Source organism: Hyperoodon ampullatus, assembly GCF_949752795.1.
Source record: "Hyperoodon ampullatus genome assembly, chromosome: 8".
Classification (NCBI taxonomy): Eukaryota; Metazoa; Chordata; class Mammalia; order Artiodactyla; family Ziphiidae; genus Hyperoodon; species Hyperoodon ampullatus.
In genome coordinates this window covers 28,743,809-28,887,987 of record NC_136921.1, presented here as the reverse complement: position 1 = coordinate 28,887,987, position 144,179 = coordinate 28,743,809, and the positions used below count along the sequence as shown (strand labels likewise).

General features: G+C 37.6%; 1 protein-coding gene across 2 annotated transcripts; it reads left to right on the top strand.

Annotated features, from left to right (window-relative positions):
- Positions 1–26,090: 26,090 nt before the first annotated feature.
- PTH2R (parathyroid hormone 2 receptor) lies at positions 26,091–142,800 on the top strand (the record flags this gene model as incomplete). 2 transcript variants are annotated; one of them, XM_079710633.1, is made up of 13 exons in its annotated part: positions 26,091–26,123; positions 61,178–61,286; positions 79,969–80,079; positions 80,189–80,310; positions 95,103–95,200; positions 98,458–98,647; positions 99,578–99,731; positions 106,349–106,409; positions 113,598–113,664; positions 135,678–135,772; positions 139,114–139,252; positions 141,300–141,341; positions 142,405–142,800. In XM_079710633.1, 11 exons carry the CDS (start codon positions 80,031–80,033, stop codon positions 142,798–142,800), a joined length of 1,413 nt encoding a protein of 470 aa, XP_079566759.1. The 2 variants fall into 2 exon arrangements, with proteins under 2 accessions (XP_079566759.1, XP_079566758.1); XM_079710632.1 differs by lacking the exons at positions 26,091–26,123; positions 61,178–61,286; positions 79,969–80,079; ... (1 more) ...; positions 139,114–139,252; positions 141,300–141,341 and having other exon boundaries at positions 80,233–80,310.
- Between the last annotated feature and the right edge of the window lie 1,379 nt (positions 142,801–144,179).

Below are 144,179 nucleotides of genomic sequence, written 5' to 3'. Positions count from 1 at the left end.
CACATTCAGTCTGGCTGCCACAGGAGTGGGATTTTTGTCTGCTACTTCTCAGCAACATGGCATGTGCTATTCTTCATACTATATCAGCAACACTTTACGCTCTATCCTGGTGGTAATAAGCCACTGAGTGAATAGAGGGTTTCCCTGGAATAAATCAACCCGTGGCTATTTTGCTTCATGTTATTTTGGTTCTCAATTCTTGTTTGATTTTGCAACATTTCCCCAAATTCCTGCGTGTATGTATACTCTAATTCACAGGGAAAATGATCAACATGAAATCCCACCCTAAAAACATATTAATAGTTTGAAACTGCTCTAGGAAGGCAGGGACCTCTCCTTACTCACTTTTGTGTCCTCGGTAACAGTTCTTTGCATAGTTGAACTAGAGACAAGGCCACGGCACTCTAGGGACAGAGTGCTACTATTTTTAGCTGTAATTTCTTCAGTTTTTTGTCATGTGACTTGGTTTTCATGACCCTTACTGATGGATCGAACCCTTCTTTACGCCCAAAGCAACTCGCCACATAGGTTAGAAGCATAGAGCCCACCAGCCAATGAGGTGATCTGATTTGAGGACTCAGTCCAATAGAGATGCTCCATGTTGGATAGTGCCTAATGCATCCAGCCAAATTCTCTCTCGGTCGTTTTGATGTCCCGGGGAAGGCAGTAGAACCTGGGAGTGTGTGTGTCAGCCGGGATGGGACGTCAGGGGGAGAAACTGAGAGGGAAGCTGAGTCGTGAGTGTTGTGGACTCCGTAGAAGGAGTTAGAGAGAGCTGGCTTCTGATGGGATGACTAGACGTTCATGTCTCCGGCACACCTTTGAGTTGTGAGAGTTGACACTTCCTCGTGAATAAGAATGACTTTTCTAGCTCTCCGTGAAGCCCAAATAGGTCCGAGGGTTTCCCACTTTTTTCCTGCGCATATGTAACAAATCCCAGTTGGGTGACTTGGGAGTTGCCGGCTCCTTACAGCTGTGAGAGTCTAACGCCTAATTATTAGGTGCTAATAATTCTAGAAGGAATTATTAATACCTCCATTACCATATCACACATTGTAGCAGCATGACAAATTCACCATGTTGTTTTATGTTTTTCTGTCAGTGATGCTTGCATTTTTGCCAAAATAATATAGTGTTAAATGGCATAACTTGAAATACTATGCTTTTTAATGTAAATGAGCACTCTAAAAAGAAAAAGAAATTTTCTAAAAAATTAGACATTTTCTAAAAAGAAACATTTTAGACATTTTCTAAAAAGAAAACCAACCAGGCAAGCTTGAGAAGAAATTTTATTATCCATATTATTTTAGACTAGTTCTTATTTAAATCCAAATATCTGCTGTTATATTTTAACATATTTTGTACATACAAATAAAATTAGGACTCCAAATATGTGATTTTCATCAGATAGGTTTTGTTTGATTGAAGATTAAATATGGTTATAAAACTTGTCCTTGTTTGAAGTCGAAATTTCATGTTACCACAAGAATTGATCAGCAGAAGCTCATTTACAATCTGTAAATTGATTCATAAGAGGACCCACAGGGTTTTGCTATTATTTTTGGACTTGCTCCCCAGCCCACACAGGCAATTAAGTAAGAATAAGAAAAAAGTAATCTGAATCAATTAAAATCTAGGTTCCACTCAATGACGTAGCATTTTATTTCTTCATTCATAATATTTAGCACATGCCTTGGTCATATTCACATATACGAGCTCTATTCTCTGCGGTACCCAGTCCCCCGTCCATCTTTCCTTATTATGTGCTCCCATTCTCACCCCTGTAGTGGAAAATGCCTCTTTCAAGTGTCTAAGGTACATTTGACAGATGATTGTCTTCAGCACCTAATGCCTCCCCTTTCCTTGGGGGCTTGAGAACATGTGCTTTTTCCCCCCCTTTTTTTAAAATGGGCTGTCTGTACACATAAAACCAGGAATTCAGATTCAAATGCAGGAAAAACTGTTATTCAGACAAGTTTGGTCTCATAGGCATAGCTGGTATCCTTCCTTAGTGCCTAAGACTGACTTGAGCTCTTAACAGAATTCAGATCTGTTTTGGTTTAATTTAATTAAGTTATCAAGCCCACTCAGTGGGCCATTCAGGAGTTTCCAGGTGGCACTGAATTTACAAGGCACCTGACAATATGGGTTTTCTCCCAGTTCCTACTGCTCTGTGTATTTAAAAGCATTTAGCAAATATTTTTAAATGATTAACCCAGAACTTTCATATGAATAAATGTTATAACTAGTAAAAAACTATAAGTATACATGTGGGAAATATAATGGCCTCTTCATGAAAGCTCAAGAATTTCATAAGGACATGGAAAAATACAGGAAGGTAAGAAAGTAGCCAAATTATTTAAGGATTGTTGCTGGATTTGTATTAGGCTCCTATGAATTTAATTTAAGCCTGAATTCACAGGCAAGCACTTATTGCTAAATTAAGATCATGGAAGTTCTAAACAGAGCCTGACCTATGATTCTATAAATTTTGGTAGTTTTTCTTTGTTTGTTTGTTTGTTAGTTTTCTTTTATGACTCATTTCACTAGCAGATCTTCACTTACTGAAAATAATAACTCACATATAAAGAATAACCTTTATTCCGGTGAAAAGTTATTTCTGTTTCAATTAAACTCAATAATAGCTACCTCCTCTCAAACAGGAGTATTGCCAGCAGTACCTTACAGCTCTCAGAGGTACCTTACAGTACCTCTCAGCTATGCTCTTTGGAGTCTAACTAGTTGTTACTACAAAGGATATAAAAAAGTTTCTTTGGTGCAGTCATGATTTTTATTCTGATACACTGCCAGCCCTCACAAGCCCTGTGTGGTTCCATCTTACATTAGAGGTAAAATTCTGGCCTATTAATATTAATCAAAGTGTATAATCGTTTTGTTTTTTCCCCCAGAAAAACAAATTTTATATTCGTTTCCATTTTGTTTGCTGCATAATATTATAGATCCATAGAACCTATCTTTAGTAATTTCTTTATTCTCTAATCAGGTTTATGTTTATATCCAGAGAATAGAGAAATTACTAAAGATAAGTTCTACAGACCTGTACTCTATGCTAGTAAACAAATTGGAAATGAATGTAAAATTGTTTTCCAGGAAAATAATAGTCTTGTTGAACTCATGACATTTAACCAAGTGGGCATGTTTCATTCTTTCCCAAACCAGCCTTGAAATGAGAAATTGATTTCCATAAAAACTCTAGCAAACTATTTTTAGTAATAATCATACAGGCCCCATTTTAATGAAGTCAGCACCATAAACAATTGATTGGACATATTAAATATTCATATATATATATATATATATATATTTTTTTTTGCGGTATGCGGGCCTCTCACTGTTGTGGCCTCTCCCATTGTGGGGCACAGGCTCCGGATGTGCAGGCTCAGCGGCCATGGCTCACGGGCCCAGCCGCTCCACGGCATGTGGAATCTTCCCGGACCGGGGCACGAACCCACGTCCCCTGCATCAGCAGGCAGACTCTCAACCACTGTGCCACCAGGGAAGCCCTAAATATTCATATATTTTAATAAAACAAGAAACGTGAATGGTATTATTAAAATCACTATGATGGAAATATTCAGAAAAATACAGTTTTCTTAATAATGAGTTATTTTTGAAAAAGTGTTTCATTTTTTGACTACTTTTTTCCTAAACCAAACTTGGAATAAAAATCTTTCTTTCTTGCTTGCTTTTTTTTTGAGGAGGTGCCATGTATAATGGAATGCCAGGTTTGGTAGAGGGGACATGCCCCTAAATATCAATTTCAGCTCCCATCACTCATTAACTCTGTGACTTTGGGCAAATCACTTACCTTTCATGGAGGCTTGTTTATAAAATGGGGGTGATAATAGCTACCTTATTAACTAAATACATAGTCGTAGAATTGCTAGGTCCTATGATAAGCATATGTTTAAGATGATAAGAAATTGTCCAACTGTTTTCCAAAATGGTTTTACCATACTTGATTTTTAAAAGAAGAAATAGGCTAGCTCTTTGGATGCTATATATCCACCAGCTTAGAGAATCAAAAAGCTTCCCCATCAATGTAGGAATTGTCCAGGTAATACACGGAGAGTGTGGATGGAGCAGGTACACGGGAAACTTGGCTTGGAAAACTGCCCACCCCATCTCACTGTTGAGTCTGATCTCCTGAACCCCTCACCTTTAGAGGCAGTCTTCAGGCTTTAGGCCCTTTTCTGCTCTAGTTACTGAACCATCAGACAGAAGCAGAAAGAACTTAAACTATTTCAAGGAAATTTTGATATTACTCTGTACTTACGGATCTCTGGTTGGCCATACAGGTCACCCCCAGCTGCCAACTCATCCTGGGGTTTATCAGCCCAGCATTGACCAGTATGCTCTGTTATTCTCTGAGGTTCATTCTGTGCTGTTAGTGTGCCCTGGGTCATAAAGCTGGGCCTTCAGCACTGATTCCACTCTAAGTTCCTTGCTCTGCCTTCCCATTACTGTCCCCTTGGGAGACCTGGGCTCTGACTTATCATTATGATTAGTCTAGTCTGCCTAAGAACTGCACCTGGCACTAACCAGTTTACTCTTTCTGTTTCACACTAATGGGTAGATCTAGGTCTGGCCCAAACCCTCAATTTCTGGGCCAAGACTGTTTTACAGTCACACTGCTATGTTCTCTAGAAATTCATCAGTGAGAAAACTACTCCAGGGGAAGTAGTTAGAGATTGTAAGGTGCTAAATATTTTTCTTTCTTTTTAAGTGTAATTTGGATATACAGCAAGGATGATTTTCCTTTTATTATTTGTACAATTGATTCTTAAACTTTGGGCAGAGATTTTTTTAAAGATCATGGATATGAAGTAAGGGTGTATCTGTGTTGCTTCAGAACCTTAGGTGCTCCCTGGATGAAATCTGAAACTGGCCCCTGGACATGGAGGGCAACGAGAGAACAAAGATTGGTAGGTGGCCGGTTTAATTAGCAAAGGAACTTACATATGAAGCTTGTCTTGGGCGGCCACAAGTAGATCTCTGCACCTGCCTGCCAGAATCTTAAAAGTTGATATAGAGGTTTTATCTGAGTTCAGTGTCCAGATGGTCTCAATAACACATTGCTCTCTCAAGGTTGCATCCTTGAAAATGGCTCCGGCTATGGGAATGGTGGGCAGAATGTACATTCCAAGGACAGGGGAGAGGGTGGGGAGCCTCCGATTGTCCAGGTGCAGATTATATGTCAGGTGTCGGTCATGTCCTCTTGATGACCTCCTCCAACAATCGGGCATCTCTGCTTAACTGCTCTCGTATAGCTACAAGGCAGAGGTTTACAAGGGGAGCGATATATACGGCCAAGGAGAAATAATAACATTGTCATGGACCCCAAGGCACTTTAGAAGATGTAAGGAAATCTTTAAACTTCCTGGTAGAATTGTTGCAAAAGGTAGAATTGCTTAAATGTTGAAATGTCCTTGTGAAACTCAGACAATATTCAGTGACAACACTAACGACTCTCTAAAATTTCATATATTCTGGCCATATTGTGCAGCATAGAAAAATGTGGTTATTTTTGGCTTCTTTATCTAAATTTCTTCTAGACTGTAAACGGTCCCAGGAAAACAATCTAGAAATACAACATTTGGTTGAAGTAATGAATGGGGAACATGTCGATTGCTAATAGCTGAACTTAAAGTCTGGGTGTGAGGGATGGTGGGAATGATCCACAGTGAAAACAGTTCACTATCAATTTTGTGCTCAGACTCAGGGAATCATCCCATCCTGCACTCCCTTCTTAGAAAAGAAATAAAAGCCTTTCCTTTAAAATATTGGATAGAGAAATTTTATGTGTACTTGTCATTCTCCAAGTTACAATTGTTAACCTGATAGTGATAATAATGCTTTCATTTAGTACCTTTCTTTAAAAAATACAGAGAAACAATCTGTTCCAAGAAACCATGTTCTTTATTTGGACATGTGCTATGATTATTTTCAGATGGCCTGTTAGGTAAAGGACACGAACAGGTCATTTAAAAAATAAGCAGTAAAAGTGGTTAATAAACACGTCAAAAATGTTCCCTCACTAATATTCAAAGAAATGCAAGCTAAAATGCGATTTTGCTTCTCAAATTAATACTTTTAAAATTGTTGTGTAAATTTTATGGATAGGGTTGCAAATCAACACATATTTTTGAGCACAAATTGATGCACATAATAGAAACTTTAAAAATATTTTTATGTTTTGACCCAGCATTTCCACTTCTAGGCTTTGCTACATAAAGCTCTGTGGTCACTGGAAGAAACCCTGGTGAGGTTGAGAGGTGTCAGAGTAATGTAAAGATCGGGAAACACTGCACTTCTCTCCTGGGCTGTAGTCTTTTTTGCAGTGGTTCATTCTCTAATTTTCAACCACATATTACCAATCAATCTCCAGGGTCAAATTTATTTGTAGGGCTCTGGATTTGAAATGGAATCAGGCTTTCAGCCTTGATGTGACTTCTCCCAACTTCATAGTAAAAGAGCTATGAAGACCTAGACCCGGAAGATAAAGAAACAAATTTGACAAATAACTTACCGCCAAAATTACCAACTACCAGGACAATAGAGTTAAACTGAGAAAGAAGTTCTTCTGTAAGAAAAAGAAGTTTTTTTCATATTAAACCAAGCAGCTCTTCCCTCCTGAAACACACATATGAAAAAACTCACCACGCCTACACTGACTCAGAGACCCAGATATCTGGGCATTCATTTCTACCATGTTCTGTTAGTAATCATTTTAAGTAGCTAGATTACTGTTCTCCACTCTTGATTTTACTATGTCTCTTCAAATACAGAATCCTTGAAAAGATCTGAATCATCAAATCTTTCATTTGTTTCATATATCTGGCAAAGATGGTGTCCCGGTTACCTTATTTAAGAGAAAGTGAGATTTAGACTTATATCCTTCATCATATTCATCTTCTGGACATCACAGGTTAATCCCTGATGAGTTGTGCTCATATAACTCACATGAATGTGTGTATACATTGTGTATGTGTAACACATTGTGTCTGTGTTGTGATCCATGGATTTAAATGTAGATACACCCAGATGCTACAGATGGCTGTAGATACAGTATTGACATAGATACAGGCAGCTGTATAATTACATCTATATTTCATATACATCTGGACTGTATCTACATCAATACAATAATGAGTTGTGAGGCTTAAATAAATTGATACTTGTGAAGCTCTGAGCATTTGGCAAACTGCCATCAATCAATAATTAGTGAGAGAGGTAGAGAGAGACAAGCAGAGAGAGTCACAGAAAAAGAGAACCTGCTAAGAAGCACAACAATTTATTTGTATAATGTTTTAGTTCAGGCTGCTGTAACAAAATACCATAGGCTGGGTTGCTTACATAACAGACGTTTATTTCTCACAGTTCTGGAGGCTGGGAAGTTCAAGGTTAGGGTTCCTGCAGTACCCTCACATGGCAGAAAGAGAGCTCCAAACTCCACCTCCAAATACCATCACATTGGGGGTTAGGACTTCAACATATGAATTTTGGGGGTACACAAACATTCAGCCCATAACAGGTAAGGTAAAAATTTCAAGAATTTATATTCTGTATTTAAAACCTAATTAATAATTGGTAGAATTTTAAGTTAAAACGTTAATCCAACAGGCAATTCCTGACTTACAACACTATGCACCTCCCTAAAAGTCTCCCTCCAGTACATTCTCTGTCCCTGCCTTCCCAATCGCTGGAGCTCCTGACTCCACTGCTTTGATTCCTATAGGACAAATGCCAGGGGCTTCAGAAATGAGAGCCACTTAACCATATTAGAATTTTATCCCCTTTTAAAAGTGTGGCTCTCTTCTTTGCAATTAGATCATTTTCCATAATGAAAATGACTGAGTCAAAATGACATTGGGAGATTTTGCTTTTTTATTCTACCATCATACTAGTATACTTCGAGGTATTGTAATCTTTTTACTTGACTGTTCTCTGAAGGGGAGTGACCACATCCGTCTCAGTCACGGATTCCATCATTGCCACAAATCTCTGATATAGGTATCGTTCTCCTCTGCTTTGCTTTACAAAAAGCAGGAAACTGGTGCTTAAGGGTTAAATAACTTATTCTAGGATCACAGATGATTCTGGCACTGACAGAACCTGGATTTGGGTGCAGGGCTCTCACACTCAAAGCCAGTTCGCAAACCCCTTGGGGAGATAGGCTATCTAGTAGTAGATGAGGTCAGGATGAACTTGCAACAGCTTAAGACCAATTGCATTGGACCTAACACCACTAAAGTTAGAATTTCACAGATACTTTCAGGAAGGTTTCATCTTGGGTAACATTTCATGCCACCCCTCAACACTGCCATGAGATCTCTTTCTTCTGTTGTGTCCACTCATGGGTCCCATTCCATCAAGACTTGGGGTAAACTGTTAGGTCATATTTATCTATCTACCTACTGTGTTAGTATCTAGCTATTGTAACTCCTGAAATCCTCTATCTTTGCATGAAATACATGTTTACGGATTGTGTGATTTGAAATATCAAGTAAGAGTAACTGCTCTGGAATAGACAAAGTAGAAGTGGTGAAATAAACATGACTTTAGAAAGAAAACTGTCAAAGATGATGGCCAAACTATTAGGATACGACACACACCAATTCACTGCCCAAATCCCTGAAACTCTGCTTCTTCTTGGTTATCATTCTACTCACCCAGGGTCTAATACCTGGTAAGAACTCATGGATGTAAGCAGTGAATAATATCCTGTAGCCCAGGTTCCTTGCAGCATAGCACACACATAATAAGAAAGCAATGAAAGAATATTTGAACATTTAATGAATATGTTGAATTGAATAAAGTAACCTTAGCATCAACATCTTTGCCCCCTTCATCTTAGAATCAAAAGATTATGATTATGGACTTCCCTGGTGGCGCAGTGGTTAAGAATCCACCTGCCAATGCAGGGGACATGGGTTCGAGCCCTGGTCCGGGAAGATCCCACATGCCGTGGAGCAACTAAGCCTGTGTGGCACAACTACTGAGCATGCGCTCTAGAGCCCTCGAGCCAAAACTACTGAGCCTGCGTGCCACAACTACTGAAGCTCACACACTTAGAGCCTGTGCTCCGCAACAAGAGAAGTCACCACAACGAGAAGCAGGTACACTGCAATGAAGAGTAGTCGCCCACTCGCCACAGCTAGAGAAAGCCTGCACATAGCAATGAAGACCCAATGCAGCCAAAAATAACTAACTAAATAAATAAATTTAAAAAGATTATGATTAATAATAAATGGGCATTCATCATGAGAAGATGCTTTCATTATATCAGAATTTAAACATCAGAAAGTATTATACAGTCAAACTATTGGAAAAGGCTGAATTTCTAAAAATTTATTTTCCATTACTCTGAATGTTAGGAATATGTTATACTTTACAGAATGATACATTAAAAACAAGCACACACACACACACACACGTGGTTTATTAGGGAAAATTTGCAAATAAACTGTCTATACTCTTTTGTGCAGCTCTATAGCATTATGCACCGTTTCATTAAAATTCTTCCTTCACATTATTTTTAGCTCTTGACAACTGTTCTGCTTAATTAACTCAATCAATTGTGGATTACTGCCAGTTGTATTTGCAGAAACCATGGCAGTTTATTAACACTTATAAATGTCAAAAGATAACAGAAGCACTGGAGAACTGATAATGAAAGGCACCTTTTAATTTCTAGCGTACAAGTAGGATTTAGCTCCTGTCAGTTTGCAGGTTGCTGTGGGTATGTAGACCTGGAATAGCACCTTCTTGCCAAGTCTAGGCTGTACATGACCCAGAAGGGGAAGTCATGAATCACGGTTAAACTGGCTCTGCTATTACCTCTAACATAGTGCGCCAAACACTGATGTTTTACTGCAGGCTATCAATGAACAAAATTTTAAGATCCTTGAAGAAAGATTTTTTTCCTGATTCTAAAAAACTGTGAGTGGCATGGACATATATACACTACCAAATGTAAAGTAGATAGATAGTGGGAAACAACCGCATAGCACAGGGAGACCTAGTAAAAATAGCATTACCCAGGTCACTAATGGATGGTTCAGAATAACTTATGTTAGTGGTTACTTTGGTATTAGGTTTATTACATTATCTATAACATTTTATACAGATCCCATTGATTTATTTTAATTTAGGGAAAATTATTAGATCTGAAAAAATTAGACAATAACTTAATTTTAAACATTTTTCAAATCAGGTCAGCTAGAGTTCAATATATAACGGCTCGATTAAGTTTCTTTAATTTCTAAAGCTTATTTATGTCTTATTGGAAATACAGTGTATGTGTGTTATAATTCAACTATCAAGATAGTCTTTTATCAAAAGATATTTGACGTCTACACAGGTATTTGTATCTCTTGAACTTTTCTGTACAAACAAAAAAGTTTTGTGGGGAGAATAAATGCACATTTCATAGTGCATCTTAATAAATGTTTGACAAGTGTTGACCTCATAGTTCCATATTAGAAACCAACTGGATATTGATACGTGAGAGTCAGTAGAGCTAGTTTACCAACATCCTGCTCATTTGTTAATTATACTCCAAAGGTCTGAAGGAGGCATACAACAGGATTATGCTACACTCTATATATTAGATGTGTGTGTACAAGTTCTATAAGAAAATAATTTATATTCTCATTACTTTGAGTTTCTTCAAGTAATTCCTGCACAGGTGGTCTCGGCTTCCACCTGTATCTGAACAATTCCTAAATGTGGCTCTAGCACTCATCTTAGCCCCACTCTCCAATTTCACATTCTCTTCAATCCCCAAATTCTTCCCCACCTGCCACCTCTATGTTCTAATATTACCTGAAATTTAATACGAGGAAAGTCAAGATTAGCTTCTCTTCCCTCTCAAAACAGTACCCTTCCTGCCTTTCCATTACAGCCAACGCTATTCCCATTCTTTACGTCTCCAAGACTTGCAAAACTTGGGACTTTTTAAAACCCCATCATCCCTTTTATCTTCCAGTGCCAGTCGGTGACCAAGTCCTGTTAATATTTTCTTTCAAGTTTTCTCTCAGCTCTGCCCTTTCTTCTGTATTTTCCTGCTTGTCATTTTCATCCTCAGGACTTGCAGCTGCACTTCCCCTTCCTTCTCACACAGATGTTCCATCACGCTCTCCCCGATTTCCTTCCCTTTGAGCAGACTTTGCTCCCTGCCTTGAATGTCCTCTTCAGCATCCCTCCCCTGTGTTGACTCACACGTAGCCGCTCTTCACACTCAGTTCCCATGTTTCCCCTAGAAATCTTCTCTTACCCACACAGGGTGCAGTGGGCTTCTACTGCGTCCGCTGCTCCCTCTTGGGACCACATCAGAGACAGGGCGAGATTGTTCTGTCTGAAGCTGTAGTACTTAACACAGTGCTTGTTGTGTTGTTATTATTGTACGTGGACCTCTTACACAATACCCTGGCTACTCCTCACTGCTCTACACAGAGCGAACAGAGTGCTTTTCTTATAAAGACATTTTCATGCCTCAACTTTCCAGTGGTGTATGACTGGCTGCCATGCCATTCCACATTCCATATCTTAGCCCAGAAGGAGGGACTCCCAGCCCCTACTGCTTCTCACCTTCCCATTCTTACCAACAGGGCAGTTTTCTTCATGGTTTCTTATACAGATTAGAAAATTATAATATATAATATGTAGTACATCCAGCTTCTTGGTAAGCTCATGCCACACAAAACACATAAAACACCTTCTTCATCCATCATATCACCTAAGGAGCTTTGCATATCTTCCCACCTCCTAGAACCTTTAAAGTAACCTCAGCCTTTTAAACCTCAGAGTGATAATTCCCTCACTCCGCAGCCTGTAGCTACTTTTATAATACCTTATTTTGTCTATGTTGATATTTTGCTTTGTCATATAAATTCTTTAGGACACAAACAATATGTTCTCCTTCTTTGTTTTTATCAACACTTACTTCTTACAGTGAGCTTCTGTGTCTAGAAAGTACTGAGTATAAACTGCTAACAAACTGTTATGCTCCCTAAGTCTTAAAATTCTTAGCCAAATTATCTTTTTCAAGGGTTCTTGCACCTTTTTTTTTTTAAGAAATAGAGGAATAACTAGTTTGAAATTTTCAATGTTCTTTCCTAATCCATCCCCAAGTTAAAGGATCATTCCTTTTCTTATCTAGGTAAAATTTCTCTTGTTAGTGTTATTTGGTACATTCTTGGGAGCATATGGCTCCCTGTGTTGAAAGACTCAAAATAAATCAGTCAGAAATATGTCATACTGTCTGAGATGTGACTAATCCTGCAGTTTAAGAAGAATATCTTTAAAAATGTGATTCTACTAGGAAATTATCTTTGTGGAAGAAATGAGAAAATGAAAGAGAAGGCACTTAGTAGATCTGTGAAGTTCTATATGAATGCAAATGGTGCATCATATAAAGGTAGGACAGGATAGTAGGAAAAGTGATAAATGTGAAAACAGAAGACCAAAGCTTAAGTTCTTACTTGCTGCTGTGTATTCTTCTGCAAGTCACTTAGCTTCTTTCGAGTTGCAGTTTCCTCATCTAAATGGGTACCATCATTAAAATGGGCCCCTTAGTTTACTTAACTATTTGCTTGTTTGAAGGACCAGGATATTTTGCTGACACAAATATTTTTGCAAGGTATGAATTTTTGAAGGGAATTTGTAAAGTTTGTAAAAATTTTATACAACACTATAAAATATGAGTTATTGTTATAGTCAGCCAGCTGTAGCCATTTAATCCATGGTATTGGCTAGTCCAATCAGTTGTTTTCTGTGTAAATCTCATTATCTACTGAATTAGTAAGATTTTCATCACTTGAATTAATCTTATTGAGGAAATATATCTTTATATTTGTAGGGGCAATTTAAGTATTGGGAAGAAGTTGAAACGTTTTTCAAGTTCCAATATTCTGTGTAATTTCTCAAGAAGAATCATAGTTCTTATAAATTCTGGACAGAAGAGTGAGTCAACCCTGAGAAAGCCAGTAGATTTTGGAAAGGCAAAAATAAAGTTAAAAGGACAGAGGAAGTCACCTGTCCAGTCAACACTTGGTCAGGATTGAATCCTGGTCACAACTGAACTAACAATGGAACCAAATTATTCTCATATCCTATGCCATCAGCTAGATAAGATTTTTTTCAAGATTTAATTTTTTAAAGAGTAGTTTTAGGTATACAACAAACTTGAGAAAAAGGTATGGAGATTTCTCTTACACCTCCTACCCCCACACATGCATGGCTTCAATTTTGTGTTCCAGATTTTGGCCATTCTAGAGGTATGTAGTGGCATCTCATTGTTCCTTTAATTTGCATTTCCTCAATGATGCTGTGGAGCATCTTCGCATATGCTTATTTGCCATTGTGAGGTAACTGTCAAGGTCCATTTTTAAATTGGGTTGTTTGTTCTTTATTGCTGACTTTTAAGACTTCTTTGTATATTTTAGATAACAGTCCTGCATCAAATGTGTCTTTTGAAATATTTTTTCCCTCTTCTAATTTTCTTGATATTGCCTTTTGCAGAGCAGAGTTTTTAAATTTTAATAAAGTCCAGCTTACCAATTATTTCTTTCATGGATGTTTGGTGTTGTATCTAAAAATATATCACCATACCCAAGGTCATCAGGTTTTCTCCTATGTTATCTTCTAGGAGTTCTATAGTTTTGCATTTTACATTTAGGCCTGTAATCCATTTTGGGTTAATTTTTGTAAAGGGTGTAAAGCCTGTGTCTAGATTCATTTTTTTCTGCGTGTGGATGTCTCGTTGTTTCAGCATCATTTGTTGAAGACACTGTCTCTGCTCTATTGTATTGCCTTTACTCCTTTGTCAAAGATCAGTTGACTGTATTTACGTGGGTCTGTTTCTTGGCTCTCTATTCTGTTCCGTTGATATATTTGTCTGTTCTTTCACCATTACCACACTGTCTTGATTACTATAGCTTTTTAGTAAGTTTTAGAGTCAGATAGCATCAGTCCTCCAGCTTTTTTCCTCCTTCAATATTGTGTAGGCTATTCTGGGTCTTTTGCCTTCCATATAAACTTTGGTAGGTGAGCTCTCAAGGCCACAGGAGTAGCAGTTAGGTGGCATGGTAGTGTTCGGTTATGACTACGGCATAACCTGCCAACCCAAAACGTAATGACTTAAAGTAACTATAACCATTCATTAGCTTAGAAATCTGTAACTTGGGCAGGGCTCATCTCTGCTCCCCACAGCATTAGCTGAGGAAGCTCAGCTTGGGCTAGAGGATCCATTTCTAACATGGCTCACTCATATGGCTGCCTTGGCATTGGTTGTTGCCTGGAATATCAGTTAGTGTTGAGAGCTAAGATCCTTAGTTGTCTCCATGTGAGTTTCTCTGTGGGCTTCTTGGACTTCCACAGAGCATGGAGGCTAAATTCCATGAGTGAATTGAGTCCTTAGAAGTGGAAGCTGCCAGTTTCTTAAAGCTAGGGTTTACTTCCACTGTATTTTATAGGTTGAGCAGTCACAGAATCAAGGGGAGGAGACAGAGACCATCCCCCACTCCCCCCAAGAAGCGAAGAGTTTCAAAGAATTTTGGAGACAAGTTTTAAAACCTCTATAGATAGAGAATACAAAAAGGGAACAGAGGGCAGAAGTCTTGGAGGGAAGGTTGAGTTGAGCCGTTAGTTAGCTATTGGGAAAGACATTCTCATCTAATTATTCAAGAAATGAAAGAAAAATATTGGGTATTTAACAAGCCAGGGCAAATGTAGATTTAACAGAGAGGAAGTGGTATTTGTCTGTCTCTTTCTGGCTTACTTTGCTTAGTATGATAATCTCTAGGTCCACGCATGTTGCTGCAAAGGGCATTATTTCATTCTTTTTGATGGCTGAGTAATATTCCATTATATATATGTACTACATCTTCTTTTTTTTTATGGTATGTGGGCCTCTCACTGCTGTGGCCTCTCCCCTTGCGGAGCACAGGCTCTGGATGTGCAGGCTCAGTGGCCATGGCTCATGGGCCCAGCCGCTCCACGGCATGTGGGATCTTCCTGGACTGGGGCACGAACCTGTGCCCCCTGCATCGGCAGGCGGACTCTCAACCACTGTGCCACCAGGGAAGCCCGTACCACATCTTCTTTATCCACTCCTCTGTCAATGAACATTTAGGTTGTTTCTATGTCTTGGCTATTGTAAATAGTGCTGCTATGAACATAGGGGTGCATATATCTTTTCAAATTAAGGTTTTGTCTGGATATATACGCAGCAGTAGGATTGCTGGATCATATAGCAACTCTATTCTTAGTTTTTTGAGAAAAATCCATACTGTTTTTCCATAGTGGCTGCACAAATTTACATTCCCACGAACAGTGTAAGAGGGTTCTCTTTTCTCCACACTCTCTCCAGCATTTGTTATTTGTAGACTTTAATGATGGCCATTCTGATATCTCTTATCTGTGGAATCGAAAATATGACATAAATCAACATATCTATGAAGCAAAAACAGACTCACAGGTATAGATGACAGACTTGTTGTTGCCAAGGGGGAAGGTGTTGGGGAGGGAAGGACTGGGAGTTTTGGATTAGCAGATGCAAACTATTATATATAGGACAGATAAACAACAAGGTCTTACTGTACAGCACAAGGAACTATATTCAATACCCTGTGATAAACCATAATGGAAAAGAATATGAAAAAGAATACCTATATATAACTAAGTCACTTTACTGTACAGCAGAAATTAACACAACACTGTAAATCAACTATACGTCAATAAAATTAAAAGAAATTAAAAGAAAACAGAGAGGAAGTGGAATGGTGCCAGGCACATGTGTTCAAATTCTTAATTTTCTTTGGCTTTATCTTGACTAAGGTAGGCTCTGAATTAATTAGTTGTTTTCTTTAATTCTCAGTAGGAAAATTTTAAGATTTGCTGTTGCTTCCTTTTCATTATTTTCTCTTAAGCTACCAATTAATTACTAAGTATTTTATAATAGGCTTTGCATATTAACAATTACAAGTTGAGTGTGACAGTGTACATGAAAGTATTCTGTAAATACCAAACTTACTATCATTTGTGTAATTCTGTGCAACTGGTAAAACTTTCTTTGACGTTGTCATTATCTTGTTTAATTCGCACACAAACATTGTAAGGTGCGTGGCTATTACTAATAACAACCTTCCCAGATGAAACACACAGGAAACCACTTGCATATGAACCACTGAACATCATTCTGGGGTCCAGACAGAAGCCCTTTCCTTGTGGAGCACATTTTCTCTTCTGGGGTAACTGACCAATAACTGTGTTTAAATGGCCGGGCTTTTTCCTGCTGCTATCTCCCTGCTTCCTGAGTTCCAGCCAGAAAGCCTTCAAGACTGGGCCTTCAGAGGGCTAATGTCTTACAGCTCTCCAAATCTAACAGTCAGATACTCAAAAGAAACATTGCCAACTGTTTGGTAGGGGCTTTTGACATCTGGATTTGATGAATGGGATTCCACCCTGGATAAAATGGACAGATGCTCTATCAAACCTTGCTATAATTTCTAAATGTCTTCTAGCATAGCGGCCTTATGTGGAGCCGAAGTTGTGATTTTAGAGCCATCAGCAAAGTTCATTCTCCACCTTTCTTCAAAATATCTTCCTCATTAAACGGATGGATTCTTTAATAAATGATGCTGTGTTAACTGGTTAGGTACTTGGGAAAATGGTTAAATCACCATTTTTAAAAAGTCAGTACTTTAAAATGTTAAATGTGAAATTGCAAAATAGTAAAAAAAACAGTTAGAAAAATATCCGATGAAAAGATGTTCTAATTTTTAGAATGCAATTTCTTTCTTGGCTTAAAAACTAAGAAAGAAACTATAAAAGATTGATAGATTTAGATCCATAAAAGTTAAAAAAAAAAACTTCTGCACTGATTAAGACGTTTTAAATTAAGCCAGAAACAAAATTGAAAAGATATTTTGGTATTTATAACAGAAAAAGACTTAATATTCTAAATAGAGATAATACTTTTCTACATAAATAAGAATCCCTCAAACTCACCACAGTCCTTTGCCCATTCACACACTATGGTCACAAGACTAAAATCATTAATAATAATAATAGTAAATAAAACAATACTAATTACAATAGCTAACATTTATTGAGCATTTCCACTGAACCAGATATGTTCTTAGTGCTTATGTTTGTTAACTCACTTAACTTTTCCAACAAACTTTTGAGGGAGGTACTCTTATTTTCTCCATTTTACGATTAAGGAGATTAAGAAAAAGGAAGGACATTATGTAATTTCCCCAGGGTTACGCAGCTAGGAAGTGGCAGAGATAGAATTCAAACCCAGGTTTTCTGCCTTCAAGCTGTGTGCCACTTCATTTCTTCCCTCAAGAGGCAAGAATAAGTTTTGAAAAGAAGTGACACAATTGGCCAATAAATGTATGCAATAGTCAACGTTATTAATAAACTAAAAAATGAAATTAAAACAATAAGGACACTTCGGGAATTCCCTGGTGGTGCAGTGGTTAAGAATCCACCTACCAATGCAGGGGACATGGGTTCGAGCCCTGGTCAGGGAGATCTCACATGCTGTGGTTCAACTAAGCCCATGTGCCACAACTACTGAGCCTGCACTCTAGAGCCCATGAACCACAACTACTGAGCCTGTGTGCCACAACTACTGAAGCCCTTGCACCTAGAGCCCATGCTCCACAACAAGAGAAGCCACAAAAATGAGAAGCCTGTGCACCGCAACAAACAGCAGCCCCCACTCACTGCAACTAGAGAAAGCCCGCATGCAGCAACAAAGACCCAACACAGACAAAAATAAATAAATAAATAAATTTATATAGAAAAAAATAAGGACGTGTCATCTTTGCAAAACAGACAAGATTCTAAAAAAATGATACAAGTGAAAGCAAGAGAGTAAGGAAATGCTTCACAATGATTATAAACAAGTTCAGTTTATAAATATCTACAATAAGTCTTAAATTTGAGCATATCTTTTTACAAAAGTTTTGATTTAAAAACTTAAGACAATATTCAATGATTTGCATAAAAATACATGTTCAAGGATAGTCATCCCAGTTGTTTTTTTGTTTCTAGAATATTTAATAACTTTTTGTTTCCAGAATGCTTTATCATATAATACACAGAAAGTATAGAAAATTAAATAACAAAAGCCACCCAACTGAACATTCTTATTGAGTCTGTTTTTCATCCTTTAAAAAATGTTATGTACAGGGAGTCAAGACAGCGGTGTGGAAAGATGCGGAGTTAGCGTCTCCCCACAACTAGGGCACCTGCTGGCTGCTGGTGGGGGACTCTGACGCCCAAGGAGCTGGGAGGAACCCCAAATTGAACAGGTAGGATGTGGGGCGACAGAGGGGGGAGGAGAAGTAGAGGTCAGACAGGATTGGCGCCACTGAGGCTGGGGATATCAGGAGAGGCAGGTGGGAGGGACTCTCTAGGAAAAGCTGGAGAGGAGCAGAGGGCGTTTGCCCTGCCCACTCCATCACGGGGAGCCTGCTGAGCTCCCAGGCCAGTCCCCTGCCCTCCAAGGCCACCCCTCCTCCCTGGCCGCATTGGTCCTGGGGGTATAGGAGGGAGGCCAGGGAGATCAGGAGAGGTAGGTGGGAGGCGCCCTCTGGGAGGAACAGGAGAGGAGAGGAGGGCATTTGCCCTGCCCACTTGAGCCCAGGAAGCCTGCTGGGCTCCCAGGTGAGGTCCCCTGCCCTTTGAGACCAGGGTTGGGGGGCATGCCTGGGCCCCTTCTGTTCCTTAAGCCTAAATACCCCTCCCCCCAGCCCCCAGGGCATTTTCCAGCTCTGTGGGTCCTAAGCATAGGCCCTGCCCACCACCCAAACCACGCCCTTACTTAAGCACCACCCTCCACAGCTGAGGCCTCCCCCCCTTTTTTTTCCTTTTCCCTCCTCCTTTTTTTACTATTGTGGTACTGATGTACCTTCCATTTGTTGATTCATCTATATTTTTATTTTTATATTCTTTCTAACACATGTTAGTTTCCTAGTCTAATTTTATATTTTACTTTGTTATTGTTCTCTCTCTCTCTCTTTTTTTTTTTTGCAGCCCCATGTAGCTGCAGGAACTTGGTTCATGGGCTGGGGGTTGGGCTGAAGCTCCTGTGGTGGGAGCTCTGAGTCTGAACTGCTGGAGCCTTAGACAGAGAACCTCAGACCCCAGGGAATATGCATTGGAGTGAGGTCTAATGGAGTTCCTCATCTCAGCACCAAGAGCCAACTTTACCCAACAGTCTACAAACTCCAGTGTTGGAAGCCTCAAGCCAAACAACCAGTAAGGCAGGAAGAAAATCCCACTCATAAAAAAAAAAAAAAAAAATGAGACGGGGGAAAAATATGTCACAGATGAAGGAGTAAGGTAACCTACAAGACCAAATAAATGAAGAGGAAATAGGCAATTTACCTGAAAAAAATACAGAGTAATGATAGTAAAGATGATCCAGAATCATGGAAATAGAATAGAGGCATAGATTGAGAAAATACAAGAAATGTTTAACAAAGATCTAGAAGAACTAAAGAACAAACAAACAGAGATGAACAACATAATAACAGAAATGAAAAATACACTAGAAGGAATCAATAACAGTATAACTGAGGCAGAAGAATGAATAAGTGAGGTGGAAGATAAAATGGTGGAAATAACTGCTGAGAAGCAGAATAAAGAATGAAACGAATTGAAGACAATCTCAGAGACCACTGGAACAACACTAAATGCACCAACATTCAAGTTATAGGGGTCCCACAGGAAGAAGAGAAAAAGAAAGGGTCTAAGAAAATATTTGAAGAGATTATAGTTGAAAATTCCCTAACATGGGAAAGGAAATAGTCACCCAAGTCCAGGAAGCACAGAGAGTCCAATACAGGATAAACCCTAGGAAAAACACACCAAGATACATATTAATCAAACTAACAAAAATTAAATTCAAAGAAAAAATATTAAAAGAAGCAAGGAAAAACTAAAAAATAACATACAAAGGAATCCCCATAAGGTTATCTGCTGATTTTTCAGCTGAAACTCTGCAGACTAGAAGGGAGTGGCAGGATATACTTAAAATGATGAGAGAGAAAAAACCTACAATCAAGATTACTGTACCTAGCAAGGATCTCATTCAGATTCGATGGGGAACTCAAAAGCTTTTCAGACTAGCAAAAGCTAAGAGAATTCAGCACCACCAAACCAGCTTTACAACAAATGCTAAAGAAACTTCTCTAGGCAGGAAACACAAGAGACGAAAAAGGCCCACAAAAACAAACCCAAAACAATTAAGAAAATGGTAATAGGAATATACATATCAATAATAACCTTAAATGTAAATGGATTAAATGACCCAACCAAAAGACACAGACTGGCTGAATGGATACAAAAACAAGACGCATATATATGCTGTCTACAAGAGACCCACTTCAGACTTAGGGACAGATACAGACTGAAAGTGAAGGGATGGAAAAAGGTATTCCATGAAAATGGAAATCAAAATAAAGCTGGAGTAGCAATACTCATATCAGATAAAATAGACTTTAACATAAAGACTGTTACAAGAGATAAGGAGGAACACTACATAATAATCAAAGGATCAATCCAAGAAGAAGATACAAAAATTATATATGTTTATTGCACCCAAAAGAGGAGCACCTCAATACGTAAGGCAAATGCTAACAACCATGAAATGAGAAATCGACAGTAACACAATAATAGTAGGGGACTTTAACACCCCACTTACATCAATGGACAGATCATCCAAACAGAAAATAAGTAAGGAAGCACAAGCTTTAAATGGCACAACAGACGAGATAGATTTAATTGATATTTATAGAACATTTCACCCAAAAGTGACAGAATACACTTTCTTCTCAAGTGCACCTGGAACATTATCCAGGATAGGTCACATCTTGGGTCACAAATCAAGACTCAGAAAATTTTAGCCAAGAGATAACTGAAGAAATCAAAGAAGAAATAAAAAAATATAGAAAAAAATGACAATGAAAACACAATGACCTAAAACCTATGGGATGCAGCAAAAGCTGTTCTAAGAGGGAAGTTTATAGCAATTCAATCTCACCTCAAGAAACAAGAAAAATCTCAAATAAGCAATCTAACCCTAACTTAACACAGCTAGAGAAAGAAGAACAAAGAAAACCCAAAGTCAGTAGAAGGAAAGAAATCATAAAGATCATAAAGATCAGAGCAGAAATCATAAAGATCAGAGCAGAAATAAATGAAATAGAAATGAAGAAAACAATAACAGAGATCAACAAAACTAAAAGTTGGTTCTTTCAGAAGGTAAACACAATTCATAAACCCTTAGCCAGACTCATCAAGAAAAAAAGGGAGAGGACTCAAATCAATAAAATTAGAAATGGAAAAGGAGAAATCACAACTGACACTGCAGAAATACAAAGGATTATAAGAGACTACTACAAACAACTATATACCAATAAAATAGACAACCACGAAGAAATGGAGAAATTCTTGGAAAGGTACAATTTTCTTGGAAAGGTACAATTCTTCCTGAACCAGGAAGAATTAGAAAATATAAACAGACCTAACACAAGTAATGAAATTGAAACCATAATTTAAAATCTTCCAACAAACAGAAGTCCAGGACCAGATGCTTCACAGGTGAATTCTATCAAACATTTAGAGAAGAGCTAACACCCATACTTCTCAAACTCTTCCAAAAAATTGCAGAGGGAGAAACACTCCCAAATTCATTCTATGAAGCCACCATCACCCTGATGCCAAAACCAGAAAAAGATATCACAGAAAAAGAAAATATAGACCAATATCATTGATGAACATAGATGCAAAAATCCTGAACAAAATACTAGCAGACAGAATCCAACAACACATTAAATGGATCATACACCATGTTCAAGCAGGATTTATCTCAGGGATGCAAAGATTCTTCAATATACACAAATCAATCAATGTGATACACCACATTAACAAATTAAGGAATAAAAACCATATGATCATCTCAATAGATGCAGAAAAGCTTTTGACAAAATTCAACACCCGTTCATGATAAAAACTCTCCAGAAAATGGGCAGAGAGGGAACTTACCTCAACATAATAAAGGTCATATATGACAAACCCACAGCAAGCATCATACTCAATGGTGAAAAACCTAAAGGATTTCCACTGAGATCAGGAACAAGACAAGGATGCCCACTCTATCCACTCTTATTCAACATAGTTTTGGAAGTCCTAGCCACAGCAATCAGAGAAGAAAAAGATTTAAAAGGAATACAAATTGGAAAATAAGAAGTAAAACTGTCACTGCCAATGACATGATACTATATAGAAAATCCTAAAGATGCCACCAGAAAACTACTAGAACTAATCAATGAATTTGGTAAGGTTGCAGGATACAAAATTAATGCACAGAAATCTCTGGCATTCCTATACATCTACAATGAAAAATCAGAAAGAGAAATTAAGAAAACACTCCCATTTACCACTGCAACAAAAAGAATACATTACCTAGGAATAAACTTGCTTAAGGAGGCGAAAGACTTGTACTCAGAAAACTACAAAACACTGATGAAAGAAATCAAAGATGACATAAACAGATGGATAAATATACCATGTTCCTGGATTGGAAGAATCGATACTTTGAAAATGACTATACTACACAAAGCCATCTACAGATTCAATGCAATCCCTATCAAGCTACCAATGGCATTCTTCATAGAATTAGAACAAAAAATTTTATAATTCTTATGGAAACACAAAAGACCTTAAATAGCCAAAGCAATCTTGAGAATGAAAAACAAAGTTGGAGGAATCAGGCTCCCTGACTTCAAACTATACCACAAAGGCACAGTAATCAAGACAGTATGGTACTTGCACAAGAACAGAAATATAGATCAATGGAACAGGATAGAAAGCCCAGAGATAAATGCACACACATATGGTCACCTTATATTTGATAAAGGAGGCAAGAATATACAATGGAGAAAAGACAGCCTCTTCAGTAAGTGCTGCTGGGAAAACTGGACAGCTACATGTAAAAGAATGAAATTAGAACACTCCCTAACACCATACACGAAAATAAACTCAAAATGGATTAAAAACCTAAATGTAAGGCCAGACACTATCAAACTCTTAGAGGAAAACATAGGCAGAACACTCTATGACATAAATCACAGCAAGATCCTTTTTGACCCACCTCCTAGAGAAATGGAAATAAAAACAGAGATAAACATATGGGACCTAATGAAACTTCAAAGCTTTTGCACAGCAAAGGAAACCATAAACAAGATGAAAAGACAACCCTCAGAATGGGAGAAAATATTTGCAAATGAAGCAACTGACAAGGGATTAGTCTCCAAAATATACAAGCAGCTCATGCAGCTCAATATCAGAAAAACAAACAACCCAATCCAAAAATGGGCAGAAGACCTAAATAGACATTTCTCCAGAGAAGATATACAGATTACCAAAAAACACATGAAAGGATGTTCAACATCACTAATCATTAGAGAAATGCAAATCAAATCTACAATGAGGTATCACCTCACACCAGTCAGAATGGCCATTATCAAAAAATCTACAAACAATAAATGCTGGAGAGGGTGTGGAGAAAAGGGAACCCTCTTGCACTGTTGGTGGGAATGTAAATTGACACAGCGACTATGGAGGACAGTATGGAGGTTCCTTAAAAAACTAAAAATAGCATTACCATATGACCCAGCAATCCCACTACTGGGCGTATACCCTGAGAAACCTGTAATTCAGAAAGAGTCATGTACCACAGTGTTCACTGAAGCACTGTTTACAATAGCCAGGACATGGGACCAACCTAAATGTCCATCGACAGATGAATGGATAAAGAAGATGTAGCACATATATACAATGGAATATTACTCAGCCATAAAAAGAAACGAAATTGAGTTATTTGTAGTGAGGTGGATGGACCTAGAGTCTGTCATAGAGAGTGAAGTAAGTCAGAAAGAGAAAAACAAATACCGTATGCTAACACATATATATGGAATCTAAAAAAAAAAAAAAGGTTCTGAAGAACCTAGAGGCAGGATAGGAATAAAGACGCAGACGTAGAGAATGGACTTGAGGACACGGGGAGGGGGAAGGGTAAACTGGGTAAAGTGAGAGAGTGGCATTGACACATATACACTACCAGAGGTAAAACAGATAGCTAGTGGGAAGCAGCCCCATAGCACGGGGAGATCAGCTCCATGCTTTGTGACCACCTAGAGGGGTGGGATAGGGCGGGTGGGAGGGAGACGCAAGAGGGAGGAGATATGGTGATGTGTATGCATATGGCTGATTCGTTTTGTTGTTCAACAGAAACTAACACAGTATTGTGAAACAATTATACTCCAGTAAAGATCTATTAAAAAATGGTATGTACAGTACAAGGCCAATCTTAATTCAAAATAATTATGAGTAGACAAAAGATTAGGTAAAGAAATTTGGTTGGATTTTATTTTCCTCCTTGTGACTTTATGCATTTGCAAAATTTTCTCTTCGAATATGTATTATAATAAAAAATGTGACTAAGAATTTTTAAATATATCTTTTCCGTTGAGTTTCCAAGAAAAGTGAACAGAGAAGATACATTTATTTGTACTTCCTGTTTAAAGCACTATTGAAATGAAAGGAAATGCATATAATGTGAGCAATGGGGAGCAGCAGATGAAGCTTCCATCACTCACCGGCTGCTCACCTCCTGCTGTGCCGCCAGGTTCCTAACAGGCCGCTGACCACTATCGGTCCGCAGCCCCGGGGTTGAGGACCCCTTATTTAGATCTTGCTACTTTCAAAAAGCACATGAAATTGTTTATAATAAATATCTGTACTATAAACAATAAAAATAGAAATAGGAGTGAACTTTTTCAGAGACACAGAATTAGAAATAAAAGTCATCTATTTCTAGTGTTTTAGACCTGGCCAGTCATTAGTTATCTGTTTTAAAAACAAACCCAGTTTTTACTTTGGCACTCAAATGAAAGCCAATGGTGACAAATGTCAAATCCTCACTGTGCAGAGGAGGTGAGGGAATTTTTGTGTTTCATCTATGGGACTCATTCCTTCCCAACTGTATCAGATCCTCGGAGACTGTATATTCTTCAACTCAATGTCTGTGAAGCAAAGTCTCTGGCACCTTGATGATTATGCCTGTAAGAAAAATAAAGAAAAAGACTTTGTGTCAAACGAAGGCGTTCACACACACAAAACTGGTAAAGAATATTAAATAGTTGTCTTTTTTTAATGCATGGATCCAAAATATAAAACGATCCCCAAATGTTTCCACCCAGAGATTTCTGCTGGAGCGAAATCTCTCTTTCTCTCTCTCTCTCTCTCTCTCTCTTTCACTCACACACAGACGCACGCACGCACGCACAGTATTATTACAGTGGTTAGGAGAAAGGCAATCAGAGAACTTTAGCGCTCTAGAGACTGCTGAGCCCAGAGCCCTGGATGGAGAATGCGCCTGGCCTCGGAAACCTTTAACCACACTGTCCAGGTCGCGGTGGCTAGTGGTCAGCGCGCGTCTGGACAGGAGGGAACTTTCGGACACTCCCCGACGACCCAGGGCGTCCCTAGAGACAGGGCGTTGGAACCTGGGACAGAGTGGAGGGAGGAAGAGACGGTGTGAGTCGGGGGTGGCGGCAGCAGCGCTCTGGATCTGTCGCCCTCGGGTCCCCCGGGCTGCGGGACAGAGAGACTCGGAAGAGGAGCGCGAGCGCCTCCCCACCGCCCTGCAGCCACTCGGGACGCGCACGGATCCACTGGGCGCTGGGGCCGCGAGTCAAGGCCGGGACTCGAGCAGCTCTCCCCGGAAGTAGCAACCAAGGCGCGAGCCTCCGTGCGGCAGGACGGAGACCGAAACGCACGGGGCTCGGACAGCCTGGCCCCGGGCATCCCCGACTAGTGGCCTCGAGACCGACACCCCAGCTGCGCCGCGCTCCCGGCCACAAGTTTGCCTCGCGCCGGCCAAGTTGCGAGTGTGAAGCTTTCCCCGGGCTTCGGGAAGAGTGTCCCTGTTCCTCGCTCGGGCTGGCTTGGGTATGGCCAGGCCCCACCTCTGGGGGTGGCTGCTGCTCGGCGGCTGCCTCCTCGCCAGAGCACAGGTAAGAGCGCCTGTCCCGCGGCACCTGCTTCCCGGAGCCTCCGGCCGGTGTTCAACGTTAGGGCGGCCGAGACCAAGGCGCGCGCGGGCGCTGACGCTTACACATTCACGCACTAACACACTCAGAGACAGACAGACAGACACACACAAGTGCACCCGGCAACGTTTGACAGGCATTTAGTGGAGCTGCAAAGATATGCTTTAGGTGAATGATGCCCTGGGGGTGAGCACTATTCCGACCAGCATCTCGGCACCTGCAAAGTAGGAGGTTATTTATGAACAACGGGGTTCTGGGTCAGGAGGGTAACGTTGAGAGGTGAAGAACTTTTCTTACTCTTAGACTCCTTGATCCCCGTTTAATTAATTCAAATTATTTTTTGTCTGCTGGCAATTTACCGTCACTATTTTTTTCTTTCTTTCTTTTTTTTTTTTTTGAGGTACGCGGGCCTCTCACTGTCGTGGCCTCTCCCTTTGCGGAGCACAGACTCCGGACGCGCAGGCTCAGCGGCCATGGCTCATGGGCCCAGCTGCTCCGTGGCATGTGGGATCTTCCCGGACCGGGGCACGAACCCGTGTGCCCTGCATCGGCAGGCGGACTTTCAACCACTGCGCCACCAGGGCGCAGCCCTACCGTCACTTTTGAGAACTTAAATTTCTAGGATTGTTTGTGACCACTGTCTGAAAGGATAATTGACTCTTCCTGTTAGAGAATCACGTATCATTAAAGTGAGGAGACTAGATAGAAAAATACATATAACTTGTTAAAGCTGAGTTATGTTTAGAATAAATAGTAGTTGTCATTTTCGTACTGCTAATACAGTTTAGAGATTTTCTGGGTGATATTTCACAATGGAGCCTTTCTAATGCGCAAGTCACAATTCATCCTCACATTTTTTTGAGTCAAATAAAATGTAGGGTTTACACTCAGCTTTTTAGATGAGCTAGAAAGAGATGCTTGTAGTGTAATGCAATTTAAGAGCCCTGTAACTTTAAATGGAAATCAACGTTATTTCTCCTTTCTGTTCGGGAGGGGGCGCACTTTGACCATCAAATAAAGCCCCAAATTAGTTTTTTGTTTTTTTTTTAAAATTCTTTCCCCATGAGAAAATTAAGGCATTAATTTATGTACTGGTACTGTCTAAACTTAATACTATGTTCTTGGCTTTCAAATGGCCAGTTTAAATTTGTTATTCTAAACGTGCAGGGTTTTTTTTGTTTGTTTTGTTTTTTTAACCACATAGCTACATACGTTAATAGAAATAGGTGTTCTCCTAAATACTGGGCTTTACCTAATACGACCAGGATATTTCAAGTGAACTTAATATGTTAAAAAAATCAAACGATGTGTGTTATACATTGACTAATAAGATGGTCAATGAATGCTCAAAAGTAGAGTATGCTCTAACCTGAAAAATTTCACCAATGTAACAGAAGGAATTATGAATGAATGGAAAAACTCTAAGAATTTGGTGACAGTTATAGAGCTCGGGTGATCTCTAATGTATTTCCTGCATGTCTCTCTCATAAGATATTTGGATAATATGCTTGAAAACACCACTTCCTTGTATAAGGGACAAGTGACCTCTAGCTATTTATTTTATTCAGTGTTCCAGATTACTTTTCCTAAGGAAATAGAGAGACATTGTTTAGTACAACGAAGAAGAAAATCACTGTGTGATTATGGGAAGAATATTTTGCTTTCAAAAAAACAATCAGGACATTGGACACTTTTTCTATAATTTTAAACCAGGTTTCTCAACATTTTGGGTCATATAATTCTTTGTTATGGGTGCTGACTTCTACATTGCAGGATATTTAGCAGCATTCCTGTCCTCTCCACTAGAAACCAGTAGTGGCTCCCAACCCCTGCCTGGTTGTGGTAACCAAAAACCTCTCCAGATATTGCCAGAAGTCCCTTGGGAGGCAAAATCGCCTCTGGTTAAGACCCATTGCTTAAAACCCATTTCCATTTATATTTATAGATTAAGAATTATGTGAAATGAGCTTGTGATAATACGTTACATTTCTGGCACTTTAAACAAAATCTGAAGGTTACATTAAAGTGATTTATGTTGACACACTGACACCTTCTTTGATCTTCAGTTTCTTCATTCCCAGCAAAGACATATATTAAAAAAATTAATATATTGATAGAACAACAAAGGAAACTCATCCAAGCAGAATGAGCTTGTGTAGAATAAATGTTTACTATCTGGCAAACATTGGATTACATTACACAATAGGGAACATAGGCTAGTACTTGCAATTGTTTTAAATATCCCTGTGGTTTTTGGTTGATGAAGATGCTGCCTTTGCCTCAGTGCACAGTTCAAAAGCCATGAATTCATGCATCAGGCATCATTGAAGAGCCCAGCAATGCAGTTCCTAGAGTCAGAGTTTCACACGGTAATGAGGACAACTGTGTGAATATGTGTAGTATTTTCTTTATTGGAGGGTAAAACCTGAGAAAGGTAACAGGGTGAGGAAGCAGGATTGGACAAGGAGAGCCTCAGACTGGGCTGCAAACCTGACAAAGTCTTGGCCAACCCCATGGAGAGCTCTGGGGCAAAGGTTGCCCATCATAGGCATCCCACATGGTGAAGAAATGGCCACGTCCTGGTTCTTCCACTGTGCTCAGTCATCAGTTAGGGTTTTTTGTATGATTGTTGACTGGGATCCAGAGCTGAGACAGATGCTTGAAAGCACTGCAGCTGGAGGCTGTCAGCCAACTGCACTCCTTCCAGACAGATAGCTGGTTCCTTCTAGAAGGACTGTCTCAGTGGTGTACCTCCATGGCTGTTCCCTCCCTTACAAAATTATCAAGGAACAACACTGGTTTTGCTGGGTTTGAGAATGGGCTGACACCACGTGATGCAGGCACCTCCTCCAGGCTCCAGGGCTGCAGATCAGTGTGGCTCTCAGACAGTGTGTGAGAGGAAGTGAGTACAAATCCACCACCACAACTGGAAAAAATTCCCAGGAGCTCATGACATACTGAGTGGAAGTACATCAGTTCCATAGGGTACCAGGTGTGAGCAGATGCCAACGCAGGGCAGGTTTCATTTTCTAGTTATTACTCATTTTTGCCTGAGGGGAATCCCAGCACCACCGTGGACATTCTGGTACAGGGGAAGGAGCACTGGCCTGGGGACCCGGAAAGCTGCATTCAGTTCCCTCCTCTGATAACATGCAACCTCCTCGGGCATGAAACTTGATATCTCCATTCTTCCTCTGTGCAGTTAGGAGGATGGGCTTTACTGACCTTCCAGTGTGACGATTCAGGGTCTCCTGGAAAGTCAGAAATCTCTTACTGGGTGGGAAGAAAATGATGACCACATACCACATACTGTGGTAAGCACTTTGTCATTACTTCCTTTAATTCTCACAGTAACTTTATGAGCTAGGCACTGTAAATTGTTCATGCTTTATAAATGAGAAAATGGGGCTAAGAGATGTTATGTAGCATTCTTGGGTCCCACAGCTAACAAGTAGAGAAGCCATGAGTCACACGGGGCCTTCTGCTCCTGAACCCACCCCTCAGACTGGTGCCCTCATTGTGGAGATCAGCTGGGCACTGATTAGCTGGATTATGTATACACACATGCTCTTTCTCAGCAATATCCACCCCTGGGTCTATTTCCCCAAGAATTTCTCACACAAGTCCATAATGGTTATTGCAGTAATTCTGTGGTGTTAGAGAGCTGGGAACAGTCTGGGTGTTCAGTGGGGTATCAGGCAGCAACAAAAAGCAATGGATTCAATGTACACATGAATGAGATCCTTAAAATAGGATGAGATACAGCACAGAAACAATGAGATGTATATTACCATTTACGTACATTCAAATACATGCACATAAAACAGCAATACATATTGTATCAACATATTTAGTTAATATTTTGTATATACATTTCACGTAAATGGTTGTGTATGGGAAGGTAGAGAAGGAGGGGTGGGGTATAGAGATACAAGGGGATAGATAATCAATCAATCAAATAAACCCACATGCTGTATTGGAGATTGTGGTGATAATAAATGGAATTACCAACAAGCCATTATTGGTAGACTTAAGAATGAAGACATAGGGCTTCCCTGGTGGCGCAGTGGTTAAGAATCTTCCTGGCAATGCAGGGGACACAGGTTCGAGCCCTGGTCCGGGAAGATCCCACAAGCTGCGGAGCAGCTAAGCCCGTGTGCCACAACTACTGAGCCTGTGCTCTAGAGCCCACGAGCCACAACTACTGAGCCCACATGCCACAACTACTGAAGCCTGTACACTTACAGCCGGTGCTCCGCAACAAGGGAAGCCACTGCAACGAGAAGCCCGCGCACCACAACAAAGAGTAGCCCCTGCTGGCCACAACTACAGAAAGCCCACGTGCAGCAACAAAGACCCAACTCAGCCAAAAATAAATAAATAAATAAATAAATAAATAAAATGGGGGCAATAATGACATTTATCTCATACAATGTGAGAGTATTAAAATTAAAAACATATAAACAAAAGCCTTAAGGTGTCTGATAATGAAAATGTCAGCTCTTTCCTTCTATCAGCCAATTAGTAAAGAGCTTCTTAATGGAATGATTATTAGATCGAGATAATTTCTAAACAAGATTGAGGGTAAGTGAAAGCTTTTAAAAGGGGTGTGTGTGTGTGTGTGTGTGTGTATGTGAACTTTGCAAGGCTATTCCCTCTGCCTGCAACACTCTTCCGTCTATTCCTTATGCTTTCTTTTTCAGAACCCAACTCCTTCAGATAGCAATAGGACATTTTATTCATAATGCTGATAGATGTTATAGTTTGCCATTTATTAATATGAGTCCTTGATTAACACCTATCGCCTCCTTTGAAGAAGTCGTTCTGAAGACAGTACAGCTAATCATAAGGCAGTTGCAGCAGTCTTATAATCACCGGTGTGTCCTTGTAGAAGTGGAGATGCAGGGAGGCAGATGGATTCGAGAGGTAGAAGGTACATTCAACTGAAGGAAGAGTGGGTTGGGGCAGGTATCATCGATGAGTTAGATTTTTAGATAAGCTGAGTTGGTGGAGCCTGTGAGATATTTAGGAGATGGCTGGATATTGGATTATGGAGTTAAAGAGAAGCTCTGGATTTAGCATCATCCCTTTTTAAATAGGGAGTAGTTGAAACCACATGAAAGAATAATATTCTCAGTGAGAGTATAGTGGAATTAAAAGGGTTGGCTAACTAGTTTGAAAAAAGACATGCAGATTGGTTTTCTATAAGATTATCCCTGAATTGAAAATTCACAGGGGAAAAGGGGCTAATAAGCAATTTGGAACCCTCTGTGACAATTAGCATGGTGCCTTTGGGTGGTAGGTTCTCCATAAATGTTTGATTAAGGTAATTTGTATTTCTTTTATTCATCTTCTTTGATCCCACTTGGAACTCAAGTCTCTGATCATTTACTCCAGTTTTTTTTTTTTTTTGCGGTACGCGGGCCTCTCACTGTTGTGGCCTCTCCCGTTGCGGAGCACAGGCTCCGGACACGCAGGCTCAGCAGCCGTGGCTCTCACGGGCCTAGCCGCTCCGTGGCATGTTGGATCTTCCCGGACAGGGGCACGAACCCGTGTCCCCTGCATCGGCAGGCGGACTCTCAACCACTGCGCCACCAGGGAAACCCTACTCCAGTTTTAATTGAAAAAAATGTCATTCTATTCTAAGGATCAGAGATGACTGCCCTGGGTACAAATGATGCAGTGGAACCTATATCTGGTCACAAAGATGGAGAAAAGAGAGCTGCTGGTAAAGCAACACTGAGGGAGTTGGGTGTTTCCAGAGATCTCTTGTCTTAATAACTGACAAACTAGCAGGCTAAATGTTGAGCTTGCCAATTAGTCCACTGGATGATAGAATTTTATAGACTCTCAAAGAAAATAAATCATAGCTTTCTGGAGGAAGAAGGAACTACACAAAATGGTCAAGATTATGGACCTTCTGATTGGAACTGATTTGGAATCTGTGTTTCCTATTCTCATGCTATTACTTATCTCAAAAACTCAGTTTCTTCATCCCAAAAAATGGGATGAAAAAAAGGAAAAAATGGGATGACCTAATGCCAGTTATTTTTTTTTGACATGTGTATTACATGAAAACCTCAGGAGAAGCATTTAATGTAGTGCCTGTCACAGAGTTTGCTCACTGTATGTGTCAGCCATCAGTGTTGTCATCATCATCATCATTACCATAATTTCTATCACATTTTAAATTAGTTATTGTTGGTATAGAGAATCTCTATTATTTTTATTTATTGATTCATACCTATGAAGTTTATTCCTGAACAGTAACAATTTTCTCCAATATCTGTATCTGTTCTTTCTTTCTTTTTTTTAGAGAAAACTTTTATTTACAATAATAACATTAATAACAAACAGTTACTGAGCACTTCATCTGTGACTGTGTTTTACCATCATATTATTTATCTCAGATTATAGCCCAATAGTGTAGATTTTGTTTTGTTCACTTTGTATAGATCAGGAAAAGAACTGAAGGACAGAACCTGTCTACTACATTGTTCAAGGTCATACAGCCAGTAGATGGTAAAATGGAACTCAAATTCTGGCTGCTTTAGTTAACTTGGTTTATTCCTTGCAGGGAGGATTTATAAAATTGTTTTTGAGAACTAGTATTTCATGAATTTCTAGAAGGTACATCTTTTTGTTTTGAATACTTTATTTTATTTTTTTGTAATTTTTATTGGGGTATAGTTGATTTACAATGTTGTCTTAGTTTCAGGTGTACAGAAAAATGAGTCTGTTATACATATACATATATCCACTCTTTTTTAGATTCTTTTCCCATATAGGCCATTACAGAGTATTGAGTAGAGTTCCCTGTGCTATACAGTAGGTCCTTATTAGTTATCTATTTAATATATAATAGTGTGTATGTGTCAATCCCAATCTTCCAATTTATCCCTCCTCCCTTTACCCCTTGGTAACCATAAGTTTATTTTCTACATCTGTAACTCTGTTTCTATTTTGTAGATAAGTTTACTTGTAGCCTTTATCTGTTATTTCTTTTTATCTTTTTTCTTACATTACATTAGCTAGAAATTCCATATAAAGTTGAATTATAACAGTAATTATTGTGGGCATCGTATCCTATTACTTCAGTGGGATGCTTCTAAAGATTTATCATTAAGTATGATAGTTGCTCTAGGTTTTTAATAGAAGTAACATCATTGCTAATTTTGTTAAGTTGTTAAATGTAAGGCTAGTATAGAACTTTTGAATGACAACATGTATAGTTTTTAAGTCACAAATGATACGTTATTTCTTTAAAAAGTGTCATAATGTATTGAGCTCCTGTCACAGGTATTGGACTACTTGAGGGCAGGAACTGATTCTTAATCATTTTTCTAGAGTGAATGGTACCAGTAGATGCTCATTAAATATTGGCGTTTTCATAATCATAGGTAGAAGAGCTATTATATATTGCTTCTTGAATTAGCAACTAAGTCAAATACTTTTGTTATTATGAGATATAGGATAACAAATTCAAATGTCTAGCAAACAAACAAAAATGTTGTTATTTGGCCAACTTTTCAGTCCCTTGTCTGCCCTCTCTCAAGAATTTGCCTGGATTCTTTCCCCTGTATGCATCACCAAGTTAATTTCCAGTTTGTCCTCTAGATATCAGCTCATGTGTACCTTATTCAGGAAAGCCTGGCTTACCCAGTAAGGCAAAATATCCTTAAAATAAGCTCTCAGAACACTGTATATCTTACTTTCTCTTGTAGCATTTTTCAGAGTTGTAACAACATTTTCTGTGATCATGGTGTAATTACTCTTTCTCCTTTTCTAGACTGCAATTTTCATGAAGGCAAAGGCTGTACTTGTTTTTGCTCCTTTTTGTATACCAAATGGCCAGCACAGAGCAAGAAATCATAAACACCACTTGAATAAATGAACATTTAGTCAAGTAAAATAAACATTTCTCTGTAATAAAATGTAGTTCCCAAGTTTTCTTGGTCCTGCAGGGATTATGAATATTTTGGTTGATTGAAATGGCATTAATTACACATTAATAAATTGTGTTCTGATTTTAAATAAAAAAATACTATTTGGCCAAATATTTATATGAGAAGATTGGAAGAAACTTATATGTATAATTAAGGTAACTAAGGTAAAACTGCCTCTCTTTTATGAAACCATTTATATCAAATTGCAAACTGGCTGAAATTTCCTAGATGAGAATAGTTTATACTGCTTGTCATTTCCTTTACTTTTATAATCAGGTTAGTTCTGTTTTCCATGATAAAAAGTTTCTCAGTTATTTTTTAAAATACATTTTTTTTGACAGCAGAGATTGTATTTAACAATGCAATTTTGTGACCATGAGATATGCCTAAGCTTGAATATTCTTCTGCTTACACTGTAACAGAATCTGCCTTTAGCAAGCCACTCATGCATGTAATGAGTACCAAGGCGGGACTTCTCCTCTCGACATATATTCTGGCATCTCATTTGTTAGATGAATAAAGTCTGTAAGACACAATATTCAGAAGATTTTGGTAGTTATCTAAACAAAACGAGCACAATTTCATGTTGATTAATTGAGCTTAGAGATATCTAAAAACTGGAAGAAATCATGAGTAGATACGTGGGGCTTTCCTACATCCTCAAGAATGCCTTTTAAAATCATTCCAAAGACACAGCATACTTCTATTTCCCATCAGATTGGTAATATTTAGTTATAACATTTTGTTTGTGAGTCTATTGCATTTCTTACCACTCATGGTTATAGTGTAGTCTGAGAGACGTATTGTACCTCTTGACCTACCCCCCGGCAAGATCCATGGCTTGAATTTCTTTTATGTCTACCTTTTGCCACAGTATCTTGCCCTTTGGAAGATTCAACGAATACTGTTGAAATAAATACTCTCAACACTCCTCAATGCTAAACCAGCACAATCAGTGTAGAATGAGTAGATGACTGGCTGAAGGCTTTTCTGTGAATTTGAGGAGTTGCCCCCAATGAAAATTCTTTTTCCCTAGGGCTTTTTTTTTTTTTTTTTTTTTTTTTGGTACGCGGGCCTCTCACTCTTGTGGCTTCTCCCGTTGTGGAGCACAGGCTCCGGACGCACAGGCTCAGTGGCCCTGGCTCACGGGCCCAGCCGCTCTGCGGCATGTGGGATCTTCCCGGACCGGGGCACGAACCCGTGTGCCCTGCATCAGCAGGCGGACTTTCAACCACTGCGCCACCAGGGAAGCCCCGGACTTCTCATTTTTAATTCAATAAAATTGCACTGCATTACTAAGTATTATGTTCATTGTGCAGGTTCCAAAAGTGGTTAAGAGATGGCTCTGTTCTCCAAGGAGCTTTCACTCTACAGGAGGAGACAAGATTGCCACTACTGCAAAAAGGAGCTCTTGGCCTCTGCTCTTGACTTCTCTCTCCCCTCCCTGCAGGATCTGTTCCTTTTCCTTGTTTCTAATATATCTTGTCTGTCTTTGACTTCCACATTTTTGCAGTGTGAATGGTAGATACTCAACTAGAGCTGGGAAAACCTCTGCCAAAGGTTTCTCATGTTCAGCCTTTTTTTTTTTTTCCTTTTTCTTTTTACTTCACTAACTTTATTTTGGTCGAATATATTTAGAATGTAATAAAAGTATAGGCTTGGTGATAATAGCAGTAGTAATAGTTAACATTTATACAGTGTTCACTATATAAAGGCACTTAATTAGGCATCTCTATGCATTATTTTCTTTAATCCTCACAACAATCTTATGAGGAAGGTAATGAGCATTTTTATTGCCTCTCCAAAATCCACTCCATTTCTTACCAATTTTGTGGCAAACAAGGACGAGTGGTAGAGTAAGTGAAAAAAAAAATACAAAACTGAAAATCCCTGCCCTTATGAATTTTACATTCTCCCATTCTCCTGAAGCCTGCTCTACCTATGGAGTCAGATATGTGCACCAAGAAATTTCCTTATGTTATCTAGTTAAGCATATTGTTGGCACAGTCTTACGCTGAAATTACATAAGGTCTGTGCTTTAATTCTGTAGATATGGGAAAACAAAGAATAACTTACCTCTTAACGTCTTCTTATTAAAATTTCAGCCATGCTAGATGACTGAGTTCTAGAGATTGGCTATTCAACACAAGGCCCATGGTTAGCAATATGGTGTACCTTTTTCCCCCCTTAGTTTTCTTATATAGTTTTTTTTTTTCTTGGCACTTAGTGCACTTAAAATTTGTTTAGAGGGTAGATCTCATGTTAACTGTTCTTACTACAAAAAACCGAAAACTAACAAAAGGGTCAGAAGATGGGAGATGTTGGCTACATCTTTTATTTTGATCATGGTGATGGTACTATGAGTGTTTGCACATGTCCAGACTCATCAAATTGCCACACATTAAATATGTGCAGCTCTTTGTATATTAATTATACCTCAAAAAAGCTGTCTAAAAAAAGGTATCCTGGGCTTCCGTGGTGGCGCAGTGGTTGGGAGTCCGCCTGCCAATGCAGGGGACGCGGGTTCGTGCCCCGGTCCGGGAAGATCCCGCATGCCGCGGAGCAGCTGGGCCCGTGAGCCATGGCCGCTGAGCCTGCGCGTCTGGAGCCTGTGCTCCACAGCGGGAGAGGCCACAACAGTGAGAGGCCCGAGTACCGCCAAAAAAAAAAAAAAAAAAAAAAAAAAAAAGGGTATCCTATCTAATTAAAAAAAAAAACCGAAACAAAGAAAACCATATCTTTTTATTCATGACAGTTCCAATCGGCAAGTATTGATACTTTGATGGTCTCTTATGCGCCAGACAATGTGATAGTCACTGGAAGTATAAATATAGTGAAATACATGCTCATGTTTTTTTTTTTTTAAAATTTATTTATTTATGTTTGGCTGTGTTGGGTCTTAATTTCTGCGCGAAGGCTTTCTCTAGTGGCGGCGAGCGGGGTCCACTCTTCATCGCGGTGCACGGGTCTCTCACTATTGTGGCCTCTCCCGTTGCGGAGCACAGGCTCCGGACGCGCAGGCTCAGTAGTTGCGGCTCACGGGCCCAGTTGCTCCGCGGCATGTGGGATCTTCCCAGACCAGAGCTCGAACCCGTGTCCCCTGCACTGGCAGGCGGATTCTCAACCACTGCGCCACCAGGGAAGCCCCATGCTAATGTTTTCAAGCCGAGCATGTTCAGCATTTTTGTAAATGTTTCTAAATTTGAGTTAATGTTTAAACCAGCCTTTGAGTGATGATGGCTCCTTTGGGAGAGGAAATCAACTTGACAAAACACCTTATTGTTGAATTGTAGCCTCTTGTGTCTCTCCCCCTAGTCTCTCCAAGGTTTGTGTCCCAAGTTACCCATATCTCTCACAATCTTATCAAATAGGGCACCCCCCTTTTTGCCCTTAGTGGGTTAAGTTTTGTTGGTTCAAAACCTCAGGAGCTCCCCAGGTAAAATGTGAAACTGGCTCCTGTACACAGAGGGCAAGGAGAGATGGAAGAAAGAGGCAGATCACTCCACATTGGTAGGTGGCAGGTTTAATAAGCAAGGGAACTTAATATGGAGCTTGTCTTGGGCAGCAGCAAGATGAGTAGATCTCCACACTCACCTGCCACCATCTTATAAGTTGATATAGAGGCCTTACCTAGGTTCAGTCACGTGTACCATCCAGATGGTCTCAACAACATGTTCTCTCAAGGCTTTGTCCTTGAAAACAGCTCTCACTGTGGGAACAATGGACAGAGTGTGCATTCCAAGGGCAGGGGAGGGGGTGAGGAGCCTCTGATTGCCTGGGTCCAGCCCTCGGCTCTACCTGTGGTCATGTCCTCTCTATGACCTCCCCCAGCAGTTTTACTCTACCTATAGTAAGACCATAGACTTTCACTTCTTACTCGTTCAGAACCCCTTTATCATTCCCAATCTGTTAACTAAACTGCTCAATACAGCCTACCTTTTCCTTCTTTTTTCTCCTATTTTTCACTCAGCTATCTAAGCACTGTTACATCCTCTTTTTCATTCATAAAACTAGCTGTTGTCTGATGGAAAACTAGCTGTTTCTGATATCATTATATCAGAAATTAGGGAAACCAAAGTTTTATTCACGCCTTTTTTGAGAGGCCTTAGAACATTGTTAATTTACAAGTTCTCACTGTAATTTTTCTTTATTCGCCTAATAAACATGCACAATTTTTATAGCTAATGAGTGCACAGTGTTTCTACTATGTGAAACTTTACCTTATAGTTTGTTGACCTATTAATGGTGATTTTACTTCATTGCTTTTGCTCAAAATTATTCTCTTCACTGCTGATGATATAATACCAGCCATGTTAAATTTCCAAGCCACTACTCTTTCCCAGGATCCTACAACTATGCCACATGACAGATGTGTTGCCTGGGGTGGTAATATTAGTTATAAATGGAATATTGGACACTGCAGTTTGGCCTGTAGCCTGATTTTTCTGTAACTCAAATTCTGGTTGCCTACTGCCTGAAGGAAATGATCTTTTTGATGATTTGTTATGTCCCCACAAAGGTCAACACTGTGTGTGTGTGAGGAGTGGCTTATTTATTTATTATTTCATTTTATTCTTTTTTATATTATAAAATGTGACTTACAAAAAGGTGTGCAACTTGATGATTTAATATCTCTATATATCGTGAAATGATGACCACTGTCAAGTAACCCATTCATCACCTCACATAGTTATGTTTTGTGTGTGTGTGTGTGTGTGTGTGTGTGTGTGTGTGGTGAGACCACTTAAGATCTACTCTTAGTGGGAGTTCCCTGGCGGTCAGTGGTTAGGACTTCTGGGTTCAATCCCTGGTCAGGGAACTAAGATCCACAAGCTGTGTAGTGTGGCAAAAACAAACAAACAAACTAAAACTACTCTTTTAGCAAAATTCAGGTATACATACAGTATTGTTAACTCTAGTCACCATGCTCTAGGTTAGCTCCCCACAGCTTATTCATCCTATAACTGGAAATTTGTACCCTTTGACCGGCAGCTCCCCATTTCCCCCACCCCACAGCCCCTGGTAACCACCATTCTAGTCTCTGGTTCCATGAGTTTGACTTTTTAGGTTCCACATATAAGTGAGATCATATACTATTTGTCTTTCTGTCAACACAGTTTTGATAGTGCTAATTATTGTCTGCTTTCCTTTCCACATGAGATGGACTCTGTCATAGTGAAGCACATTATCAAACAGGCTTGAATGACAGAATCAGTCCTGTGTGAGAACATTTCCTTGGGAGACAGGAAACTTGGCTTTTAGTGCACATTTTAATATAACTGAGCTGGGTGACCATAGATAAGTGGCTAAACTCTGGGTTTCATTTTTTATTTGTAAAGAGCAGAAGGTTTTGATCTTTAATATATTAGGGATTCAGACTTCAAATTATCAATATAGTTTTAGCTTTTAGAAAGAACTTTATTGAAATTTGTATGTAAACATAATAGGAATCCAAGACAAAAACTGCCTACATTCTCATTTAGTCTTTGTCTATGCACATATTCAATGAATACATACTTTCAGTTATGTTATAAATGAAACTTTATATGTTAACTTTTTCACTTGACATACAGTACATATTTTTCCAAAAAATGACTTTTTTTTTCTGTTTGACACACACTTTTCCTCCTTCTTTCCTCTCACCACCATTCCACCGTCCCCATCCCACTCAGGTAATATGTGTCCTTCCACCTTTTTCTCCATAACTCATTTGATTGTATAAATTATAAAAATACATGTAGGGGTGAAATAGCATTTTGTTGATGGTTTCCTTTGCTGTACAGAAGATTTTTAGTTTCATGTAGTCCTACTTGTTTATTTTTGCTTTTGTTGCCTTTGTTTTTGGTGTCAGATTCAAAAAAAAAAAAAAAACACCTGCCAAGACTGATGTAAAGGAGCTGACTTTGTATGTTTTCTTCTAGGAATTTTATGGTTTCAGGTCTTTCCTTCAAGACCTTAATCCATTTTGAGTTTATTTTTGTATATGGTGTAAGATAGTGGTACATTTTCATTCTTTTGCATGTCCAGTTTTCCCAACACCATTTATCGAGGACACTGTCCTTGAAAATTAGTTGACCATATATGTGTGGGTTTATTTCTGGGCTCTCTGTTCTGTTCCATTGATCTTGTGTCTGTTTTTCTGCTAGTACCATACTTTTTTGATTACTATAACTTTGTAATATAGTTTTAGATCAGGAAGTGTGATGCCTCCAACTTTCTACTTCTTTCTTGAGACTGGTTTGGCTATTTAGGGTCTTTTGTGATTCCATACAAATTTTAGAAAAATTTTTTCTATTTCTGTGAAAAATGCCATTGAAATTTTGATAGGGATTGCACTGAATCTGTAGATTATTTGGGTAGTATGGACATTTTAACAATATTAATTCTTCTAATCCATCAGCATGAAATATCTTTCCATTTATATGTGTTTGCTTCGATGTCTTTCATTAATGTCTTATAGTTTTCAGTGTAGAGGTTTTTCACATCCTTTGTTAAATTTATTCCTAAGTATTTTATTATTTTTGATGCAATTGTAAATGAGATTAAATTTTTTTTCTTTCTGATAATCCATTATTAGTGTATAGAAATGCAACAGATTTTTGTATATTAATTTTGTATCCTACAACTTTACTGAATTTGTTTATTAATTCTAACAGTTTTTTTGGTGGAGTCATTAGGGTTTGCTATATATAATATGTCCTTTGAAAATAGAGACAGTTTTACTTCTTCCTTTCTGATTTGTATGCCTTTTGTTTCTTTTTCTTTCCTAATTGCTGTGGCTAGGAATTCCAGTAGTATGTTGAATAAAAGTGGCAAGAGTGGCCATTCTTTACCTTAGAGGAAGAGCTTTCAGCTTTTCACCTTTGTTTTGTTTTTAGCAAGTAATTAGGTTTATTTTTTTCAGGTTTCTATTGACTTTATTTTTTAAATTTTAATTTTATATTGGAGCATAGTTGATTAAAAATGTGTTAGTTTCAGGTGTACAGCAAAGTGATTCAGTTATACATAAACATGTATCTGTTCTTTTTCAAATTCTTTTCCCATTTAGGTTATCACAGCATATTGATCAGCATTCCCTGTCTTATACAGTAGGTTCTTATTGGTTATCTATTTTAAATATACCAGTTTTTCACCTTTGGGTATAATGTTAGCTGTGGTCTTGTCATATTTGGTCTTTATTATGTTGAGGTACATTGCCTCTGAGGTACATTGTACCCATTTTGTTTAGAGTTTTTATCATAAATGGATGTTGAATTTTGTCAAATGCTTTTTCTGAATCTATTGAGATGATCACATATGACTTTTGTCCTTCATTTTGTTAGTGTAGTGCATCTCATTGATTGATTTGCAGATACTGAACCATCCTTGCATCCTTGGAATAAATCCTTTGATCATGATGTATGATCCTTTTAATATATTGTTTAATTCAGTTTGCTAATATTTTGTTGAGGATATTTACATATATGCTCATCAAGTATATTGGCCTGTAATTTTCTTTTCTTGTAGTGTTCTTATCTAGTTTTGATATAAGGGTAATGCTGGTCTTGTAAAATGAGTTTGGAAGTATTTCTTCATCTTCTATTTTTTGGAAAAGTTTGAGAAGGATTGCTATTAATTTTTCTTTAATGCTTGGTAGAAGCCACCTAGTCCTGGACTATTGTTTGTTGGGAGGTTTTTAATTACTGATTCAATCTCCTTGCTAAAATTGGTCATTTCAGATTTTCTATTTCTTCCTAATCCAGTATTGGTCAGTATGTTTCTAGGAACTTATCCATTTCTTCTAGGCTGTTTAATTTGTTGGCATATAACTGTTCATCATTTAAGTGTAGTTTCAATCAAAGCCAACAGATTTTTTTTCCTAATTGGACTAAAATTTAATCTTTAGTAATCAATATGGAAAAATTGCATGAATAAGGGACTTTTGCTCAACTAACTGTTAAAGCTTATGTATAGCAGAAATAAATACTTGGGTGTAGATAAAACTTGAGAGAGGGTAAAAGTGTACTAATTTCCTCATTTTCCAGAAAGGTTAAGGTCAAAGGGCTAACTAAACATTTACGCTGGAAACTTAATCAGGAAGAAAGTTAAATGTTAGAATTGTATAGTAGTAAATCCAAGATTAAAAAAATACCAAAGAGAAAGGTATAATTTACAATAAATACATAACTGATATACAATTGTATATGACTAATAACATAGTACTAATAGTTAAAGACAAGTAAAGGACAAATCCAATTAAAATACTGGCAAAAATTTGATCACTTTATAACAGATCATAGTAAGAATGGCCATTAAACACACAAATTTTAAATTAAAATCACAACAAGATACCATTCATACCCTCTAGAATGGCTATAATCAAAAAGTCTAACAACATCAAATACTGGAGAGGATGTATACTACATGAAGTCTCATACATTTCTAGTGGCAGTGTAAAATGGTATAATCACTTTTGAAATATTTTGGCAGATTCTAACAAAGTTAAACATATACATTCACTATTCCCTAGCAATTCCACTCATACATTTTCCAAAGAGAAATGAAAACTCTGTCCAACAAAATGTACAAGAAAGTTTAGAACAGCCTTATTTATAGTAGCCAACAAGTGTAGTTGTAGTATATTTATAGAATATGACTCAGAAATAAAAACCAACAATCCATGCAACAACATGGTTGAATCTCAAAAACAGTTGTTATGCAAAAGAAGACAGATGTTAAAAAATACATACTATAAGATTATATTTATATAAAATCCAAGAATAGATAAAAAAGATCTGTAGTGAAAGTAGTTGCCTGGGGCTGGGGATGGGAGTGGGAATGTGTAAGAGAGGAACTGAATTGAAAGGAGCAAAGAGAACTTTCTGGAGTGTTGGAAATTGTATAAAATTGTGAATGCTTAAACTGAAGACCTAAGGATTTTACTGTTAATTAATTAATTATTTGACATGTTATTCATATCTCTATAAAAAATTCAAAAGGCAACTACAAATTAACTGAGAATTTTCCACATATTTCACATACATTATCTGATTCATTTAATTCATAGAACAAGATTTGGAACAACTATTTTTCCAGTTTTACAAATGAGATAACTCAAGTTCAGAAAAGTGAACAAATACTCCTAAAGTTTATACCTAATAAGAATTCACATCCAGATCTGCTTGATATTAAAGCACCTGTTCTTAGTTATGATGTCATTCTGTTTTCCAATATCTGGAAGAGGAAGTCTGCCAGTCTTTTTCACAGAACCTAGGCACTGCTCTGAATAATGATTGTTATAGTCATTAAACTAAACAATTCACTAAAAACTATTATATGAATTTAAAAACTCTTTATTTTGAGAAAATTATAGATTCACATGCCATGTAAGAAATAGTATAGAGAGATTGGTTCAAGATGGCAGAGTAGAAAGATGTGCTTTCACTCCCTCTTGGGAGAGCACCAGGGTCATAGCTAACTGCTGAACAGTCATCGACAGGAGGACACTGGAACTCACCAAAAAGGATACCCCACATCCAAAGACAAAGGAGAAGCTGCAGTGAGACAGTAGGAGGGGTGCAATCACAATAAAATCAAATCCCATAACTGCTGGGTGAGTGACTCACAAACTGGAGAACACTTATACCACAGAAGTCCACCCACTGGAGTGAAGGTTCTGAGCCCCACATCAGGTTTCCCAACCTGGGGGTCCAGCAACGGGAGGAGGAATTCCCAGAGAATCAGACTTCAAAGGCTAGCGGGATTTGATTGCAGGATTTTGACAGAACTGGGGGAAACAGAGACTCCACTCTTGGAGGGCACACACAAAGTACTGTGTGCATCTGGACCCAGGGGAGGAGCAGTGACCCCATAGGAGACTGAACCAGACCTACCTGCTAGTGTTGGAGGGTCTCCTGCAGAGGCAGGAGTTGGCTGTGTCTCACCGTGAGGACGAGGACACTGGCAGAAGAAGTTCCTGGAAGTACTGCTTGGCATGAGCCCTCCAAGAGTCCACCATTAGCCCCACCAAAGAGCCCAGGTAGGCTCCAGTGTGGGGTCGCCTCAGGCCAAACAACCAAGAGGGAGGGAACCCAGCCCTACCCATCAGCAGACAAGGGAATTCAAGTTTTATTGAGCTCTGCCCACCAGAGCAACAGCCAGCTCTACGCACCACCAGTCCCTCCCATCAGGAAACTTGCTCAAGCCTCTTAGATAGCCTCATCCACCAGAGGGCAGACTGCAGAAGCAAGAAGAACTACAATCCTGCAGCCTGTGAAACAAAAACCACAGAAAGATAGACAAGATGAAAAGGCAGAGGGCTATGTACCAGATGAAGGAACAAGATAAAACCCCAGAAAAACAACCAAATGAAGTAGAGAAAGGCAACCTTCCAGAAAAAGAATTCAGAAGGATGATAGTGCAGATGATCCAGGACCTCGGAAAACAATGGAGGCAAAGATAGAGAAGATGCAAGAAATGTTTTAAAAAGATCTAGAAGAATTAAAGAACAAACAAACAGAGATGAACAATACAATAACTGAAATGAAAACTACACTAGAAGGAATCAATAGCAGAATAACTGAGGCAGAAGAACGGATAAGTGACCTGGTAGACAGAATGGTGGAATTCACTGCTGCAGAACAGAATAAAGAAAAAAGAATGAAAAGAAATGAAGACAGCCTAAGAGACCTCTGGGACAACATTAAACACAACAACATTTGCATTATAGGGGTCCCAGAAGGAGAAGAAAGAGAGAAAGGACCCGAGAAAATGTTGGAAGAGATTATAGTGGAAAACTTCCCTAACATGGGAAAGCAAATAGCCACCCAAGTCCAGGAAGCACAGAGAGTCCCATACAGGATAAACCCAAGGAGAAACACTCCAAGACACTTAGTAATCAAACTGGCAAAAATTAAAGACAAAGAAAAATAATTGAAAGCAGCAAGGGAAAAATGACAAATAATATAAAAGGGAACTCCCATAAGGTTAACAGCTGATTTCTCAGCAGAAACTCTACAACCCAGAAGGGAGTGGCATGATATCATTAAAGTGATGAAAAGGAAGAACCTACAACCAAGATTACTCTACCTGTCAAGGATCTCATTCAGATTTGATGGAGAAATTAAAAGCTTTACAGACAAGCAAAAGCTGAGATAATTGAGCACCACCAAACCAGCTCTACAACAAATGCTAAAGGAACTTCTCTAAGTGGGAAACACAAGAGAAGAAAAGGACCTACAAAAACAAACCCAAAATAATTAAGAAAATGGTAATAGGAACATACATATTGATAATTACCTTAAACGTGAATGGATTAAATGCTCCAACCAAAAGACACAGGCTTGCTGAATGGATACAAAAACAAGACCCATATATATGCTGTCTACAGGAGACCCACTTCAGACCTAGGGACACATACAGGCTGAAAGTGAGGGGATGGAAAAAGATATTCCATGAAAATGGAAATCAAAAGAAAGCTTGAATAGCGATACTTATAACAGATAAATAGACTTTAAAATAAAGAATGTTAAAGGAGGCAAAGAAGGACACTACATAATGATCAAGGGATCAATCCAAGAAGAAGATGAACAATTATAAATATATATGCACCCAACATAGGAGCACCTCAATATATAAGGCAACTGCTAACAGCTATAAAAGAGGAAATCGACAGTAACACAATAATAGTAGGGGACTTTAACACCTCACTTACATCAGTGGACAGATCATCCAAACAGAAAATTAATAAGGAGACTCAAGCTTTAAATGACACAATAGACCAAATAGATTTAATTGATATTTATAGGACATTCCATCCAAAAACAACAGATTACACTTTCTTCTCAAGTGTGCATGGAACATTCTCCAGGATAGATCACACCTTGTGTCACAAATCAAGCCTCAGTGAATTAAAACAAATTGAAATCATATCAAGCATCTTTTCTGATCACAGCGTATGAGATTAGAAATCAATTACAGGGAAAAAATAGTAAAAAACACAAACACACGGAGGCTAAACAATATGATACTAAATAACTGAGAGATCAATGAAGAAATCATAGAGGAAATAAAAAAATACCTAGAGACAAATGACAATGAAAACACGATGATCCAAAACCTAGGGGATGCAGCAAAAGCAGTTCTAAGAGGGAAGTTTACAGCAATACAAGCCTACCTCAAGAAAAAAGAAAAGTCTCAAATAAACAATCTAACCTTACACCTAAAGGATATAGAGAAAGAAGAACAAACAAAACACAAAGTTAGCAGAAGGAAAGAAATCCTAAAGATCAGAGCAGAAATAAATGTAATAGAAACAAAGAAAACAATAGCAAAGATCAATAAAACTAAAAGCTGGTTCTTTGAGGAGATAAACAAAATTGATAAACCATTAACCAGACTCATCAAGAAAAAGAGGAGAGGACTGAAATCAATCAAATTAGAAATGAAAAAGGAGAAGTTACATCAGACACTGCAGAAATACAAAGCATCCTAAGAGACTACTACAAGCAACTCTATGCCAATAAAATGGACAACCTGTAAGAAATGGACAAATTCTTAGAGAGGTATAACCTTCCAAGACTGAACCAGGAAGAAATAGAAAATATGGACAGACCAATCACAAGTAATGAAATTGAAACTGTATTTAAAATCTTCCAACAAACAAAAGTCCAGGGACAGATTGCTTCACAGGCGATTTCTATCAAACATTTAGAGAAGAGCTAATACCCATCCTTCTCAAACTCTTCCAAAAAATTGCAGAGGAAGGAACACTCCCAAGCTCATTCTATGAGGCCACCATCACCCTGATACCAAAACCAGACAAAGATACTACAAAAAAAGAAAATTACAGACCAATATCTCTGATGAATATAGATGCAAAATTCCTCAAAAAAATACTAGCAAACAGAATCCAACAACACATTAAAAGTATCATACACCATGATCAAGTGGGATTTATCCCAGGGATGCAAGGATTTTACAATATATGCAAATCAATCAATGTGGTATACCATACTAACAAACTGAAGAATAAGAACCATATGATCATCTCAATAGATGCAGAAAAAGCTTTTGACAAAATTCAACACCCATTTATGATAAAAACTCTCCAGAAAGTGGGCATAGAGGGAACCTACCTCAACATAATAAAGGCCACATATGACAAGCCCACAGCAAACATCATTCTCAGTGGTGAAAAACTGAAAACATTTCCTCTAACATCAGGAACAAGACAAGGATGTCCACTCTATCCACTCTTATTCAACATAGTTTTGGAAGTCCTAGCCCCAGCAATCAGAGAAGAAAAAGAAATTGTATTTCTAATACAAACTGGAAAAGAAGAAGTAAAACTGCCACTGTTTGCAGATGATATGACACTATACATAGAGAGTCCTAAAGATGCCACCAGAAAACTATTAGAGCTAACCCATGAATCTGGTAAAGTTGTAGGATACAAAATTAATGCACAGAAATCTCTTGCATTCCTACACACTAATGATGAAAAATCTGAAAGAGAAATTAAGAAAACACTCCCATTTACCATTGCAACAAAAAGAATAAAATACCTAGGAACAAACCTACCTAGGGAGACAAAAGACCTGTATGCAGAAAACTATGACACTGATGAAAGAAATTAAAGATGATACAAACAGATGGAGAGATATACCATGTTCTTGGATTGGAAGAATCAATATTGTGAAAATGACTGTACTACCCAAAGCAATCTACAGATTCAATGCAATCCCTATCAAATCACCAATGGCATTTTTTACAAAACTGGAACAAAAACTCTTAAAATTTGTATGGAGACACAAAAGACCCCGAATAGCCAAAGCAGTGTTGAGGGAAAAAAAACGGAGCTGGAGGAATCAGACTCCCTGATTTCAGACTATACTACAAAGCTACAGTAATCAAGACAATACAGTACTGGCACAGAAACAGAAATATAGATCAATGGAACAGGACAGATAGCCCAGAGATAAACCCATGCACCTCTGGTCAACTAATCTATGACAAAGGAGGCAAGGATATACAATGGAGAAAAGACAGTCTGTTCAATAAGTGGTGCTGGGAAAAATGGACAGCTACATGTAAATGAATGAAATTAGAACACTCCCTAACACCATACACAAAAATAAACTCAAAATGAATTAGAGACCTAAATGTAAGACCGGACACTATAAAACTCTTAGAGGCAAACATAGGAAGCACACTCTTTGACATAAATCACAGCAAGATCTTTTTTGATCCATCTCCTAGAGTAATGGAAATAAAAACAAAAATAAACAAATGGGACCTAATGAAACTTAAAAGCTTTTGCAAAGCAAAGGAAACTACAAACAAGACGAAAAGACCACTCTCAGAATGGGAGAAAATATTTGCAAACGAATCAATGGACAAAGGATTAGTCTCCAAAATATATAAACAGCTAATGCAGCTCAATATTAAAAAAAAACAAACAACCCAATCCAAAAATGGGCAGATCTAAATAGACATTTCTCCAAAGAAGACATACAGATGGCCAAGAAGCACATGAAAAGCTGCTCAACATATCACTAATTATTAGAGAAATGCAAATCAAAACTACAGTGAGGTATCACCTCACACTGGTTAGAATGGGCATCATCAGAAAATCTACAAACAACAAATTCTGGAGAGGGTGTGGAGAAAAGGGAACCCTCTTGCACTGTTGGTGGGAATGTAAATTGATACAGCCACTATGGAGAACAGTATGGAGGTTCCTTAAAAACTAAAAATAGAACTACCATATGACCCAGCAATCCCACTACTGGGCATATACCCTGAGAAAACCATGATTCAAAAAGACACAAGCACCCCAATGTTCATTGCAGCACTGTTTACAATAACCAGCTCATGGAGGCAACCTAAATGCCCATTGACAGATGAAGATGAATGGATAAAGAAGATGTGGTACATATATACAATGGAATATTACTCAGTCATAAAAAGGAAAAAATTGGGTCATTTGTAGAGACATGGATCGATCTAGAGACTGTCATACAGAGTGAAGTATGTCAGAAAGAGAAAAAGAAATATTGTATATTAATGCATATATGTGGAACCTAGAAAAATGGTGCAGATGAACCAGTTTGCAGGGCAGAAACTGAGACACAGATGTAGAGAACAAACCTGTGGACATCAAGGGGGGAAAGTGGCAGGGGCTGGGGTGGTGGTGTGATGAAATCGGTGATTGATTGGGATTGACATATATACACTAATATGTATAAAATAGATAACTAATAAGAACCTGCTGTATAAAAACGTAAAGAAAATAAAATTCAAAAATTAAAAAAAAAAAAGAGGGCTTCCCTGGTGGCGCAGTGTTTGGGAGTCCGCCTGCCAATGCAGGGGACACGGGTTCGTGCCCCGGTCTGGGAGGATCCCACGTGCCGTGGAGCGGCTGGATCCCGTGAGCCATGGCTGCTGGGCTTGCGCGTCCGGACCCTGTGCTCCATGGCGGGAGAGGCCAAAGCGGTGGGAGGCCCGCGTACCGCAAAAAAAAAAAAAAAAAAAAAAGAAAGAAAAGAAGTAATACAGAGATATTTTATACCTTTCACACATTTTCTCCCAGTGGTAACGTCTGTCATAACTTCAGTGCAATATCCCAAGCAGGAAATTGACATTGATATAATCCACCTACTTTATGCAGATCTCACTGGGTTTACGTATGTATACTCATTTGTTTGTGTATCTTGTTTTATGCAGTTTTATCACGTGTTGATGCACGTGACCACCACCATAGCTAAGATATAGAACCGTTTCAGTACAGGAATCCCTCCTGCTACCCTTTCATGGCCACAACTACTCCCTCTCCTCTCTTGCCTCCCCTGCTCCCCCAATAACTGGCAACCACTAATCTGTTCTCCATCTCTATAATCATTATATGACTCTTAAAAGAATTAACTGTGCTTTGTTCTTAATTATTAATTGGAGCTCTATAAATACCTACAATAAATTCATGTGTTTGAAATGAAAGAGAAAGAATGAATAATAGGTGTGAAGGATGACAGCTCTATGTGATCACGTTCCTAATGCTGTCATCTTAACTGTTAATGAGCCATGGTGTAGATAGACACATTTTATTCTTTAAAGAAATTTTTTTTAATTAAAAATTAAAAAAAATTTTTTGTATTGTAGTTGATTTACAATGTTGTGTTAGTTTCAGGTGTACAGCAGATTGTTTTCCCATATAGGTTTATACTGAGTATTGAGTAGAGTTCCCTGTTCTATACAGTAGGTCCTTGTTGATTATTTTATATATAATAGTGTATATATGTTAATCCCAACCTCCTAATTTATCCCTCCCTACCACTTTCCCCTTTGGTAACGATAAGTTTGTTTTCTATGTCTGTGAGACTGTTTCTGTTTTATAAATAAATTCATTTAGATACATTTTATTCTTAAACTGCTTTTGATTTGCTTCTCATATGAACAGGGTCGTGGGGAATTTTATACAGCCAAATGTGCAAAATGGCCTGGTCTTCAGATTTAGTTCTGGGTTAGAGGTCAGTTTGTGAAAGGATTATAAAACTTGAGAAGTATGGACACTTTTGTGGTTTTTATGGTATTTATGCTTGTATTTTATACATATTGCTTGTTTTTCTTTGAATTAGAAAAAGGACAAATTGGGGGAACACTTCCATAGCTGGTGATTTAATTAAAGGCGGGTGGTTCAATAATATTTTCCCCAAAACTATCAGTTTATTATGGCAGATTCCTGTCTCTATTCTAACTGAATATTACAGACAATACATTCTAAATAATTAAAAACCTGTTTCATTTTCAAACTCCCTTTACAATATAAAACCTTTGGCCACTCTCAAGGGAATCATACTCTTGAGAGTGACAGCAGCATTTAAGAATGTAAAATAAAACATTAATAGGTATATATGAACTCTTTTGAGGCCTGTGTGAAAACATGGATTAGAGAGTTAATAAAATGGATTTATTATTTGGCAATCAATTCTAGAGTATACGAGAAACCCTAAATTCCAAGCAAAATACTTTATATTAGGTCAGCTCATCCTTCTCATGGACTATGGAAAATAGAATGTCGCCTCCAAGGGAATTCATTCTCTTTAAACATATTCTTTTTTAAAATTTATGTCCTGTGAGCTGATTATCAGCCTTGCTCTGAGGGTCAGCAGCTGTCCAGATCCCATTCCTCAGCAGAATTCAATAAACATATTCTTTTAATCCTTTCAAAATTAGAGTCTAATTTGATATATGAATGTTATAGTAACTTTCTAAGAGGACTTTTAAACATTAAAGAAACTTCACTTTATGAGAAATGTTTTTGCAAAATTATAAAATAATCATATTTGAACAATTCTCACTTACCTTTGTTTTTTACAACCACCTTGTGGCAAATCTTCATTTACTAGAATGAGGTAATGTTTTTACATATTGTGTTTTTTAAAATTGGGACCACATTATTCTTTTTTGAAAAATTAACTTTTGAGATAATTGTAGATTCACATGCAGTTGTAAAAAGAAATGCAAAGAGAACTGTGTATCCTTTACCCAGGTTCCCCCAGGGTAACATCTTATAAAGCTATAACACAATACACAGCCAGCACATTAACATTGATACAGTCAAGATACAGAACATTTCCATCCCTACAAGGATCCTTCCTGTTGCCCTTTTATAGCCACACCCACTTCCTTTCCACTCCTCACTCCTCCTCAACCCCTGGCAACCGCTAATCTGTTCTCCATTTCTATAATTTAATATGTCTGCTCTTTTTTTTCTTTGTCTGCTTGCTAGAAGTTTATCAACTTTATTGCCTTCTCAAAGAACCAGCTCTTTGTTTCATTGATAATCTATATTGTTTTGCTGTTTCAATTTCACTGATTTCTGTTTTTATCTTTATTGTGTCCTTCCTTTTATTTTCTTTGGTTTTATTTTATTATATTCTTGAGGTGGGAGATTATGTTGTTGATATATGACTTTTCTTCTTATGTAATATAGGTATTTAGTGCTATAAATTTCTCTCAGCATTGCTTTATCTGTGTCCTATACATTTTGATATGTTGTATTTTCATTTCCATTCAGTTCAATGCATTAAAAAAAAGTTTCCCTTAAGCCTTTCTTTTTGACCCAAGGATTATTTAAAAGTGTGTTTAGTTTCCAATGTTTGGAGATTTTCCTGGTATTTTTCTCTTATTGATTTCTAGTTTGATTCCACTGTGGGCTGAGATCATATTCTGTATGATTTCAGTTCTAAACTTGTTGAGATCTGTTTTATGGCCCAGGATATGGTCTACTTTGGTATCTATTCTGTGAGCACTTGGAAAGAATGTGTATTCTGCATTGTTGAGTAAAGTGTTCTATAAACGTTTATTAGATCCTCTTGGTTGAGTTCTTCTCTATCTTTGTTGATCTTCTGTCTAGTTCTGTCAATTGAGAGAGGAGTATTGAAGTTTCCAACTATAATAGTGGAATTGTCTGTTACTTCTGTCACTTCTATCAGTTTTTGCTTCACATGTTTTTCTCTTTTTTGATGTATACGTATTTAGGATAGCTATGTCTTGGGGGAATGACCCTTTTATTATTATATAATGTCCCTCTTGGTCTCTGGTAGTTTGCTCAGAAGTCAACTATCTGGTATTAATATAACTGAGGAAATGGGGGCATATCTTTGTTACTGCTCAGTGGAGGTAGAAGTTGAGGTTCCCCAGCCAGCATCTGTTGCACTCAAGTTGGAGAGTTCCTTGTTACTGCTGGGTGGGGGTGTGAATTCTGCTCCCCATGTGGTCTTCACCGACACCACAGTGGGGTAGCCTCATTGTTGCTAGACTGACTCTCCACTATGTCTTCTCCGACACCACCCCAGTGCAGGGGATGTAGGGGCATCTCTTTACTGCCAGCTCTGGGTGAAAGTCTAGGCTCCCCATATAATCTCCACTGATACCAGGGATGGGGAGACTGTGAAGGGCCTTGTTACAGACCACTGTGGGTAGGAGTACCGACCCTCTACTTTGCTGTGAAACCACTCTGGGGAGGGTGTAGGGACCCCTTCTTACAGCCTGGCAAGGATGGAAGTCTAGGCTCTCCACTTGGCCTTGGTAGGTATGGGTTGCAGTAGGACTGCAGTTTTTCTGTGGTGTTTGGCTTGGGTTAAGCTGTTATTGTCTAAAAGTTTTCTGTCTTGTCAGGCTGCCCCTTTCCTTTCTTTGCTATAGAGAGCAGGGTTTTCTTGAGGCCTTTTTTTTTTCTTTGGCCAGCACTTGTTGGTATTTCAGAGTTGCCCACTTTCTCCAACTCCAAGTTGGGAATATATGAGATAAAAAGAAAACCCAGAGAATTTACCACAGTATTGTTCTTCAGGATCTGAGGTCTCTAGCTGGTCTATATTTTGCTCTCCAGTTTTCAGAGTCATCTTATGTTAATTTTATATATAATGTCCAGAGTTTTTAGTTGTACTCATTGGGAGGAATAGAGGGAAATGCATATACTCCATAAATGTCAGAAGTAGAAATTCCAGAATGCTTCTTTTTGTATACTACATCTAATTTATGGATTCATGGTTGTTTGAAAATGGAACACATGTGAATATTGTAATTATGAAGATTCACATGTACTGGCACTAACAATTAATATATATAAGGATAACTACGTACTTTTAGTAAAATATACATGATCAAATTACAGCTTCTTTTAGCCATCAAATATGTGACAGATTGAAATTTAACATTTAATTTCAAATTATAAATGATCACTTGCCCAGGAAGAATTGCTAACATCTGTTTTTCTAAATGTACCACTTTGTTTTGGCTGCAATTGTTGCTTTTGGAGTAATAGACATTGAATATGAAGACTGTTCTTCTCTTTTAAATACACTGTGATTTTAATGTCCCTCTATGGTAAAGAACACTTGTTTCTGTAACAAAGGCAGAAGAGAAAACAATATAAAGGAAACATTTTCTTACTCTCACTTGAAATGACTAAAAATCAATTTAACAGATCATCAATTAGCACAGGCTAATCAAACTTGCTCCTGGTTAAACTGACCACATTTTTTAGAACAAAATTATCTTTAGAAGCTGTAGTTTATTTGATGATTATGTGCCTGAAAGGTTATCCCAGTAAAAAGGCTACATCTGCACAAAAGGACACAAAAATGAATTTGTTCAGGTAAAAATGGTACAAGGGGTGATTTGAAATGTTCATGTTTAATATTTGAGATCAGATTTCTCTGAATCAAATTTATAGTTCTGAAACATGGTCACAGATTACCCAGTGTTTTCTGGGACTGAAGTAAAAGAAAGTAACTATTGAACTGAAAAAACAGCCAGAATAAAATAAAATAAAATAAAAATAAAGGCAACCAACTTGAATGGTGCCTGAGTGTTTCTAGATAATAGATGGGAAGAAGTCAGCTTTTCCTCCCAGCCCATTCACTTGGCTCGTCTCTTCCCATTTTGTTCTCCCTTTTTGATAAGTGAAGTTTTTATGGCTCACTTTTAATGTAGATGCTTTTAACTCAGAATCTGCATTGTGTTAGCCTGATAGCTAAATTATTGTGTGTATTCTAATCCCCAAAATTAGTTTTATTTTCTCCTTTCACATTAAAATAAATATGGGCATTGAACTATGACTACTATCCAGAAATCTTTAAACTATATACCTTTTTACTGATCTACTCTTTGTATTACAAATACATTAGAAAATAATAAATTCATAATTTTCAGGAATAAGGCAGTTTTTTGATGCTAAAACTAGTTCTTATGATAGATATTCTTTCTGTATCCTTAATTTCAGTTTAACCTGCCAGTCTATAATTTTATGTCATTTAAAATCATAATTATCAATAATCTCTAAGTGTACTTCCTATAGCTAGTAATGTAAACATCTTTCTATTTCTAATGTTCAGTCCATAATGTCTTATTGCACAACATTAAAAGATTTGTTTTCCCACTTTCCTTAAAGAACATTTCTAGAGGATAATTTTATTTGCAGCCTGACATTAAAGATTTGGGGATGGCAAAGGATTGTATTATTGAGAGGTTGTCAATTTAGGTAAATTGATAGGTTTTATTATCATATTTGATTAAAGAATCTCTAAGTCCCTAACAGAAAACAGAAATGCAAAGCTCTGGACCCTATTATTGTTAACAAATCCACAGAAAACATAATTTTCAGTATTCTCTTTCTAGAAAACAGATGACCACCTGCAGAAAATTGTGATTGTTTAAAAATATCTTGCCATTTGTGACATCACAGTCCTTGAGGGTATTATGCTAAATGAAATAAGTCAGACGGAGAAAGATAAATACCTTTTGATTTTGCTCATATGTGGAAAATAAAAAGAAAAAAGAACAAATCAAACCAAACAAAAACAAATACATGGCTACAAAGAACAGAGTAGTGGTTATCAAGGGGAAGTGGCAGGGGGAGGGCAAAATGGATAAAGGGGATCAACTGGAGAATTCCCTGGTGGTGCAGTGGTCAAGAATCTGCCTGCCAATGCAGGGGACACGTGTTCAATCCCTGGCCCGGGAAGATCCCACAAGCCGCGGAGCAACTAAGCCCATGCACCACAACTACTGAGCCTATGCTCTAGAGCCCGTGAGCCACAACTACTGAGCCCGTGCACACACAACTACTGAAGCCTGTACACCCCAGAGCCCATGCACCGCAACTATTGAGCCGCATGCTGCAACTACTGAAGCCCACACCCCTCAGCGCCTGCGTGCCACAACTACTGAGCCCATGTGCCACAACTACTGAAGCCAACACGCCTAGAGCCCATGCTCTGCAACAAGAGAAGCCACCGCAATGAGAAGCCCGTGCACCACAACAAAGAGTAGTCCCGACTCACCACAACCAGAGAGATAGCCCATGTGCAGCAACGAAGACCCAATGCAGCCAAAAAAAAAAAAAAAGGGATCAACTGTATGGTGACAGATGAAAAGTAAATTTTTGGTGGTGAACGCATTATAGGATATACAGAATTAGAAATATAATATTGTACACATGAAACTTATATAATGTTACAAGCCAATATTATCTCAATAAAAATTTTTATATTACCTCAATAAAATTTTTTTTTAAAGAAAGAAAAAATATATTTATAGATTTTTTGATACCCTTCTTTAAGAGGTAGAGATTAATTCCTCTTCCCTGGAATGAAAGTTGGTGACTTGTTTTTAACCAGTAGAATCTGATGGGACTGACTGTAAGTGATATCTGAGACTGGATCATAAAAGACATCAAAGCTTTCTCCTTTCTTTCTCTCTAGAATCAGTTACTCTGTAGGAAGCCAGTTGTCATGTTGTAGACACTCAAGCACTCAAATGGAGAGAACCATCAGCTACTGAGGAACTGAGGCCCCCTGACAATAGCCATGTGAGTGTGCCATCTTGGAAGTGGATCCTTCAGTCCTAGTCAAGTCTTTAGTTAACAGCATCTATGGCTAAAGTCTTGACTGAAACCTCATAAGAGACTCTAAGTTAGAAGCACCCAGCTAATCCTTTCCTAAACTGTGAGATAAGCAATGTTTGGTGTTTTATGCCACACAGTTTTGGGTTAATTTGTTACACAGCTATACATGACAAATACAGATTTTTCCCTCCTTAAAATTCTGTCCCTCTGGAATCACTCTTGGTACAAAATGAATTGTATCATGTTAGATGGAAGCATGACTTTGTTATTGAGTTTTCTGGAAATTGTGTGGTTTAAAGAGCTGTATATGGGTGCCAAGTTGACAGATGTGGATTTTGGTAGCTTTGTAATGTCAACTTAGCTATGTTAAACTGTATTTCCCAGAATTCCCTTCCCTTCATATTTTTGGCTAAGATGAGCCACAAGAGACATTTTTTCATGAGTGTTTGAGGGCAAAGGTGAAGCAGCAGCTATTTTGTTTTTTACACTCAGATAGTCAAAGCAAGCACTTCTGTATCTCATGGACATTGTTGCTTGTCTGCTGGCTGATCTCATGGGAGAGGGATAGCAGCCAGGCCTGCAACTATGTCATCTTTCCCTGGGTCCTCCTTTAACTTACCTGATTCCTTGGCCAAGTATGTATTTAAGCCCATGATGAGAGTGCTGGCTTCTTCTGCTGGGCACCCCTATCATGAAGGTTGGAGGCACCAAGAATTCACATGGATTCCAGTGTGTCCTCATGGTTTCTAGCTCATGCTGATGGTTCCAGCTTGTTTTCACTCTCCTTCTCTTTACACTCATCTTCTCTTTTTGACTCCTGACCTACAGATTTCTAGCTTCAGCATCAGACAAAAATATTAGCCTTCAGGAGACTGTTAAACCAGTTCCCACAACTGTATAGGTCAAATCCCTGTAACAAATACTTTATTCTATTTCTAGCTTTATTTCTATTTCTACCTCTATTTTTTAAATCTATAATCTATTTCAATCTCTTAATAGTTCTGCTCCTCTGAATGAGCCTTGACTAATAGTGTGATCTTCATCATCAACTTGTACCTTCAAATATGTTTGTTCTCAAACCCATTAAAGTAAGTACAAGAATCAGGGGTTCCTGTGAAACATGAAAATTACCAGTCTCTACCTCCAGAAAAAAATTCTGATTCACTGAGTGGGTGTGCAGCCTAAGAATCTACATTTTACATAGGCATCAGATTCAGGTGGTCCAAGCACCATACTTTGAACAAATATTTATGAATGTTTTATCATATTTAAAAGATATTTCTTTGAAATTGAAGTTTTCCAATAATAGAATTTCCTTTTAATGCTGGTAGTGCTAAAACCAAATCTAGGTGAATTCATCCAACAAAGATTTATTATTCATGTGTTATATGTTAGAAACATGCTCCAGGGTGGGAAAATGTATGAAGGTATCTAGTGAAAGATACCCAGTAGAAAGAAGCATTGTGTTGGAGTCCTATAAAATGTTGTTATACATCTTTCTATTCCTATTAATAGTGATTTTTTTCTGACAATGCTTTAAAAAGCCCTGTGGTTTTTCAGAGCAAGTTCAGGTATAAAGGAATATTCAGATTAGTGAGGCAGTGTGATTCTGCAGTTGCCTCTGCCTAGGTTTCAGCCAGGGAAGTTCTGTTATTTTACACACACACACACACACACACACACGCACACACACACACATGAGGTTTTCTCATGAGGTGTTTTATTTGAAGAAAATGTACTACATAAAAATAATTGAAAATGAAAATCTTTACTATAAAATATTAAGCATATTATTTTTCACATAAAAAGTATTTAACAAATATTGATTAAATGGATAATGGATATGTTGATGCATTTTACCATTATAGAGTCACAGTATTAATGCAAAAAGGACAAACCATAGCTAACATCATATGCAATGATGAAATGTTGAAAGTTTTCCCTCTAAGACCAGGAACAAGACAAGAGTGCCCACTCTCACCATTCCTATTCAACATAGTACTGGAAGTCCTAGCCAGAGCAATTAGTCAAGAAAAAGAAATAAAAGGCATCTAACTCAGAAAGGAAGAAGTAAAATTGTCTCTAATGGAAGATGCTATGATCGTGTATTTAGAAAACCCTAAAGATGCTATCAAAACTAATAAATGAGTTCAGTAAAGTTTCAGAATACAAAATCAACATACAAAAATCAGTTGTGTTTGTATACACTAACAGCAAACTTCTGAAAAAGAAATAAGGAAAACAGTTCCATTTACAGTAGAATAAAAGATAATGAATAAATTTAACCAAATTGGGTAAATATCTGTACGCTGAAAATTCCAAGACATTGATGAAATAAACTGAAGAAAACAGAAATTAAGGGGAAGATATCCCATGTCCATGGGTCAGAAAAATTAATATTGTTAAAATGTTCATACTACCAAAAGCCATCTAGAGATTCAGTGAAATCCTTATAAAAATTACAATGACATTTTTCACAGAAATAGAACAAATAATCTTAAAATTCATGTGAAATCACAAAAGTCTCTGAAGAGCCAAAGCAATCCGGAGAAAGAAGAACAAAGCTAGAAGCATCACAATTCCTGATTTCAAACTTTATTACAAAACTATAGTAATCAAAGCTGCACAGTTCTGGCATAAAAACACACATAGACCAATGGAAAACAATCAGGAGCCCAGAAATAAACTCACATACATGGTCAACTAATCTTTCACAAGAGAGCCATGAATACCTACTGGAGAAAGGACAGTCTCTTCAATAAATGGTGTTAGGAAAACTGGGTAGTCACATACAAATGAATGAAATTGGACCCCTATTTTATACCACTCACAAAAATTAACTCAAAATGGGTTAAAGACTTAAATGTAAGACTCAAAACAGTAAACCCACCCGAAGAAAACAGGGAAAAAGCTTCTTGACATTGGTCTTGGCAATGATTTTTTTGGATATGACACCAAAAACACAAACAACAAAAGCAAAAATAAACAATTGAGACTACCTCAATCTAAAAAGCTTCTACACAGCAAAAGAGACAATCAGCAAAATTAGAAGGCAACATATGGAATGGGAGAAAATATTTGCAAACCATCTATCTAATAAAGGGTTAATATCCAAAATATATAAGGAACTCATACAACTCAATAGCAAAAATCAACAATCCAATTAAAAAATGGCAAAAGGACTTGGATAGATATTTTTCCAAGGAAGACATACAGATGGTCAATAGGTACATCACTAATCATCAGGGAAGTGTAACTCAAAACCACAGTGAGATATCACCTCACACTTGTTAGAATAGCTATCATCAAAAAGACGAGACAACAGGTGTTGGTGAGGATGTGAAGAAAAGGGAACCCTTGTGTACTGTTGGTGGGAATGTAAATTGGTACAGCCACTCTGGAAAAAAGTATGGAGTTTCTCAAAAAATTAAAAAAACAACTACCATATTATCCAGCAACCTCACTTCTGGATATTATCCAAAGGAAATGAAATCATTATCTCAGAGTTTAGATATCTGTACCCTCTTGTTTATTGCAGCATTGTTTACAATTGCCAAGACATGGAAACAACCTAAGTGTCCATGGATGGATGAATGGATAAAGAAAATGTCACACACACACACACACACACACACACACACACACACACAGAGGAATATTATTCATCTGTAAAGAAGAAGGAAATCCTGCCTTTTGTGCAACATGGATTGACTTTGAGCACATTAGGCTAAGTGAAATAAGTCAGACAGAGAAAGACAAATACTGTATGTTCTCACTTGTTTGGATCCTAAAAAGGCTGAACTCATAGAAATAAGAGAGTAGAATGGTGGCTGCCAGGGTCTGGGAGGTGGGGGAAATAGGGAGATGTTGGTCAAAGCATTCAGACTTCTAGCTATAAGATGACTAAGTTCTGGGGATTTAGTGTATAACATGGTAACTATAATTAACAGTACTTTATTATATACTTGAAAGTTAAGAGAGTAGATCTAAAATATTATCATCACACACACACATAAAAGGTAATTATGTGGGGGGAAGGAGGTGTTAACTAACTTTATTGTGGTAGTCATTTCACAATATATAAATATATCAAGTCATTACATAGTACACCTTAAACTCACTTATGTTACCTGTCAATAATATCTCAAGAGCAAAATTAACTAGAGACGATTTGGTGTAACCCTCTTATTTCATAGATGAGTAAACCAAAGCCCCAAAACATGGAATGATTTCCCCAGTTTCACTGGTAAATTTTCAGGAGAGCTAAGCATAGTCTTCTAGTCCATTTCTCCTTTCTATGTGCCATAACTGACATATTGTAAGAGGATTAATAAATATTGGTCTTTGTAACATTTCAGGAAAATTTCAATATGTTTATTATTTTTTCTGATTATATTATATCTATTAGACTTATCTAATTAAATAAAAAATTTCTGGAGTTTTTTAACTTTTAACAAAGGGGATTTTTTTCTTTAGGCTAATCAGGCAAAAGTATGATTATTCTAAAATCTTATACGTTGATGGATTTTTGAATTTTGATTCAGATAAAGAACTATTTCAGATAGCTTCACATCAAAACTAATTTTTAATTATATTAGAAGGTGAAATAATGAAAGATTGTATTGTGGCTTTAAAAAAAAGTAACAGGCATGTTTTTCTCTGTTTGTATTTTTTCATGTCGACAGCTGGATTCTGATGGCACTGTTACTATAGAAGAGCAGATTGTCCTTGTGCTGAAAGCTAAAGCGCAGTGTGAACTCAACATCACAGCCCAGCTCCAGGAAGGAGGTAAAGATGCTGAGAACACCATGTTCCCCATGTGTCTCACCCTGGTCTTCACAAAAAATGCAAATTTCCTCCTTAGTGAGTATTAAGGAGTTCCTCATCAATCATTCCATGTTTCCATGTGGAGAGCTGTGTAGCAGCTTTTCATCTCTTTAACCTACCAGCTCTTCGCTCCCTGTGGATGAGTGACTTGCCTGGTTTGTGAGTTTGAGAATGACCGGGCACGTGCACATCAGCGTCTTCCTCAGACCTGTCTTTGGGATCTGTCTGTCTGCAGAGAGCATGCATATTGTTTTGCCCTTGACTGTGCAGTAAGCTTGGAGGAGCAGGCTCTGTACTTGTGGGTATCACCTGCAGTTTTAGGTAGTATGTAAAATTCAAAGGAGCCAATAAGCAAGTCCATTGATACATACATAGACCATGTTCTCCAAAAAACTTTCTGCTTAATAAAATGATTATTTTATCTTCATCTGCCTGACTCCTTATGTAATTTCTCAGTTAGTTCCAAGTTCAAGTGGGAAACTACAAAAACAAAACTACAAAGCTGCAGATGAGCTTGTGGTAGTGTTGGTGCTCTTGTGCACCTCTACCGTTGCAGCTGCACAGGGACCTGTGGCCTGTGTTCCTTGGGGTCTGATGATCACTCACAGTTTTAATGGGGCCACTGAGTAAAGTCATTTATTGAATTGGAGTAGTGGGAAGATTATAATGTTTTATATAGTGAAATGCCTTGCCTTGATAGTTGAATATATTCAAAGACATTTTTAAAAAAGAGGGAGGTGCTATTTACTGAACTCTTTAAATTCCCAACAATCTGAATGAAGTAGGTAATGTCCTTAAAGCTATGCTTTAAAAAAAATTTGTGATTGATTTCTCAGTTGGTTATGATCAGAGAATGTGGTCTGCATGATATTAATTTTTAAAAGTGTGTTGAGACTTAATGGCTTATATTGGGGTCAGTTTTGATAAATATCCTATATGGTCTTCAACAGAATGTGTACTGTCCAGTTTCTGAGTACAGTGTTTTATAGTGTCCACTAGGTTAAGCTTATTGGGTGTGTGGTTCATGTATTCTGTATCTATGATTTTTCACCTATTTGACCTATTCTTTTCTGCTATATATATCTTAAAATATCCCACTCTGAGGATGAATTTTTTTGCTTCATATATTTTGAAAATATGTTATTGGGTATATACAAGTTTATAAATGTTATATTTCCTAGTAAATCAAACCTTCCATTGATACAAAGCAGCCTTCTTTATTTCTAGTTTACTTTTCTTTAACATATTAACTAATAAACATCCCAATCCAAAAATGGGCGGAAGACCTGAATAGACATTTCTGCAAAGAAGATATACAGATTGCCAAGAAACACATGAAAGAATGCTCAACATCACTAATCATTAGAGAAATGCAAATCAAAACTACAATGAGGTATCACCTCACACCAGTCAGAATGGCCATCAAAAAATCTACAAACAATAAATGTTGGAGAGGGTCTGGAGAAAAGGGAACTCTCTTGTACTGTTGGTGGGAATGTAAATTGATACAGCCACTATGGAGAACAGTATGGAGGTTCCTTAAAAAACTAAAAATACAACTACCATATGACCCAGCACTCCCACTACTGGGCGTATACCCTGAGAAAACCATAATTCAGAAAGAGTCATGTACCACAATGTTCATTGAAGCTCTATTTACAATAGCCAAGACATGGAAGCAACTTAAGTGTCCATCGACAGATGAACGGATAAAGAAGATATGGCACATATATACAATGGAATATTACTCAGCCATAAAAAGAAATGAAATTGAGTTGTTTGTAGTGAGGTGGATGGACCTAGAGTCTGTCATACAGAGTGAAGTAAGTCAGAAAGAGAAAAACAAATACTGTATGTTAACACATTATATGGAATCTAAAAAAAAAAAGTTATGAAGAACCTAGGGGCAGGACAGGAATAAAGGTGCAGACATTGAGAATGGACTTGAGGACACGGGAGGGGGAAAGGCAAGCTGGGACGAAGTGAGAGAGTGACATGGACTTATATATACTACCAAATGTAAAATAGATAGCTAGTGGGAAGCAGCTGCATAGCACAGGGAGATCAACTCAGTGCTTTGTGTCCACCTAGAGGGATGGGATAGGGAGGGTGGGAGGGAGAGGCAAGAAGGAGGAGATATGGGGATATATGTATATGTATAGCTGATTCAATTTCTTTTTTTTTATGTAAACACGTACAGTGTATTGAGACCATTTGTGAAGTAATTAATCTCACTCTACATATAATGGACAAAAATGATCATTATTTCATTAGTCATTGTTGATTCAATTTTTTATAAAGCAGAAACTAACACACATTTGTAAAGCAATTATACTCCAATAAAGCTGTTAAAAATATTAACTAATATAAAATTATTATATTAAAATAATAATATTTAATAAACAGCATTAGTTCTTTCTTCTTTGGTATTTGCCTTGCACATCTTTTCCCATCCTTAAAAAGTCTTTAATTATGATACAATACACATAATATTAAATTAATCATATCAAATGTTTTTAAATGTACAGTTCAGTGGTGTTAAGTGTATTCACATTGTTGTGAAAACCAATGGCCAGAAAATTTTCATTTTGCAAAATTGACACTCTAAAGCCATTAAACAGCAATTCCTTATCTTTTCCCTTTCTTCTATTAAACTTTTCTGTTTACTTATGTTTGGGGAGTATCTTTTATAAACAAGACACAGGTGGACTTCTTGTTATTTATTCTGTTATGCTTTGTCTATTAACTGAAGAGTTTAGCCAATTACATTAATTATGATAATGAATATACAGTATTTGAATTTAATTTTACCATCTTATTTGGGCTTTTAATTTCACCAGCTCTTCCTGTTTGTCCCTTCTACTCCCCAGTTCCACCTTCTGTTCTTTTGAATTGATTGAAACTTTTTTCCTTATTTCATCCTCCCTCCTCCTACTAGTTTGGAAGATATATGTTATATTTAGTTATTTAGTGATTAACCTAGAATTTTTTCATGTATTTTAAAGAAAGTTTAATGTTATCAATAATTTCCCTCTCTCAAATAATGCCTTTTGAAATACTTTGCTTCCAAATTATGTGCTATTATCATAAAGTTTTATCTTAACTGTATGTTTTTATAATTTTTCTTCTTCCTGAAATACATCTTTTTTTAATAGTATTTTATTTTATTTATTTATTTTTTAACATCTTTATTAGAGTACAATTGCTTTACAATGCTGTGTTAGCTTCTGCTTTATAACAAAGTGAATCAGTTATACATATACATATGTCCCCATATCTCTTCCCTCTTGCATCTCCCTCCCTCCCAACCTCCCTATCCCACCTCTCTAGGTAGTCACAAAGCAATGAGCTGATCTCCCTGTGCTATGCGGCTGCTTCCCACTAGCTATCTACTTTATGTTTGGTAGTGTAGTGTATATATGTCCATGCCACTCTCTCACTTTGTCCCAGCATACCCTTCCCCCTCCCAGTATCCTCAAATCCATTCTCTAGTAGGTCTGCATCTTTATTCCCATCTTGCCCCTAGGTTCTTCTGACCATTTTTTTTCTTTTCTTTAGGTTCCATATATGTGTGTTAGCATATGGTATTTGTTTTTCTCTTTCTGACTTACTTCACTCTGTATGACAGACTCTAGGTCCATCCACCTCACTATAAATAACTCAGGTTCATTCTGTGTTATGGCTGAGTAATATTCCATTGTATATATGTACCACATCTTCTTTATCCATTCATCTGTCAATGGACACTTAGGTTGCTTCCATGTCCTGACTATTGTAAATAGAGCTTCAATGAACATTTTGGTACATGACTCTTTTTGAATTATGGTTTTCTCAGGGTATATGCCCAGTAGTGGGATTGCTGGGTCATATGGTAGTTCTATTTTTAGTTTTTTAAGGAGCCTCCATATGCTCTCCATAGTGGCTGTATCAATTTACATTCCCACCAAGAGTGCAACAGGGTTCTTTTTTCTCTGCAGCCTCTCCAGCATTTATTGTTTGTAGATTTTCTGATGATGGCCATTCTGACCAGAGTGAGATGATATCTCAGTGTAGTTTTGATTTGCATTTGTCTAATGATTAATGACATTGAGCATTCTTTCATGTGTTTGTTGGCAATCTGTATACCTTCTTTGGAGAAATGGCTATTTAGTTCTTCAGCCCATTTTTGGATTGGATTTTTTTTTTTGATATTGAGCTGCATGAGTTGCTTGTATGTTTTGGAGATTAATCCTTTGACAGTTGCTTCATTTGCAAATATTTTCTCCCAACCTGAGGGTTGTCTTTTTGTCTTGTTTATGGTTTCCTTTGCTGTGCAAAAGCTTCTAAGTTTCATTATGTCCCATTTGTTTATTTTTTTTTATTTCCATTTCTCTAGGAGGTGGGTCAAAAAGGGTCTTGCTGTGATTTATGTCATGGAGCATTCTGCCTATGTTTTCCTCTAAGAGTTTGATGGTGTCTGGCCTTACATTTAGGTCTTTAATCCATTTGGAGTTTATTTTTGTGTATGGTATTAGGGAGTGTGCTAGTTTCATTCTTTTACATATAGCTGTCCAGTTTTCCCAGCATCACGTATTGAAGAGGCTGTCTTTTCTCCACTATATATACTTGCCTCCTTTATTAAAGGTAAGGTGACCATATGTGTGTTGGTTTCTCTCTGGGATATCTGTCCTGTTCCGTTGATCTATATTTCTGTTTCTGTGCCAGTGCCATACTGTCTTGATTACTGTAGCTTTGTAGTATAGTCTGAAATTAGGGAGCCTGATTCCTCCAGCTCCGTTTTTCTTTCTCAAGATTGCTTTGGCTATTCGGTGTCGTTTGTGTTTCTATACAAATTGTGAAATTTTTTGTTCTAGTTCTGTGAAAAACGCCAGTGGTAGTTGATAGGGATTGCATTGAATCTGTAGATTGCTTTGGGTAGTAGAGTCATTTTCACAATGTTGATTCTTCCAATCCAAGAACATGGTATATCTCTCCATCTATTTGTATAATCTTTAATTTCTTTCATCAGTGTCTTATAATTTTCTGCATACAGGTCTTTTGTCTCCTTAGGTAGGTTTATTCCTAGATATTTTATTCTTTGTGTTGCAATGGTAAGTGGGAGTGTTTTCTTAATTTCACTTTCAGATTTTTCATCATTAGTGTAGAGTAAAGCAAGAGATTTCTGTGCATTAATTTTGTATCCTGAAACTTTACGAGATTCGCTGATTAGCTCTAGTAGTTTTCTGGTAATATCTTAAGGACTCTCTATGTATAGTATCATGTCATCTGCAAACAGTGACAGCTTTACTTCTTCTTTTCTGATTTGGATTCCTTTTATTTCCTTTTCTTCTCTGATTGCTGTGGCGAAAACTTCCAAAACTATGTTGAATAATAATGGTGAGAGTGGGCAACCTTGTCTTGTTCCTGATCTTAGTGGAAATAGTTTCAGATTTTCATCACTGAGGATGATGTTGGCTGTAGGTTTGTCATATATGGCCTTTATTATGTTGAGGAAAGTTCCCTCTATGCCTACTTTCTGGAGGGTTTTTATCATAAATGGGTGTTGAATTTTGTCGAAAGCTTTCTCTGCATCTATTGAGGTGATCATATGGTTTTTCTCCTTCAGTTTGTTAATATGGTGTATCACATTGATTGATTTGCATATATTGAAGGATCCTTGCATTCCTGGGTTAAACCCCACTTGATCATGGTGTATAATCCTTTTAATGTGCTGTTGGATTCTGTTTGCTAGTATTTTGTTGAGGATTTTTGCATCTATGTTCATCAGTGATATTGGCCTATAGTTTTCTTTCTTTGTGACATCTTTGTCTAATTTTGGTATCGTAGTGATGGTGGCCATGTAAAATGAGTTTGGGAGTGTTCCTCCCTCTGCTATATTTTGGAAGAGATTGAGAAGGATAGGTGTTAACTCTTCTCTAAATGTTTGATAGAATTCTCCTGTGAAGGCATCTGGTCCTGGGCTTTTGTTTGTTGGAAGATTTTTAATAACAGTTTCAATTTCAGTGCTTGTGATTGGTCTGTTCATATTTTCTATTTCTTCCTGGTTCAGTCTCAGAAGGTTGTGCCTTTCTAAGAATTTGTCCATTTCTTCTAGGTTGTCCATTTTATTGGCACAGAGTTGCTTGTAGTAATCTCTCATGATACTTTGTATTTCTGCAGTGTCAGTTGTTACTTCTCCTTTTTCATTTCTAATTCCATTGATTTGAGTCATCTCCATTATTTCCTCAATAAGTCTGGCTAATGGTTTATCAATTTTGTTTATCTTCTCAAAGAACCAGCTTTTAGTTTTATTGATCTTTGCTATCGTTTCCTTCATTTCTTTTTCAATTATTTCTGATCTGATTTTTATGATTTCTTTTCTTCTTCTAACGTTGGGGTTTTTTTTTTCTTCTTTCTCTAATTGCTTTAGGTGTAAGGTTGGGTTGTTTATTTGAGATGTTTCTTTTTTCTTAAGGTAGGATTGCACTGCTATAAACTTCCCTCTAAGAACTGCTTTTGCTGCATACCATGGGTTTTGGGTCATTGTGTTTTCATTGTAATTTGTTTCTAGGTATTTTTTGATTTCCTCTTTGATTTCTTCAGTGATCACTTCATTATTAAGTAGTGTATTGTTTAGCCTCCATGTGTTTTTATTTCTTACAGATTTTTTCCTGTAATTGATATCTAGTCTCATAGCTTTTGGTCAGAAAAGATACTTGATATGATTTCAATTTTCTTAAATTTACCAAGGCTTGATTTGTGACCCAAGATATGATCTATCCTGGAGAATGTTCCATGAGTACTTGAGAAGAATGTGTATTCTGTTGTTTTTGGATGGAATGTCCTATAAATATCAATTAAGTCCATGTTGTTTAATGTATCACTTAAAGCTTGTGTTTCCTTATTTATTTTCATTTTGGATGATGTGTCCATTGGTGAAAGTGGGGTGTTCGAGTCCCCTGCTATGATTGTGTTACTTTTGATTTCCCTTTTTATGGCTGGTAGTATTTATCTTATGTATTGAGGTGCACCTATGTTGGGTGCATAAATATTTACAATTTTTATATCTTCTTCTTGGATTGATCCCTTGATCATTATGTAGTGTCCTTGTCTTTTGTAATAGTCTTTGTTTTAAAGTCTATTTTGTCTGATATGAGAATTGCTACTCCAGCTTTCTTTTGATTTCCATTTGCATGGAATATCTTTTTCCATCCCCTCACTTTCTGTCTGTATGTGTCCGTGTGTCTGAAGTGGGTCTCTTTAGACAGCATACATACGTGTCTTGTTTTTGTGTCCATTCAGCCAGTCTATGTCTTTTGGTTGGAGCATTTAATCCACTTACATTTAAGGTAATTATCAATATGTATGTTCCTATTACCATTTTCTTAATTGTTCTGGGTTTGTTATTGTAGGTGTTTTCCTTCTCTTGTGTTTCCTGCCTAGAGAAGTTCCTTTAGCATTTGTTGTAAAGCTAGTTTGGTGGTGCTGAATTCTGTTAGCTTTTGCTTGTCTGTAAAGCTTTTAATTTCTCCATCAAATCTGAATGAGATCCTTGCTGGGTAGAGTAATCTTGGTTGTAGGTTTTTCTCCTTCATCACTGTAAATATGTCCTGCCAGTCCATTCTGGCTTGCTGAGTTTCTGCTGAAAAATCAGCTGTTAACCTTATGGGGATTCCCTTATGTGTTATTTGTTGTTTTTCCCTTGCTGCTTTTAATATTTGTTTGTATTTAATTTTTGATAGTTTGATTAATATGTGTCTTAGTGTGTTTCTCCTTGGGTTTATCCTGTATTGGACTCTCTATGCTTCGTGGACTTGAATAACTATTTCCTTTCCCGTATTAGGGAACTTTTCAACTATAATCTCTTCAAATATTTTCTCCATCCCTTTCTTTTCTCTTCTTCTTCTGGACCCCTATAATTCGAATGTTGGTGCATTTAATGTTGTCCCAGAGGTCTCTGAGAGTGTCCTCTATTCTTTTCATTCTCTTTTCTTTATTCTGCTCTGCAGTAGTTATTTCCTCTATGTTTTCTTCCAGGTCACTTATCCGTTCTTCTGCCTCAGTTATTTTGCTATTGGTCTGTTCTAGAGAATTTTTAATTTCATTTATTTTGTTGTTCATCACTCTTTGTTAGCTCTTTAGTTCTTTTAGGTCCTTGTTAAACGTTTCTTGTATTTTCTCCCTTTTATTTCCAAGATTTTGGGTCATCTTTACTCTCATTATTCTGAATTCTTTTTTGGAAAACTGCCTATTTGCTCTTCATTTGTTACATCTGGTGGGGTTTTCCCTTGCTCCTTCATCTGCTGTGTGTTCTCTGTGTTCTCATTGTTCTTAACTTTCTGTGTTTGGGGTCTCCTTTTTGCAGGCTGCAGGTTCGTAGTTTCTGTCTTTTTTGGTTTCTGTCCCTAGTGGCTAATGTTGTTTTAGTGGGTTGTGTAGGCTTCCTGGTGGAGGGGACTAGTGCCTGTGTTCTGGTGGATGAGGCTGGATCTTGTCTTTCTGGTGGGCAGGTCCACGTCTGGTGGTGTGTTTTGGGGTGTCTGTGGCCTTATTATGATTTTAGGCAGCCTCCCTGGTAATGTATGGGGTTGTGTTCCTGTCTTGGTCGTTGTTTGGCATAGGGTGTCCTGCACTGTATCTTGCTGGTTGTTGAGTGGAGCTGGGTCTTGGCGTTGAGATGGAGATCTCTGGGAGATTTTTGCCATTTGATATTACATGGAGCTGGGAGGTCTCTTGTGGACCAGTGTCCTAAACTTGGCTCTCCCATCTCAGTGGCACAGCCCGGATGCCTGGCTCGAGCACCAAGAGCCTGTCCTCCTCATGGCTCAGAATAAAAGGGAGAAAAAAAAGCAAGCAAGAAAGAATAAGATAAAATAAAGTAAAATAAAATAAAGTAAAATAAAATAATGTCATTGAAATAAAAATAAACAATAATTATTAAGAAAAAATCTTTTAAGTAAAAAAAAAAGAGAAAAAAATGGACAGATAGCCCCCTAGGGCAAATGGTAAAAGCAAAGCTATACAGACAAAATCACACACAGAAGCATACACATACACACTCACAAAAAGAGAAAAAGGGAAAAAAAAATATATCATTGCTCCCAAAGTCCACCTCCTCAATTTGGGATGATTCATTTTCTATTCAGGTATTCCACAGATGCAGAATACATCAAGTTGATTGTGGAGATTTAATCTGCTGCTCCTTAGGCTGCTGGGAGAAATTTCCCTTTCTCTTCTTTGTTCGCACAGCTCCCAGGGTTCAGATTTGGATTTGGATCCACCTCTGCATGTAGGTCTCCTGAGGGCGTCTGTTCTTTGCCCAGGCAGGACAGGGTTGAAGGAGCCGCTGATTCGGGGGCTCTGGTTCACTCAGGCCTGGAGGAGGGAGGGGTATGGATGCGGGGCGAGTCTGTGGCAGAGGCCAGCGTGATGTTGCACCAGCCTTAGGCGCACCGTGCATTCTCCCAGGGAAGTTGTCCCTGGATCACGGGACCCTGGCAGTGTCGGGCTGCACAGCCTCCTGAGAGGGGCAGTGTGGAGAGTGACCTGTGCTCTCACACAGGCTTCTTGGTGGTGGAAACAGCGGCCTCAGTGTCTCATGCCCGTCTCTGGGGTCCGCGCTGATAGCTGTGGCTTGCGCCTGTCTCTGGAGCTCCTTTAAGCAGCGCTCTTAATCCCTTCTCCTTGCGCACCAGGAAACAAAGGGGCAAGAATAAGTCTCTTGCCTCTTCAGAAGCTCCAGACATTTGCCTGGACTCCCTCCTGTCTAGCTCTGGTGCACTAGCCCCCTTCAGGCTGTGTTCATGCAGCCAACCCCAGTCCTCTCCCTCGGATCCAACGTCCGAAGCCCAAGCCTCAGCTCCCAGCCCCTACCCATCCCGGCGGGTGAGCAGACGAGCCTCTCAGGCTGGTGAGTACCGGTCGGCACCGACCCTCTGTGTGGGAATCTCTCTGCTTTGCCCTCTGCACCCCTGTTGCTCTGCTCTCCTCCGTGGCTCTGAAGCTTCCCCCCTCCGCCACCCACCATCTCCGCCCACGAAGGGGCTTCCCTAGTGTGCGGAAACCTTTCCTCCTTCACAGCTCCCTCACACTGGTGCAGGTCTCATCCCTATTCTTTTGTCTCTGTGTTTTCTTTTTTCTTTTGCCCTACCCAGGTACGTTGGGAGTTTCTTGCCTTTTGGGAGGTCTGAGGTCTTGTGCCACCGTTCAGTAGGTGTTCTGTAGTTGTTGCTCCACATGTAGATGTATTTCTGATGTATTTGTGTGGAGGAAGGTGACCTCCGCATCTTACTCTTCTGCCATCTTGAAGCCGTTCCTGAAATACATCTTTTTAAAGGATTTCTTTACATTGGAATCTAGTTATAGTGAATTCTCTCAGTTTTTGTTTGTCTGAAAGGTATTTATTTCAGTCTCAATCTTCAGAGATACTGTTTCTGGACTTATGATCCTTGGATGAGAATTGTTTACTTTTAGCTCCTAAGGATATTGTTTTACTTTTCCACCCTGGATTCCATTGTTGTTGTTGACAAATCAGTTCTCAGTCTTTTTTGGTGATTAGTTTTTCTCATTGGCTCCTTTTAAGAGTTTCTCTTTGATTTTGATGTTCTGCAATTTCATTCCGTATCTAGGTATGAGTTCATTTGATTTCTGAAGTCTAAGGTTCTGTGTCTTTTTTCAGTGGTGGGAATGTTTTGCTATTTTGTCTTTGAAAATTTGCTCTCCCATATTCTCCTATTTTCTGTTTCTGGAACTTTAAGTAGACAAGTATGGGAACTTCTCACATTACCCTTTGTATCTTTATGTCTTATATGATTTCCTTTTCTTTGTTTTTCTACTGCTGTTTTGTTAATTTCTGCAAATATATTTTCCAGTTCACCAACTCTTTGTTCAGCTTTGTCTAATGGCTCTTTAATCCATCCATTAAGCTAATTTTGATTATTCTATTTTTCAGTTTTTGGGATCTTCCTATTTAATTTTCATAGTTTCTTTATCTTAAATATCATTTTAATCTCTTTTCTTTTTCCTTCTTAGACCTATTTTATATTCTGCATTTGATATGAAAATAACCACAGGCTTTGCTTGTCAATACTGACTACCACAAATGGGGGCTTATTTCCTTGTGTGTCTAATGACTTATGATAAAGAACTTATAAGGTACTCATGTAATGTGCATTCTTCCAAAATTTCTGTTTTCTGTAAGGTGCCTAGTGGAACTATTGATCTTTCCATGTTAAACTAAGACCACATATTAGACCACACATGAATGTGAGCTTGTGGTTAGAAATTGTCAGAGAAGAATCTTTTTCTCCATTATTTCCTAGTCCAACTCTAAATGCAACCAGGAGTGAAACAAGCCAATCTCTTTCTGAAAGATACTTTTGTTTCTTGTTCACTCACTAAGGGGTTCATATTTTGGGGATCCTGACCTTATACAGGAGTTTCCAGTCCAGTTTCCCACTTCATCAGGCCTCAGACTCATCTTTTGTTACCAGAATACAATCAAAATCCAAGCTCTTAGCCAATATGTCAGTAGAGGCCTCTAACGTAAGCCCCAAATGCAGTGCCTACTGATTCTGTGGAATAATTTCTGGTCTCAGATTTATTCCTTTAATTTGTAGCCAGCTAAGCCATGTTTTAACAAAGAAGGTTTTTATATTAATTCAGCCTTTGTAGGTGTCTTATACTAGGAAAGAGTTCTCTGAATGGCTAGACTAATGTCAGGAAAGGGAATCACTTACGTTACCTTTAAAGAACACTGACCCTGATATCTCAAACATGTAGGTCTACTAACAAAGAGCAACACTGTCATGAAGGAATTTATAAAGATTGTTATCTAGGAGGACTAAATGAACTATTTTCTATGAAATCTCATGAAATTTTGAGCTGGAAGATATCTTAGAGACTATCTAGTCCAACATTATCATCTTTATTGTCCCTTTAACAGTTCAACAAAGATATTACGTGCCTACAGTGTGGTGCTTCTGTAGTAAGCACTGGAAAAAATGAATCAAAGTCTGTCCTTACCCCATGGAAATGATGATCTAATAAGGGAAGTAGACACCTTTCAGATGGTGTGTAAGTGTAACAACAGAGGAGCACAACTATGGAACCACTGAAAAAGCATCTTAATTCATCAGGGAGGAATCAGAGAAAGCTTTCTGGAGGAGCAATCTTGAAATTAAAGGAGTAGGATTTAGATGTGTACAGGAGGAAGTAAAAAGACATTCCTGGCAGAGGGAATAGGGTCGGCAAAGACAAACAACTGGGAATCAGTCACACACCACAAGAGTTAAAAAGAGTAAAAGATCTGGATGTAAACTTATGTAACATCTAAAATTTGTGATGGTGCAACTCATGTGAAATGTGTAGATGAATAAATATTAAAAGAGAAAAGGCACTTTCTTTGAGATCTTTCTCCATACAATAGTATAGAATTAAATCTGGTCGAACTTTGGCCTCCCTTTCAATGAAAAATGTCTATATATGTAAATTGACTCAGCATTTCTTCACTTTACAAGTGTGAAAAGATAAACGACATTTTGAATTCACTAGTTAATTTAAGAAGTTTTCATTTTAAAATTCTCCTAAAATTGAGAGATGCATATCAGAATATTTAAGAGTGAGCTGTTATGCGGCCTGCAACTTACTTTAAAATACCATAGCATTCATTTAGATGAAATAAATATGGTAAAATATTACCAACTGTAAATTCTAGATTGTGGGTATATAATATCCTCTGTTTTATTTCTGAAAAAAATTTTATAATAAAAATAAAATATAATTTTTCTTCTTGTCTATGAAAGAAAGAAAAGAAAACATAAATGCAAATACCTCATTATACAACTATTTAGGTATTTAAGAACAAAACCCAAAATATTAATCATCCCAGTTTTATTTCACAATTGTATGGTTGTATTATGTTATGGGTAACTGTAGAACCGAAAAGAGTCAAAGTTATATTCTCCAAATTTTAGATTGCTCTGTGTAAATATCATGGTTTGACAAGTTTCACTAATGATCAGTTTGTCCTGGCACACACATAAGATTACAGGGAGTGTAATTAATGGTGTTAATTTATAAAGGGAGTTTGGTGACTCATTAGGCAATTACTTAGTTTCTTGCTAAATAATGAAAGTATTTACTCGCATAGAATGTGAAATGATGATCAAAGAGATGTTATTTAAGATCTCTGTATTAGCTGTATGAGGGCATGGCTTTCACAATCTTTTCAACCTTTTGTGAATATTGATTATTCTCTTTGTCAAAGAGCCACCAGAGAGATGATTACAATCTATGGAAACATTATTCTGGGGGAGTGTTGGTTTTCTGAATTTTGAAATATGTCTGTGTGTGTATGTGTGTGGGATGGTATCTTTTTTTTTAAAGGACATGCTATTCTATTTTATTTTTTAGAACTTCTAAAAATTGAAGTATAGTTAACTTACAATGTTGTGTTAGTTTCAAGTATACAGCAAAGTGATTCAGTTTTATATATATCTATGTTATATATGTTATTTCCATTATAGGTTATTACAAGATATTGAGTATAGTTTCCTGTGCTCTACAGTAGGTCCTTGTTGTTTACCTATTTTATATATAGTAGTATGTATATATTAATCCTAAACTTCTAATTTATCTCCCACCCACTATCCCCTTTGGTAACCAATAAGCCCCTTTGGTAACCAATAAGCTTGTTTTCTATGTCTGTGTGTCAATTCCTGTTTTGTAAATAAGTTCATTTGTATCATCTTTTTAGATTCCACATAAAAGGGATATCATATGATACTTGTCTTTCTCTGTCAGACTTACTTAACTTAGTATGATAATCTCTAGGTCCATCCATGTTGCTGCAAATGGCATTATTTTATTCTTTTTTATGGCTGAGTAATATTACATTGTATATATATACCACATCTTCTTTATCCATTCCTCTGTTGATGGACATTTAGGTTGCTTCCATGTCTTGGCTATTGTAAATAGTGCTGCAATGAACATTGGGGTGCATGCATCCAGGGGTGGGATTGCTGGATCATATGGTAATTCTATTTTTAGTTTTTTAAGGAACCTCCATACTGTTCTCCATAGTGGCTGCACCAATTTACATTCCCACCAACAGTGTAGGAGGGTTCCCTTTTCTCCACACCCTCTCCAGCATTTATTATTTGTAGACATTTTGATAGCCATTATGATAGGTGTGAGGTGATACCTAATTGTGGTTTTGATTTGCATTTCTCTAATAATTAGTGATATTGAGCATCTTTTCCTACGCCTGTTGGCCATCTGTATATCTTCTTTGGAGAAATGTCTATCTAAGTCTTATGCCCATTTTTTGATTGGGTTTTTTTTTAAGATATTGAACTGTATGTATATTTGGACTGGTATCTTTTAGGGAACAAAAAAAAAACGATTCCTTTTAAAGCATAAGGAAAATATCAGCAATGTTCTTTATTGCAGTTTAAAAACTACATAATTATAAAATAAACTGATCATTGGCTTTTAGACTTCTGTGAAGACCTTAGTCCATCACATGATCAACTCTTGTCAGAAAATCTCACGTGACGTTGCAGCATACATTTTAGAGGGACAACTAGTTACAAGAACACAGGAATATGTGTCTGGGTCCATTTTATATAGATTGCACCATAGATACTGTATCTGGTAAAAGATTGGATCCAGATAAATAAGGATGCATGATTTATTAAAGATAAAGTGAATGGATGGAAAGTCATATGGAATGCTATCAAGACGTAGAAGAGTATCTAGTGCAAAGTTTATGGAAGAGATTGATTCATTACACTCTGTTTAAACAAGAAGGAAGATAAACACACAAAAAGCAGGTCATGGTGGAAAGAAGCAGGTGAAGCCGTATACCAGAAACAGGAGCCAGCGTAATGAGTTCCCGGGTTACTTCCAATATGCAAAGCCCAGGCTTTTATTATGAGAGCAAAGTGAGGCTCTTTCCAATAAGCGTTCTCTTGTATGAGAACAATGTGGTGAGGGAAGATATTTTCTTTTTCTTATTGCTTCAGCAATTCACAAAGCAAATCAAGTACTTGTTTCCATGTGATATGGTGGATACTAGCAAGTTAATTTCAGGTTTATGCTGAATTCTTTTCTGTAGAAATCGGTGTTTGCATGAGGTTCTATCATGCTGACTATTCAAAACTGAAAAACTCGACATAATGAATGTTAGCTATAACAAAAATCCTCAGCTACAGTTAGTGTAATTGGTAACTAAAAAATTGAGAGAGCTGTAATGGTACTTGTGGTAGCAGAATAATGTCCCCTCAAAGATGTCCAAACCCTAATATCTGGTGTTCTGCCTGTGTATGTTATATTACAGGGCAAAAGGGCATTGCAGATGGAATTAAGGTTGTGGACCTTAAAATAGGAAGATTATTCTGGATTATTTGGATGGGACTAATGTAATCACATGGGTTCTTAAAAGTGAAAGAGGAAGGTGGAATAGTCAGTAATGGAAAAAAAGAATGGAAGAGAGACTTGAAATGTGAGAAGGACTTGACCTCCCTTGCTGACTTTGAAGATGGAGGAAGGGGGCCATGAGCCAAGGAGTGCAAGTGGCTTTCAGAAGTTGGGAATAGCCCTCAGCTGACAGCCAGGAAGGAGATGGGAACCTCAGTCTTATCACTACAAGGAAGTAAATTCTACCAACAACTGGAATGAGTAAGGAAGTAGATTTTCCCCCAGAGCCTCAGAAAGCATCACAGTGCTGCCCAGCCCTTGATTCAGCCTTGTGAATCTATAAGCAGAGGTCTGGCTGAGCTCACCAGACTTCTGACCTACAGAAATAGTGAGATAATAAATTTGGGGTATTTGAAGCTGCTAAGTTTGTGCTAATTTGTTATGGAAGCAATGGAAAATGAATACAGCACTCATTAAAAATAGTCTCTTTTGGGTAAGTTGGAATATGACATGGCTGATAGGCTCTCTTCTTGAAAGTTTCATACACAACTAATGGAGGGGAGTCCTGAAAAACACAGAGTGACAAACGCATGAAGCAAAACAGAAGAAAATACTTGCAAAGGAACCAACTGACAAAGGATTCATCTCCAAAACATACAAATAGTTCATGCAGCTCAATACCAAAAAAACAAACAACCCAATCAAAAAATGGGTGGAAGACCTAAATAGACATTTCTCCAAAGAAGACATACAGATGGCCAAGAGGCACATGAAAAGATGCTCAACATCATTAATTATTAGAGAAATGCAAATCAAAACTACAATGAAGTATCACTTCACACTGGTCAGAATGGCCATCATCAAAAAAATCTACAAACAATAAATGCTGGAGATGGTGTGGAGAAAAGGGAACCCTCTTGCACTGTTGGTGGGAATATAAATTGATGCATCCACTATGGAGAACAGTATGGAGGTTCCTTAAAAAACTGAAAATAGAATTACCATATGACCCAGCAATCCCCCTCTTGGGCATATACTGAGAGAAAACCATAATTGAAAGAGTCATGTACCACAATGTTCATTACAGCACTATTTACAATAGCCAGGACATGGAAGCAACCTAAATTTCCATGAAAAAAGGAATGGATAGAGAAGTTGTGGGACATTATATACAATGGGATATTACTCAGCCATAAAAAGGAATGAAATTGGGCCATTTGTAGAGATGTGGATGGACCTAGAGACTGTCATACAGAGTGAAGTAAGCCAGAAAAAGAAAAACAAATATCACATATTAATGCATATATGTGGAATCTAGAAAAATGATACAGATGATCTTATTTGCAAAGCAGAAATAGAGACACAGACACAGAGAAAAAACATATGGACACCAAGGGGGAAGTGGGGGTGGGATGAATTGGGAGATTGGGATTGACATATATACACTATTGATACTATGTATAAAATAGGTAACTAATAAGAACCTACAATATAGCACAGGGAACTCTTCTCAGTGCTCTGTGGTGACCTAAATGGGAATGAAATCCAAAAAAGAGGGCATATATGTATAGCTGATTCACTTTGCTGTATAGTAGAAGCTGTCACAGCATTGTAAAGCAACTATATTCCAATAAAAATTAATTTAAAAAACAGACAAAATTCCTCACCCTCAAGCTCCTTAAATCCTATGGTTTAAGAAAATGATAATAAAATAACACTTAAAAGTGGAAGGTGATGAGAGCTCAAATGAAAAATATAGTAGGAAAGGGGATAAGGAGTATGGGTTGGGGTGGGTGAGTGGGGAATAAGCCGGGGAGAGAGAAGATCCTGAGGGGCCATTAGGCCTTGGAAAGACTCGGCTTCTGCTCAGAGAGAGATGGGAAGCCTTTGGAGAATTTGGGGCTATTGCATGAAGAATAAATGAGAGGAGAGCAAGAATGGAATCAAGAAGACCAATTGGGGGCCATTGCAATAATTTAGTCTGGAGATGTGGTGGCTTGGACCAGGGGTGTGGCAGTGGACATTGTGAGAAGTAATAGGGTTCTGGATTCATCTCGAGGAGAGTAGAGTTTCTGAGAATTTTGTTTAAGATGAATGTTAAACTCAAAGAAATTACTAGTAATTGGTAAAAAGGCAAACCCAAATCTTGGAGCTTACCTGTGAAGCTCAATCTATTTCATGTGTCATATTTTTTAACAGTAATGAAAAAAAAATCTAAGGTAAAAAATGTAGCTACAACTATGATAGACTTTTACTAACAGAAATTGTTCTTATCTTCCGATTCATCCCACCCCGCCCCCTTCCCCTCTTAATATCCATACGTTTGTTCTCTACATCTGTCTCTATTTCTGCTTTGCAAATAAGTTCATTTGTACCCTTTTTCTAGATTCCACATATAAGCGATATTATCCAATAGATAACTAATGAGAAACTACTGTACAGCACAGGGAACTCTACTCAGTGCTCTGTGGTGACCTAAATGGGAAAGAAGTCTAAAAAAAGGGGATATATATACATGTGTAGCTGATTCACTTTGCTGTACAGCAGAAACTAACACAACATTGTAAAGCAACTATATTCCAATAAAAATTAATAAAAAAGAAATTGTTCTCAATGAATTCTGATGTTTCTTTTTTTTAAACATCTTTATTGCAGTATAATTGCTTTACAATGGTGTGTTAGTTTCTGCTTTATAACAAAGTGAATCAGTTATACATATACATATGTTCCCATATCTCTTCCCTCTTGCGTCTCCCTCCCTCCCACCCTGCCTATCCGACCCCTCTAGGTGGTCACAAAGCACCAAGCTGATCTCCCTGTGCTATGCAGCTGCTTCCCACTAGCTACCTATTTTACATTTGGTAGTGTATATATGTCCATGCCACTCTCTCACTTTGTCACAGTTTACCCTTCCCCCTCCCCATATCCTCAAGTCCATTCTCTAGTTGGTCTGTGTCTTTCTTATATATTAATCGATATAACTCATATATATTGGAGTCACTAAAATATGTTTAATTTATGCAAATCAAATGTTCCTATCAATGGGCCTTTGATGAGGCTAGGTGGATGAGTTTTGGGGTATTTGCATCATATCTACCCCATTCTAGTTTCCAAAGCTACTGATTTGTTTTACAATGCCTGTGTTTTACATAGGCAGTGACCTGAAATTTTGTATTTTGAATGCATTCATTCTCTGCTTCTAACTGCATCTTTGTTTATTTGCTTTTTAATTTTTTTTCCTTATCAGAGGGAAATTGTTTCCCAGAATGGGATGGACTCATCTGTTGGCCTAGAGGAACAGTGGGGAAAATGTTGGCTGTCCCATGCCCTCCTTATATTTATGACTTCAATCATAAAGGTATTGAATTTTTCTGAAATGATTAATTTGGAATAGAAATTTATTATTTTTTTATAATGGACTCTACAAGAACTGAGCAATCTCAGTGTTTTTCTTCATGTCTTCACAGGAGTTGCTTTCCGACACTGTAACCCCAATGGAACATGGGATTTTATGCACAGTTTAAATAAAACATGGGCTAATTATTCAGACTGCCTTCGCTTTCTGCAGCCAGATATCAGCATAGGAAAGGTAATGGTATCTTTGTATTTGTGAACCCCTAAGGGAAAGCAAAAGTTTTTATACAATTCTTGATTGTCAACCACTATTATAAAAATCCTTATATTATATGACACAAAGATCAAAAAGATAAAAGCAAGTTTGGAATCTTTTCAGATACCTAGTTAAGGAAAGGTCTAGGATCTGAAACTTTTTTTTCCTGTTTTAAGAAGTTAGTATTTTATTTTATTTTTTTACATCTTTATTGGAGTATAATTGCTTAACAATGGTGTGTTAGTTTCTGCTTTATAACAAAATGAAACAGTTATACGTATACATATGTTCCCATATCCCCTCCCTCTTGCATTTCCCTCCCACCCTCCCTATCCGATCCCTCCAGGCGGTCACAAAGCACCGAGCTGATCTCCCTGTGCTATGCGGCTGCTTCCCACTAGCTATCTACCTTACGTTTGGTACTGTATATATGTCCATGCCGCTCTTTCAATTTGTCACAGCTTACCCTTCTGCCTCCCCATATCCTCAAGTCCATTCTCTAGTAGGTCTGTGTCTTTATTCCTGTCTTACCCCTAGGTTCTCCATGACATTTTTTTTCTTCTTAAATTCCATATACATGTGTTAGCATATGGTATTTGTCTTTCTCTTTCTGACTTACTTCACTCTGTATGACAGACTCTAGGTCTATCCACCTCATTACAAATAGCTCAATTTCATTTCTTTTTATGGCTGAGTAATATTCCATTGTATATATGTGCCACATCTTCTTTACCTATTCATCCGATGATGGACAATTATGTTGTCTCAATCTCCGGACTATTGTAAATAGGGCTGGTATGAACATTTTGGTACATGACTCTTTTTGAATTATGGTTTTCTCAGGGTATATGCCCAGTAGTGGGATTGCTGGGTCATATGGTAGTTCTATTTGTAGTTTTAAAGGAACCTCCATACTGTTCTCCATAGTGGCTGTACGAATTCACATTCCCACCAACAGTGCAAGAGTGTTCCCTTTTCTCTGCACCCTCTCCAGCATTTATTGTTTCTAGATTTTTTGATGATGGCCATTCTGACTGGTGTGAGATGATATGTCATTGTAGTTTTGATTTCATTTCTCTAATGATTAAAGATGTTGAGCATTCTTTCATGTGTTTATTGGCAGTCTGTATCTCTTCTTTGGAGAAATGTCTATTTAGGTCTTCTGCCCATTTTTGGATTGGCTTGTTTGTTTTTTTTATATTGAGCTGCATGAGTTACTTATAAATTTTGGAAATTAATCCTTTTTCAGTTGCTTCATTTGCAAATATTTTCTCCCATTCTGAGGGTTGTCTTTTGGTCTTGTTTATGGTTTCCTTTGCTGTGCAAAAGCTTTGAAGTTTCATTAGGTCCCATGTGTTTATTTTTGTCTTTATTTCCATTTCTCTAGGAGGTGGGTCAAAAAGGAGCTTGCTGTGATTTATGTGATAGAGTGTTCTGCCTATGTATTCTTCTAAGAGTTTGATAGTTTCTGGCCTTACATTTAGGTCTTTAATCCATTTTGAGCTTATTTTTGTGTATGGTGTTAGGGAGTGATCTAATCTCATACTTTTACATGTCCCTGTCCAGTTTTCCCAGCACCACTTATTGAAGAGTCTGTCCTTTCTCCACGGTACATTCCTGCCTCCTTTATCAAACATAAGGTGACCATATGCGTGTGGGTTTATCTCTGGGCTTTCTATCCTGCTCCATTGATCTATCTTTCTGTTTTTGTGCCAGTACCATACTGTCTTGATTACTGTAGCTTTGTAGTATAGTCTGAAGTCAGGGAGCGTGATTCCTCCAGCTCTGTTTTTCGTTCTCAATATTGCTTTGGCTATTCAGGGTCTTTTGTGTTTCATACAAATTGTGAAATTTTTTGTTCTAGTTCTGTGAAAAATGCCAGTAGTAGTTTGATAGGGATTGCATTGAATCTGTAGATTGCTTTGGGTAGTAGAGTCATTTTCACAATGTTGATTCTTCCAATCCAAGAACATGGTATATCTCTCCATCTATTTGTATAATCTTTAATTTCTTTCATCAGTGTCTTATAATTTTCTGCATACAGGTCTTTTGTCTCCTTAGGTAGGTTTATTCCTAGATATTTTATTCTTTTTGTTGCAATGGTAAATGGGAGTGTTTTCTTGATTTCACTTTCAGATTTTTCATCATTAGTATATACAATGCCAGAGATTTCTGTGCACTAATTTTTTATCCTGCTACTTTACCAGATTCATTGATTAGCTCTAGTAGTTTTCTGGTAGCATCTTTAGGATTCTCTATGTATAGTATCATGTCATCTGCAAACAGTGACAGCTTTACTTCTTCTTTTCTGATTTGGATTCCTTTTATTTCCTTTTCTTCTCTGATTGCTGTGGCGAAAACTTCCAAAACTATGTTGAATAAGAGTGGTGAGAGTGGGCAACCTTGTCTTGTTCCTGATCTTAGTGGAAATAGTTTCAGATTTTCATCATTGAGGATGATGTTGGCTGTGGGTTTGTCATATACGGCCTTTATTATGTTGAGGAAAGTTCCCTCTATGCCTACTTTCTGGAGGGTTTTTATCATAAATGGGTGTTGAATTTTGTCGAAAGTTTTCTCTGCATCTATTGAGGTGATCATATGGTTTTTCTCCTTCAGTTTGTTAATATGGTGTATCACATTGATTGATTTGCGTATATTGAAGGATCCTTGCATTCCTGGGTTAAACCCCACTTGATCATGTTGTATAATCCTTTTAATGTGCTGTTGGATTCTGTTTGCTAGTATTTTGTTGAGGATTTTTGCATCTATGTTCATCAGTGATATTGGCCTGTAGTTTTCTTTCTTTGTGACATCCTTGTCTCGTTTTGGTATCAAGGTGATGGCAGCCTCGTAGAATGAGTTTGGGAGTGTTCCTCCCTCTGCGATATTTTGGAAGAGTTTGAGAAGGATAGGTGTTAGCTCTTCTCTAAATGTTTGATAGAATTCGCCTGTGAAGCCATCTGGTCCTGGGCTTCTGTTTGTTGGATGATTTTTTATCACAGTTTCAATTTCAGTGCTTGTGATTGGTCTGTTTCATATTCTCTATTTCTTCCTGATTCAGTCTTGGCAGGTTGTGCATTTCTAAGAATATGTCCATTTCTTCCAGGTTGTCCATTTGATTGGCATAGTGTTGCTTGTAGTAATCTCTCATGATACTTTGTATTTCTGCAGTGTCAGTTGTTACTTCTCCTTTTTCATTTCTAATTCCATTGATTTGAGTCGTCTCCATTATTTCCTCGATAAGTCTGGCTAATGGTTTATCAATTTTGTTTATCTTCTCAAAGAACCAGCTTTTAGTTTTATTGATCTTTGCTATCGTTTCCTTGATTTCTTTTTCATTTATTTCTGATCTGATTTTTACGATTTCTTTCCTTCTGCTAACTTTGGGGTGTTTTTGTTCTTCTTTCTCTAATTGCTTTAGGTGCAAGGTTAGGTTGTTGATTCAAGATGTTTCCTGTTTCTTAAGGTGGGATTGTATTGCTATAAACTTCCCTCTTAGAACTGCTTTTGCTGCATCCCATAGGTTTTGGGTTGTCCTGTCTCCATTGTCATTCGTTTCTAGGTATTTTTTTATTTCCTCTTTGATTTCTTCAGTGATCACTTCGTTATTGAGTAGTGTATTGTTTAGCCTCCAAGTGTTTGTATTTTTTACAGGTCCTTTCCTGTAATTGATATCTTGTCTCATAGCATTGTGGTCAGAAAAGATACTTGATACAATTTCAATTTTCTTAAATTTACCAAGGCTTGATTTGTGAACCAAGATATAATCTATCCTGGAGAATGTTCCATGAGCACTTGAGAAAAATGCGTAATCTGTTGTTTTTGGATGGAATGTCCTATAAATATCAATTAAGTCCATCTTGTTTAATGTATCATTTAAAGCTTGTGTTTCCTTATTTATTTTCATTTTGGATGATCTGTCCATTGGTGAAAGTGGGGTGTTAAAGTCCCCTACTATTAATGTGTTACTGTCAATTTCCCCTTTTATGGCTGTTAGTATTTGCCTTATGTATTGAGGTGCTGCTATGTTGGGTGCATAAATATTTACCATTGTTATATCTTCTTCTTGGATCAATCCCTTGATCATTATGTAGTGTTCTTCTTTGTCTCTTCCAATAGTCTTTATTTTAAAGTCTATTTTGTCTGATATGAGAATTGCTACTCCAGCTTTCTTTTGGTTTCCATTTGCATGGAATATCTTTTTCCATCCCCTTACTTTCAGTCTGTATGTGTCTCTAGGTCTGAAGTGGGTCTCTTGTAGACAGCATATATATGGGTCTTGTTTTTGTATCCGTTCAGCCAATCTGTGTCTTTTGGTGGGAGCATTTAGTCCATTTACATTTAAGATAATTATCGATATGTATGTTCCTATTCCCATTTTCTTAATTGTTTTGGGTTCGTTATTGTAGGTCTTTTCCTTCTTTTGTGTTTCTTGCCTAGAGAAGTTCCTTTAGCATTTGTTGTAAAGCTGGTTTGGTGGTGCTGAACTCTCTAAGCTTTTGCTTGTCTGTAAATGTTTTAATTTCTCCATGAAATCTGAATGAAATCCTTGCTGTGTAGAGTAATCTTGGTTGCAGGTTTTTCTCCTTCATCACTTTAAATATGTCCTGCCAGTCCATTCTGGCTTGCAGAGTTTCTGCTGATAGATCAGCTGTTAACCTTATGGGGATTCCCTTGTGTGTTATTTGTTGCTTTCCCTTGCTGCTTTTAATATGTTTTCTTTGTATTTTATTTTTGACAGTTTGATTAATATGTGTCTTGGCGTGTTTCTCCTTGGATTTATCCTATATGGGACTCTGTGTGCTTCCTGGACTTGATTAACTATTTCCTTTCCCATATTAGGGAAGTTTTCAACTATAATCTCTTCAAGTATTTTCTCAGTCCCTTTCTTTTTCTCTTCTTCTTCTGGAACCCCCATTATTCAAATGTCGGTGCATTTAATGTTGTCCCAGAGGTCTGTGAGACTGTCTTCAGTTGTTTTCATTCTTTTTTGTTTCTTCTTCTCTGCAGTAGTTATTTCCACTATTTTGTCTTCCACGTCACTTATCCGTTCTTCTGCCTCTGTTATTCTGCTATTGATCCCATCTGAAGTATTTTTAATTTTATTTATTGTGTTTCTAATCATTGCTTGATTCATCTTTAGTTCTTCTAGGTCCTTGTTAACTGTTTCTTGCATTTTGTCTGTTCTATTTCCAAGATTTTGGATCTTCCTTACTATCATTATTCTGAATTCTTTTTCAAGTAGACTGCCTATTTCCTCTTCATTTGTTAGGTCTGGTGGGTTTTTATCTTGCTCCTTCTTCTGCTCTGTGTTTTTCTGTCTTCTCATTTTGCTTATGTTACTGTGTTTGGGGTCTCCTTTTTGCAGGCTGCAGGTTTGTAGTTCCCGTTGTTTTTGGTGTCTGTCCGCAGTGGCTAAGGTTGGTTTAGTGGGTTGTGTAGGCTTCCTGGTGGAGGGGACTAGTGCCTGTGTTCTGGTGGATGAGGCTGGATCTTGTCTTTCTGGTGGGCAGGTCCCCGTCTGGTGGTGTGTTTTGGGGTGTCTGTGTACTTTTTATGATTTAAGCAGCCTCTCTGCTAATGGGTGGTGCTGTGTTCCTGTCTTGCTAGTTGTTTGGCATAGGGTGTCCAGCACTGTAGCTTGCTGGTCGTTGAGTGAAGCTGGGTGCTGGTGTTGAGATGGAGATCTCTGGAAATTTTCACCGTTTGATATTACGTGAAGCTGGGAGGTCTCTTGTGGACCAGTGTTCTGAAGTTGGCTCTCCATCTCAGAGGCACAGCACTGACTCCTGACTGCAGCACCAAGAATCTCCTCAATTTGGGATGATTCGTTGTCTATTCATGTATTCCACAGATGCAGGGTACATCAAGTTGATTGTGGAGCTTTAATCCGCTGCTTCTGAGGCTGCTGGGAGAGATTTCCCTTTCTCTTCTTTGTTCTCACAGCTCCTGGGTCTCAGCTTTGGATTTGGCCCCGCCTCTGCATGTAGGTCGCCGGAGGGTGTCTGTTCTTCGCTCAGACAGGATAAGGTTAAAGGAGCAGCCGCTTCGGGGACTCTGGCTCACTCAGGCCGGGGGGTGGGAGGGGCACGGAGTCCGGGGCGAGCCTGCGGCGGCAGAGGCCGGCGTGACGTTGCACCAGCCCGAGGCGCGCCATTTGCTCTCCCGGGGAAGCCGTCCCTGGATCCCGGGACCCCGGCAGTGACGGGCTGCACAGGCTCCCAGAAGCGGGGCGTGGACTGTGACCTGCGCTCGCACACAGGCTTCTTGGTGGCGGCAGCAGCCCCAGCGTCCCACGCCCGTCTCTGTGGTCCGCACTTTCAGCCGCGCCTCGCGCCCGTCTCTGGAGCTCCTTTAAGCAGCACTCTTAATCCCCTCTCCTCGTGCACCAGGAAACAAAGAGGGAAGAAAAAGTCTCTTGCCTCTTCGGCAGGTCCAGACTTTTTCCCGGACTCCCTCCCTGCCAGCTGTGGCGCACTAACCCCTTCAGGCTGTGTTCATGCCGCCAGCCCCAGTCCTCTCCCTGTGCTCAGACCGAAGCCCGAGCCTCAGCTCCCAGCCCCGCCCGTCCCGGCGGGAGAGCAGACAAGCCTCTCGGGCTGATGAGTGCCGGTCGGCACCAATCCTCTGTGCCGGAATCTCTCCGCTTTGCCCTCCGCACCCCTGTTGCTGTGCTCTTCCCCGCGACTCGGAAGCTTTCCCCCTCCGCCACCCGCAGTCTCCGCCCGCGAAGGGGCTACCTAGTGTGTGGAAACCTTTGCTCCTTCACGGCTCCCTCCCACTGGTGCAGGTCTCGTCCCTATTCTTTTGTCTCTGTTTTTTCTTTGTTCTTTTGCTCTACCCAGGTACGTGGGGGAGTTTCTTGCCTTTTGGGAGGTCTGAGGTCTTCTGCCAGCGTACAGTAGGTGTTCTGTGGGAGTTGTTCCACCTGTAGCTGTATTTCTGGTGTATCTGTGGGGAGGAAGTTGATCTCCGCGTCTTACTCTTCCGCCATCTTCCCCGGAAGTCCTTTATTTTATTTTTTAAAAATTAATTTTTATTGGAGTATAGCTGCTTTACAATGTGTTAGTTTCTACTGTACAGCAAAGTGAATCAGCTATAGGTATACATATATCCCCTCTTATTTGGATTTCCTTCCCATTTAGGTCACCACACAGCATTGAGTATAGTTCCCTGAGCTATACAGTAGGTTCTCATTCATTATCTATTTTAGGACCTGAAACATTTTGATATTTTCTTTAGGTTAGAGTGACCTGGCTGAGATATATGCATATATACTTATAAATATGTGTCTGTTGTATTATATTATGTTTACATTACACTATATGATGCTACATTATTTATGTATAAAAATTCAAATTGGTAGTCAGCAACATGTTTTTTTATTGGTTACCTATGAATGGCTACATCTCATCTCACTCTGTATTCCTGGAGGAGCTTTGTATTTTAGAGATGTATTTTCCATATCATAAGATTTGCCAGCAGGTGATTTCATTAGTATATGAAAGATTAGAGTTTCTTAATTAAAGAAGAGCAAGGGGTGTCTTATAGGTCTTCTCACACAATACCTTAATTTTACACATGTGAGTCAATTCAGAACCAAAGTTTAAGTGTTGGTCAAAGTGACACAGCTAGATCATGGCAGGGTCAGTGCTGTTTCTGGTATGGTAATCATATGTAAATTTCAAAAACTTCTAGATAGTTACTTTTAGGTTATATGTGGTGGATTAAAAGTTATACCTAAATTCCTATCATGTAGATCTCGTCAGTAAAATGTGTGATGCTATAAGCATATGATGCTAGGAATGAACATGGTAAGTTGATGTATAAATGATTTTATGAGGATCCTGAGAACAGTCATAATACATAACTCTCCTAACATTAGACATTTTTCTTTATGCTTGATGATATTTATTTTCTGGTGGGGAGGGAGGGAGAGCAGTGGCAGAAGTGGTAAATTGGAGTTTTCTTCGTTTGATTTATTTTTTTTGGCCGCACTGAATGGCATGTTGGATCTTATTTCCCTGACCAGGGATCAAACCCACGCCCCCTGCATTGGAAGTGTGGAGTCTTACCCACTGGACTGCCAGGGAAGTCCCTGTTTGATTTTGCATTAATAGTCAGAACTTCTTTTCTTAACTTTTTTTTCTAACACAAAGCACTACCACCTTAATGACTCTTTAGTAAATTGCCAAAAGACCTCAGTTTTGTATTTCATTGTTGACATGCTTCTTAGATAAAATTAGTCAATGCGAGGAGACAATTATGTACTCTACAATGGAACCAAAGCCAACAATGAGTTAATATAAAATACTTCAAAATAATTTCAATTTCATTGATATAAATAAACATTAACAATATTTAGTATACTCTGCTATGGATTTGTGCATTAAATGATGATAAGGGCAAGTCTTCACAGCTTTTAAATGGCCATTAAATTATATCATGATTTTATTTACACTGAACTCTATTCAGAATATTACAACCATTCTTTTTAATTACTATGTATTCCAAGAGTCAAAATAGCTAAGGACGGTGAAATACCCAAAATATATACTATTTTATGTAAACATGATTTAAAAGTTAACTGAAAAATTTGATTAATTTTGTTAGTGTAAGTAATTTTATTTCCTTAATCAAAAATATAAAGTGTTTTCTATTGTTTACAACCCTTAAGCAATAATTTGAGAAAACTTAAGAAATGTAAATATCTTTTAATAAGAAAACTGGTTACCTTCTAAAGTTTTGATATAGTGTGGGCAAAATGATATTACTTATGAGATATTAATTATTAATGGTTATAATCAGAGTTTTTGTATAAAAAAAGGTAAAAATGAAAAAGTGCATTTAGAATAAATGCCACATCTTTATAGGGGAAATAAGGTAAAGATTTTTAAAACATCTATTGTTTTTTTCTTTAAATAATTTCCATATCATTGACTTGACAAAATAAGCTAATTACTTTCAATAAAAAAAGCAAGGAAATTTATGATGGGCGATGAGGTTGTTAAATTCTTTAGAGTATGATATTTTAAATAGTAGCATACTGTAGAAATTACCATATATCTCATGTCTAAATGTTATATGGACTTTGGACAGTAATTTACCAATATATATTAAGAAATTTCAAGGGGGTCATATCCTTTGATCTTATAATTATGCTTCTAAGATTCAAGCATAAAGATTTGAAGTGGGGGGAACTGAATGGAATAATATTCATTGAACCATTAATTATTATAGTGGATATTCTGAAGAATTTAAATTTCCAATGAAGAAATGGTTAAATAAGCTCAAACATATATTTTGTGTAAAGAGTTTGTGGTCTTGGGAAATTCCTTTGTTATACAGTTACCCGGAAAAAAAATCAGATAATAAATTTGTATATAAATTGGGAATGCAAATATTCAAAACAGTAGGAAATGATACATAGAAATAGAGTGAAAAGAAATACATGAAATACAGTGTTTCTTTTTGCTTGGTGGGAATTAGGGAATTTTTTTCCTTCTCTTTTTTGTATTTTACACATTATCCAGATATTTTCTATAAAAAGTTTAACATTTTATTAAGAGAAAATAATATGTAATAAATATTTGAAAACAGGAACAAGAGACAAAGTCAGGATGTGGGAAGTTGCAACAATAAGAATAAGTTGAGTAAGACACAAAATTAATAATTTGTAAAAACATATCAGTAAGCTGAGGATGCCAAGAAATCTAAATGAACCTAATTGCAGAAGTGGGAAAGCTCTTCTTATGAGAGAAAAGACCTATGGCTGCATTTATCCCTGGCTCTGCACCAGAAGAGGAGCAACCAGGCTATGGAAGGGGATAAAAAGAAAAGAACCAGACTTTTAAAACAACTTTTATCAGACAAGGACTGGAATAAGGGCTTAGAATTCCAAGGAATGAACCCCAGTCACAGTGAGCTATTACCCATCAGCCAATTCTTTCCCATAAGCCTTCACTGAGTGTCTAGAGCCAGTGTGCCAAAGGCTTGGGTGTAGCAGGTGGGCCAAGAGAAATTTCCCAAGATGTGCATAGGACCCTCACAGAATGAGAGGTAGCTGTTAGCTTAAGGCATGGGATGGAACAGAGGAGCTAAGAGACATCTCTTGGGGTATCTGTGGCTCTCCCTAAGTGCATGACTGCTGCAGCTCATAGACCAGGGGTAGGGCAGGAAAGCTGAGACAAACCCCCAAGATGACAAATCTCACTAAGTGAAAGGCAGCAGCCTGACAAAATAGAGCTGAGAAAGATCTTTCCTAGGCACAGGAGGTCTTCATCCAAAGCAAGGCAGTGGCTAGCTGAGAACTGGAGCAGAGCAGCATAATGGAGTGACATCTTCTGAGACGCAGAAAGCCCAGGGCAGAGCTGGAGAGCAAAGTGAAATTTCCAGCAGCTCCAAAGCTGATGGGTGGTTCAAGAAGCAGAAAGAGTCCTTCTGTAGCTTGGAATACTGTCAGAGGGACTAAAACTCATATACTGGCCACTAGAGGCTGCTGGTGCTCAGATCCCATGGTCTGCTGAAGGAAAAGTCTCGAATCTGCTCTCAAAACCTAAAATCAGGATAAAAGGAATCATAAAAACAAAAACAAAACCAAAGCACTACAACAAACCCAATCCCAGTTTAAAAACAAAGTAATCCATCCTCCCAACCCAAGAAGCCTGGTAGAGGAAGAGGACTGCCCTTTTCAGGCTGTTAATATTACATACTCCAGTCCTTACTCTTCTTTTACCTACAATGCCTGTAGTGTAATAAAAATTACAAGGTAAGGACCCAAAATCTAGAGTAAAAACAAAAGCAGGAAGAAACAGATGATCCAGATGTTGCAATTTGCAGATGAGAACTTGATAATAACTATTATAAATATGTTAGATGATTTAGTGAAAAAGGTGCATAAAACAGATGGCAAAATCAGCAGAGAAATGAAAACTTAAAGAAAAAGGAAATTGTAGAATTGAAATATTCAATTAAAAAATGAAGAAGTTATTTGATATGCTCAACAGCAAACTGGACACAGCATGACAAAGATCAGTGAACCTAAAGAGAGGTCAGTAGAAATTATCCAACTGAAGCATTAGGAGAAAAAATAAATTAAAAAAACAGAACCATCTGGGACTGTGAGATAATATGTAATTGTCTAAACATATGTGAAATTAGAGGTAAAGAGAGAGGGAAAGAATAGGACCAAATAAATATCTGAGAAGGCAATAGCCCATAATTTTCTAAAATGGATGAAATAAATCAATCCACAGGTTCCAGAGATTCAGCAAACCCTAGGCAGGGTAAATAAAAAGAAAACCATACTTAGACACATCATAGTTAAACTGCTGTGAATCAAAGTAAAAAGAAAATCTTAAAAGCAGTGAGAGAAAAAGGGCACATTATATTCAGGGGAGCAACAACTAAAAAGATGCTGTGTTTTAGTAATAAACAGTGGAGGCCAGAATACAATGGAATGATATCTTTAAAGTGATAATATTCATTAAGACAGAGGCAAAATAATGGTATTTTTCAGACAGAAAATATCTGAGACAGGTTATCTTCATCAGACTTTCAGTATAAGAAATGCTCAAAAAAATTCTCTAGGCAGGAGAGAAATACACCAGATGGAAGCATAGATTGTCAGAAAGGCATGAGGAGTACCAGAATAGGTGTATATGTGGATAAAAATGGCAGACTAAAATAATAAACAAAACTATATACCTATCCTTATTTATTGCTATGTTTATATCTATCTTTATATCTATAATTTAATTCATTTAAAATCTGTTGACTGCTTAAGGCAAACATAATAGCCTCTTATTGGGGTTTATAAATTATGCAGAACAAAATCTAAAAGGAACAAAGGCTAGGGGAGCAAAATTGAGTACATGATTATAAAGTTCTATTTATATGGTGACATAGTTCAATATTACTTAAGTGTAGGCTCTAATAAGTTCAGATGCATAACCAAGTCTCTATAGTAACTGCTAAAAAATAACACAAGTTTTGGGAATTCCCTGGCATTCCAGTGGTTAGGACTCCAAACTTTCACTGCCAAGGGCCAGGGTTCAACCCCTGATCAGGGAACTAAGATCCCTTAAGCTGCCCCCCACCCCAAAACAAAACAAGGCAAACCCACATGTGAAATACTAAGAATTATTTGATTGATTTCCCCATCCCCTACCCCTCAATAAAAGGTAAGGAAGTAGGTACAGAGGAACAAAGAAAAGATAGGACATTTAGAATGCAAATACCTATATGTTAGATTTAAACCCAGCCATAACAATGATTGTGTTCAAGGTAAGTGAACTAAACATTTCGCTTAAAAGGCAGAGGTTGTCAGAATGGATAATAAAAGTATGAATCAGTAGTTTGCTGTCTTTGAGAAATGTATTCTAAATATAAAGATACAGATAAATGTAATTACCAAGACGGAGGGACATTTCAAATTATAAAGAATCAATTTACCAAGAGGAAATAATCCTAAATATACATGCATTTAGGAGCTTCAAATTACATGAAGCAAAATTTGTCAGAGCTAAAGGGAGAAATAACCAAATTCCAGCATGTTGACATTTTAAAGAATGCCATTTTCTTAGTAATTGATAGAACAATTGGACAAAACCTTCTACAGAATATATTTCAAACAATTTGAATAAATTGACATTTATAGAATAGCATTCACAGTAACTGCAAAATTTACATTCTTTTAAAGTACTCACCAAAGTTTTATCAAGATAGAACATATGCTGGGCTATAAAACAAGTTTCAATAAATCTCAAGATTAAAATCTTATGGAGTATGTTCTCTGACCACAAAGTAATTAATTGAAAAGAAATTAAAATATGTATACAATTCATAAATAGTTGGAAATTATGTGACCAATGGCAAAAGTTTGAACTGAATAAATATGAAAGCTCAATATATATAAAAAATTGTGGGAAACAGCAAAAGCAGAGTGTAGAGAAAGATTTATACTTTTCAATGTTTAATTAGAATAGAAGAAAGGTGAAAATTCAATGATCAAATCTTCCACATTAAGCTATATAATGTAATACCGACAGCCACCACTGAAAGCACTGTACAAAAATATAAATCAGGGCCTCCCTGGTGGCGCAGTGGTTGAGAGTCCGCCTGCTGATGCAGGGGATACGGGTTCGTGCCCCGGTCTGGGAGGATCCCATATGCCGCGGAGCGGCTGGGCCCGTGAGCCATGGCCGCTGAGCCTGCGCATCCGGAGCCTGTGCTCCGCAACGGGAGAGGCCACAACAGTGAGAGGCCCGCGTACCGCAAAAAAAAAAAAAAAAAAAAAAAAAAAATATAAATCAAAATGGAATTCTACAAAATGTTCAAGTAACCAGGGATGGCAGGAAAAGCAAAACACAGACATGAAAAACATAAGAGAAAATAAAAATATAAAATGATGGACTTAGCCTTAACATATCAATATTATATTAAAAGCAAATGGTCTTAATATACCAATTAACAGAGATTGAAAGAGTCTATAAAAAACATGACCCAACTTTGTATGTTATCTACAAAGTTTGAAACTCATTTCAAATATGGTATATGTAGGTTACATGCATACCATGCAGTACTATGCAGCAATAAAAAAGAACAAACTTGGTATGTGTAACAACTTGAATGGATCTTGAGGTTATTACTCTGAGTGAAAAAAAACAATCTCAAAGATCATGTTCTGTATGATTTCATTTCTATAACATTTATGAAATGACAAAATTATAGAGATAGAAAACAGATTAATGTTTGGCAGGTGATAAGGATGGTGGAGAGGAACAGGGTAGGTATGACTGTAAAGGAAACAGCGCAAGGAACATCTTTGTGGTGATGGAATAGTTCTGTATCTTGATTGCAGAGAAGGTTACAAAAATTTTCATATGTAATAAAATGACACAAAACTGTAAACACATGAACTGCACCAATGCCAAATTCCTGGTTTGATATTTTAGTGAACTTATATAAGATGTAAGCATTGGAGGATACTGCGTGAAGGGTACATAGGACCCTTTTTTTACTATCTTTTCCACTTCTTTTGAATCTAGAGTTATTTTAAAATACAAAAAAAAAAAAGGAATGAACCATTGAGTCATGCAACAATATCAGTGAATATCAGAACAGTATATTGACAAAAAGAGTATATACTATATAATTCCAAGAAGTATAAGAACAGTTGAGAAATATACGAAGTACATGAACAGATAAAGCCAATTTGTGGTGACAGAAATTGGAACAGTAGTTACCTGGGGGTGGATGGTGGGTGGATTTTTGACTAGCAAGTGGCACAACGAACTTGGTTTGTCAAAACCCATCAAACTGCTCATTTTAAATCTGCACATTTTGTTTCATGTAAACTACAGCTCAATAAAAAAGCTAAAGAAAACTAGAACTAATATTCCAAAGTGACATATTTTTTTACCAGTTTTAAAATAGTCTGTAACATGTGTTTTATTTACTCCAAATATCACATGTTAGATATACAGTTCCAATTAGTTAAAATGAACACTGTAAAAATACATGAAGTAAATTTTGTAACATTGAATTTGGCCTCACTTAAGCAAGAAGAAATGCCAAATATTTTAATTATATCTTTAACCCTGACTTGAATTTAGGGAGTAAAAGGAAGGCCAGAAAAATAACCTGTATATTATACGAATGTGGTCACACGTTGCCTATCTTTAAAGAGGTTAAAAGCACGATTTTTAAGTTTATCTACATCAAATTATTTGTTCAAACCTGCTTTTCTGATTAAATCTGTTGCCCTCCAGCAAGAATTCTTTGAACGCCTCTATGTCATGTACACTATTGGTTACTCTGTCTCCTTTGGATCTCTGGCCGTGGCTATTCTCATCATTGGTTACTTCAGGTGAGTGATTCCCAATCACTTTCTCCATGAAGGGGCAGTTCTGTTTCTTATTCATCAAAGACACAGACCTCTCATAATCTGTACCTCCAAATACTTTTCCCAAACACAAGTTTCTGAATTCAGTCTAGTGTAAAAATTATTTGACTTTGTAGTGTAAAATTACTTGACTTTGACAATTTATTTTTGATGAAAAATTCAGGGTTCTTCTTTGTTGTTTGTTTGTTTAAAAACTTAAAGCACCAAAGCAGTATGAAACCATTAAGCCAAAAGATCTGCATTGTAGTATATTTTTGCAAAGTGACACAGACTATTGTCAAGTGAGTTACAAAAATTTTCACTCATGATATAAAGACTTATTTCACTTTTCCCAAGTGATTTTGGTGCCATGGGACAGAAATTCATTTTAAATAATCTCTAATTGATTTGATATCATATATAAAGAAATAGTATTTATTGCTTTTGCTGTGGTTTAATTTTTATCCTCTTAAACTTTGTCTAATTCAATTCAACTTAATCTAAATCAACACAGAATTTTGAACACCAATATGGAGATAAAACAGAGAACTATGTGTATAAGCTGATGCTTGCAGCTGGTTTGTGACACAAATAGCTGAGAAAACAATGAGTTTACAGTTTGAGAAATGCTGTGATTCAGGTGGCTTATAGTGATTTGGGAGGACAAAGGAGGGACAATAGAGAAGACTTCCCAAATGACACATGAATATACACAAAATTTAACCAAAAGAGGAGACTGAGGAGAGAGTTCCAAACCTAAGTTTAGTTCAAGATAAAGCATGGAATATCTGAGAATTGAGAATTTTTCTGTAGGCAGGTGATGGACACTGAGGCTAGAGAGGTAAGCAGGGCTGGGAAGGTATTGAGACCTGTATATGGAATCTGACCTTCACCTTAAGAGCCAGTGAGGAGCCATGAAGGATTTTAAGCAGAGCAGTGATATGGAATGTGCATTGTAAGGTGGAGTGTGAACTGGTGGTAGGAAGCCCATTTGGAAGATGCTAGTAGAGTCATCAGGACAAGAAGATGGTGGCCTGGTCAGGACAGTGGCCTTGGGGATTGGATAGAAATGGACAGTTTTGAGATATATTAAATTAAGATTGTACAATTGAAAAATTTAGTGCTAAATTATATGCAGGAAAAGAAGGAGTGAGGCTAGATGATACATTAGAAAATGGAAACAGAGGATTTAGAAATTAACAGAAACTATAACTAAAAGAAAAATTTTATATTTTGTTTCCTATTATCTTACAATCCTCTCTTCCTTGAAACTTCTCATACCTATTTCCTAGTTTACTTTTCTCCTCTGATTTATAGCTGTCTAATGTATTACCTGATGTTTTACTTATTTATCTTTTTATTTTTTGTCTCTCCCTCTAGAATGTAAAGCCACACAAGAGTAGGCCTTTATTTTTTTCTGTTTGCTCATTGCTGCACTCTCAGTAGTACTTGATATGTCCTGGTGCTCAGTAAATGTTTGGTAAATTAATAAATAATGACTAGTTGTAATATTCCAACCACTTCCAACAGTTTCTCATATAGTAGTAGTATAGTGGTGTAGTTTATATTTCCAAAGCTTTTGCTTTATTGATTTACTAGTCCATTGGTTCAACAAGCATTTTTCTCTATCATGTGATAGTCCCTTTTTGGTATTGATGGAGGCCAAGTTAAGATATGTTGAAGACCAGAAAAGTAGTATGTACACCATTGAGAGAAACTGACACATTAGATGATTATCAATTAAAATAGTATTAGTACTGTAATGCAGGTTTCATAAAGGGCTTTGGGAATACTAAGGAACTAGTCTAAAACTAACAAGATAAGGGAGAGAGATTTCCCAGAACAACTGGTGTGTGAGCTGATACTGAATGATGAGAAGGAATTTGGCATATTCCAAATGATGGGAACAGAATGTACAAAGGTCAGAGGCACAAAGGAGCAGAGTATACACAGGGAATATAGAAGGGTCCCATATGAATGCAGCATTTGATGCATAGGGAGGAGTGGCCATATGGGAATGACCAGGGAGAAACTAGATTTTGTAGCATTAGGTTTTACAGGCTCTTGTCAAGGGCTTTGAATTTTGTCTTGGTAGTGTACAGGGAGCCAATGAAGTTTTTAAGCAAAAGGGTAACACGATCACATTTGTGGGGTTGTAGAAGGATTCCTGAAAATAACCTCGTGAAGTTGGCTTGGCAGGGATATCTCATTTGAGAGACAAGAAACTGAAGCTCAGTGTTCAAAGTCACAAGGTCATAGGTGGTCCAGCTGGAAACAGAACCTTCATCTTCTGACTCGGATCCAGAGTTCATTCCATTACATCAAACTTAGCTGTGGTTGTTCAGAATAATAAATAGATATTTATGAGAATAAAAGTTACATGAAATTTCAGGAGGATACAAATGACTAAGTAATAATTCCTCAGTTTACATAATAGTTTATTAGAGTATTTAACAGTAGATTCTTTCTATATTATGAAATATAAAAATATATTACTGGATTAAAACATTTCTTACTTCCTTATACTTGAGTACTTTGTCTTTTCAGGAAGAGACGTAGCATCAATGTGTTCATTGTACACGAAACCTCAGCTTTTTTCATAGTCAAGCAATGGTAGAGCTGGGCCTTTTGACCAGATTATACATCCCTTTTCCTGGTGTTTTTGTTTTTGTTTTAATCAAACTTAAAAGGAATCTTTTTTTTTTTGGAGTTACCTTTCTGTACTAGTTGATGCTGCTATATCTACTCCTGAGTATGTTACTGACTTAACTTGTGTCTAAGATCCTTTTATAATTCCAAAGCTTTTTATATTAAAGGAAGCTTGTTTTTTCTCTGACATTCCTAGGAAATAAAACTGTAATTCTATCAAAATATCTTACTTTTTCTTATAGAGAATATATTGAAAATGTGAACATTCCAGTTTTAATGAGGCTTATCCCTGTTCAAGGTGGTTCTCCATCAATTATTTATTACCTTAATATATAGTATAATGTAATGCTATAGTATAATGTAGCATAATATTTAACACTGCATAATCTGGATAACCATGGTAGCTGATCAGGATAAATTTGAAATTAATTCTCAAAAAGCTACATTTTAGTTTTTGACCCCAATTGTTTCTGTCTTTGTTCAGGTTTATTATATTTCTTCTTTTTTGGGAGGAGTTTGAGCTCATTTGTTTATTTTCTTTCTCCATTTCTAATTTTATTCAAATCTAAATACTGAATATTTTCTCTCCATAGACGATTGCATTGTACTAGGAACTATATCCACATGCACTTATTTGTGTCTTTCATGCTGAGAGCTGTGAGCATCTTTGTCAAGGACAGAGTGGTCCATGCTCACATAGGAGTAAAGGAGCTGCAGTCCCTGATAATGCAAGATGACCTACAAAGTTCCGTAGAAGTGCCTCCTGTGGACAAATCACGATATGTAAGTGTTTTCACCATGAGCCCTTGCATGGCTCACCACTTTCAAAAGTAAAAAGCCCACCTGCAAGACTAGGAGCTTGGGATTTAAAAACCCAGGGCATTTAGTTCTTTTATTGTAGACTCCAAGACTTGTTCCCAAATAAGATTCCATGGTACTTGATTCTGCTCTTAAATGTCCTGTTGTTATTTAGTAAGTAGAATCACCCAATAATTCAGTTAATGAGAAGCATTATCACCATTGAAGCAATATATCTGGAAATTAGGTAGAAGAGATTGATTGTATTGATGGTGTGAATTAATGCTGTTGGTATCTTTGCCCTTTGCCCTGTAGTTCATTGTTGTCTCTGCTGATTCTAATTCTGGATTGGCTTTGTGACTTTTTAAATGAACTAGAATGAAGTAGGTGTGATGGTGTGTCAGTTGAGGGTAGACCTCTATGAGTGAGCCTAGCCAAGATTAGCTGAGCTTTGCCCAAATCAGCAGAATCATCTAGCCAATCCATTGATTCATAAGACATATTAAATGTTTATCATTTTAAGCCATTAACTTTTAGGACATAAAAAAGACCAGAATAAAATAAATTCATGGTAGAATGATGGTTAAGTTTTCCTCTTTATGCTTTTCTTTACTTTCCTAATTTTCTCTGATGATCAAGTATTTTTATAAACAAGAAAACTTAAGGAAAAGTGATTTCTTGTAACTTCTAAAGGAATAAAAATCTTATTTTAAAAATAGAATCAAACCAGCAGTCTTAGAAATGCTATGTTAAAATAACTTTGTTTTGATCTCTTTCAAAAGTCTTGGCCTTCCCAGGTACAAGAGATACTAGGTTATAAAAAAGAAATGGAGGAACTGCTTTTTAGTGGTCTAATGTTGGAACCAGTACAATTAGGAATTCTAATATGGTGCAATGTTGGTTTATTTGTAACAGATTGGGTGCAAGATTGCAGTTGTGATGTTTATTTACTTCTTGGCTACAAACTACTATTGGATCTTGGTGGAAGGCCTCTATCTGCATAGTTTAATCTTTGTGGCATTCTTTTCGGACACCAAGTACCTGTGGGGCTTCACCTTGATAGGCTGGGGTAAGGCATTTCTGTCTCCTTTCCTTTTCAACTGGATTATGGATTGTAGGACTTTCTGTCTTGCCTGTCATTAGCATTCTTTCTGTCAGTTTCCTGAAATAATCTCTCCCTATTCTATCTTTATCCTTTCTTTCTCTTTAATTATTCAGGAAATTTATTAAGATCAAGTCTATAATCCTCCCAGTGGTAACAAACTTTTCACTTTTAACTTAGGGTTAGTGTTCTTAGGCCAGATTCTTGAGAGGATTCTTTGGGGGAAATACCTTGTTAGTCATGCACATTTAGAACTGCTGTGCTCATCGTATCTTAGGTCAATGTCTTGATTTAACAATAATTTCATCCTAAAAATTTTGATTTTTGAATTTCTAAGCTATAATGATCCATCTTTGATTTGTAATTCTAGGTCATATGATGAGAATGCCAGAAAGGAATTTATAGGACCATCTTGACTGCATTTTACAATGCAAATTACAAACTAATTACGTAGATGTCTTTTGGAAGGAAATAATTCAAATTACTTTTGGCATAAATAATTTTAAAAAAAGGATATTCAGCTCACATCCCCAAAATGCCTTGTCAGTACTAGAGGGATTACTGGATTAGGCACTAACTCAATATGATGTGGAGAAAGGATGTTGTTTGTTTGTTATAATTTAAGAAAAATTAAAACTCATATGTGGTTAAAATTAAGAAGTCTCAATATTAACAATTGCTATTTTAATATCCAAATTATGACATGCTCAGCACAGGGAAAAAAATCAACTAAGTGGCTCAAGATAAAATTTGAAATTTTTTTTCCCATCAAAGTAAGAATTTTTTGGCCTGTTTTGTCTTAATATTGTCTTAACGTTTGAAAATATGAAGTAAAGGATATTGAATTTCCTGTTAGTTAATAACCTTTAAGAAGACAAAGGGTCAATTTACTGTCAAGCGTTATTTATTATGAAATAATAATTGTTGTGAATAAAAGTTTCTGAAAGCAGTCTGTTTTTAGGTTCTCCCTTATCTTTGACTAACAGTTACTAAAATAAAAAAAGATACTTTATTTGTTTAGGGTACTTTGGAAATTTTCTCAACAGTTTTTGGTAGTTTGCCTTCAAGGCAAAATTATATCTGTGTACCCACATAATTACTAGAAGTTAGTAAAGATGTTGATAGAAAATTCAACAATGAATTTGTCTGAGTTCCATTTTATTTTTTGGTTTTCTATGACATTGGTCACACTAGTAATAAACTTGTTTTTCTTTATTTACATATTGGTTTGATAGCAAATTCCCCTGTCAGCTCGTATTTGGGCTGTATCACTCAGTCTGTCGCTCTGTAAAATCAGGAGTTTGCCTCACTGAAACCCAGGAAACTCGTTTTCAAATCTTTCTATGAAAATGAGAATTAAAAAAACAATGAGGGTTCCAGTGAGCTTCTATACAAGTATGAGGTTCTCACCTTCCTTTACAACTTTAATTATTTGTCCACAAAATTTTGTCGTAAGAGTGACAATTACAGTAGAGAAGCATCACAACTTGAAATCTTCATTTCACCAAATGGTTTAAGAACATGCATGAAAGCAAGTAGTATCTACATGGAAGATCACTTTACAAAAAGCATCTTACATGCAATATTATGTAATTAACCACAATTAAAACAGTAACAAGTAATCTTTACAGAGTTATGGTGCTATAGTTGGTCTATCTTCTGGCTTCTCTCTTTGCAACTCCAAAAAAATAAATGCTTTAGGCTAGGGCATATATAATTAAAATATGGTAATATTCTTTTTTTTTTTTTTTTTTCGGTACGCGGGCCTCTCACTGCTGTGGCCTCTCCCGTTGTGGCCATGGCTCACGGGCCCAGCCGCTCTGCAGCATGTGGGATCTTCCCGGACCGGGGCATGAACCCGCGTCCCCCGCATCGGTAGGCGGACACCAGGGAAGCCCCCCAAAATAGTAATATTCTTTTAAGAATTTCTCTCTGCTACTGAAGTAAATATCCAAGTCTATTTGATTAATAGACTATTTTCTCTTATCTCAACACTGAGAGTATGATTTTAAAATATCATTTTTATTTCAGACTCATTTTTCCAACTTTCTATAAGAAAAATAAATATCAAAACATTATAGCTGCTTTGCAGGATCCTTTGCTAGACTAATCCATAGTGAACCCAGTTTCAGACTTTCTTCCAGTGATTTATTGGCTTCACTAGAGAAGAGAATTTGCTTGGATTCCTTTGTTGTTCATTTGGATGCAATTATTATAACTTTAAGCTCTCTTTAGCTAGGTAAATACTCAGCACTTTATTACTCACTTTGTAATGATATGTGGAGTTGCATTATTTACATTGATTTTGCTGGTTCTTAATAATAAGTTGGCAGGGAAGGAAATTACCGTCTAAAGAGGAACATATGCCATGTCTGCCTTAGTAAATTGAAGGCAGATATTTAAAATGACTTTTTTGTTTATCTTTATCACAAAACAAGATGTATAGAGGAGTAAAGGCAAATTCGAATGATGACTATGCTTCTTTTCTTTCAACTAACCATTTTCTTAATTTTTCCTATCCCTGCTCAATTTTCTCATGAATAAGGCACTTTATTCTCGGTTCCAACTACATATTTAAAAAATATATTTAATTCTATATTTAAAAGGTGAGTCAAAAGGTAACAAACTTCCAGTTATAAGATAAATAAGTACTGGGGATATAATATACAACATAATAGGAAAAAAAGTGTCATTCTTGCTTCTTTATCCTTATTGAATGTGGTAATTTACCTCTGTATTAGCAGCCATTCTTAATTTTCACCTGTCAGATGAGATGCCAGAATGTACGTATTTTCATATAAAAGCACCTATCCTGGTTATACCATGTAGTCACGTCCCTGTTGCCAAGCTTTCTTGTAGAATATTTTCATATTTTGTATTATCTTAAAATAATCAGGAGAAAAATAATCAGAAAACACTTCTAGTTTTATTATCTCTGTATAAAATTGTTTCAATCCAGCAAACATTTTTTGGTCATCCATTTGGCAGTATATATAATTGAAATACAAGATATATGTTAAGTCCCAGCACACAAGAAGCATGGAGTCTGACCCTTTAGGTTATTTTATTTTTTGTAGGCCTATTCTCATCATATGTATTATATTCAAAATATTTAATTTATAAAATCTGTTCTTCATAAAATTATTTATGATAGTCAATATAACACCTTTATACAATTAAAAATCTTCATTGTTTGCTTTAAGCTGAATTTAAAAATCTAGAAAAACTGTTTCTCCCTTGCCCTATGATTTTTAATGCCATTATTAATTCTACCTTAAAGTTATTTTAAAGTTAAAATTACATTTAACCATTAGAGTCAGTAAGAGATCTATATTTTGGCCCTACTTTATGAAAGATAAGGAATTTGGTCCTCCCTGCTTATTACTTTTTCCAGACCTTCAAGATGTAATTTGGGGTTTTACTACTTATCATTAAAAAATTCTACAGGTTATTATCTGTTTAAAAGAAAATAAATTAGAGTCAAATTTAAATTTATATTTGTAACCATTATGTAGATTTATCTCTGTGGGTTCACCCGGTTTCAAGATTCCACCTCCTCTCCACCAATTGATCTTCTACAGTTTCTGCCCACTGGCAATATTTAATTCAGTAAACATTTTCTTTCCCATTGTAGCTCTTCTATTTTAGATTGATCCTTTTTCGTAATGCCTTACTCTTCTTCTAGAGCAGATTTTAGATTATGAATTAGATATATTTTTTAAAGATTTCTTTTGTTTACTGTAGTAATTCCATCCCAGGGGAGGGTAACTCTTCTGAAGTTTCATAAATAGACACTCACCTTTGTAACAATGGAAAACTTTAAAGGCTCTGCAGTTTTCCTTACAGAGAGGAAAGACTCATTCAGTATTGGCCTTAGAGTCCTATGAGACTTGAGAATAATTCCATCAAAATTATATAGATGAATTTCTAGGTTCCTCAAAGAATGAATCAGCAAGTGATAGATACTAAATTCCAGCATCCTGCAGTGAGTAGAGAGGGAACTGAAGACATAGCTTGGAGCTTTATGTCTGACCAGTCAACATAGACTGGATTCCTAGGGGAATCAAGGTTTCTGGTAAGACATTGTATGTCTGTAGCAAATCTGGGAATCCCCATGTCATGATGGGTTTCTAATTTTTAGGGTTAACTCTACACTTTATGATCAAGCTATGACTTTGCAATACCACAGTAGCATTTTAGGAGGAGGGCAAGCCTGAGGTTGGGTTCTATGAAGGCTCTGAAGTGTCCAAAACAAGATAAAATTATATGGGCCAATATGGCAAGACCCTTTACCCCACTTTGGCTTCAAGGCATCTCTGGCTTATGCGGTGGGCTGCTATATAAGTTTTTATTTGAAGAAAGTGTTTAATTGCTAAAGTTCTTTACTACTATTAGTCCAAACCTTCATTTTAAGGGAGAATAGTAATGAAGCCACACCAAAACTCGAGTCTACCTATTCTTAGACCAGAGATTGCCTCCCTCTCAGAATCACTTATTTATACTGATGTATTTTATGAAAATAACTCAGCTCTTAAGATAAATGCAAATATAGAATAACATTCCAATTTACATTAAATTTACTTAAAGTAACACTTAAATTTAAACTAACGTCTAGATTTCAAAGATTTTTCCCTTTATTTATGTGTTCTCAATTACATAATAATGTGATACTAAGATTGGTGACCAAAAATTCTTAGAAAGCCTCAAGGTGGTTTCTGTTCTTTATTCCTCCATGGTTGTCTCTGTGCTCATCTTGTGAATGAGGGTCTTCCAAGAGGATGATAAAAACAATTTCATTAAGACATGGTGTCTGATATAAAGTATTTGCTATAATTATCATTTAAAACACAATTCCAAGTCCAGCACCATTAATCAATGTTCTATATATAGAACATCATTCAGGAAATTTCCTGATCAGGAGATTGTAAAGGAAGCAGAAGATGAAGACCTGCAAATGAGAAAATGTGAACATTCTGATCAAAGGCAGACACTTTTTAAAGATAACCAAGGCAGTAGAACAGCAAAGGGATCCATATCAGACCTTTTTGAACCATTCTGTCAGAAGGAGCCATGCTCTCTCCATTACACAGTATCATTCCTGTTTTTTCTTCATAGCACTAATTGATAACTGAAGTTGTATTATTAATTTTGCCTCCCATACCAGAATATAAGTTTCAGGAAAACAGAGATATTGTTTATTCTGTTCTTTTTTTTAATCTTCTGAGACTATAACAGTTCTTAACAAATGAAAAGGCATTTAATAAGTGCTTAGTGGATATATGTTTATACAGATGGATGGATAGGTGGACTAGATAGATAGATAGAATAGCAAGCTGAACCTAACAATTAACCAGAATTGGGTAGATCTCTTTTGACAAAAATTTCCTAGAACATAGAATTCGAGCAGAATTTTTTAAAAAGGAGTTATATAAAAACAATAAATAAAATTGGAATATAGAGTCATAAAATTAAATAGCCACACAGGCAGGCTGAGGTTAAATTCAATTAGATCACTAAGGAGACCAAAGAAATTCCCTTTTGTGGGATATCACCTTATTTTAATTTTTTCTGAATTTTTTTTCATCTGAATCTATTTTTATGTTTACTTGTTTTGCTTAGAAAATATATCTGAAAATTTAGAAATGTGTTTTTTAAAAGGTAAAGAATATTGTGTTCTTTTAAATGTTCTGAGTTAGTTTTTTCTCTCTTTGTAAGGTGCTTCCTATGGTTTCTCTTCCTTTTTTTTTAAACTTCTTTCTAAAAGGCCACATAATGAAGAGTTATCCATTAAATCCTTCGATCTTCTATTGCAGTGCTGCATAAAAGTAATGGTTTGTGATTTTTTGTGATGTCAGAGTCCAAGTATAGCGTGAACTGAGCAGTCAACCTTTACTGGGGGCAAAGGACTCATGGAAAGTCAGTATAATAGAGTTGATGTTGCAAGCTCATAGGTGTTTATAGTTCATGAAGGACAAATATCTCATTCTCAAATCATCAAACTAATATAGCACCACCCTTTGCTAAGCTTTCAGTGCCTGCAAATGCTTCTGTCTGGAGGTGATATGAACAAAAAAAGAAGGGCTAAACTGATCAAAACTTCCTAATTTTGTAACTTGCAGTATAGCCTCTCTATGCCTTCAACTTTTAGAATGAGAAAATTTGAGTATTTTAGAACAACAGCCTTCCTGCCACTTCTCATGAGTCCCTCTTGCTGCTTCACTCCTCTTGGTAAGCATGTGGCTTTCGGCATTTCAAGAGGCAAAGTTGGATGCACCGACCACCGCCTGCTTTTGACCCTGGGAACTTCGGTCCCCTCCATACATGGCTTAACCTTACACCCCTTAAAGGAAAATAGAGCCAGTCTTCATCTTCAGACTTTTGAGAATGAATAACATCAGTATACCACCTCCCTTCTCAAATGGACAAGATGAAAATTAAGTGGACTTTTCATATTCACATAGCAACATTTTTCATGCCTGTTTTTCTCTCTCACCTCTTAATAGTATATTTTTATGTGATGTATATAAGAAAAAATCCCTTAATCTTAAAAGAAATATGGTCTCTGAATCCTTTTCTGATTACAGGGTTCCCGGCGGCATTTGTTACAGCCTGGGCTGTGGCACGAGCAACTCTGGCTGATGCAAGGTGAGTGGAAACAAGAGGAGGTAAAGCAAGAGCCTGGGATTTTCTCAAGACTTGCTGCTGTTCTAGATGACATTACCCTTTAGGGATGTTATGTGGGAAATTACCTTGTAGCCTCTGATACATTACCAGCAAGCTATCCATCCCAGAGTCATGGGACAGAAAGACTCACAGACCTGATTAGGATGGTCATAAACTCCATGGTTTATGAAATCAATTTGAAACATACAGTGAGAAGCAAGGGGAAAGAGATGGGTAAGTTAACACACTTAGGATATCATGCACACTGGTGAAAGGACTGCACTACCTGAGTCCTGGGATGGGCAGTGCTCATATCTCCTCTCTGTCTCTCTCTCACTCTCTCTGCCACATCAGCATTCCCCACTGATGGTGTGGCTATGAGAACCAGAAATGTGGTTGCAACAAGGGGACCCACAGACAGAAGGTGCCTTGTGCCAGAGACACACACTTGCTGTCTCAGAGAGATATAAGGGCAAGTTCACCTGGCCATGGCTCTAGCTTGCCACTTAGCCTGCTGAGAAGCTCTGGGTTTTATTTGCATTCTTTGGGCAAAGGATATGTGGCCATGGGTTCCACCAATCAGTGGCTGAATTAAGACATCAAGACTACCGAGTACTTCCTGCATATTGGGGATACTTCGTGCCTCTTATATATTTAGTGCATCATGAATATTTAGTGCTCAGTTGCCCCAGATATTTAGTACCTGTGCTTAACACTCATGTGCTCTACTTACTAACTACTGATCTACATTTAATGCAAACTCTAGGTTTAATCCACCCCATTTGTTCTCTTGTCTTCTATGGTGTAATTAAATATTCTTAAATGATAAAACAAATGCACATTAGAAGTGGAATCCATCCTAGGGAATCACTAGCCCCCCATTTGTCTGTTTCTCTTTGGGTGCTACATGATGAATGGATACTGAAACATTCATTTTTTCATATTATTTCTGTTTTTAGTAATGGTGAGTCAAAGAAAGAAAAGGAGAACATGGAGAAGCATTCAGTGCCTGCTCTTTGCTTTCATGGTCAAACTTATTGCTTGGAGTGAATTGTGTCTCCCCAAAATTCATATGTGGGAAGCCCTAATCCCCAGTGTGACTGTATTTGGAGATACGGCCCTTAGGAGGTAATTAAGGTTACATGAAATCCTAAGGGTATGGCTCTGATATGATAGGATTAGTGTGTTCATGAGAAGAGACACGAGGGAGCTCCTTCTCTCTGTGTATGCACATGAAGTAAAGGTTTTATGAGCACACAGCAAGATGACAGTGCCTTGCATTTTCATCTCAGACTTTAGCCTCCAACTGTGAGAAAATAAATGTCTGCTGTTTAAGCCCTCAGTCTATACTATATTGTTATGGCAGCCCGAGCAGACTAATACACTTATGATACATGAAAAGGCGATTTAAAGAGAGACAGTTTTAACTTATAGATGTAGTAATGCTGAGCATTCTTCCCTGTTAACAGAATACAGTTTAATATCCACAGATCATGTACCTTTCCTGACAGCAACACCTTTTTGTTTGCTCCTTTCTTTCATTGAGCCTGTACATTTGTTTTGAGTCACTATTTCCTTCAGAATCATTTTGTCAGTTGTGCAGTGAAAAAAATGCCACATTATGTGAGCACCTGAATTCTACAAAGAACCTACCACTGTTCCCCCAAATCTGAAGTCTACAGATCATTATCTTTAGGTGCAGCCTTGCTCCAGAACTCCCCATTCATCAGCTTTCCCTCAGTTCTAGAACTTACTGGCTTTGCTTTTTTTTTTTTTTTTTAACATATTTATTGGAGTATAATTGCTTTACAATGGTGTGTTAGTTTCTGCTTCATAACAAAGTGAATCAGCTATACATATATATATATATATATATCCCCATATCTCCTCCCTTTGCTTCTCCCTCCCACCCTCCCTATCCCACCCCTCTAGGTGGTCACAAAGCACCAAGCTGATCTCCCTGTGCTATGCGGCTGCTTCCCACTAGCTAGCTATTTTACATTTGGTAGTGTATATAAATCCATGCCACTCTCTCACTTCGTCCCAGCTTACCCTTCCCCCTCTCCGTGTCCTCAAGTCCGTTCACTATGTCTGAGTCTTTATTCCTGTCCTGCCCCTAGGTTCTTCATAACCATTTTTTTTAAGATTCCATATATATGTGTTAGCATATGGTATTTGTTTTTCTCTTTCTGACTTACTTCACTCTGTATGGTAGTCTCTAAGTCCATCCACCTCACTACAAATAACTTAATTTCGTTTCTTTTTATGGCTGAGTAATATTCCATTGTATATATGTGCCACATCTCCTTTATCCATTCATCTGTCGATGGACACTTAGGTTGTGGCTTTGCATTATTGTTACTGAGCTGAACTTTGGGTTCACTCACCTGATGAGCAGCAAAGTGAATCTACTGACACTGGATTGTAGTGAGGAAAAGTACAGCTTTTATTTGCAGGATGCAAAGCAAGAAGAATGGGCAGCTAATACTCAAAAGACCTGAACTCCCTGTTGCTTTGGAGCAAGGGTATTTAAAGGCAACATTAGGAGTGAGGGTCATAGGTGCATGGTTAGCTCATGGACATTCTTCTGACTGATTGGTGGTGAGGTAAAAGGGTGATGTTTTAGGAATCTTAATCATCAGTTTTCTGGTTCCAACCAGTCCAGGGTCTACATGCTTGTGGTCAGCATGTAGTCAACATCCTCCACAGGGTAGGGGTCTTAGTTTCTGCAGAACAACACAAAGATATGCATCAGATTGTTACCTGTATCCCTTCAGGAGGAACTAGGAGTCCTGTGACTCTGCTCTTCAAGCTATTATTACTTTTCTTGCTTGACTGCTTTTCCTTTGTTTGTGCATTTTCTTACTTCACTAATTAGTAACTGTTTGAGTCTGCTCTTTGGAACTTGGGGAAACCCTTGGAGACTAAAGCTTTTTTCTACAAACAAGAAGTGGGGACACAGAGGGGCTTGTACCCAGTAGGGTCCCAGAGGTTTTCATTTTTACTTACTTTATCTCTTTATGCCATTTGGATTTGTTGACAATTGGGGTTAAAGTTATCTCCATTGTTATCTTTATTGTTACATTTACACAGCGATATTGGAAATCTCAAAGAAAACTTGCAGCATTGCTGTTTGATTTCTTAGAGGAGGGAAGGAGGTTGAGTCAGTAAAGGGTACTAAATAATGCTAAATAATTTTACCCTGAGATGTGTAACCAAATCACTTAGATTTGGAATTTTAGAGAAGGTAGAACCGAAGGCATTGTTTGGTCCAATCCCCACATTTGAGAGATGAATAGAATGAGGCCCAGAGATAGCAGGTTACATCTCCAAAGCCTACAGCTAGCCTGCAGCAATTTTGACTCATTCATCCATTCAACAGCTATTCCAGGCCTTGAGCAAGGAAAGAAAGCAAATGTATTCATAGTACATTTTATATTGAATTAATTAGTTTTCTTAGTTATCTTGCATTTTTAAAAAAAATCATAAACTAGATATTAAATCATTAATAATCATAAGTCTTTTTGCTGAAAAAATAAGAAATACATGTTTATCATTTTTGAGAAAAAATCCATTAGGTACGTAATACTTTGAAAAAATACAACTGATACTAAATATTGCTCTAAACCAGATGTATTAATGTAAAAATATTAAATATAAGTTAGATCATGTGACTCTTCTGCATAAAATATTTATTCTTACCTTACTTAGAATAAAATCTTGAATTCTATAGTGCCCTGATTTGAGTGTGATAATTGGGTTAAGGGCTCATTTTATATTTATTTTGCATAGAAAATAAAACTGTATTACCACATTCATGGCATGATTTTATAATTGCCAGATTTGATTTCTCATGAAATTCAGTTTGTCTAAGTTAAAAAGTTTTTGTGGGTTTTCTTGAGCATCGTCATCTGACCTATGTATAGTGCCGTGTCACAAAGTTCAAGTGGAGAGAGCAGACTTGGAACATCTCCAAAGGACAGATGGGGCCCCTGCTCATGTCTCTTATAGTTGCAATTTATCTTTTTCTGATCTGGCCTTTCAAAGCTAGAACTCTGATTTTCTCTGTATCTTGGACATTTACAGATAAGCAGATAAGACCCAGTTTTAGAAGGTACTCTAAACTCTATAGAATATACAAAAGAAGTCTCTTCCAGTTCTAAAATTCTATCAAAGTGTTATTTGACTAAGGTAGGGTAAGATAATTGGGTAGTTAAGATTGGACAAATGACTTTAAAAGTGAATAATTTTGTTTTTCTTTTTACTTACAAAAGCAAAAACACCTTACAAGATACCTTATTGCCTTCTCCCTGCTCATTCAAAGGAGATGAGATGCCAGCAGGAACAGTTAGGGCTTGCAATTGAAAGGACCAAGAAAAGATACACTCCATCATTCCTAGGAAATCTGCATGGCTCTCAGGGAACTTCACTTCCTCTACTCTTATCAGAGTGTGAGTTGTTGAGACAATACAGTATTCAATCAATATAGTTCCCTGGATTCCTCTGGTGGAACAATGCATTTCCTGTTTCCAGTCCTGGCTGCAGGAAATCCTACTTTCTAGTCTGTATGCTTTACCATTCAGCATACAGGCTACTGTGTTTCATGCTCTACCATTCAGAACTATGTTTTAACCGACATTTAGTCCTGCGTTTCCTAGAGTGTTAAAATTTATTTTAAAAAATCTGGACAGAGGGTAGTTTCTCAGCCATGTTAACAAACACGGTGTGAGCTGGGACATTGAAGAATTAATGAAAAATAAGGATTAATAACATTTTCTTTAAAATATCTGAAACCTCAGTTGCCTCTTATCAAAGGGCAAATTTGAAACTTTGACATTGAAAATGATCAGTCAAGTTTTTCCTGTTTTTAGAAGTAGCTGGTTTGACCTACTTCCAGAGAAAAGTATTTTGTAGAGCTGAAATTGTGTAATTGAATTCCAGTGTGTTAGGAGACACCACGATGAAATGTCACTGAAGCAAAGAGAGAAGATTATGAAGATATTACCAGATGTCAAAGCTGAAAAGAAAATTTATGAAATCCAAATTTATGAAATCCAAAATTTAGTGAATCAATGTTCAATTTATATTCTCACAATATGTGCCACTTTCCTTACAGTGGGAAGCCTTTTTAGCGTAGTGTGATAGATGTTTTGCACGACTCAGTAACACTTTTATCTTTCTTGTCTGGCTGAACAATGTGGAAAATAGATGCATACAAATAATATGGGCAATGTTCAATAATGTGTAAACAAGTAAGGTGTATGCAAGTATAAAATGTCCCTGTGTTTGATTTCCATTCTTATTCAGTCTTCAAGCCCACTGACTTTGCAGATTTCAGTGCGTCTGGACCAGAATTACACTTTGGTCTAGGGGTCTGTTTGATTTAACTGTGGTACCTCCTTCCAGTGGAATGCTGGGCTACTAAGCTCTCTTGGTACTGATATGGAAAGAAATTAAAAATATACTATTAAAAGGAAAGTGCAAGTTACAGAACACAGTGTACATTGCATTTTTGTAAGATGGGGAAAATAAGATTATAATATTTGTATGTGTTTGTATATGCATAAAGAAATACTGAAAACATATACAATAAAGTAATAAAAGATGTTACCTGTAGGGGAAAAGCAAAGTCAGAGGTATACAAGAACATGGGGAGGACTGAGATGTCTCAATGTCTATCTTTTTATATAGTTTGTTTTTTGAAATGAGAATGTATTGCCTATATACAAAATTATATTTTAAAAATATGTTGTTATTACATGTGTACTGAAAATGTTTTACCTTCAAGGAATAGTTGAAATAGCTTTTTATTATCCATAATTTGTTCATTAATTTAAAAATAACTTTCTTAATAAGTTTATTATCCAGAATTTAAAAATTATCATTATATCATTAAAATTTATTTATAAAATTTCATTTACTGTTGCCACAATCAATGCTAGGTTTTGTCTAAGGAGAAAGAAACTGAAGGCTTTTATTTATGTATCTTTAATTTATAAAAACCATTTAAAGTGCTACATTAAAGTTTCAAGTGGAACTAGTTTTTCTTAACTCTGTTCCATTTATTCTAGTGTAATACCTTTACCACAAACCAGATTGGGTGAGGTTGAGTCTAACTTACTTTGAATTCAATTCAATTCAACAAATGTTTATTGACTACCTACATGTTATGTACTGTTCTAGGCACTTGTAACAGAAAACAAAAACAACAATGATCCCTGCCTATGTAAACTTAAATTCTAGTTGGATTGAGCAGGAAGCAGAAAATAAATATAACAAATAAGTAAATCAAATAGTGTTTTTATTAAGTACTGTTAAAAACTAACTTTTTAAAATAGAAGATAAAATCATGATCTAATGCAAATATAAAATGAGCACCTATCAAGATTTTTTAACTCACTAATTAATGAGGAAACCAGTAAGATGTTGTAACTGGTTCAAAGGAGAAATAAAAGAATTACATGTTTGTATCTAGTAATATGTACAATGAAATAATTTTACAAATAAATGTAAAAACTGGTCAATATTCACAGATCACTGAGCAATTACATTCCACCAAACACAGCTAATTTTCCTTTCTATGGACAAAAATCATTTGCATTCAGTTTTCTTCTACATTCCTATCAACAAGAATCATTTACATAATTGTCAGTTTTCTGTTGCATTTCTGTGGATAAAAATGTACTAATGTCAATGTTCTACAACCAATGGAGTAAATTTTGAAAGTGAGAGGACTTTCTCTATCAACAAGGTTTAAATGTTATGGATCTTTCCAGTGATAACAAAAATAAAGAATCAGTGGTACCACATTTAGAAGACTAATTTTTTTGTGGCTCTAGAAACATAGTTTTGACTCTTTTATAAAAATAATAAACCACTATTTATAATACTTTACTTATCCCCAAGGGGTAGCTAATAGTATGGAAACCAGGACTGTTACACTTTTTTTTTTTTTTTTTTTTTTTTACTGTTTTGGTTATTTTAGGAGATTTTTTTTTTCCTGTCTACTTGTTTCTTAATCAGAAACCTGGGTCTGGAATTTTTGGTAAAACAAAATGTTACATCTCACTGCTTATTTGCTTTGCTGATTCTTTTCTTTTTTTTTTTTTTTGTTTTTTTGTTTTTTTGTTTTTGCTGATTCTTTAATGGAAGTTCTTTTTCATGTCTCAGATGCTGGGAACTTAGTGCTGGAGACACCAAGTGGATTTATCAAGCCCCAATCTTAGCAGCTATCGGGGTAAGTTTAAAAACCTGTATAGTTTAAAGAAAGAAGAAAAAGATGCATAATTAAACTACTGCTAAAACCCAGAGGAAGTTTGCCTGTCACTTTGTTTCCTAAACCTCACATTACAGCAATAGCTGTTGGGAAAGTCTGGATTGCGGATCAGACCCTTATTCATGGCTGACACTGCGATCCATGAAGAAAGTGCATACCCTCCCTTTAATCTGCTAACACGTAGGGAAAATTCAGAGACTTCAAAATATCTATGAACATTTATAGGTTCAAGCAGTTGGGGCGGTCCTTAAACTCTTCCCCCTTTTCAGCCATTATTTTATAAAGTTCTGACCACCTGATCACCTGGTAATAGGTAGGAGAAGGGGGCAAAGATGGAATAGCAAGAGAACAGAGGAATTATTGAGAGAGAAAAATGATAGTGTGATTTATTATAAAACATTGCCTAAAGCTTTTATTTCACATACTTTCCCCAAGGAGTTAAGAGGATTCCATTCTCTTTTGGACTCTCTAGTCCAAAAAAGACTAGAGTTGGCAGTCATATTGAATGGGACTTATCTGCCTGCATTTTTTTTTTAATTTACATCTGTGTTACAAAAGAAAACAAAATCACACACTTTGTGTCTAACAAAACTCACCAAAATGCTCAACATTCTGTAATAACCTAAATGGGAAAAGAATTAAAAAAAAATAGATATGTGTATATGTATAACTGAATCACTTTGCTCTGCACCTGAAACTAACACAACATTGTTAATCAACTATGCTCCAATATAAAATAAAAATTTTTTAAAAAGAAAAGAAATGTTACTCTTGACCTTCCCTGAAGAGTTTATGGTATTAGCTTCTCTGTGGTTTGATGAAGAAATTATACCACCTTGTGTTTTCCTGGTTTTCATGTATTAACCCAAGATTATAAACATCTTTAAAAAAGGACTGATGTCCCAATATTAAATGTTAAATAATTTGAAAGTAATATAGCAGCCTTATTTTTTTCTGTCTATTTTTTAAATTGAAGTATAGTTGATTTACAATGTTGTGTTAGTGTCAGGTGTACAGCAAAATAACTCAGTAATACAAATCTATCTATATCTATCTAGCTAGCTATCTATTCTTTTTCAGATTCTTTTCCATTATAGTTTATTACAAGATATTGAATATAGTTCCCTGTGCTATACAGTATGTCCTTGTTGTTTATCCATTATATATATAGTAGTGTGTATATGTTAATCCCAAACTCCTAATTTATGCCCCCCCAACCTTTCCCTTTTGGTAACCATAAGTTTGTTTCTATGCCTGTGAGTCTATTTCAGTTTTGTAAATATTTTCATTTGTATCATTTTTTTAGATTCCATGTATAAGTGATATCCTATGATACTTGTCTTTCACTGTCTGACTTACTTCACTTAGTATGACAATCTCTAGGTCCATCCATGTTGCTGCAAATGGCATTATTTCATTCTTTTTTATGGCTGAGTAGTATTCCATTGTGTGTGTATACATATATATATATATATATACATATATATATGCATACACACACACAAACACACACACACACACATATATATATACACACACCACATCTTCTTTATCCATTCATCTATTGATGGACATTTAGGTTGCTTCCATGTCTTGGCTGTTGTAAATAGTAGCAGCCTGATTTTTAACCAATTTTTTCAATCTTTCTTTGTTCTCCAGTTTCTTACTTTTCTCATTTTGTTTTCTTTCGGACAAGGTGTGTCAGCATGTTGGTATGATAGATCCAGAAGGACAGATATTAATGTGGTTGAGGTTTTGTAAGATCTATCCAGATAGTCAGGTAAAAGCTTATTTATCTCATAGGAAAAATGCCGAGAGCAAAGTAGAAGAGACTGAAGAGGAATCTTCACTTCAGAAGCTCATTGATGTAAATAGTTAGAGGAGAAAATAAAGTACAGAAGTTTTAGAGAAGCCAGTTTGTACTCTTGCTATAGCAGCCTGTTATCAAATTAGACCCGATTCTAAGTCTTAGGGGAAGCTCAAAAATGGATTATGGAAATGAACATATCTACAAAACAAAAACAGACTCACAAATATACAGAACAGACTTGTGGTTGCCAAGGGGGAGGGGGTGGGGGAGGGAAGGATTGGGAGTTTGGAATTAGCAGATGCAAACTATTGTATATATAGAATGGATAAACAACAAGGTGCCTACTGTATAGCACAGGGAACTATATTCAACATCTTATGATAAACCATAATGGATAAGAATATGAAAAAGAAGATATATGTATAACTGAGTCGCGTTGCTATACAGCAGAAATTAACACAACATTGTAAATCAACTATACTTCAATAAAATTTTAAAAAATGCGTTGTGGATAAATGAATGAATGAATGACTTCAGTTTAGAAACTCATATTAATTTTAATGAAGTGCTGCTGTATTAATGTAGTGATAAACCATCCCATCAAACCTAGTGATAAACTATATCCCTGAGAGATTATCAATAAACTTAAAGAAGATAATTAACTTTATAAATTAACTGGGGTTTACTACTCTGATTTCCCTTTTATGCACTGATATGCTAACCTTATCTGCATTTCCAAGCCTTTAACTTTCCTTTCTCTCTCTTCCTCCTTTATTATGTTTGATCCTCCATCTCTTACTACCATCTTTTTAAAGGGATAACCCATGTCTTAATACTTTTTGTGTCTTCAGTGCCTTGTACTTGAATTGATAAATAAGAGGTAATTAAATATTATAAAAATGAGGCAAATTTAAGAACATTGTTTGTGTTTTCATTTGATAAAAAGGAAGGGCTTATTAAAATCCAAGGGATCCTTGTAAAAGGAATTGAAACAAAGAACAGTGGAGAAAAAAGTAAATCATAGGACATTTTCCATTGAAATAGTTGATTTTTATCCAAAGCTTTGTTGTTTATTTACAGATCTTAGTTACTCACATCACCAGTGTGGATGAGAAGTTTATTTGCTGAGGTTTCTAAATTGCAGTGTGAAACAGTGCAGTTAGGTGATTATAGAGGTTCTGAAAGATTCACCACTGATGAAAGAGAACCAGAAATTATGGTACACTCTATAAATTTTGAAGGAAACTTAGGTGGGATGCCATTTTCGTCTTCTAGAACTAATATTATGAGCAATGCGAAGCAAGAATTCTTAAATATTTTTCCAATATTACAACATCCATTTAATCTCAAAAATCACAGAAGAGATTCAAGAACACCTTTCTGTTCACTTAAAGTTACCTTTTTGTTTCTTTATTACAATTCAGGGTTATCTAAATTCCTTTTAAGGTTTCCTCACTTTACTGTGGAAACAGCCTGTATGGGAAGAGATGCACCTGGAGCCCTGGTCTCAGCACCTGGAATGTAGTACTCCTTCCTCTGAGCTCTTCTGTGTCCTGAAGCCAAGAAGATTGATGCTAATAATAACAACAGACACAGCAAAGTGCTTACCACCATTGGGCACTGATTTAAACACTTTATTTACATTGATTGATCTAATCCTCCCAATAACTCTAAATGAGGAAACTGCTCAAGGTCACTCAGCTAGTAAGTGGTGGAGCTCAGATTCTAATTTCAGGGTCAATGTCCCTACCTAGTGAGCTCACAGTAAATAAGGTGAGCTCTTATAATAAAGAGCTTACATCCCGCACTTATAATAAAAGGCAACATCCCTGATAGTCCATAGGAGACCCTGTCACTCATGCCTGTACCCCTTTATGCTCTTTGCCTTAGCCTCGTTGTTTCCCTTTCGGTTCCTTGAACTTGTCCATGACTGCCCCCTCAAGACTATTCTTCACTTTGCCCTGTACCCCTGGAAGGCTGGGATATGCTTCCTTCTACTCCTCACTTTAAATGTCACTTCTTCATTGTGGCTTTCTTTTTGCCCCCAATCAAAATTAGGTCATCTATTATAACCCCCAGAGCACGATGAGGTTTTTCTTTCTCAAGATCATCATCAAGTATAATGCTTCTGATTGTTGAATGTCCATCTTGGCCACTAAACTGAAAGGTTTTTGTGAACAAGAATCATATTTTTCTCAACTTCTGTATTCTAATGCCTTGTAATTTTCCTGGCACAGAGTGGACACTCAAAAAACACTTGCTGAAAAAATAAAACATACATACAAAGTAAATATTCTGGGAAACGGCAAGAGGGAAGAAGTGAAATAAGAGCAGAAAGCCAGTATAATTACAGAACTTTTGAGTCCATCTTACACAACCTTTTTATTTTCTAGAGAAGGAAACTAAAGCCCACACAGATAAAGGTCGCACAGCCAGTGTGACAAAACAAAGACTATAACCTGCATTTTTGGACCATGTTCTTTTCACTTACATTCCAAAGCATGTCAAAATTTTTTCTTGAAGTTATGGGAAAATAATCTTTTCAATTTTATGGCTACATTTATAATTTTTTATATGCTAACTTTAGAATAAAAGGTTTGTTTGTTTTTTAGTCTTGCATTTCATAGTATGGATGAATGTTCATAGGTTCTAACTTGAAGAAGTCATATCAAGAGGATTGAATTTCAGAGATAATCACAGACTTTAGTACAAATTTGGAAGGAACAACTTGATTTTGGAATCATAGAGTCTAAAATGGTAGCACTATGGTTTTCTGTGTTTTGTTCATATGTGGCAAAATTATGTTTAAGAGAATTAGGGTCATTTGAAACATTAATTTTCGTTCTGAAAATAAATGTCTCTAAATATAATTAATTATCACCCTCAACATCCTGCTGTTGATTTGAAGATGATTTTAAGTTCTTCTATATAGCATTAAAATATGAAAGGAATGGGCTTCCCTCGTGGTGCAGCAGCTAAGAATCTGCCTGCCAATTTAGGGGACACAGGTTCGATCCCTGGTCCGGGAAGATCCCACATGCCGCGGAGCAACTAAGCCCGTGCACCACAACTACTGAGCCCGCGTGCCACAACTACTGAAGCCCGCATGCCTAGAGCCCGTGCTCTGCAACAAGAGAAGCCACTGCAATTAGAAGCCTGCACACCGCAACAGAAGAGTAGCCCCTGCTCACCGCAACTAGAGAAAGCCTGCGGCAGCAATGAAGACCCAATGCAGCCAAAAGTAAATAAATTTATTTTAAAAATATGAAAGGAATATTTCCTAATTGACAATGGGACATGAAGCATTGTTTTGGTCTAGGCCTCCCAGAGCAGCATTAGGAGGAACAGTGTGCTTGGCCCACAGAGCAGGAGAAGCCACAGGCAGGGAAGGATGGATTAGAAGTGGTGAAGGTGAAGTTGGCAGAGGTGATAAATCCCGACCAAGCAGGACACTGCCCCCTGACACACGAGAACCTACGTTTTCACTGGTGTCAACCAGAAGAGACTATAAAACTGAAGAGAAATAAAACCACAGACATAAAAATACAGATTGTAAAATTGAGCAGACTTGCTCATGAGCATTTACAAGATGGTCTTGAAGAGGCCAGTAATATGGGGTGGAGAGAGCTTTGGTCTTAGCAGAAATCTGAGATCTTGGATTTACAGGTTAGGGAAAAGAAAAACAGAAACTCTGTGGTATTTGTCTTTACTTGTTTCCTTCATCCTGTCTGCTTCATCCCTCCATCCTTTCATTCATCATCCTCTGATGTGTGATCAAATGGTCTTTCTAGTCCCTGCTCAATTTCATTTTTACCAAAATGTCTTTTCTTTTGTCCCTTGACAGAGTTAAATCTCTTTCTATTTATCATTTGATGAATAAGTATTTTGGGGTCCGTTTTTTTGCTTCATGTTTTATCTCAAAACCTTTCCTTCATTAACCCTCAAACGACTTTGAGATTGGTATTTTCATTATTCTTAGTTTGAGTCCAAGAGCAGTTATGTAACTAGCTTAGGTATATATATTTAGAAAGTGCTGAAGTCAGAGTCAGGTTCAGGCAGCGTGGTTCCAGAACCCACAGTTTTCCCTGTTTGTGGTAATTGAATTTAAGCTCTGCCAGTGTTTGCCAGGGTGAGAGCACATACCCTGGTGCATGAGAGGATTGATTTAGGTAGTGCATGCAAGGTTATTAAGTAAAATCAATTAACATTGAGAATATTGGTCCCTCTCCAACCCTTCTGAACACATCGGAGGTCTCATTTTGATACTGGTCTTTAACACTTTTCTAATGTGTGTGGTGTCTTCCTTTGGGGGATGGAGGTGGGGGACAGGCAACCCAGTCTAGGTAAAATTTCATATGACTTGTTTCCATTGTATTTATTTTTACAGTTGCCTCTTGCTTGTAGCAGCTTCTATTGGTTTTCCACTGATGGTAATGATATGAAATTTAAATTTTAATAATTTAATAAAAGTGGATTGCTTGAAGAAGGGTATTAAGTAATAATAGTAGATGAATAATATTGATATGGCCAAAATCATGGTGGTGACACCCTAAGCCACTTGGAAAACACTGAACTAGATCAGTTCCTTTGACAATGAAATTTGGAGTTACTGCAAAAGGCCTGACCAGTGTAACCAGTGAGTGTCCACATGGTTGTGGGAGGTCACATATGTTTCATGTGTTCAGGAAGGTTAAGGGTATAAATGGACAGGTCATGTTTTCTGTGGCTGGAAGGATGGGTGCATCTGTGGAAAATACAGGAGATCAGACTGGAAGTGGATAGGGGTTGAATCATGATTGGATTCGTATTCTGTGATATAAGGACATTGGAATTTTCCTTAAAATTATGACATTGAAAGATTTTAAGCAGGATAGTGATCTGATTAGATTTGGGTTTTGGCCTTATGGGGATGGTGCCCCAGGCACAGGATGCTCCTAACCCTGGAGATGCTGCAGAGAAAATCTGTTCACCACAAGCTCCCAAGATGAAGAAGGATAGGCTGAGTCAAGCAAACTCAGTATCCTTCCCACATTCACTCATCAAATACTTCAACCCATCCCCTCCAGGGATGGAGACAGTAAGGGGGAGTGAGGAGCACAGACATGCACATCAATTGAGCTGCCTTCCCTGGAAGAAAAAATCAGGAACGGGGATTAAATGAACTAGTCTGGAGGTATGGACATCTGTCTAAGAGATCTATTGGTTGTTCACTTTTTTTTTTTTTTTGATTTAGTTTTGGCTGCATTGGGTCCTCATTGCTGCACGCGGACTTTCTCTAGTTGCAGTGAGCAGGGGCTGCTCTTTGTTGCGGTGTGCAGGCTTCTCATTGTGGTGGCTTCTTGTTGTGGAGCACGGGCTATAGCGTGCGGGCTTCAGTAGTTGTGGCACGTGGGCTCAGTAGTTGTGGCTCACAGGCTCTAGAGTGCAGGTTCAGTAGTTGTGGTGCACGGACTTAGTTGCTCCACGGCACGTGGGATCTTCCCAGACCAGGGCTCGAACCCGTGTCCCCTGCATTGGCAGGCGGATTCTTAACCACTGCACCACCAGGGAAATCCTGGCTATTCACTTTTTTTTTTTTTTTTTTTTTTGCGGTACGCGGGCCTCTCACTCTTGTGGCCTCTCCTGCTGCAGAGCACAAGCTCCAGACGCGCAGGCCCAGCGGCCATGGCTCACGGGCCCAGCCGCTCCACAGCATGTGGGATCTTCCAGGACCGGGGCACGAACCCATGTCCCCTGCATCGGCAGGCGGAGTATCAACTGCTGCACCACCAGGGAAGCCCTGGCTATTCACTTTTAAGTACATAATTCTATCTGACTGACTCTGACATCAATTATGATATTTTAAAGGTCCTCAGATTTCTATATGAGAGGTCATTTTCTTGATGCAGGCTTCCAAAGAAAGATACAGGAATTAAAGAGTTGCATTAAAATTGGAACAACCAGGACTTCCCTGTGGTCCAATGGTTAAGACTTTGCTCTCCCAGTGCAGAGGGCCGAGGTTCGATCCCTGATGAGGGCACTAGATCCCATATGCCACAACTGAAAGATCCCGCATGCTGCAACTAAAGACCCTGCACGCCACAATGAAGATCCCACGTGCCACAACTAAGACCCGGCACAGCCAAATAAATAAATAAATATTTAAAATTGGAACAACCATAAACAGTGTTAAACTAAGGTGAGCAACAAAGGGACATCAGTGCTTCAGCAGTTGGTGACCATGAGCAGGGTGACAGCAATCCATGTTTTTTTTTTCTTTTGATAGGAGTCAAGCCCATATCTTCAATTCATCTAAATCCATTCCTTTGTAGAGACCACAAACTCCCAAAATATTTCTCTGTACAATGTGTTGCTTCACCTTAGCTGAACTAAAATGCAAATGTGCAGTAAGAACTATTTTTTTAAAGGTACCAAGAAAAGGTAAATATCATCAATAAAAATGTAAATGTATTACTAATTTAATTACTAGTTTTAATGTATTACTATTTAATAATATACCTTTTATACTTGGAGGGTCGAAATCTCTTCCAGAGTTGCTTTTCTTATAGTATATACATATAAGCAACGTTTATACAGTGGGAGTGGTAAAATAGAAAATCCAGGATTCAGTCTTAAACCAACCCAAAGCTTTTATTAAAGACACTGAAATTGGAAATCAGGGCCAGTCACTCGCGGAGACGTTAGAATTTATGTACTTGTTTTTCTATAGGCAGTAGTTCATTTTCTGGTAGCTTCTCAAAAGTAAGCCATAGAATCAAAAAATGTCCATGTTGGGAAGCATTCTGGGGGACTCTTGCCTGATGTTAATCTGGCAACGCTATTGCAGAGATTTTTGAGCTTTAAAAAACCCTACAGAGAACTGATAACTGTGAGAGTTTATAGTTTGCTTTATATATATTGATGGATTTTAGGAAAATACAGGGCAATAGTCCGTCCCTCCTTCCCTCTCCCCTCCCCTCCTCTCCCTTCCTCCCTCCCTTCCTTCCTTCCTTTCTCTTTCTTTCTTTCTTTTCCTTCCTTCCCTCCTTCCTTCTTCCCTCCCTCCCTCTCCCTCCTCCCACCCCCTTCCTTCCTTCCTTCCTTCCTCCCTTTCTTCTCTCTTTCTTTCTTTCTTTCCTTCCTTCCCTCCTTCCTTCTCTTTCTTTCTTTCTCTTCCTTCCTTCCTTCTTTTTCTTTCTTTCTTTCTTTCCTTCTTTCTTTCTCTGCCTTCCTTCCTTCTTTTTCTTTCTTTCTTTCATTCATTCATTCTTTCTTTCTTTCTCTCTATCTCTTTCTTTCTTTCTTTCTTCCTTGTTATTGGTATATTTGCTTGTTTTTAGATGTCTACCATGGCTTATAGCACCACTGTGTACCCAAGCTAAGGACTAATGTCTGCGGTCAACAGGTAGTTTGTGGTATTTGTCATGGGCTTGCTCATTCTATGAATAACGGTCTAATTTGAATGACTAACTAAGTAGTGGCCCTTGAGGAGACTGCATGCTACTCGGAGTGCATTAAATGGAGAGCTCCAGACTTTCAATTTTTTTCTTATATATGTTTTGTTCCATGTACCTGTCAAAGGATATCTCAGGGAATTCTGGCAGATGGAATAAGATGGTACTTCTAATAAATTCCTTTAAGAAAAATTCTAAAGCAATATGTTTAAAAATTCATATCCAGTGCACTTTATAAAATATGAAAAGAAGGGGACAAACAGAACATAAGCTTCTCAGCTGCTGTTGAGTCAGTGATTCATTTCCGCCCAGTTGTTATTAAAGGAGGCTCGATCATGAAGCACAAGAAGGGAGCATGAGAGGGCTGACTGGTAAGGGAGAAGTTTTAAGTAAAATGGATAAAATTTAATCTCTGATCTTTGATGGAATTGCAAATACAAAATTTTTTTTTTACCCAGAGGAAAATCTCTGCTCCATAATCTCTTTCCTCTTCTAAATCAGTCAGCTATAGAACCTTGAGTGAAATTAAAGCTCTAACATTTACCCCTAAGTTATAAATTGAATTCCAATGGATAAGAAGTGAACTACATATTTTGTCTTCATATCTATTATACAGATAATCAAATTATAGTAGCTTATATAGATTAAGGAGTTTATTATCTATTATTTAAATGTTCAACATTTAGAATTGATACACATATAAACAAAGCAAAAATGTGTCTCATGTTCATGATATTGAAAAAGAAACCAATATATGGGGTGAGATGTGATGTATTCAGAGAATCTATGAGGGCAGCTAATACATAGCATCCCTCTTTACTGCTCAGATTCTAAATAAGTTGAGATATAAAACAAAGGAGGAGAGAGAGAAACAAAGCAAAACCCTTATAGCTGTTAGAGTCTGGGTTGGAAGTTGTGATCTTCGGTCTGTTAGCCAAGTGGGCCAGTTGAAGAACCCCATAATTAGGCAGGATCTGCCCACCCAGGCGCAGATTGCTGAGGGGCAGGCTCCTAAGCCTGGAGATGCTGCAGAGAAAGTCTGCTCACTGCAAGCTCCCAAAGAAAAGAAGGATGAGCTGAGTTAAGCAAACTCAGTATTTGTCCCATATTCACTCACCAAGTACTTCAATCCATCTTCTCCAGGGTTGGAGACAGTAAGGGGGAGTAGGGAGAACAGAAGTGCACATCAGTTGACCTACCTTCCCTGGGAGGAAATATCAGGAAAGGGGAGATAGCAAATCTTTCCCATCGTGTATCCAAAGTCATTGATGAAAATTTTAAGTGTAAATAGATAGTTTTAAAGATATTTTATAACAGTGGAATTTGTTGTACATAAATTTTGAGTTCTTTCTCTACTTATGTCTTTTGTGATAGACACCTAGAAGTGAAAATTCTACATTGAAGGAGGATATGCTGATTTACCTCAATATAAGTAGGGTTTAGAGAGTGCACGTTTCATTCACTCATTTATTCATTCACTCATTTAACAAATCTTGATTAAACACCAAGAACATGGCAGGTGCTGTGTGAGGCAATGGGGATGAGATGGGGGGGAACAGGCATCAATTTCTCCTTAAACCTAAGCATAGTGGGTGAGACAGACATTAAAATGTGACGAGTTCTGTGGTGGGGCTGGGGTGTGGGGAATAGCTTTTGAGAAGTGACATTCAGCTTAAAGCTTGAGAATGAGCTGTCCTAGTAAGGGTGAGAGAGTGGAGGGAGTAGGGAGAATGATCCAGGCAGAGGTGATTCTAGGAGCAGTCTCTGAGATGGCCTGAGGAGCCAGAGGTTTCATGGCTGAAATTTTGATTTTGAAACTCATCTGTGGTTCACTTTGAATAAATCTTTAAAAATTTAATTGAGAGAGACTCTAATGTTTATATCTGCATTATTTTAAAACCACATTTGCATAAAATTTAGTCTATGTGCTACTGGCTTATTAACAGCTTTAAGCAAAATTTTCCCTCCAAGAAGATTACTTGAGATATGCAAGGACTCTCTAAATGATTTTTTTTCTCTCTGAATATTTCATTTAAAAAAAATTTAAAAAATCTCACCAGAATGTGTTGTTCTTTTTCATTCCATTTCCCCATATATAGAGTCATTTTTCCTTCTGCAGACTTGGATCTTTTTTTAGAGCAGGATTTTTTCTTTTATGTCTTTATTGATTTGTTCTATTTATCATTTCCTTCAGAAAGATAAATAATCTTCATAATGACTCTGAATTCCGTGCTCTCCATGTAAGCATCTATCCCTCATCACAGAAGTCTTTGTTCTTCATCCTTTCATTAGGGAAGATTCTTCAAGTGTCTTCTAAATTGCTAAATCCACTTTCCTGCTCTGTTAGACCTAATGCTTAGGTTTCTAATACTGACTTTAAAACTGGGCTATAAGTTAGATTCTTTACAATCTTTTCTTAATCCATCCTGCTCTTTAAAAAATTTCTGTCTCCATCTCAATCTGCTATTAACTCAACTCTATTTTATGGACAGCATGGTGCAGTGGTTAAGAGTCCATGCTATGCATCCAGGCTGCATGGGACTCATTAGGGCTCTGCCACTTGCTGGCTGTGTGATCATGCATAGTTTGTGTAAGCTGTGACTCAGATTCCTCATTTGTAAAATGGGGGCAATATGCCTATCTCATAGAGCTGCCGTGAAGACTAAGCGTCAATTCACCTAAAACACTTAGAATAGTAAGTAAGTACTAAATAAGTTAGTTTCTAATTAACCTATATTCTATGCTTTCCTAAATTATTTATAATAATTTTTTGGAAATTCATTCAACTGTTACTGCGTGTATCAATATGTGTGTGTGCACGTGTGTGTGTGTATTTTGTTTACCTATCTTTTAAGGCAGCAAGTTCTATTTTTCTTAATTCTTAATTCTTTCCATAATCCACTTTGCTGTCCTTTGAATTATAAAACCAATGGACTGATTGGTGTGTGTCTTCTTTAATAAGTTTCTGAGAGTTTGCAGTATTTACTTAGTATGGTCTACCGACTTGAGTACAGTCTCTGGTCATGGGCATTTTAATATGGACAGAGTTTAAACTTGGCCCATCTGAAGCCATTTGTAATTCTTTATTTTTTCCAGGAATAAGGAATGGCAAATGACAATACCCAGCTAACATTGCTTCCACAGCACTGCCAGCTTCAGCTCCTAGCACTTGGTCCCTCACACAGTAGTTACACAGCATCACTCCCCACTATTTTCACTCCCAGCTGCATTTGTATTGCTAGGGAGTATAGTCTTAGGCAGAGAGGAATTAATGAAGCATGAAATAAGTTTGGCCATTCAGAAAGTAGCACTCATGTGATAGACAAGTAGTAGTTTCTCACCTTCTTATTGAAAAAGATTATGTGGACATGAATCAGGTGTTGTAGTGGGTGAGGATGAATGAAAATCCTCAACTCTCATGTTTTGCATCTTTTTATCCTCCTGAAAAGAAAGTATAAGATAGTGGTTAAGAGTGACATCAGCATCATGGCAGTGTGTGGCACTCTCTTTGCCTTTCCCCTTCAATCTACAACCAGTAAAAACATCCATAACTCAACAAAGGTGACTTTGCTCAACACAGCAGGACATCAGAGAATTCCACACATCTAAATGTGGGTGGGCTGAAACACATGGAAGAGGCAGAACCAGGCAGAACAGCAGAAGTGGTGCCTGTGATCCTGGACCCTCAGCCATGGTAACTGAGCCTGCAGACCCAGAGAACCTGGTAATATCAGGGGAAGCAGAACATATGACTCCAGCCTTCCAGCCAAAGTGGTGCCCCTGGCCAAAAAGATCCAGGCAACACTGACAGTGGGCCTATGACCCTGTCCTTCCAGTTATGGAGATGCCTATTACTCTGGCTCCCCCTGCCTGACCCTATCCACAGTGGCAGTGCCTATGAGCCTGACAACCCTGGACATGGTAAGGACACCTGGGACCCTGGCTACCAACCCTCTCCACCCCGTGGGGGTGGTAGTGGAGACTGAGCCCCTGGACATAGCAGAAGTACCCACCAACCCAATGTCCCAGGTAGTGATGCCAGCAGCAGCAATGCATTAATGACCCCAGAGGCACAAGCAGCGACAACCAGGGCAATGGATGACACCTCTGACAGAGGTAGTGGAGAGTGGAAAATGCTGATGCTCAAATATAACCAGAAGCAGCTCAGGTAAGAGACCAAAAACTTGTGCTATATCACCCCTACTAGAAAACAAGAGAGGCCTCTAGTTACTAATCTGTTGAATCTTTTGAATCAAGTTTTTTTTTTTAAAAAAGCTTTACCTAAAGAAGAAAGGTGTTCTCTACTTCCAATGTGCTGGCAGAAGAACAACTCATCAAGCTCAATGAAGAACCATGGTAACACTGTATCACAAAAAGAAAGCGACAGTTCTCCAAAAACCAAACTTAGAGCCACAGAATATTGCAATCTTACTGATAGAGAATTCAAAATAGCTGTCATAAAGAAACTCAGTGAACTAAAGGAAAATACAGAAAGGCAGTTCAATAAGCTCAGGAATAAAATTGATGAACAGAAGGAATGTTTTGCCAAAGAGACTGAAACTCTAAAAAAGAAACAAAGAGAAACTCTGGACATGAAGGACTCAATAAATGAGATGAAGAAAGCACTGGAAATAGAGCAGATGATATGGAAGAGAGACTAGTGAGCTTGAAGATAGGAATCTAGAAATGATATGGATAGAAGGGAAGAGAGAATTAAAATCTTAAAAAAAGAAGACATTCTTTGAGAACTATTTGACTTTATTAGGAAAAGCAGCATTATGTTAATGGGTATCCCAGAAGGAGAAGAGTGGAAGAAGGGAGGAGAAAGTTTATTTAAAGAAATAAGAGCAGAGAATTTTCCAAACCTGAGGCAGGAACTGGATATAGAAGTCCATGAAGCTGGGAGAACAACTAATTACTTCAATGTGAAAAAACCTTCTCCACAACACATTGTATTAAAGCTGTCAAAATAAATGACAAAGAAAGAATTTTAAAGGCAGCCAGGGGAAAACTGGTACCCTACAAAGTAACCCCAGTTAGGCTATCAGCAGATTTCTCAGCAGAAACTCTACAAGCCAAGAGAGAGTGGAATGATGTACTCAAAATATTGAAAGATAAAAAGTATCAGCCAGAAATACTCTACTGGCAAAGTTATCATTTAGATATGAAGGAGAAATAAAATTTCTCAGACAAACAAAAGCTGAGGGAGTGCATTAGTACCAGATTTGCCTTGTAAGAAATGTTGAAAGGAGCTGTTTTCCTAAACGAAAAGGTAAAAGTGTGCAAAACTTTGAGTAAGGTGATCAATAGAATCAGAAAATTGCAACTCTATATCAGAATAACACAGAGGTTAAAGGGGAAAAAAACAGTAAAAACAACTATAGCTATTTCAAGTTGGTCACAAACTCACAACACATAAAGGGATAATTTGAGATGACAGAAACATAAAAATGGAAGAGGAAAATACAGAAGTCATGTAGTCAAATGAAGATAAGATGCTATCAGCAGAAAAAGAACAATTTTATCTATGAGAATTTTAAACAAACATTATGGTAAACAGAAAGCATAAATCTAGAGCAGAGACATGAAACATAAAAAAGAGGAAACTGAGAAAATATCATAGAAAACCACCAAACTAAAATGGCAGTCAGAAACACAAGGAAAAAGAAATAATGGAGATATAGAGCAACTAGAAAATAAAAGATAAAATGGCAGTGCTAAGTCCTCATTTATCAATAATCACCCAAAATGAAAATGGATTCAATTAACCAATCAAAAAACACAAAGTGGCCGGATGGATTAAAAAAACATGACCCAATGAAATGCTGTCTCCAGGAGACTTATGTCAGCTTTAAAGACAAACATAGACTCTAGCGAAGGGATGGAAGATGATACTCCAAGTAAATGGCAGCCAAGAGAAAGCGGATGTAGCCATACTCATAGCAGAAAAAATAGATTTCCAGCCAAAAGAGGTAACAAGAGACAAAGATGGACATTATATAATGATAAAGGGGACAACACCAACATGCACCAAACATATGATCACCAAAACATATAAAGAAATTAACAGACCAAAAGGAAAAAATTGACAGCAACACAGTGATAGTTGGGGACTTTAACACCCCACTTACATCAATGGATAGATCATCCAGACAGAAACTTAACAAGCAAAACAGCAGCCATAAACCATTAGATCAGGTAGACTTAATAGATTTATACAGAACATTCCATCCAAATGTAGCAGAATACACATTCTTCTCAAGTGCACAGGGAACATTTTCAAGGACAGACCAAAAGTTGGGACCCAAAACCAGTCTCAATAAATTTAAGAAGATTGAAAAAATAACAGCATCTTTTCTGATGAAACTAGAAATCAACTACAAGAAGAAAGCTGGAAAAATCATAACTATGTGGAGACTAAACAACATGCAACTGAACAAATATTGAGTCAAAGAAGAAATCAAAGTAGAAATTAAAAAATACCTTAAGACAAATGAAAGTGAAAATACAACATGCCAAAATCCATGAGATGCAGCAAAAGAGGTACAAAGAGGGACGTTTATAGCAATACAGGCCTACCTCAAGAAACAAGAAAAATCTCATATAAACAATCTAACATTACACCTAAAGGAACTAGAAAAGAAAAACAAATGAAGCCCAAATTCAGCAGAAGGAAGGAGATAATAAACATTAGAGTGGAAAGAATGAATAGAAACTAAAAAGATAATAGAAGAGATTAATGAAACTAAGAGCTGTTTCTTTGAAAAGGTTAAAAAAATTAATAAATCTTTAGCTAGATTCACTTAAAAAAAGAGAGAAGGCTCTGATAAATAAAATCACAAATGAAAGAGAAGAAATAATAATGGATATCACAGAAATGCAAAGGATTAAAGTAGAATATTATGAACAGGTATATGCCAACAAATTGGACAATATAGAATAAATGGACAAATTTTTAGAATTATACAACCTTCCAAGGCTGAATCATGAATAAATAGAAAAATTGTAATAGACTGATCACTAGTAAGGAGGTTGGAACAGTAATCAAATCCTCCCCAAAATCAAAAGTCCAGAACCAGATGGTTTCACAGGTGAAATCTAGTGAACACTCAGAAGATTTATTACCTATCCTTCTCAAGCTCTTGAAAATATTGAAGAGGAGAGAATGCTTTCTAACTCATTTTATGAGGACAACCTTACCCTGACACCAAGGACAACACACAAAAACAAAACTTACACGCCAATATCTTTGATGAACATAGATGCAAAAATCCTCAACAAAGTATTAGCAAGCTGAATACAATAGTACATTAAGATTATCATATCTTATAATCAAGCGAGATTTATTCCAGGGATTCAAGGATGATTCAATGGCTGCAAATCAATCATGATACACCACATTAACAAAATAAAAGATAAAAATCATATGATCATCTCAGTAGATGCAGAAAAAGCAACTGACAAGATTCAACACCAATTTATGATAAAAATTCTCAATAAAATGAGTATAAAAGGAACATACCTCAACATAATAAAGATCATATATGACAACATCATAATCCCAGCTAACACATTCAACAGGGAAGAACTGGAAGCTATCTAAGATCAGGAGCAAGACAAGGATGCTCACTCTTACCACTTTTATTCAACATAGTATTGGAAGTCCTAGTCAGAGCAATTAGGCAAGAAAAAGAAATAAAATGCATCCAAATTAAAAAAGAAGAAGTCAAACTGATGCTACTTGCAGATGACATGATTTTATATATAAAACCCCCTGAAGACTCCACAAAAAACCCTGTTAGAACTAATAAACAAATTCAGTACAGTTGCAGGATACAAATCAACATACAAAAATCTGTTGCATTTCTATACACTAACAATGGACTAGCAGAAAGAGAAATTAAGAAAACAATCCCATTTACAATTGCAACAAAAAGAATAAAATACCTAGGAATAAATTTAACCAAGGAGGTGAAAAACATGTACACTGAAAACTATAAGACAGCCTGAAAGAAACTGAAGGCTATGCAAAGAAATGGAAAGATGTTCTATGCTCATGGATTGGAAGAAGTAACATTGTTAAAATGTCTACATTACCTAAAGCAATATACATATTCTGTGAAATCCCCATCAAAATCCCAAGGACATTGTTCAAAGAACTAGAATATAAAAATCCAAATATTTGTATAGAGCCACAAAAGACCCTTGAATAGCCAAAGAAATCCCAAGAGAAAAGAACAAAGCTGGTGATGTCACACTCCCTCATTTCAAACTGTATTACAAAGCTATAGTAATCAAAACAGCATGGCATTGGCAGAAAAAGAGTCACACAGATAAATGGAACAGAATTGAGAGACTAGCAATAAAACCACACATATATGGACAATTAATTTAAAACAAAGGGGCAAAGAATATACAATGGAGAAAGGATGGTCTCTTCAATAAATGGTGTTGGGAAAACTGAACAGCCACATGCAAAAGAATGAAAGTGGACCACTATCTCACACAACACACAAAAATCAACTGAAAATGGATTAGACTTAAATGTAAGACCTGAAACCACAAACTCTTAGAAGAAAACATATGCAATATACTCTTTGGCATTGGTCTTAGCAATATCTTTCTGAATATGTGTCCTCAGGCAAGGGAAACAAAAGCAAAAATAAACAAACGGGGCTACAGCAAACTAAAAAGCTTCTGTATAGCAAAGGAAACTATCAACAATAAAAAAGACAACCTACCAAATGGGAGAAGATATTTGCAAATCATATACCCAATAATGGGATTAATATCCAAAATATATAAAGAACTCACACAACTCAAAAACAAAAGTAGGGTAGAGGAGCTGAATAGACATACAGATGGCAAGCGAGCACACAAAAAGATGTCCAATGTCACTAATTATTTGGTAAATGCAAATTAAAACCACAATGAGATATCATTCCATGCCCATTGGAATGGCTATTATCAAGAAAAATGAGAAATAACGAGTGTTGGAGAGGATGTGGAGAAAAGAGAACTCTACATATTGTTGGTGGGAATGTGAATTGGTGTAGCTACTATGGAAAACAGTATAGAGATTCCTCAGAAAATTAAGAACAGAACTACTATATGACCTAGTTATTCCACTTCTAGGTATTTATATGAAGAATGCAAAGACACTAATTCGAAGTATATGCACCCCTATATTCATCACAGCACTTTTTACAATAGCCAAGATATGGAGATAACCTAAGTGCCCATTGAATGGGTATAGAAGATGTGATATCCATATCTATATCTGTATCTATATATCTATATCTGTATCTATCTATCTATCTATCTATCTGTCTATCTGTCTATCTATTCAGACACAATGAAATACTACTCAGCCATAAAAAGAAGAAATCTTGCCATTTGTGACAACATTGATGGACCTTGAGGGTATTATGCTAACTGAAATAAGTCAGAAAGACAAATATTGTATGGTTTCACTTACATGTGGAATATAAAAACAAAAACAATACCCCCCCCAAAACAAAATAAATGAACAAACCAAATAAAAACAAACACCTAGATGCAGAGAACACAGTATTGTTTACCAGAAGGGAAAGGTGTGAGGAGGATGAAATGGGTAAAGGGGATGGATAGAAACTACCTTTTGGTAGTGAGCATGCTGTAGTATATACAGAAGTCTAAATGTTGTACACATGAAACATATAATGTTTTAAACCAATGTTACCTCAATAAATAAAAAGTTAAATTTAATTAAAAAATAAAGGTAGTGGTTAAGAATTCACAATACAGACTCACATAGGCCTGATTCAAATTCCAGCTGATAGCTGGGTAGTCTAGGTCAAATCAGTTAATCTCTTTGAGCTAGAGTTTCTTCATTCATAATAAATGGGCATAATAAAAATTCCTGTATCATATTTATGTGAATGTTTAAACTAGACAGTGTTCAATAACTAGTAGCTCTTATTAGCCTGAAAACATCCTTCTTCCACAATTTCACAGCACAGCTCTGTCCTTACTCTAGGGTATGGGGCTCAAGACCCAGCCCCCAGTTATTATTATTTTTTTAGTCTTTATTGGAGTATAATTGCTTTATATTGTTGTGTTAGTTTCTGCTGTTTAACAAACTGAATCAGCTATATATATACATATATCCCCATATCCCCTCCCTCTTGCGTCTCCCTCCCACACTCCTTATCTACCCCTCTATGTAGTTACAAAGCACCGAGCTGATCTCCCTGTGCTTTGCGGCTGCTTCCCACTAGCTATCTGTTTTACATCTGGTAGTGTATATATGTCACTGCCACTCTCTCACTTCGTCCCAGCTTACCCTTCCTCCTCCTCGTGTCCTCAAGTCCATTCTCTACGTCTGTGTCTTTATTCCTGTCCTGCCCCTATGTTCGTCAGAACCATTTTCTTCTTCTTCTTTTTTTTTAGATTCCACATACATGTGTTAGCATACAGTATTTGTGTTTCTCTTTCTGACTTACTTCATTCTGTATGACAGTCTCTAGGTACATCCACCTCACTACAAATAACTCAATTTCATTTCTGTTTATGGCTGAGTAATATTCCATTGTATATATGTGCCACATTGTCTTTATCCATTCATCTGTCGATGGACACCTAGGTTGCTTCCATGTCCTGGCTATTGTAAATAGTGCTGCAATGAACATTGTGGTACATGACTCTTTTTGAATTATGGTTTTCTCAGGGTATATGCCCAATAGTGGGATTACTGGGTCATATGGTAGTTCTATTTGTAGTTTTTTAAGGAACCTCCATACTGTTCTCCATAGTGGCTGTATCAATTTACATTCCCACCAACAGTGCAAGAGAGTTCCCTTTTCTCCACACCCTCTCCAGCATTTATTGTTTGTAGATTTTTTTGATGACGGCTATTCTGACCAGTGTGAGGTGATATGTCATTGTAGTTTTGATTTGCATTTCTCTAATAATTAGTGATATTGAGCATCCTTTCATGTGTTTGTTGGCAATCTGTACATCTTCTTTGGAGAAATGTCTAGTTAGCTCTTCTGCCCATTTTTGGATTGGTTGTTTGTTTTTCTGATATTGAGCTGCATGAGCTACTTGTATATTTTGGAGGTTAATCCATTGTCAGTTGCTTCATTTACAAATATTTTATCTGATTCTGAGGGTAGTCTTTTCATCTTGCTTATGGTTTCCTTTGCTGTGCAAAAGCTTTTATGTTTCATTAGGTCCTATTTGTTTATTTTGGTTTTTATTTCCATTTCTCTAGGAGGTGGGTCAAAAAGGATCTTGCTGTGATTTATGTCATAGAGTGTTCTGCCTATGTTTTCCTCTAAGAGTTTTTTAGTGTCTGACCTTACATTTAGGTCTTTAATCCATTTTGGGTTTATTTTTCTGTATGGTGTTAGGGAGTGTTCTAATTTCATTCTTTTACATGTAGCTGTCCAGTTTTCCCAGCACCACTTATTGAAAACCAGCCCCCAGTTCTTGTAGGAGGCTGTGAAATTGGTGAGAGTTGCCTATGGGGTAGTCAGTGGTAGGATGGCCAACAAGGTGGTGGGAATTCAGGGCTGATGCAGATAATCAACTAGATTGGGGAGTGGGGCACATGAATCACCCAATACAAAAATTCTCCAAATTCCAGAAATGATTGGAGACTCTGCAGGATAATTTATCCCCAGGAATGCAGAGTTGATGGGTCCTCTCTTCTAGCTGTTGCTCTGGCATTAACAGAAACCCACTCTTGGCAATCCACAATTCCATTATTCCTAAGTACTAGCGTTTCCTGGACTGTAAACATCTCCCTGAATTAAGGGACCCAAAGGGTTCGGGCTTCTACCTCCTTATGACCCCTGACCTGGAGATCTTTTCTTCCTCTTCATTTTGGACCTCTTCACTGATCCTTGAGGCCCTTGGCTATAAAATGTCTTATCCCACCAATACTTTCCCTTCCCTCCCCCTTTTTTTCTTTGTTTCTTTGTGGTACGCGGGCCTCTCACTGTTGTGTCCTCTCCCGTTGCGGAGCACAGGCTCTGGACACGCAGGCTTAGCGGCCATGGCTCACGGGCCCAGCCGCTCCGTGGCATGTGGGATCCTCCCGGACTGGGGCACGAATCCGTATCCCCTGCATCGGCAGGCGGACTCTCAACCACTGCGCCACCAGGGAAGCCCTCCCTCCCCCTTTTAAAGCCAGAACGTGATTGTCTGGTGGTGCCCACACCTCAATTTAATTGCCTACACTGAGACATTTTCTTATACAGCATCTTACCTGGCTTTTTTTTTTTTAACCTTGTATACTTCACCCAGTGCTTTTCATACATCATAAGAGAGATATCATCCCCAAAGCAACCCTATTATTCCTCTCCCTAAAATAGATACAGAAGCTGGGAATTCATTTCAAAAAGGGCTGTCAATTACATTTGTATAATAACTATTATCCTTTATCCAGCAAGTCTGCCACAGAACTTCTTCTGAACTTTGGTTTGGAAATTCCCCATGGATTCTGGCAGATTATCCTCTGGTATTTCTAGTTTCTAGTGCTGTTGAAATTTTATCTCTTTGTGTTTTCATGAGGGCAAATCAAGAATACCTATCTTTCCAATATCTTACCTCAGATTTCCTCATTCACATTTACAGAATGGGTAATGTTCAGTCTTTGAATACAAAGAAGTGCAATTTATGTAAATTTTAACAAACAACTTGAAGACTAACTTAATAATTCTTTGTAATATTATCTTCTCTTTCAGCTGAATTTTATTCTGTTTCTGAATACCGTTAGAGTTCTGGCTACCAAAATTTGGGAGACGAATGTGGTTGGGCATGACACAAGAAAACAATACAGGTAATTCCAGGACAGACATCCATCAGAGGAAATATTTTTGTTACTATTTAGAGTAAAGGACAGATAACAGTTGATCTGAAATGTCTCTAAGAGACTAAATTGTGAGTGTGTATTTTCGTTTGGTTTAATTGTGCTTGTGCTATTTATCAGAATAGTATATATATTTTAGGAAAATATAAATAACAACATACCTTCCCAATATGCTTAAATTCTAAATATATTTTAAAAAATCTGTTCTTAGCAGCAGGGATTTTACCATTAACTATGTAACCTATGTAACTATGTAATCTCTTGTTGATGATCTTGGCAGACAATTTCACTTGCCTTCTTAAAATAATGTCATAACTGAAAAAAATCAAGAAAGTGTATTTGCTATATTGTTTCCAATCTTCTCATCAAATTGGTACCTCCCAAATATTGATTTTTTAAAATATAAATTTATTTATTTATTTATTTACTTTTAGCTGTGTTGGGTCTTCGTTTCTGTGTGAGGGCTTTCTCTAGTTGCGGCGAGCGGGGGCCACTCTTCATTGCAGTGCGCGGGCCTCTCACTATCGCGGCCTCTCTTGTTGCGGAGCACAGGCTCCAGATGTGCAGGCTCAGCAGTTGTGGCTCATGGGCCCAGCTGCTCCGCGGCATATGGGATCCTCCCAGACCAGGGCTCGAACCCGTGTCCCCTGCATCGGCAGGCAGATTCTCAACCACTGAGCCACCAGGGAAGCCCTCAAATATTGATTTTTAAGAACTTTCAAATGTACTGATGGAAGGAGGTCTATTATTCCGTCTTTGCTGAAGAAAAGGACAAATTAAGTATTTATAATCATTATCAAACTATCTTAAGAATGTGTCCATTTCTCCCAGTGATCATTTTGGAAGTTCTGAATCATTTTGTAAGTGGCTTCTATCCACCTGATCATATGCACCACTAGTCAGGTGCATGTGGATTCGTTTTTGTAATCCCCAAACAAGAGTCTATTTCTTTCTGCCTCACATTGTCATGAAATGCTATCGCAGACACAGAAAGGAAGAAATCATAGTCAACATTTCAATCTTCTCTCACAAGCATTCTCTAAGTCCTTTGTGGAATCATTCCCGTGCACCGTGTAGGCAGCATTTACTGTCAGGCAGAAAAGAGTACAGATACAGATGGACTTAAGTCTAGAATAGGATGCACAGTATGAACAAACCATCAGCTGCTAGCTCCAGTTATTTTCAATATGCTGCAAGTGATAGTATTAAAATCATGCCTGTGTTTACAGTGAAGGGTCTGTGCTATACCAGAATAGCTTGTCTCATGTCACATTCCATTGCTGAAGACAAAGGTCAAAGGATGATAAAAAATGGAAAATGTAAGTAGCCTTTCATTCTTCTTCATAAAATGAAAAAGCGCAGTGGTGTTTGAAAGCTAATTATTTCTCTAGTTCTGAATCAAGGCTACTTATTTCTCTCATTCTGAATAAAAACTACTTATTTCTATAGTTCTGAATAAAAGCTACTAATTTCTAGAATTTCCGAATGATGTGAAATTATACTTTCAGTAGAAAGTTGCTCAAGAGATTTGAGAAACTCTGGAGAGAACAAAGAGTGGATTATCTTTTTTTTTTTTTTGCGGTACACGGGCCTCCCACTGTTGTGGCCTCTCCTGTTGCGGAGCACAGGCTCCGGACGCGCAGGCTCAGCGGCCATGGCTCACGGGCCTAGCTGCTGCGCGGCATGTGGGGTCTTCCCGGACTGGGGCACGAACCTGTGTCCCCTGCATCGGCAGGCAGACTCTCAACCACTGCACCACCAGGGAAGCCCAGAGTGGATTATCTTTAAACCGAGACAGAATAGACAGCTTATTTTCAAAAAAAAAAGAAAAAAAGTAAGTAAGTAGGGAAAGAAAGAGAGAGAGAGAGAGAAGGAAAGAAAAAGAAAGAAAGAAAGAAAGAAAAAGGGAAAGAGGGAGAGAGGGAGGGAGAGAGAAAGGAAGAAAGAAACTGAAGGAAAGACTAGTGAGGAAAGGAAGAAGGTTACAATCGTTTGAGATTACTGGGGCATTAACGATTCTTAGAAAAAGAGGGATATTTGAGAAATAAAGAAGAAGCCTGATTTGGCTGTTTCTTGGATAAAAAATGCAAAAAAACAAAACCTAACTAGAAAATGATGTGCTTGGGTCATAGACTAGCTCTTTATTGCTGCAAAATGAATTACCACAAGCTTAGTGGCTTTAAAACAACACACTGGCTATTTCATGGTTTCTGTTTGTCAGAAATCTGGGCGTGGCTTAGCTGGGTCCTCAGCTTCTGGGTCTCTTTACAAGGATGTAATTGGGATGTCAGTTGGTTGGACTGGGGAAAAATCCACTCTTAAGCTCACGTGATTGTTGACAAGATTTATGTTCTTGCTGGGTTGGTCAGATGCCACCTCTCCTTGCCACATGGGCCTCTCAGTAGAGCAGCTCACAACTTGCTTCACTGAATCAAACAAGGGAGAGAGTCTACTACTAAAATGTATGTTACACTCTCATGCAACATAGTCACAGAAGCAGCATCCCACCATCTTGGCCATAACTGATTGGTTAGAAGTAAGTCCCAAGTCCTGCCCACACTCAAGGAGAGAGGATTAACAAGGATGTAAATACCAGAAGGTCGGGAATCATTAGGGGCCATGTTAGAGTCAATCCATTATATTGGAAACTGGGATTCCTCTAAATACACAAGAAAATGTGTATGAAGAAGCAGTTAAAGGAAATAAAATCACATTGCTTAGTTTGTAAACAAACAAACAAACCTACAACTATAGATAATTTGAGATAGAATATTTGACAGAGAATATTTAGGGAAGGCAAGAGGTATTGACCACATGTAGCTCATAAGAAAATACGAAATGATAAATGAAGATACAAGTGTAAGAAGAGAGCAGGGAGTAGTTGGTTCTAAAATGAACAGAACAAGCCAAAATGCTGCCTGTGAAAGTAAAGACAGTTATTGAGGATGGAGGTGGTACCTCTTTAAGTCTCAAACATAGAAGTTAAAGAAGACTTAGGACAGGAAAAAAAAAAAAGGCATTTTACAATTTTATGAAAATAATATCCCTTAAGCAAGAAGAGTGGAAATGAGATTAAAGAGACTTAGGGGATAGCAATCATGGGAAGAGAGAATAAACTACCTGATTTAGTATAGAAGTGACAGGAAGAAGAGGGAGAGGAAAAAAAACTAGCAGAAGCAGTGGATCCAAAGAGATGGGGGAACGTCAGCCCCTGTTAGCTCTGCTAAATAAGCTTTATTTTTTCCACCAAGCTGTCTCTATGGAAAGGCACTCTACGTTGACTAATTAAAAGGCTTGCCATTCTATTCCAGGAAACTCGCCAAATCAACGCTGGTGCTGGTGCTGGTCTTCGGAGTGCATTACATCGTGTTCGTGTGCCTGCCCCACTCCTTTGCTGGGCTTGGGTGGGAGATCCGGATGCACTGTGAGCTCTTTTTCAACTCCTTTCAGGTAGAGAGTGCTACTCGTAATTTGATTCCTGTATTTTGCTTTTTTCCTTTCTCTGCCCCTCCCTCTGGCTTTCACACACCTGTCTCCCAAGGGCCAGGAAAGGGGCTATTTTCTGGCACCTGCGCATTTCTATCCTGCAGTGGTCAGTCAGGTTAACCTCTGACCACAGCAGGAGCTGTTTCTCACAGACAAGCTCGGGCTATGAGACAAGAAAGCACATTGTTGTAAAATATGTGACACCTACAGAGCAGGAATCTGTGTGTGTGTGTGTGTGTGTGTGTGTGTGTGTGTGTGTGTGTATGGAAAGTCAATGAAAGCAAAAGAAGGGATAGGCAGGGGAGAGAAAAAAAGAGAAAGGGAGACAAGTAAGAGGAAGAGGTTGCTTCCTTATATTTGATCTCATTTGAAAACATGATACAATTATCCCTCACGTGGAGGTTACAGGCGCCTCCTAACTCTTCTTCCTGCTACTCTTTTGCTGCCACCTCCTGCCTTCAATCTAGAATCCATACAATAGTCTGAAGAATCTTAAAAATAAATCTGATAGGGCTTCCCTGGTAGCGCAGTGGTTGAGAGTCTGCCTGCCGATGCAGGGGACACGGGTTCATGCCCCAGTCCGGGAAGATCCCACATGCCGCAGAGCGGCTGGGCCCGTGAGCCATGGCCGCTTAGCCTGTGCATCCGGAGCCTGTGCTCCGCAACGGGAGAGGCCACAGCAGTGAGAGGCCCCCGTACCAAAAAAAAATAAAATAAAATAAAAAAATAAAAATAAATCTGATAATGTCACTGAACTGCTGAACATATCCAGAGGCTTCTCATTGCAGTCAGAATAAAATCCAAATGCAGTTTCCTGGTGTGCACAGCCCTTCCTGGCAGGGATCCTGCCCAGCTGTGACCTCACCTCACACCATGTTCCCTGATGCCCACTCAGTTTGAGCCACACAGCTCTTCCACAATTTCTGTTCCTCAAGTTCATTTCTGCCTCAGGGGTTTGTACTTGCTGTTTCCTTTGCCTGGAATGCTCTTCCCTCTAATATTCACATGGCCTGGCTTCTTCTTCTCACTCAAACCAGCTTAAATATCTCCCCCTCAGGGAGGTCTTCATTGAGTTCCCGCTTTGATAGATCATCTCCATCTTCTTTTTCAATACCACTTGTTTTGCCTGCATGGCCTTTATCTTATCATCTTATATTTTTCTCCTGTGGCTATTTGTTTATATTTTAATTAATTAATTTATTTTTACTGTGTTGGGTCTTCGTTTCTGTGCGAGGGCTTTCTCTAGTTGTGGCAAGCAGGGGCCACTCTTCATCGTGATGTGCTGGCCTCTCACTATCGTGGCCTCTTTTGTTGCAGAGCACAGGCTCCAGACGCGCAGGCTCAGTAGTTGTGGCTCACAGGCCTAGTTGCTCCGCGGCATGTGGGATCCTCCCAGACCAGGGCTCGAACCTGTGTCCCCTGCATTAGCAGGCAGACTCCCAACCACTGCAGCACCAGGGAAGCCCCTATTTGTTTATATTTTATCTATCTGTATTTCCTACTAGGATGTAAGCCCTAAGAGAACAGGGACTTTGTCTGTCTTGATTAAATTGTTTATCCCTGTCATGCTGAGCATTTCACACTGTATAAACTCAATAAATATTTTTGAATGAGTGAAAAAAAAGTTTCTGTGTGTTTTCACCATATAAGACCCTATGTCTGTAGTTTCCAGCATTCACAGTGTAAAAATTTCACTTACTAACTGGGGGAAGTTCTGTGGTCCTGGGGTGGCAACACATGAAACGAATGTAACAGAAATCAGTTCTTCATGTATCTTGGAGTGTTTTATTTAGTTATTTGGTTCAGTTCACACCAAGGAAAGATCTCAGACAAATTTCATGTGTATTTAAGGATTTTGAAATACTAGGAGAGATAATTTGCATAATTTTCTGGAGGAATCATTAAAAAAGAACCCAGTTTTTCAACTTATGCATTCTGGCACAAGACACTTTAGTGCTGTGATCTTCATAATTAAAATTAATTAATTAAAACATTCTATTTTCTCCTCCAGGGTTTCTTTGTGTCTATCATCTACTGCTACTGCAATGGAGAGGTAAGTTTGAAGGAACCCCATACCTCCTGCAGGTCTAGCTCCAAGTAAGCTCATAAATGGCCATCACAATGTGACCAGAATCTCTTTAGAATCCTCAGGGGTTACAGGACAGAATGGATACAGAGAAGGGAGATATTTTAATCATAAATTATTTTGAGAAAGGGAGAATTCATGTAAATAAGCCAAGGTCTTCTTCTTCCAGCACTTTTCAATGTCAATTCAGTTGCAACCCTTGATATTAAAAACCCAACTTAACTGGAATGCAGATTGATACTTGCAAGGACCGTGAACTTCATATTCCAGTCAATGCTTCAACTTATGTTTTAAGTTCTATAAGAAACTCAAATATAACTTTCCCTGGGAATAATCCATTAGAACATTTTGACATTCTTTAAACTACAAGATGGTGATGGGACAATTTCAGTTCATTTAGGAGTTGGCTGGAGAGAAAGAATGGTACCGATCTTTTAGGTGACATCAGCTTACCAGGTTTCCACTGCTTCCAATGGAACTTTCAAAAAGCTCCCTACTGGAAAGTTGCAATAGCAGAATTGAATCTTCAGCAGCAAGAATGGAAACAAGAGCCCCACCCTACAACGAATGCCCCTTGCAGCACCCACTTTTCACCATCCAATCCTTTTCTCAATTTCCCTCCTTCAGTATGCCCATGCAGAGCGATGGTGTTACAGTTACATTTCCAGCTGAGTACCTTCCATGCCCTTCCACAGCCTTAGCTGGCGCTATTTATCCCATTTCCTCCTCCAACCCTGTGTCCTCTTTTCCTCTCCCATGAGTCAGATATATGTACTGGCTGCATTTCAATATGTACTACAGTACTGCACGATCTGGGGTTGGTTGAATCCACCAATGCAGAACCCCAGATATAGAAGGCCAATTGTGAAGTCATAGGGGATTTTCAGGGGTCAACTGTATATATAAAGTCCCTGGCTCACAGTGGAACCTTAGTGATTATTACTATCATTGAAATCAGGCAGACATCCATCTAACAAGGTTCCAGGGTCTCTGATGGTTTCTGATGCACAATACGGTCCTTGCGGTTTAGGTTCAGTCGGAGGTGAAGAAGATGTGGAGTCGGTGGAATCTCTCCGTGGACTGGAAAAGGACGCCCCCATGCGGCGGACACAGATACGGCTCCGTGCTCACCACCGTGACGCCCAGCACCAGCAGCCAGTCGCAGATGGCGGCCAGCACGCGCATGGTGCTCATCTCCCGCAAAGCGGCCGAGACGGCCAGCCGGCAGCCCGACAGCCACGTGACTTTACCCGGCTACGTCTGGAGTAACTCAGAGCAGGACTGCTTGCCACACTTGATCCATGCAGAGACCAAGGAAAGCGACAGGAGGCAGGGAGATGCGATTCCAATGGAGGAGTCATCCACGCCATTAGAATTTAACCCAGACCCCGAAGGAAGCAAAGGAGAAACCGAGGATGCTCTGTGAATCAACATTTGTGTCTTGAAGGAGCTGATCCATCTGGCTGTGGCAGAGGAGCTTGGCCAGCGTCCCTCTGCTTGAGCCCCAGAGCTGAACAGTCAGGGTTCGAGTGTTCACAGCCTTTTTAGGCTCCATGAATTGGCTCCTGTAAATACTAAAGCCACAAAGGGAGAAGTGTCAGTGGAAAAATTACCTTATTTTGGCATCACGTTCTCTTCTGAATTGATGTGTAGTACTTGCTCTGTGATTGTTCATTTTTCTGCTACTTTTGGGTAGAACAAACGTTTCAGTTGCTCGACTCTAGTTTTCTCTCATAAATATCACTCGAAATATGATAGAGATCATTTAGTATGTGTCATTTTCTTTTTAACAAATTAGTATTCTCTTTCTCACTTTAAGGGACCTCTATCATTGCATTCATTTAGCCTGTGCATCGGAGCAATTAGGATCTGAAAATGTACGTTGAAAGATTAAAGATCTTGGAACAAGTACACACTGGAAAATAAGCTGGCTGGACTTTGTTAAAATAATAAATGTGTGAGAAACTTGTTCCTTTCTAGGAATAAGGAAAATTACTCAAAAAAGAATATTGCACATATTCCTCTTTTTGAATGTCCCCTCTGTGACCAGCCAAATCTCAAGTCTTCACTCTTTTGTAAACCTTGACATGTCACAAGATTTTCTTAGTCAGTGAGCTTGTGTCTGCAAGCTGATTTTGTTTGTAATCATTTATAGTGATAGTCACACTGCTTCTATTTTTTTTTCTTTGTTCTGTTACTCTATTCCAAATGGCATGTGGGATAAATTAAAAGTTTGTTTTAAAAATATATTTTGGGTCACTTTTTAAAGTGTTCTCTTAGCACCTAACTTTGTTTTTGGGAATCAACCAAATGTCTCTTCTCCACATCTACAGAGATCAGCATGTAGCCCCAGAACTTCACTGAGCTTGAAATTTCAGTGTATTGCAGTAGTGAAACATTTACTGAGTGCATGTTAGGTACCCAGCATCCTGCTAGGTTTTTACAAGCATTAAGTTATTTAATCCTCACCACAAAGTTATGGAGTGAGTCTTATCGCCGTCCCCCTTTTTACAGATAACAGCGTGACTCACAGAGGTGGAGTGACTTGCCCAAAGTCACACAGCTAGTGATTGAGAGAACACGGTTTCAGACACAGATCTGACTTTAAGTCCCATGTTCTTAGCCATATGCATACTGTTGCCAGTGTATGTATTGCCCATTCACAAAAAAATAAATGAATTCCTTCTGGGTAGAGAGTGCTTTAGGAACTCTTATTGTAGTATGGTCTAGCCTCTGACCCTCATGAAGTTTCCACTCTAATGGGAGAGCCAAATACATATAGGAAATGAAAACATCACAGAGTAA